The 144,179-nt window shown below is 43.9% G+C and overlaps 2 protein-coding genes and 1 non-coding gene across 9 annotated transcripts; 2 read left to right on the forward strand and 1 right to left on the reverse strand.

Moving 5' to 3' along the window:
- Positions 1-6,822: 6,822 nt before the first annotated feature.
- FNTB (farnesyltransferase, CAAX box, beta) lies at positions 6,823-88,006 on the forward strand. The gene is made up of 12 exons (XM_061429143.1): positions 6,823-7,715; positions 42,154-42,218; positions 48,114-48,186; positions 50,602-50,693; positions 59,547-59,693; positions 59,780-59,863; positions 65,241-65,327; positions 72,911-73,040; positions 75,647-75,779; positions 80,987-81,098; positions 82,327-82,441; positions 86,537-88,006. Exons 1-12 carry the CDS (start codon positions 7,572-7,574, stop codon positions 86,666-86,668), a joined length of 1,314 nt encoding a protein of 437 aa, XP_061285127.1. The 5' UTR covers positions 6,823-7,571; the 3' UTR covers positions 86,669-88,006.
- On the forward strand, positions 24,657-24,729 carry TRNAG-CCC (transfer RNA glycine (anticodon CCC)). The gene has a single exon. It is a non-coding gene; the product is annotated as a tRNA-Gly (tRNA).
- Positions 88,007-100,159: 12,153 nt separating the features above from the next.
- On the reverse strand, positions 100,160-124,542 carry MAX (MYC associated factor X). Of its 7 annotated transcripts, none has more exons than XR_009738780.1 (6): positions 124,269-124,535; positions 123,511-123,537; positions 116,087-116,194; positions 102,920-103,043; positions 102,346-102,446; positions 101,587-101,676 (listed from the first exon to the last, which is right to left on the reverse strand). XR_009738780.1 is itself a non-coding variant. In XM_061429152.1 (5 exons), the coding sequence occupies exons 1-5, from the start codon at positions 124,302-124,304 to the stop codon at positions 101,489-101,491; spliced, it is 483 nt and encodes a 160-aa protein (XP_061285136.1). In that variant the 5' UTR covers positions 124,305-124,531; the 3' UTR covers positions 100,160-101,488. The 7 variants fall into 7 exon arrangements, 4 of the variants coding, with proteins under 4 accessions (XP_061285136.1, XP_061285137.1, XP_061285138.1 ...); XR_009738779.1 differs by having other exon boundaries at positions 101,588-101,676; positions 102,362-102,446; XM_061429152.1 differs by lacking the exon at positions 102,346-102,446 and having other exon boundaries at positions 100,160-101,676; positions 124,269-124,531.
- Between the last annotated feature and the right edge of the window lie 19,637 nt (positions 124,543-144,179).

Here is a 144,179-nt window from a genome sequence, read left to right on the forward strand (position 1 = left end):
TCTGCATGTGTTATGTCCTATTTTATGTCTATATCTATGTATTTTGTTTATATTTGTGTGTATTTACACAGGTTCTGTATTTATTAGCTAGTGAGCTCTTGAAGGATAAGACTAGTATAATGTTATGTTCACTGTCATCATTTTTTACAGTACGTTACACAAATAAGCACGCAAATGTTTATTACAATGACTGGAAATCATTTGAGTCATTAAACTTACCCAGTGCCTATTATGTTCTAGAGCGTAAGCGATGAACAATATAAAAATCCCTGTCCTGAGAGCTTACAGTTTAGTGGGAGGAAGACAAACAGTGAACAAATGCATAGTTTGTCAGCTGGCGATATGTGCTCTGGCGAAAAAGAAACCAGGAGAGTGGGACAGAGCATTAAAATCTGAGTAAAGAGCAGGAGTGACAGGGCAGGCTGCGTCTGCATCTGGGGGTGGAGCGTCGTGTGGGAGGCTGGCCCTGGGGTGCACACACAACAGCAGGAGGCCAGTGTGGTGGACAGAGTGAGCAGTCAGGCAAGTGCGAGAAAAGGCCAAGTTGTGGGGCCTTCTAGGCTAGGATAAGCACCTCGAGGTTGACTCTGAGAGAATCAGAAGTCTTCAGATGTTTACACTGAAGAAGTTCAGTCTGGCTTTTGAGTTTGTATTAAGCTGTTGGAGGACAAGAGTGGAAACAGGGAGCACAGTTAAGAGATGAGAGTAAGAATCCAAGTGGCAGATAGTGGTGGCTCGGCCCAGGACCTCAGCTGTGGGATTTTGTAAGCAGGGGTTAAATTCTGGATGTATTTTCACTAAGAGTTATGGGGAATGAGAGAAAGAGAGGCATCAAGGATGGCTCTAAGAGATTTGTAGGAAAGTGGGAGGATGGAGTTACTTATGGTAATTGAAGGGAGAAGGCTGAGGGCACGGGTTTGGAAGAGAAACCAGCAGTTCTGTTGTGAACACATTTACCGTGCTAAGATGTATGTTAGATATCTAAGGGGAAATGCAAATAGGATGTTAGATACAAACATGTGTTCAGGAGAGAGATCCAGGTTGGAGATATAAATGAGGGTGTTTTCAATCTACTGGCAGTATTTGCAACACTGAACCTGACGGAGCTCACAGGTGAGTGTAGGGACTCCAAATACAGCGTGAGGGAGATGAGGAAATAGAAAAGGCTGGTGCTAGACACTGCAAGAAGAAGGTATTTCAAGAAGGGAATGATCAACCCTGTCACATGCTGCTAGGAGGTCAGGTAGGAAGGCAGGATAAAAGCTGAGACTGGCCCTTGGATTTAGCAATTAAAAGTTTAACGGGGACTTGACAAGAGCCAGTGGGGAAGCCAGATTGGAATGGGTTCAGGAGACAGTAGGAGGAGAGGAACTGGAGCCATTGGTAGAGAGGGAAGGAGGAATGGGGAGGTAGCTGAAGGAGGAGTGGAATCAAGAGGCTTAAAAGTGTCTTTTTCCCTCCAGTGAATGGAGAAGTAGCCTGTTTGTGGGTAATGGACATGATCAAGTACAGGAACAATTAAATGTCTTAGGAGAGGTAAGGGAGGATGGGCATGAGGGGAGAGGGAGGGTTTGGCCCTAGGTAAGAGCTGGGTAAGAGCCGGAGAAGGCAATGGCACCCCACTCCAGTACTTTTGCCTAGAAAATCCCATGAATGGAGGAGCCTGGTAGGCTGTAGTCCATGGGGTCGCTAGAGTTGGACACGACTGAGTGACTTCACTTTCACTTTTCACTTTCATGCATTGGAGAAGGAAATGGTAACCCACTCCAGTGTTCTTGCCTGGAGAATCCCAGGGACAGGGGAGCCTGGTGGGCTGCCGCCTATGGGGTCGCACAGAGTCGGACACGACTGAAGCGACTTAGCAGTAGCAGCAAGAGCTGGGTAGATGGGAGAGGGAGGGTTTGGCCCTAGATAAGAGCTGGTTGGATCTCCTTGCAGTCCAAGCGACTCTCAAGAGTCTTCTCCAACACCACAGTTCAAAAGCATCAATTCTTCAGTGCTCAGCTTTCTTCACAGTCCAAATCTCACATCCATACATGACCACTGGAAAAACTATAGCCTTGATTAGACGGACCTGTGTTGGCAAAGTAATGTCTCTGCTTTTGAATATGCTATCTAGATTGGTCATAACTTTCTTTCCAAGGAGTAAGTGTCTTAATTTCATGGCTGCAATCAACATCTGCAGTGATTTTGGAGCCCGCAAAAATAAAGTGTTTCCACTGTTTCCCCATCTATTTCCCGTGAAGTGATGGGACCAGATGCCATGATCTTCATTTTCTGAATGTTGAGCTTTAAGCCAACTTTTTCACTCTCCACTTTTACTTTCATCAAGAGGCTTTTGAGTTCCTCTTCACTTTCTGCCATAAGGGTGGTGTCATCTGCATATCTGAGGTTATTGATATTTCTCCCGGCAATCTTGATTCCAGCTTGTGCTTCTTCAGCCCAGCATTTCTTATGATGTACTCTGCATATAAGTTAAATAAGCAGGCTCTTGAGAGTCCCTTGGACTGCAAGGAGATTCAACCAGTCCATCCTAGAGGAGATCAGTCCTGGGTGTTCTTTGGAAGGACTGATGCTAAAGCTGAAACTCCAATACTTTGGCCACCTCATGAGAAGAGTTGACTCATTGGGAAAGACCCTGATGCTGGGAGGGATTGGTGGCGGGAGGAGAAGGGGACGACAGAAGATGAGATGGCTGTATGGCATCACCGACTCGATGGACATGAGTTTGAGTGAACTCCGGGAGTTGGTGATGGACAGGGAGGCCTGGCGTGCTGCAATTCATGGGGTGGCAAAGAGTCGGACACGACTGAGCGACTGAACTGAGCTGAAGAGCTGGGTAACCCTTTCATCCGAGGAGGGCCAGGGACAGGGAAGGCAGAACAGGAGACTGCAGATGCTGGTAGAGAAGTCATTGTGGGGAAGAAAATTAATTACCTAGCAGGATAATAGATGAGTTCTTTCCAAAATATGTATTACAACATAGATTTGCAAGATATTAAAAGAAACAATTCATGCTGACATATGGGCTTCTGTGAGTAATGTAGTGAGAGCAGTTTTAAAGCTTTCTCTGGAAGCTACTCTGGGAAAAGGCAACTGTGGGGAGCCGGCGGGAGGCACTCCGTCCGTGGCAAAGGTCATGAGGAAGGAGGCTCAACATATGAAAAGGCGGGATCGAGCCTCAGGAGTCCCCCTGGAAATCCTCGAGCATCTACCCCCATAACCAGAGCCTGCCTACTTTACTACTTTGTGCTCTCACCTACACCTCTGACTTTACGGGGGGCTGTCCCCCACCACCTCTTTTGGAGAAGGAGTTAACTTAGAGCTCCAGTTAATAATAAAAACTCCTGGGCATGACAAGAGTGTTTTAACCTACAAACTCCTCTGAAGTTTCTCTAGGCTGCCTCACAGGCTTGTCCGGCCACATGTGATTGCTCACAGCCTCCCAACCGTGAGAGGCATGAGATGCTTTAAACCTTCTAAAAACAGGTTCTTTAGAGAAGTTAGAAAATTATTAGTATAAGTATAGTGGGCTGATTAGAAATTGTATTGGTGAAGGATTTTTCATTTGTTGAGCCAATGTTTGTTGCTAAGTCTCCACATCCCCTGCCCTTACACACATTAATGAATATATAGAAGAAATAAGTATTAACCTTTGATATAAATCACGTTAGACCTTAGGCTAAGTAAATTCTTTCCTTAACCAAAACCCACTACACCCTCACCCTATAGGAATGTAACTTTATTTGGGTGGCGTCTGTTTTGAGAATAATCACCCCTGGAGAAATAAGTGTCCTGGTTGACTGACTGCTGTCACAAGGAGAGGGTCATAAATTGTCAGCAGGCCCCCTGGCCAGAAGATGATGTAACACCCCTAAGACCTCTGTATACATTTGTATGAAGCACCTGACTTTGATAAAAGTCAGGAGTGCTGACCCTGCATGACTTTTGCAAAACATCTCAGTGTATAAAAGTAGACCATGGAAAATAAAGAATTGGGATCAGTTTCTCGAAATACTGGTCTCCCCATGTCACTCTCTCTCTCAAACTCTGGCTGAGTCTCCATCTGGAGCGTGGAACCCACCATGCTTACTAACTATGCCTGGGCTTCTAAGATCTGACCGGGGAGGCCTCAGTGTCTCCTCTCCGGGAGAACAGAAGGACGTCTGCGGCCTACGTAAGTGGTGCAAGCTTCTTGTCTTGAAGTTTTATTGGTCTCCCGCGTAAACCAAGCTACTCAGCCTCTTTTCTCCACTGAATTTTCCTACTGAGCTATCCTCAGTCTATTACTCTTTATATCTCTAATTAATATCTAATTGAAGCTATTGTTTCCTGATCCTCGCCGACGCTGTCCCCGCTTCGAACTCCCTGGATCAGCCGGGGCTGGACCCCGGCAGGCAACCGCACCCCACTCCAGTACTGTTGCCTGGAAAATCCCATGAATGGAGGCGCCTGGTAGGCTGCAGTCCATGGGGTCGCTGCAAGTCGGACATGACTGAGCGGCTTTACTTTCACTTTTCACTTTCAAGCATTGGAGAAGGAAATGGCAACCCACTCCAGTGTTCTTGCCTGAAGAATCCCAGGGACAGGGAGCCTGGTGGGCTGCCGCTTATGGGGTTGCACAGAGTCGGACATGACTGAAGCGACTTAGCAGCAGCAGCTGCAGCAGCAGCAGCAGCTGGAAGCTACTCTAGGAGCAGAAGTGCCCTCTAGTGGTTCATTTAGACCACTAATCTTTTTTCTTGCTCTAGATAGAAACATGAATACAAAATAGCACTATCCACATCTTATTTTTAAAAGAAACAATTACAATTCACAGTTTAATTTAGAAGAATGTCATACACTTGAGTTAAATAAACCCAAACCATCTGTAGTCCAAGTTGGAGTTGCTATTATCATTGCTAAGACTTTCTCCTGTAAATATATCATTTTCTGCCATACTGCCGATATTTATGTACCTTCTGCTTCTTGAACAAATCGTTTTTATTAAACTCAGAGGAAAGATGACTTGTAGGCCACCGCTGATCCAAGGCTGAAAAGTCTTCTCAATGCTACGTAGAGTATAAACTCCTCATATTTTCCATTCTTTGTGTCACTTGATTTTGTTGCCACTGGGTTTCCTCTACCTGGGATTGTCCTCCCACCGTCATCATTTCCTCATGATCTTCCAGACTACCTTCAGTCTCCCCTGCCATGCTGCTGAAAGTCGCTTCAGTCGTGTCCAACTCTGTGCGACCCCACAGATGGCAGCCCACCAGGCTCCCCTGTCCCTGGGATTTCTCCAGGCAAGAACACTGGAGTGGGTTGCCATTTCCTTCTCCAATGCATGAAAGTGAAAAGTGAAAGTGAAGTTGCTCAGTCGTGTCCGACTCTTAGCGACCCCATGGACTGCAGCCTACCAGGCTCCTCCATCCATGGGATTTTCCAGGCAAGAATACTGGAGTGGGGTGCCATCGCCTTCTCCATCCCCTGCCATGCAGTCTCACCCTATCCTGTGCTTTTTTCTCCCTCATGCCATTTCCCCCAACTGCAATAAGAAGTCAGTTCTGTAATGATTGTTTAATGTCTGTTTCTTCTGGTAAATCTTGAGACCCATAAGGGCTGAGCACGTGTGTGGCTTATTCACCACTGTCTCCTCAGCACTTAGTTCACTGAGCAGCACATAAAGAGACTATCCTTCAGGAGGCTCTTGCTTCCTCCCTATTAACCTTTCAGATCCCACTGTGCAGGAGACTGCATTCAGAAATAGATTTCTATTTCTTGAATACAATTTGCAATTGCTTTAGGTGCACTTGCAACAGATGTTATAATTTGTTACAGAATTGTTCCAGTAACTCGTCCAGTAGCTCAATTTAAATTTTTAGGTAGTAAAATAACTCTTGACAAAGATGGTGGAGTTCTTAGATTTGACCCAGACCTTAACAGATCTTTTTTTCCAAAACAGAAATAAAAGGCAATAAGATGCCAATACAGAGGGAAGAACAGGGACCATTTCATGTTGTACAGCTATATCCATGACTCTAACCCACACAGTCCTACTTATTCCCAGATTTAGAAATATTCTGGCACCTCCAGGACTTCACCCAACAACAGCACCTCTAAAATGGACATGGTGATAGTGTTTACCTACCTTGGGCCTCTGGGCCTCCCGGCCTCATCTTTAGACACTGAGAACAGGGGGATGGCTGGTTGTGAAATATCATACCACGGTTTCCTGGGTCCTAGACATGTGACTTGGAATTGAGTGGGAACAGAGTAAAATCCTCTGAGCCGGAAATGGATCTTGTGTCCAAGTCTATCTGGAAAGTCTGTTATCATCTTGTCATCTCAAACCTCCAAGCCCCCACCCCGACTCTAAATAATTTAACCTCTTGGTATTATAATTTTGGAGTAGTCTTTTTGTTGTGGGTCCCTGAAAGAGGGTCTCTTCTATCGCTTGCCCAAAGGTAGCAGGGTTTTCCTAAAATCACAACTTGAACATTTAATGGAGATGTATATGATGATTGACCCCACTTAAGAGGAATTTCTTTTATTTGGAACACCTTCAGATTAAATATCAGATTGAATACAAACACACATGAGCATATTTATTGCATGTTCTCTCAAACGTGCTGTTCCTTTCTCTTGTGAGGCTTTTCTTGGATGTTGTTCACGTGAGATGGCTCCTTGTCATCCTTCAAGTCTCATTCTACATGTCACTTACTCGGAGAGGCTTGGGGCGACCAGCCAGTCTAATCAGTCCCCTCCTCCTTTACTTTCACAGATCCTGTTATTTTCCTTCATACAATTTATCACAAGTCTTCATGTATTTATTGTGTTCATTCACTTAATTCTGTCAATTCTACCAGACTGTAGGATTCCCATGGGCAAGGACCTGATTTGTTTTGCTCACTTTTGTATTCCTGCGACCTAGCACGGGTGCCCTGACATATAGTAGGTACTTCATTTGAAAATTCTAAATAAATGAGTGAATATTTCTTGGTTGTTTGACTTATACTTGTTCCTTCTACTGCGTTTTAGTTTCTGCTACCGCACTGTAACCCCAATGAGATAGAGAAAATTATAGTGCCCCGTTCCTCCATCACTGCGTGCGGAGATGGCGATGCCTTTGTGGAGAAGCTACTTGCTGGCTTCTCCCGGGCGGCTGTCATGTACCCAAAGGTGAACAATAATTCTATTCGTAATAGCATGATTAAGACAGTCAGGAGAGCTGTCAGAAATGCTTTAAGAGTTACACTCATTGGGCTCTTGGGCACCCGCAACTGCAAACTACTGACATAACAATTAAGTGAGAATGAGCAGAATGTTGAAAAGAGGGGTGTGTGTGAAATGAAATTCGGACGTACACATTCTTCCCTGCCGCTTGGAAACTGAGCCTCTTGCAGCAAACCCTTTGCCCAGAGGGGGGCGGCAGCATCCCACTCCCTGAAGATGTGTAGGTGGCAGGAGCAATTCGCGTTCAGAATCTTTTGACTCTACCCGCTCACCGTAGCGCCCTAGCCCGCTCGAGTTTCAATGCGCGTTGTGGTTTCGAAGCTGAGCCCTATACACCGCCTGCTGCTTTCCGGATCATGGCTTCTCCGAGTTCCTTCACCTACTGTTGCCCTCCATCTTCCTCCCCTATCTGGTCAGAACCGCTGTACAGTCTGAGGCCAGAGCACGCGCGGGAGCGGTTGCAGGACGACTCGGTGGAAACAGTCACGTCCATAGAACAGGTGAGGTGGCTTGACTGGGCGAGGCGCCCGCGCGCGGGCTTCTGGGAGCGGGAGTCCGGTCCTCAGGGCTGCTGGGGCGCGGAACTCACCTGGGAACTACAGCTCCCACGGTGCACCGCGGCGCTTCCCCTTTGGGGAGCTCCGGGCGCCCAGGCTTGGGTTGGGGGAGTGGAGGTTTTTTGGCCCAGGTTGGGGAGGGGTCGATGTCAAAGCTGGAGCGAGAGAACAGTACCTAAGCCTTGGGGAGCAGAGAGAATCTTGTTCTGTACCTGGAGGACTGAAGCAGCCCAAGCGGATTTACAGCCCACTCCTTTCTGCCTGACATTGGGAGGTTCTCTGATGGAGAGTTCACTTTCTACAGCCTGATGGTAGTTGTGGGACAAAGAAGGGGAAGAGAATTGGCAAGAATGTGGTCATGCCGTTCTGTTGTAGGAAGGGGGATCCTTTGTAGGGCCTGATAGTGGGCTTTTGCCTAACACTCGGAAATGAATTGTCTAAGGAGACACATGTGCTGACAGAGCAAGAGACTTTACTGAGAAAGGGGTGCCTGGATGGAGAGCAGCAGAGTAAAGGAACTCAGGGGAACTGGTCTGCCACGTGTGGCTCACAGTTTCAGGTTTTATGGTATTGGGATTAGTATCTAGGTTGTCTCTGGCCAATCATGTTGCTTGCTTCATAGCCTAACTCAGGGTCCTTTTTTGGCATGCATCTCTCAGCCAAGATGGATTCCAGGGAGACCCTGGGAGGTTGGTCTTATCTATCGGTGAGCCTCTCCTGAATTCTCCTGGTTAGTTTTTGTCTGAAGCACCACGTTCCTTATGGGGACCTCTTGTTGGCCAAGTTGGGTTATTTTGGTCAACACTTACCTAACTCCCCCGGAGACACTTCATACTCAACATACTTCTTGGGAATTGGGGCAGAGGTTTCTTTCTTCTGTAGCTATTTCCTATTGGGAGTGGGCACCTTCTTTGCTGCTGCTGCTGCTAAGTCGCTTCAATCGTGTCCGACTTTGTGCGACCCTGTAGACGGCAGCCCACCAGGCTCCCCCGTCCCTGGGATTCTCCAGGCAGGAACACTGGAGTGGGTTGCCATTTCCTTCTAGAGTAGAAATCTCTCTCTGCCTGATCTAAATCTAGGTATTCTGTGTCTAAAACTGACTTCCACCCTTATAGTAACAATTTGGCCTGAAACTGTTGGACTCTGTCAGAGATAAACCTTGTAAGCAGATGAAACAGGGGCTAAACAGGAGGCCTAACAGGATGTTCATTGCAGGGCAGTGGGGAGAGGGGGGAAAGAAAGGCAACATTTGGGGTGAGGGCTGCAGAGTGTGTGACTTTCTTCTGATTGGTGGGTGGTGAGGTATGGTGTGCCAGGAATCTTGGGCTCAGCCTGAAGTTACCATCCTCCACTTTGGTGTGTTGGGGAGGGGGGGCAGTTTGTCAAAAGAACTCAAAGATACAGTTATGCATGCTCCTATAGTAGGAACCAGGACTCTGCCCCAAGGCTGTCCCACCACTTGGCTGTTCCTCCCCTATTTCTGCATCCTCTCCCTTCCCTGATTAGCAACTGTTTGAATCTGCCCTTTGGAACTCAGTGAAGGTCTTGGAGGCTGAATGAAACCTATATAACCTACAAACAGGAAACACAGAAAGGATTTGTACTGGGGAGCCTCACAGATTCCTGCTCAGTTTCAGTCCCTTCTTTGATACTTCTTAGTCTTTCAGGGAATGGGACAACAATAGCAGTGGCAAATTCCTGTTGAAATGGGGCATAGTCTTGTCTCAATTTACGGACCAGACACTGAATTGGAAATGTTTCTGAGTTCCAGGTACTGGATCTGAGTCTCTTATTATTAAGATCTCAATCCTTTGTTCCACCATTTTGGTGTAACAGACTTAATTAGAAGTAATTAGAGGAATGAAACCTGGACTAGACAAAATAAATCTCATTCCCTGAGGTATTAAGAAGAATAAGCTTGAAACCCTTTCTGAACCTCGCACCTTTGGGAGACTTGAAACCAGTTGTCTAATTGTACCTAAGTAAGTTTTAACTTCTGATGTAGCATTAACGTAACAGGAGCTATCGGCCACTACACATATATTTCTTCTTTTTGTTAGTATCTGATCTAAAGCACTTTCATTTTTTTAGTTACAAGAGGATACCTTGAAACCATAAGGTTGCACCTACCAGTCACCAGCGGACATTGTTTTGAGAAATGCCAGTGACATCCCATGTCTGACACAGCTCAGAAAACTCAAGTTCTCAGCAGTACATGGCCTTGTCTGAAATCACGTCCATAATGCCTCCTAGTATTAATAACCTTAAATGTCTCAACCACAGCGACTCCATTTTGACTTTCAGTTTCATTTTTCTCCTTAATTGGCCAAAGCAGGTGTCACTGATAATTTTAGTGTTATCTAGGTATGAGATGATATAAGAATTCGGGCTCATAAAATCTCTTGAAACTATAACTATCTGAAGGCCTGTTCTGTCAGTTTTTCCAACGCACAGAGCATCTCATCCTTGATCTCCACACTGAACTCCTTTCGGGATGTGTTGAAGGTCCGTGGCCGCAGTGCCCAGTGACCGCATTGTTGCAGAGGCAGATGGCAAGTGCCAACTTTCAGTTGGCAGGGCCCCTTCAGGGTCATAAATTCGATCATAGTTTGGGGGGCATTTCATGACCATTTTGTCCCACAGTGCTTGGAATGCTCGTTTCCAGGTCTGGTGAAGGTTTCACTGATGGGCCACTTAGTGTGCTATTACTGGCCTAGGCCTTATTAACAGTGGCCAGAAGTCTCTAGGCCACCTTAGTCTCTTATGGTCCAGGACAATATTCCTTCTTGTTGCTTCTTCCTATATCTAGAGTTATGCTTTTATAATCATTGATCTCACATGGAACTACGTATCATCATTTTATCAGGGGCTCAGTCACACATTTGTAAATGCAAGAAACAACAGTTTTGTAAAACAGGCAATATAAAAAAAAAAATAGTGCAGCTGGCAGTATTAGTAAGGTCACAAATTAAAATTTAAGTCAAGAGCTTCTATTAGGTGCAGCCCGGTATATCCCAGGTCATCTGATTTAATCTGCTTTGTATCAGTCTTTATCTTCAAGGGAAATTATATATTGGCATTGTCCCTAAAGCACCCAGCCGGATTTCCTAGTAGTACTAGTCTGGTTGTCCCTAGTGGTTTGGTGATGCGTTGTGTGCACGCTCAGTCATGTCCAGCTCTTTGCGACCCTATGGACTGTGTAGCCTGCCAGGCTCTTCTGTCCATGGAATTTTCCAAGCAAGAATACTGGAGTGGGTTACCATTTCCTATTCCAGGGGATCTTCCTGACCCAGGGATCGAACCTACGTCTCCCATGTTTCCTTCATTGGCAGGCAGATTTTATTATCACTGCACCACCTCAGAAACCTTTAATTGTTACCAAAATAAGGGAGCCTTTACGTTTAAATGACCATATGCTAACCTTCTGGTTGCAGATCATGGAACATCTTACCATCATCCCAAGATAGATTACTGAGTTAAGCTTCAGAAACAAAGTGTGCCTTTTTAATAATTCAATTAAACTTTGTAGCAATGTAACATTGTAACAGCAAGGACTTATGTGATGAATGGATCTTAGTGACTATAGGCCTCAATAAACAGACTTTAGTGTCTATTGGAACGTCTTTTTCTCTAAAATCACACTCATTTTTTTATCAAATATAGCCAAATCAAAATTAATTTGTCCTCAAATTAAATCTGATTCATTGATAAAAGTCCTCCCGAGGCCAGGAAGGCCACACCGAGGGCTTTTATCACAGATTTTGCCTTGTAGATTTAAGTGAATTCCTCCCTTTTTGAGGTCCACAGAATACCTTGAGATTCCTGTACCTGTTAGGAGGTGGCCTTCCTAATTTATCTGATGAAGTTGCTAGGAACCTAAGAGTTTCCAATCTCCAGAGAGCTCAGGTAGAGAGAAAAGAGAAATATTTTAATTCTGCTTATAAAGGTATAATTTACGAATTTGCTGAAGTCATAATTAGTTTGAAGGGGTTTCTTATTTTTTAATTAATTTATTTTTGGTTGTGCTAGGTCTTATTTGCTGTGGCTTGTGGTCTCTAGAGCACAGGCTCAGTAGTTTCGGCACATGGGCTTTAGTTGCTCCATGGCATGTAGAATCCTCTCGGACAAGGGACTGAGCCTGTGTCCCCTGCATTGGCAGGCGGATTCGTATAGCACCAGAGAAGTCTGAGAGTGTTTCTTTACATCTGGAAAACACAGATTAAAAACTAATAATGTTTCAGACAGAAACCATAAAAATTATAACCACATTAATTAGTTTACTCAAATCTATGTAACTAATCCTTTTTGTTAACTTTTAATGAAGCCATCAGATTTTTTTAATTAGGATTTTTTTTCTCTTACCCAGTTCCCCTGTATAATCTGAGATTTATCAGAGTACAATAATTATCTATAAATGAGAGAAAGACTTAAAAAGTCATGGTTAAACATTTGATCACAATGTAATTGATGAGAGAAACTTAGTTATTGCTGTGATACACATTTTAAAATAACAGCTTAAATTATAACATGATATCAGGACGTTGTGCTAAGTCACTTCAGTCATGTCTGACTCTTTGACTCCATGGACTGTAGCCCGCCAGACTCTTCTGCCCGTGGGGTTTTCCAGGCAAGAATACTGGAATAGGTTGCCATGCCCTCCTCCAGGGGATCTTCCATACCCAGGGATTGAACGCACGTCTCTTACATTGGCAGGCGAGTTCTTTACCACTAGCAACACCTGGGAAGCCCGATATCAGGACATACCCAAATTTAAAAAAATTATACAATTTTTAGAATGTCTATATTAATAATATTTATACATACAGTATATTCTAAGTAGGTTTATCACTCATGTGATGATGCTGTCCGTGTAATCTAATATGTCAAATACTACTAGTTAAATACTTCTCTCCAAGATGCCTCAGAGACCCTCTAAAATGTCCCAAAGTTAGCTGGAGGTCAAAAGAACTTTAATCAAAATTTGGTATGTGGGAAGTTTGTCAAAAATTTCAAAACACTTGGTCAAGTAAGAGCATAGGTCACTGGCAGATAATACTTATTCCCTAACCAAAGTTGCAAGAGATCTCAACAGCAAGGCACAGAAACTCACACAACCTGTTATCAAAACAACATTCAAAGGAAATTTTGTTTTCTTAATGGAGAGTGAAAAGCAAATCTAGTCTTGCACCAGCTTGCCTTTAACAACAAAATTCAATTAACTTCAGTCTAAACGTAGCCAATCCTGACCATCCTCAGGATGGTCTGTATCCCCATGGTCTGTATCCCCCATGTTAATCTGTTCCCCATGCTCTTCTCCGTACAGAAACAACCAGCTCTAAGACAGACTCACTTTCTTTTCCCCTGCTGCTGCTAAGTCGCTTCAGTCGTGTCCGACTCTGTGCGACCCCGTAGGCGGCAGCCCAGCAGGCTCCCCCATCCCTGGGATTCTCCAGGCAAGAACACTGGACTGGGTTGCCATTTCCTTCTCCAATGCATGAAAGTGAAAAGTGAAAGTGAAGTCTCTCAGTCGTGTCCAACTCTTTGGTGACCTCATGGACTGCAGCCTACCAGGCTTCTCCATCCATGGGATTTTCCAGGCCAGAGTACTGGAGTGGGGTGCCAGTGCCTTCTGTGTCTTTTCCCCTAATAAAATGCAATTCCATTCCTCATACCTTGTTCATTGAAAACACACATCCTATTTTCCTACTATATACTGAAATTCTTCTCTAATTACATATTTAAATTATAGAGTTCTCAACTCTTAAAAACGTTAATTTCTAGTGAAAACTGAGAAAGTAACCAATTATGATGTCTTCTAAATTAATATTCTGTAGATTGGTGAACATAAATGCCTGTGATAGTTTCTAAAAACATTTGCTTTTTTAAAATATCTATTTAAAAAATTTATGTATTTATTATTTATTTGACTTCTATCAAACCTAGGTACAATAAGGGTATTATACTTTAATAACTCTAAAGACTTGTCTGTGTTAATTAAATCAACAAACAAGGTTTAATACCAGATACTAATTTCATACTGAATATTTCCCAGTACTTGTAAATCTGAAATTAATTCTGACCAGTAATTTTCTGTATTTTTGAGAACTTACATAAGCATTTAATTTTGTTTAAGCCAATTAAGTAGAGCTCATTGACAAATTAATTTTGATAATACCATTTGATAATTTGGATGGTATTTGATAACACCATCCAAAGGTAAGGACATACGTATAATGTACACTGACATTTAGACAGATACAGCCAGAGAACTCATAGATTCATTTTTTAAACTTAATCATGAATCAGCTATTACAACATAAAATTCAGTAGCTTCTTTCCTCTTTTTTTTTTCCCCCTAAGTCTCAAGAATTAGTGATCATCTAGATAAGATAAATAATCCTGAGAGCCATGGTCTCAAGGTACAGGGTGAGAAAAGCAAGTTCTCCTAGAAGAATTTGTTCCCACAAAGTCAGAATTCTGAAAAGATGTTTCATCAAGCTTTCTTTTTCTAACCATATATACAAAAATAACCAGTTCTGGAATTTTAAGAGTTTCACCAAACCAGTTTTTCTGGAGCCTGAAGAATATTGTGGCTGCTGCTGCTAAGTCGCTTCAGCCGTGTCCGACTCTGTGCGACCCCATGGACTGCAGCCTACCAGGCTCCTCCATCCATGGGATTTTCCGGGCAACAGTACTGGAGTGGGTGCCATTTCCTTCTCCCATATTGTGGCTACACAGGACTATAATAAAGTATCATCTTAATCTCTTAATAAAATATCATCTTCTTCATAGGCTCATAGGTAAAATCCTTCTAGTCAGACAGCATTCATCTAAGAGGGCTCTGCAGTGGACAGAACCAGACTTTCCCATGTCACAAAGCAGAATGGCCATCATAAATCACAACCCAGGACACAGAGTAGAACACACATATAGGCACCGTTTTGTAATCAGACACTTCCTTCATCACAAGATTGCAATCGCTCAGAAAACCTCCTACAGAGACACAAAACCTCAGTACTGACAAACAGGAAATGGGAATATCTCAGGTTGCCAAAGATTTCAAAGGGAGGAAAGGAGGACAGATTGAAAGAAGAGGGGAAGAAGGCGGGACAAAAAGGGGTGGCCTTATGGACGTCTCCTGACACCTACAGATGCCCAGGCATTAGAGGGATTTTTCCTGGGCTTATAGGAAGGAAGGATGGGAACTTGGCCCTATCAGAAACCAGGTAAGATCATTGGAGTTCTCTGCCCACCAGAGGTGATCAGGCTCCGTCCCTCAGCTCAGGCTGAGGCCCTTCAATCAGACTTCTGTGTCCAGTACCAGGACAGAAGAAAGGAGGGTAGGATAGGAGGGATTGAAAAGAGAGAGGGAAGGGAAAAAAGGTCAACAAAGTCTCTTGTTTGTTATCTGGTCGGGGCACTCTGGCCAGTCATCTCTATCAGGGGGAGGCCGGGGACAAAAGGGCTCTGGTAGCAGCTGTTGGGTCTGGTCTGTGGGTGAGTGAGCTGGTCCCTGAGTTCCCCAAGTGGTTAGGCGGTCAGTCGTAGCAAAGGGGTCCCACCAGAATTGCCTGTTGTTACAGGAAGGGGGACCCCTTCCAGGGCCTGAGAGTGGACTCTTGTCTACCACCAAGAAATGAATAGTTGGAGGAGGCACATCTGCTAACAAAGCAAGAAGCGTTACTGGGAAGAGGCCTCTGGGTGGAGAGTAGCAGGGTCAGGGAGCCTAGAAGAGCCTCACTGCCATGTGGCGACCGGTCTCAGGTTTTATGGTCATGGGATTCGTTTCCAGGTTGTCTGGCTAATCATCTCGCTTGCCGCATAGTCTGATTCAGGGTCCTTCCTGGTGGCACGTGCATCTCTCAGCCAAGATGGATTCCAGGGAGAAGGACTCTGGGAGATTGGTCATCTCCTTCCTCTTTTGGCCCCTCCTGAATTCTCCCAGTTAGTTTTTGGTCGAAGCACCATGGGACCTCCTTTTGTGAGACAGCTTGGGCAAGTGGGCTTGGCCAAGGCGGGTGGTTTCGGTCAACAGTTACCTAAACAGTTCCAGGTTCTGTTTAATTTCTGAGCTGCAGTGCCAGATTTGAGGCCTGCATCATGGGTGGGCATTTTAGTAGTTTTTCTATCATATGAGCACCAGCAGTGTGTTGGACAAAATGTTGAATGCTGGAAATACAAAGAAATAAAATAGTCACTGATCTTGAGCACTGCAGAACCCGGCTAGGGTAGACAGACTGGAAAATAATACAGTTTGGGAAGTAAGACTGTAATAAGACTATGCATTTTGGACTTCTTGCCATTCACTGCAGCCTCAAAGTAGATAGAACCTGTCACTTTGAAATGTATCTGGGGAATGAGTAGTGAACTATGGTTTTGTTTTTCTTCTCATCCTCCAATTGGAATTGTTCCCAAGTTAGTTATTGTGGAAATGCTTACCCATCTGTCACTAGAAATGATCAGAACGATTCTTTTTAGCACCAACAAATAAGCATTAGACTGCTTACTAAAAATAAGATCTCTTAGTAACATTAGTCTCCAGGCTTAACCTTTGATTTTCATACCTGAGGTTGGAAGCCTCAATTTTGGTAAAATTAGTAATGATAAGTATTATATTGTATTGACTATAAGTATTGACTATAATAACAAAACAAGGGTTTGAATACACACTTATACATTCAGTAGGAGAGGGAATATTTTAACTGGAGATCTAAGCTTCGTGGGTTTTAGGGTAGAAAGGGAACTTACCTTTTGAATCTAGCATCCCAGGTTATTTAGCCCACCAGTGTGTCCTTCTACAGAAGTCTTTTGCAAAGGATTGCAGAGAAATCTCCCATCAACAAAAAAGCTCCAGGATCTTGGCAGTATTCCTAAGTAATGGATTGTTGAATTGATCCAGGTCAACCCTTTTTTTATTATCTGACCTAAGACTATAGGATCACCTTTTGTACAGTTAATTGAATTGACCCAGCAGATAAGGCTATGGATAGATGTTAGTGGAAAAAAGGGCATCAGAATTTGGTCTAATTTACAGAGGAGAACAGAGACGTCCAGGGTTAGAAGGGTAAGTCAAAAAAAGGAACATTATCAGGGACTTTACTGATCTGTTCTTTCCGTTTTGCCTGCACTACGTTTTTTTTTTTTTTTTTCAGTTGAGGCCCTGCTTAGTTTCTATCAGGGAAAACCCAGCACTTACATTCTAAGTGCTTAGGTGTAATGAAGGATGCAGAAATGGATGCAACACAGTTCTGGTCTACAGAAGTGTTGGCCAGTGTCTGGACCAGGTGTGGAAACTAGGTTCTGATATGGAACATGGGTACTATTAGGATGTCTTTCAAATCTAGGCCCAACTGTGTGGTGGAGAGTAAAGCATCTTACATTTCTTTTCCATGTTGTTGTTCCAGCTCACATTTTAAGTCTAGGATAAACAGTTCCAGATCATGGGAAGATAACATAGTATCTCATTCTCATAGCTGCCTCAGTAGTTTTAATAATCATTTTAGTATCCATTTATTGGGCATATATTTTCCATACCCAATATATCATTCAATTCTTATGCATTTAATGGATGAGAAGACCGAGTCTTAGAGAAGGACCAGGTTGGTAGGTTAATGATTATATAGTCATAGAAAAAACAACCTTGCTAGGAGTTGTTTACAGAAGATACTACTGTTATTCCTTTGGTTCTGCTTGAAGATTCCATTTATATTTAAGGATTTACTGACAGAGCTCAATTTTGTGCCATTGCCAGTAAAAACAAGTCCTTGTCACCTGCTTCCCATCTGATTATCAGGAGACTATTTGCTTAACAATACTTTGATAATAGAAGTTAAACTTCTAAACAGTGGAAAGAGTCCTTAGCTCTGGGTTTTTCATTGCATTCAGTCATTTTTTAATTTACCAGCAAATACTTGAGTGCCTTCTTTGTGCCAGGCACTATTCTAGATGCTGGACATAAGGGAGTGAACAAAAGAAGCTGAGTTGATGCCTTTATGAAACTTTTGTTCTAGGCTGGGAAGGCAGTAAATTAAAAAGGAGAGAAAAAAAAGTGTCCGTCCATCCATCTCTATCTAATGTTAGAGAGAAATGCTGTGGAGAAAAAGAAAGCAGCATAAGGGAGATGGAATGTGTCGGATGGATAGGGTAGGAGCAGGGAGGTTTTATATATGGTGGTGATAAAGGAAGCTGCTGCTGATGTGATGTTTCGGCTGAGACCTGAAGTAGGTGAGGGGACAAGCGATGCCTGTATTTGGGGGAAAAGCATTCTGGGCAGAGAAGGCAGCAAGTACAGGGTACCGGAGGCAGGGGTATGCCTGGTGAGTGGAGAGCCGCTGAGCAGAGAGGTTAGCAAATGGAATAGGAGCTGAGGTTGGATCTTGTCTTTCAGATATTCTGATTGAGATGGGAAGCCATTTGGCTGAATAGCTTCCATTTACCTCTCCAGAGCCACTCCACCCTTTTCTAACCTGCTCTGTAGGTCCCAGTAGGCAGACCTGCACTGACAGGCAGCCTTGCTTTCTGACTTCTGGTTGCATTTACCCACAGGGAGTATTAGTAGGGGATGAGTGAGAGAGAAGGATGAGATGGGCGTCTGTATTCTCTTCTCAAAGAATTGTCTGGGTGGGGCTGTCTCTAGGTTTAAGATCAATCCCTAATTGTCTCCTCCATGGAGCGCTCTGCCTCCTCCTCCACTCCTTCTCTTCATTCTTCAGGTCTAGAAGGGGGTGAAGGACCCCTATGCTGCTAGCCCCCGTGTCGTGATAGGAACTCTCCTCAGATCACCCACTTTGAATGTGCCATCTGTTTCCTACCAGAGGTCAGACTGATCTGTAACTGGAGGATTTGGCCACAATCTTTTGAGATTTCAGCAGGCCCATTTAGGTCACTGTCGACAGTAGGCTGTGAGGAGGCCAGCGTGGGTGCAGGGAAACCAGTTAGGTGGCTATTGCAGAATTGATGATGGCTCTGCTCAGGGCTGTGGTGGTGGAGGTAATGAGCAGTGCTGAAATTCTGGGTATCTTTTGGAGGTCTCTGTCTTGACAAGCTGTTTTACTTCTCAACGAACCTGATGCTCAGAGGACCTTTTATGACCACAAAGCAAGATGTTGTTGTATTATTAGTGATTGTCTTCCTTTTTGTGTCACCTGCAGCCACCCCATTGCAAATGTTCCATAATTCAGGCTGGTAGGGTAATACCAGTACAGTCTCAGAGGTAGCAGGCTTACCAAAAGCAGTTGTTACTGAAGATACTACTCTCATTTTCCTTTTAGACAGCCCTTGAACAGAGGCAAAAGCATTCTCTGCTTAAAATGGCATGATGTCATTAGACAACATTCAGTCAAGTAACAGTCAATTCTGACGGAAATCTAGAAGAATTATTTGTTGTTGTTCCATTGCTCGGTTGTGTCCTACTCTTCGCAACCCCATGAACTGCAGCACGCCAGGCCTCCCTGTCCATCACCAACTCCCGGAGTCCACCCAAACGCGTGTCTGTTGAGTCAGTGATGCCATCCTCTGTCGTCCCCTTCTCCTCCTGCCTTCAATCTTTCCCAACATCAGCGTCTTTTCAAATGAGTCAGCTCTTTGCATCAGGTGGCCAAAATATTGGAGTTTATCTTCAACATCAGTCCTTCCAGTGAATACCCAGGGCCGATTTCCTTTAGGATGGACTGGTTGGAGTCCTTGCAGTCTCCTTGCAGTCTAAGGGACTCTCAAGAGTCTTCTCCAACACCACAGTTCAAAAACATCAATTCTTCTGCACTCAGCTTTCCTTATAGTCTAACTCTCACATCCATACATGACCACTGGAAAAACCATAGCCTTGACTAGACGGACCTTTGTTGACAAAGTAATATCTCTGCTTTTTAATATGCTGTCTAGTTTGGTCATAACTTTCCTTCCAAGGAGTAAGCGTCTTTTAATTTCATGGCTGTAATCACCATCTGCAGTGATTTTGGAGCCCCCCCCCCAAATAAAGTCAGCCACTGTCAGCCCCAAGAAGTGATGGGACTGGATACCATGATCTTAGTTTTCTGAATGTTGAGCTTTAAGCCAATTTTTTCACGCTCCTCTTTCACTTTCATCAAGAGGCTCTTTAGTTCCTCTTCACTTTCTGCCATAAGGGTGGTGTCATCTGCATATCTGAGGTTATCGAGATTTCTCCCGGCAATCTTGATTCCAGCTTGTGCTTCATCCAGCCCAGTGTTTCTCATGATGTACTCTGCATATAAGTTAAATAAGCGGGGTGACAATATACAGCTTCCCTGTCCTTCATCATCTCTTGGAGTTCTCGCAAACTCATGTCCATTGAGTCGGTGATGAATTCTTTTCTCTTAGAGGGGGAAAAAAAAGAATACTCCTGAAGCAATCATAGAATGACTCACAAGAGCATATAATGAAGTGCTCAATTCTGACTGCATTGTGCGAGGTTTCAGGGAGTGGAAGCTGATCTGTTGTGGGCTGAGGGAGTCAGAACAACTTCATGGAGGATGTGGATGGGGTCGGGCTGTAAAGATGGAGTTTGAGGGACAGCCATGCCAGTTTGAGGAGCCCTTAAGAGGGAAGACTTACAGGTTGGCTGTGGTAGGGAATTAGGTCAACGGATGAGGCGGCTGATCTAATGGTAGATGGGGAAGAGGGGAAGGTAGAATGGGATGAAGAGAGCCAGGCCAAAGAGCTGGCCGCAAGTGACAGGCATTGTACTGCTGCAGATCCTAAAGGAGGGAGCACTGGGAATCCAGGGGCGAATCCTCGACTCCTGCTGATGACATGGTTCAAGTTCTAGTCTCTGAAAGATTATTAAATGGAAGTGGAACAAGTTCCTACATATGGTCAGACTAACTAGTTTTTTATGCTTCTGATAAAAGGAACCAGAGCTTTGCTTGTTAAATGCTTAGTAGGCTAGTTATGTGAATCAATTTTATTTTATTGAAATTTAGCATATATCACATTGCTCAAAGTGCAAGTATCAAAATCTCCCAGTTTTCCTTTTAAAAAGCTCCCTGAAGTGCTTTTTGGAGTATACTTGTATGCACGTACTTGTAGAAGCTGAAGCTCCAATCCTTTGGCCACCTGATGGGATAAGCCAACTCATTGGAAAAGAGCCTGATGCTGGTTGGGAAAGATTGAGGGCAGGAGGAGAAGGGGATGACAGAGTATGAGATGATTGGATGGCATCGCTGACACAAGAGACATGAATCTGAGGAAACTCCAGAAGATAGTGAAGGACAGGGAAGCCTGGCGTGCTGCTGCCCATGGTGTCGCCAAGAATTGGACCTGACTTAGCAACTGGACAACAAAACAAACCAAAAGCCTACTGACAAGATTTACATTTTAAATTTAGGTATCAAAATAAATAAATAAATAAATAAATTTAGGTATCTATACTATTTAAAATCCCATTATGAAAATCACACTAATTTAGAAATACTGTTCTTTCTCCTCCTCATATTCATAAAACATTGTCTTCAAATTCTTAATATCCATCTTTGACCTTAATGTTTTTATTATCATTGGAGCTACATCTTAGATCTATGAATATGTTTTTTTTTTTTAATTAATTTTATTTTATTTTTAAACTTTACATAATTGTATTAGTTTTGCCAAATATCAAAATGAATCCGCCACAGGTATACATGTGTTCCCCATCCTGAACCCTCCTCCCTCCTCCCTCCCTATGAATATGTTTTTGCAGGCCACACTTTTAGTTTTTCGAGATACATCCCTTTTGAATATGGAAAAGATAACTGAATATTTTATCACAAGTTACAATTATTATTATTTTACGATGTGTCCAGTTGGTGCATATCTTTGATCTTCACAATTTAAACACTTTATTACTTTTTAAAGGGATCTTTGAAAGGGTTTACAGTGGCAGTTTACACATGGAAGTGTGAGCTCATATCCCCAGGCATTTAAATGTGTGTTTGTCTTCTTTCATTGATACCATCAGCTGACCTCTGTAGACAGCCGAAACCAACCTTAACTGAGGTTCTTCTAGGCTGATGTATCAACCCTAATTGGTTCATATTCAAAATAAAGAACTGAAAGAACTCCCCACAGCAAGAGTTACTTTGTAAGTATTTCCTATAAGGTGACTTGTTTTTTCTGAGGGATAATTGTTTTAGGATGAATCCTTTTCTTATATTTAATCTATTAATGGTTCTTTACCACTTCTTCAGTATTTGCGTGAATCTCAGGCAGCAACTCTGCTTTCTGGAATGGGCCTTCTCTGGGAGAGAGGGGGAGATGTAGGGAGCAGGGAAGTGATGATCTATGATATGAAAGTTGGTGCAGCATGAAATTTGCTTTAGATAGAAGCTGTGAAAGAAAAAGTACCAAATGTATGAGTTGTTTTTTTTTAACCACTCAGCTATGAATGGAAATTATTCTGTGCTTCCGATTGAACTTCTAGAAAAATTCCATAAGCTGTCTTTTAAACAGAGCTGTCAAGAATGCAGGCGGATGGCTAGATATGCATTTGTATTGCCATGGCACCTAAGTCTTGGGGACTTGGGGGCAGTCACTGCATCTCTGACCCCAAGATTCTCACGTAGTCTCTCCTTTGTTGAAAACCACAAACTGATACACATATTAGTTTATATCGTGTACATAGACTATGCACACACACGCGTATATTTAATAGTTCATATTATATAAAGTTACATGTGCCTGTGCTGCTGCTAAGTTGCTTCAGTCATGTCTGACTCTGTGCGACCCCAGAGACGGCAGCCCACAAGGCTCCCCCGTCCCTGATATTCTCCAGGCAAGAAAACTGGAGTGGGTTGCCATTTCCTTCTCCAATGTGGGAAAGTGAAAAGTGAAAGTTGAAGTCACTCAGTCATGTCCGACCCTCAGTGACCACATGGACTGCAGCCTTCCAGGCTCCTCCGTCCATGGGATTTTTCCAGGCAAGAGTACTGGAGTGGGTTACCATTGCCTTCTCCTGTATATCCATTTAAATATATAGTAGGGAAGGAAAAAATCTTTTCCAGTACCCAGCTTAGATTCTCCAGATGGGGCCCTGTAAATTAGACTGATCAAAAACAAATTAACAAGAGAAAAATAAACAAATTTATTGACATGTGCATTGTGTATGTACACATGGGAACACCCATTGAAAGGGTAATTATATGTCCTTATATGCCACCTTAGGCTAAAACAAAGAAAGGGTTTTAGGCTTTGGGGCTGGGGAGACAACTCATGGGAACGATCCAGGAAAAGTATGGTAAACGAGAGTTGTTTAGTTAGGTTTGCCATTCAGATTTAAGTCAGTGCCTTCGCCATTGATTAGAGTTGTTAGGAGTCCTCCACCCCCTGGTATGGAGAGGGAGACATCTTTACAAAAGGAAACTTAATGCCTTGTTTTTATTTATTTTTATTATTATTATTTTTTTAATATAAATTTATTTATTTTAATTGGAGGTTAATTACTTTACAATTGCCTTGTTTTTAGAGCTTTTTCTTCATCTCCTGGTTATCAGTGGCCTTTAGCTTAAAATAATCCATATACCAAAAAGGCCTGTTTTGGGATGGCATATTCTGGGACTCCTCAATATGTGTAATCTGACTTCAGTAAACTTAAAACCATTCTGTCCATAGAAACACTTAGCCTGTGCCCTGTCAGAAGCAGGGGTAAACTTTTGACAAATGAGTAGACTTAACTCCGAACTCTTATGTTCCCTTTTTGCCATATCCTAAGTGACCAATTGCCTCATGACTGGAGAAAGTGAGAGATGTATTGTTAGGACTAAGTTATGTTGTACATTAAAGAGGTTTGGGAGGGCAGACAAGGGTTTCTCTAGGTATATCTCCATTGCAGAGTTAGAATTGCTGGGTTGTAGGGTCTGTGTCTTTTCAGTGTTATTACCTGCTACTGTGTTGCCCTCCACAGTGGCTCTAGCAATTTAAGCATTAATTAGTGGTGTACTACTGGAGAAGGCAATGGCACCCCACTGCAGTACTCTTGCCTGGAAACTCCCATGGACGGAGGAGCCTGGTAGGCTGCAGTCCATGGGGTCGCTAGAGTCGGACACAACTGAGCAACTTCACTCTCCCTTTTCACTTTCATGCATTGGAGAAGGAAATGGCAACCCACTCCAGTGTTCTTGCCTGGAGAATCCCTGGGACAGAGGAGCCTGGTGGGCTGCCATCTGTGGGGTTGCACAGAGTCAGACACGACTGAAGCGACTTAGCAGCAGCAGCAGCAGTGGTGTACTACAATTAGTGGGACTTCCCTGCTGGCCCAGACGGTAAAGTGTCTGCCTACAATGCGGGAGACCCGGGTTCCATCCCTGGATCGGGAAGATCCCCTGGAGAAGGAAGTGGCAACCCACTGCAGTCCTCTTGCCTGGAAAATCCCATGGATTTTCTGGAGCCTGGTAGGCTACAGTCCATGGGGTCGCAAAGAGATGGACATGACTGAGCAAGTAATTAGCGGAGTTCTATTTTGCCATCACCCTCTCTGAGACTTTATTGTCAGCAGTCTTAATTTGGAAAATATAGTATCTTTTACATACGTTTCAAATATCTTCCCCTAGGCTCTTGTTTGCCTTTAATCTTGCTTATTTTTATGTTCTTCTTTGTCTTTTTCCTTATAGTTTAGGCTTTTAGAAGAAATCTTTGTCTATCCCAAGAACATAAAGATATTCTCCTATATGCTGTTTTAATCACTTGACTCAAGTTTTTCATATTTGAGTTTAATCAACCTGGATTTTACTTATTTACTTTTGGGATGTGAGGTCGGAAGGCAGTTTTTATTAGCAACACTTACTGTCCATGTTTTTTCCTTTAATATTGGATTTTCCCATCTCTGCCTTAAACCACGTTTTCGTATGTATATGGGCTGTTAGGAATTCTTTAATGAAAAATGCTGCTAAAGGGACTTCCCTGGTGGTCCAGTTGCTAAGACTCTGTACTCCCAATGCAGGGATCCCAGGTTCAATCCCTGGTCAGGGAACTGGATTCCACATGCATTAGCTAAACACAACTAAGACCTGACCTGGCATGGCAAAAAAAAAAAAAAAAAAAAGCTACTAGAGGACACTTCCTGAACATTCTAGCACAGTAATGCTGTGTGCCTGACCTTTGAATGATGCCGGTTACTACTGATAACATAGCTGCGGATCTGTGGGCCATTGGGAACTCTTTTCTAGTGATTTCATTTTCTAATGATTTCTTTTCATTTTCATTTATGATTTAAACTTAATTTTCCTTCATTACTTTGGAACACCTGATGTTAAAACAAGGTTTTCTAAACAAGGAATTGGCAGTGAGGGCTGCTGCTGCTGCTGCTAAGTCGCTTCAGTCGTATCCGACTCTGTGCGACCCCATAGACGGCAGCCCACCAGGCTCTCTGGGACTCGCGAGGCAAGAACACTGGAGTGGGTTGCCATTTCCTTCTCCAATGCATGAAAGTGAAAAGTGAAAGTGAAGTCGCTCAGTCGTGTCTGACTCCTAGTGACCCCATGGACTGCAGCCTACCAGGCCCCTCCGTCCATGGGATTTTCCAGGCAAGAGTACTGGAGTGGGTTGCCATTGCCTTCTCCGGCAGTGAGGGCAGTGGTCTCAAATCGGGCTGACCATTAGAATCAGCTGGGGAGCTTTGGCCTCCCCATCCCCTCCTCCAGAGTTGTACCCCCAACCAATTAAAACAGAACCCCTGGGGGTGGGACCCAGGCATTGGTATTTTTAAGCTCTTTTAATAGGCAGCCAGGGTTGAGAACCCATGGTTCATAAAGGGTTCATAAAGGATCTCAGCCTTGATAGAGAGGAACGCCAGCTGGTTACAGAGACTCTGTCAACTCTGACCGCCTGCTGAATCTTGTACTCAAAGTATTAGGATATTTATTCAGAAGAAATGTTTTACCTTGTCACCTTTGTTTAACCTTTACTAGTTAAGAAGAAGAAAAGTGTGGTGAGCAGTTGAAAAAAAAGATATAAATTAAGAAAGTCCTATTTGGAGTCAAACTGAAGCATCAGCCTCTGAGCTGAAATCCACTGTGACTATTAAAGAAAACCTTTTTGATCTATCAAACATAAGCATGCGTCAGAATCCTCTGGAGGACTTGTTAAAAAGAATCCTCTGGGTGGGCCCCATCCTAGTAGTTTCTAATTCGATAAATCTATGACCTGAAAATTTATATTTTTAACAAGCTCAGCTTGGTACACTGCCTCTGAGCTACTTGCTCTAAAGGTTTCTGTTGTGTTTTTTTTTTTTTCCATTGTTGGTTTTTTAAATCCATTCTCCTAATGACGTACAACTGGGCCGTTGCCAGATTCTGGATATAATGAATAATGCTGTTATAAACATTCTTGTAGAAGCCTTTTTACGATCATGTGCTTTCATGGGTTAAAAACCTGCAAGTGGAATTGTTGAATCGCAGGGTAGGTGTATGTTTAGTTCTAAATGAAACCACTAGCCTTTTCCAGAGTGATCATACATGTTACACTCTCACCAGCAGTGTTTGAGGGCTCTGGTTCCTTGACACCCTTGCCAACATTTGGTGTTGTCCCTCTTTTCAACTTGAGTCATTCTGCTGGTGGATGTGGAGGGATATTGTTAAAGAAAAAATTATTCATGACACATGTTAAAGAAGACTGTATTCAAGGAGGACTACTATGATGGTGTTTTGCAGTGGGGGAGAGAGATTGGGCTCAAGTCTGAATACAGCAAGGAAAATTGGGAATTGATAGCATTCTTTGGCATTGCCTTTCTTTGGGATTTGACCTTTTTCAGTCCTGTGCTGAGTTTTCCAGATTTGCTGGCATATTGAGTACAGCACTTTCACAGCATCATGTTTTAGGATTTGAAATAGCTCAACTGGAATTCCATCACCTCCACTATCTTCATTCATAGTGATACTTCCTAAGACCCACTTGACTTCACATTCCAGGATGTCTGGCTCTAGGTGAGTGATCACACCATCGTGGTTATCTGAGTCATTAAGATCTTTTTTGTATAGTTCTTCTGTGTATTCTTGCCACCTCTTCTTCATAACTTCTGCTTCTGTTAGGTCTGTACTGTTTCTGTCCTTTATTGTGCCCATCTTTGCATGAAATGTTCCCTTGGTATCTCTAATTTTCTTGAAGAGTTGTCTAGTCTTTTCCATTCTATTGTTTTCCTCTATTTCTTTGCATTGATACTGAGGAAGGCTTTCTTATCTCTCCTTGCTATTCTTTGGAACTCTCCATTCAGATGGGTATATCTTTCCTTTTCTCCTTTGCCTTTAACTTCTCTTCTTTTCTCAGCTATTTGTAAGGCCTCCTCAGACAACCATTTTGCCTTTTTGCATTTCTTTTTCTTGGGTATGGTCTTGATCACTGCCTCCTGTACAATGTCACGAACCTCCATCCATAGTTCTTCAGGAACTCTGTCTCTCAGATCTAATCCCTTGAATTTGTTTGTCATGTCCACTGTATAGTCATAAGGGATTTGATTTAAATCACACCTGAATGGTCTAGTGGTTTTCCCCACTTTCTTCAATTTAAGTCTGAATTTGGCAATAAGGAGTTCATGATCTGAGCCACAGTCAGCTCCCAGTCTTGTTTTTGCTGAATGTATAGAGCTTCTCCATCTTTGGCTGCAAAGAATATAATCAATCTGATTTTGGTATTGACCGTCTGGTGATGTCCATGTATAGAGTCTTCTCTTGTGTTGTTGGAAGAGGGTGTTTGCTATGACCAGTGTGTTCTCTTGGCAAAACTCTGTTAGCCTTTGCCCTGCTTCATTCTGTACTCCAAGACCAAATTTGACTGTTACTCCAGGTATCTCTTGACTTCCTACTTTTGCATTGCAGTCCCCTATAATGAAAAGGACATCTTTTTTGGGTATAAGTTTTAGAAGTTGTAGGTCTTCATAGAACCGTTCAACTTAAGCTTCTTCAGCATTACTGGTTTGGGCATAGACTTGGATTACTGTGATATTGAATGGTTTGCCTTGGAAACAAACAGAGATCATTCTGTCGTTTTTGAGATTGCATCCAAATACTGCATTTAGGACTCTTTTGTTGACCATGATGGCTATTCCATTTCTTCTAAGGGATTCTTGCCCACAGTAGTAGATATAATGGTCATCTGAGTTAAATTCACTCATTCCAGTCCATTTTAGTTCACTAATTCCTAAAATGTTGATGTTCACTCTTGCCATCTCCTGTTTGACCACTTCCAAATTACCTTGATTCATGGACCTAATATTCTAGGTTCCTAAGCAATATTGTTCTTTACAGACTTCACTTCCATCACCAGTCACATCCACAACTGGGTGTTGTTTTTGCTTTGGCTCTGTCTCTTCATTCTTTCTGTAATTATTTCTCCATTGTTCTCCGGTAGCATATTGGGCACCTACTGACCTGGGGAGTTCATCTTTCAGTGTCTTATCTTTTTGCCTTTTCATACTGCAAAGATGGACACAGAAGTACAAAAGTCAAGGCCTGATTGGGAGGAGGATTCAGAGGAGCATAATTAAAGTTTCATTAAGTAGAGTCTCTTGGACAGCAAGGAGATCAAATCAGTCAATCCTAAAGGAGATCAACTCTGAATATTCATTGGAAGGACTGATGCTGAAGCTGAAACTCTAGTACTTTGGCCACCTGATGTGAAGAGCTGACTCATTGGAAAAGACCCTGATGCTGGGAAAAATTGAAGGCAGGAGGAAAAGGGGACAACAGAGATGCGATGGTTGGATGGCATCACTGACTCAGTGGATATGAGTTTGAGCAAACTCGGGGAGATAGTGACAGACAGGGAAGTCTGGCATGATGCAGTCCATGGGGTCGCAAAGAGTTGGACACCTCTGAATGACTGAACAACAACAACAATAGTCTCTGTCAGTGTTACATTGTAGAATATTTGCTTCTAAATTGACAGAAGCAGTCTCTAATTGATTTCAACATCTATTTAACTACTATACATATAAATACATGTACAGTGTGTGTGGGCAGATGTGTTTGACTTTTCAAAAAAGTAGTTGTGGTGAAATCTTGGTGCGTGCGTGCTAAGTCACTTCAGTCACGTCCAACTCTTTGTCACCCTATGGTCTGTAGCCCTCCAGGCTCCACTGTTTATGTGATTCTCCAGGCAAGAATATTGGAGTGGTTTGCCTTGCCCTCTTCCAGGGCATCTTCCTGACCTAGGGATCAAACCCCAGTCTCCTGCATTGGCAGGTGGGTTCTTTACCACTAGCACCACCGGGAAGCCCAGAATCTTGATATTAAGTGTTCTGTTTTAATTCTTAATAATTTATAACTTTTTATTATACAAATTTTCAAATATACAGAAAAATTGATAGTATTTTTTTGCCTTCCACCTAATTTCCCCGACCCCCATAAACTGTTCAAGGATAAATTTTAAAAGATAATAAGATCATGACTCATACAAATATAAAATGAGCACCTGTCAAAGACTTTATTTGACTAATGAACCCAGTACTTCAGATAAGAACTCAACATGCCATACATTTATAGTCAGATAGGAATGCGGAAATAGATTTGCAAATGGATGCAAAACTGGTCAATAGTCATAGAGTGATAGTTGCACTTTACTAGATACAGTTTGCATTTCTGTGGACAGAATTTATTTGCATTACTGTCAGTTTTCTGCAAATTAACTTCTATCTCTACAGAGTTACGAGATAGTCTAGTGTCACAACTAGACTAGAGATAACCTAGTAGAGATAACCCAATAATGAATCATCTAGCCAGGACACAAGTTTTCCTTTGGGGGTTGTGTCTGTATGTTTACATGGTGTGTGCACACGTGTTTGTGTGTGTATAAGTCTATATGTATATGACTATTTTTTCCCCTGGATTTTGAAAGAAGATGAAGTTATTTTGACAGTTAACCACTAAACAATAAAGCATGCGTCTCTTAAGAATAACATTCTACATAAAGACAATAAAATCACACCTAAGAAGATTAATAATCAGATAATCATGATGGTATGATCACTCATCTAGAGCCAGACATCCTGGAATGTGAAGTCAAGTGGGCCTTAGGAAGTATCACTATGAACGAAGATAGTGGAGGTGATGGAATTCCAGTTGAGCTATTTCAAATCCTGAAAGATGATGCTGTGAAAGTGCTGCACTCAATATGCCAGCAAATTTGGAAAACTCAGCAGTGGCCACAGGACTGGAAAAGGTCAGTTTTCATTCCAATCCCAAAGAAAGGCAATGCCAAAGAATGCTCAAACTACCGCACAATTGCACTCATCTCACACTCTAGTAAAGTAATGCTCAAAATTCTTCAAGCTAGGCTTCAGCAATATGTGAACCGTGAACTTCCAGATGTTCAAGCTGGATTTAGAAAAGGCAGAGGAACCAGAGATCAAATTGCCAACATTTGTTGGATCATCGAAAAAGCAGAGAGTTCCAGAAGAACATCTACTTCTGCTTTATTGACTATGCCAAAGCCTTTGACTGTGTCAGTTCAGTTTAGTTGATCAATCGTGTCTGACTGCGATACCATGAACTGCAGCGTGCCAGGCCTCCCTATCCATCACCAACTGCCAGAGTCTACCCAAACCCATGTCCACTGAGTCAGTGATGCCAACCAACCATCTCATCCTCTGTCGTCCCTTTCTCCTGCCCTCGATCTTTCCCAGCATCAGGGTCTTTTCAAATGAGTCAGCTCTTCGCATCAGGTGGCCAAAGTATTGGAGCTTCAGCTTCAGCATCAGTCCTTCCAATCACAACAAACTGTGGAAAATACTGAAGGAAATGGGAATACTAGAACACCTGACCTGCTTCTTGAGAAATCTGTATGCAGGTCAGGAAGCAACAGTTAGAACTGGACATGGAACAACAGACTGGTTCCAAATAGGGAAAGGAGTACGTCAAAGCTATATATTGTCACCCTGCTTATTTAACTTATATGCAGAGTACATCATGAGAAATGCTGGGCTGGGTGAAGCACAAGCTGGAATCAAGATTTCTGGGAGAAATATCAATAACCTCAGATATCCAGATGACACCACTCTTATGGCAGAAATTGAAGAAGTACTAAAAGGCTTCTTGATGAAAGTGAAAGGGGAGAGTGAAAAAGTTGGCTTAAAGCTCAACATTCAGAAAACTAAGGTCATGGCATCTGGTCCCATTACTTCATGGCGAATAGATGGGGAAACAGTGGAAACAGTGAGAGACTTTATTTTTGGCGGCTCCAAAATCCCTGCAGATGGTGACCACAGCCATGAAATTAAAAGACACTTGCTCCTTGGAAGAAAAGCTATGACCAACCTAGACAGCATATTAAAAAGCAGAGACATTACTTTGCCAGCAAAAGTCCGTCTAGTCAAAAGTATCGTTTTTCCAGTACATATATGGATGTGAGAGTTGGACTATAAAGAAAGTTGAGTGCCAAGGAATTGATGCTTTTGAACTGTGATGTTGGAGAAGACTCTTGAGAGTCCCTTGGACTGCAAGGAGATCCAACCAGTCCATCCTACAGGAGATCAGTCCTGAATATTCATTGGAAGGACTGATTTGTAGCTGAACCTCCAATACTTTGGTCACCTGATGCAAAGAGGCGACTCATTTGAAAAGATCCTGATGCTGGGAAAGATTGAAGGTGAGAGGAGAAGGGAACGACAGAGGATGAGATGGTTAGATGGCATCACCGACTCAGTGGACATGAGTTTGAGCAAACTCCGGGAGTTGGTGATGGATAGGGGGGCCTGGTGTGCTGCAGTCCATGGGATTGCAAAGAGTCGGACACAACTGAGCAACTGAACTGACTGACTAAGAAGATTAAAAATAATTCTTTAATACCATCTAATATTCACATTTGTTTTTCAGTTTCCCTGATTTCTCAAGATTCTTTTTATATCTTTCTGGTATGTTTTGAATCTGGAGCCAATCAAAGATCCTTTATTTCAAGTTGTTTAACATTTTTGAAGAGCTAATCCCTTGGGATTAAATTTTCTGATGACTAATCCTGATGACCTTTCTTGTAACATTTCATGTAGCAGTGTTTCTGAAACAGATGCTTTCGGATGTCATCCTCCTCCGAAGAGAGCCAAATCACTTTCATTAACATGGTCACAGACTGTGTGCTTTGTGCTCAAGAGAAATGAACCTATGGGCTTTTTGCTGTTTACACAAGAGAAAAGCATCTCTTACTGTAGGGCTGTTAAGAACCTTTTGTATTGCGGCCAGTTGGTAGCTGCCTTGCCTGTGGGCCTCTCCTGCCGAAAGGAGAGATTAACTAGAACAGCATAGTCTCTTGCTTTGAGGTAAAAAGGAGACATGGAAATTCAAGATAAAATTCAAGATAAAATCAAAGTCCTGGGAAAGCGGACACACTTTAGCATCTCTATATTGAAGCTGAATCTTCCTTCCTTTCTTCCTTACTCCCTTCCTTACTAATTCTGACTTGAGAGCTATACAGTGTTAGAGTTCTTCATGATTTAGGTAACTTTTTTTTAAATACTTACCCTCAATTCTGAGAATTTTGATAAAATTTTAAAAAGGAATTTAATTATAATTCTTGCTTTATAGACACTATGCAGTTGATGTGACTGCTTTTCTTAATTCTGTCCCAAAGGCTAAATTTTTAATTTTACTAATGTTTGGAGACCCCCAAGACCACTCTTAGGTTTACTGATTCACTAGTACTAGTTCAATTCAGTCACTCAGTCGTGTCCAACTCTTTGCGACCCCATGGACTACAGCACGCCAGGCCTCCCTGTCCATCACCAGCTCCCGGAGTTTACTCAAGCTCATGTCCATTGAGTCGGTCATGCCATCCAACCATCTCATTCTCTGTCGTCCCCCTTCTCTCACCTTCAATCTTTCCCAGCATCAGGGTCTTTTCAAATGATTCAGCTCTTCACATCAGATGGCCAAAGTTTTGGAGTTTCAGCTTCAACATCAGTCTTTCCAGTGAATATTTAGAACTGATTTCCTTTAGGATGGACTGGTTGGATCTCCTTGTAGTCCAAAGGACCTTCAAGAGCCTTCTTCAACACCACAGTTCAAAAGCATCAATTCTTCAGCACTCAGCTTTCTTTATAGTCCAACTCTCACATCCATACATGACTACTGGAAAAACCATAGCTTTGACCAGAGGGATCTTTGTTGGCAAAGTAATGTCTCTGCTTTTTAATATGCTGTCTATGTTGGTCATAACTTTCCTTCCAAGGAGTAAGTGTCTTTTAATTTCATGGCTGCAATCACCATCTGCAGTGATTTTGGAGCCCCCAAAATAAAGCCTGCCACTGTTTCCCCATCTGTTTGCCATGAAGTAATGTGGTCATGTATGGATGTGAGAGTTGGACTGTGAAGAAGGCTGAGCACTGAAGAATTGATGCTTTTTAACTGTGGTGTTGGAAAAGACTCTTGAGAGTCCCTTGGACTGCAAGGAGATCCAACCAGTCCATTCTGAAGGAGATCAGCCCTGAGTGTTCTTTGGAAGGAATGATGCTAAAGCTGAAACTCCAGTACTTTGGCCATCTCATGCGAAGAGCTGACTCATTGGGAAAGTCTCTGATGCTGGGAGGGATTGGGGGCAGGAGGAGAAGGGGACAACAGAGGATGAGATGGCTGGATGGTATCACTGACTCGATGGACGTGAGTCTCAGTGAACTCCAGGAGTTGGTGATGGACAGGGAGGCCTGGCGTGCTGCGATTCATGGGGTTGCAAAGAATCGGACACGACTGAGCGACCGAACTGAACTGAACTGAATGGGACCAGATGCCATGATCTTAGGTTTCTGAATGTTGAGCTTTAAGCCAACTTTTTCACTCTCCCCTTTCACTTTCATCAAGAAGCTCTTTAGTTCTTCAATTTCTGCCATAAGAGTGGTGTCATCTGCATATCTGAGGTTATTAATATTTCTCCTGGCAATCTTGATTCCAGCTTGTGCTTCACCCAGCCCAGCATTTCTCATGATGTACTCTGCATATAAGTTAAATAAGCAGGGTGACAATATACAGCCTTGACGTACTCCTTTCCCTATTTGGAACCAGTCTGTTGTTCCATGTCCAGTTCTAATTGTTGCTTCCTGACCTGCATACAGATTTCTCAAGAAGCAGGTCAGGTGTTCTGGTATTCCCATTTCCTTCAGAATTTTCGACAGTTTGTTGTGATCCAAAGTCAAATGCTTTGGCATAGTCATTGAAGCAGAAATAGATGTTTTTCTGGAACTCTTTTGCTTTTCCAATGATCCAGCAGATGTTGGCAATTTGATCTCTGGTTCCTCTGCCTTTTCTAAAATAAGCTTCAACATCTGCAAGTTCATGGTTCACATATTGTTGAAGCCTGGCTTAGAGAATTTTGAGCACTACTTATGTTTCCTGAAAACTGGGTTTCCCTCTTGGTGGATGTTGAGCCAAAAGACACAGTCAAATCAAAGATTGGAAGAAGGAAAGATTTATTACTACAAATAGGGAGAACACTGGGGAATCTTTCCCAAGGCAGTGTCTCCCTTAACAGCAAAGCTGGGGAAGTTTTACTAGGGTATATGCATATTCATGATTAGGCTTGAGTCCAAGCTTTAGTTGGTTAAAGTCAGAAGCATCAGTAAAGATCACCATCGTCAGCCTTTGGTTCCAGTAGATCTGGTGGTTGAGGCCTCAAGCTGCTCTTTACCATTAAAAGAGAACTAGGAATTTTCACAACTCATGTGTTGTCTTTGTTACTGTTATTTTTCTTGCCTGATAGTTTCTGCATTCTTTGGTGTCTTAAGATCATTGATTACTAAGACCTGTTCAAGGGCAAGTATTGTGGCCAGGCTTAGATCCCAGAGTGGCTTAGGCCAAAAATGGCTTCTCTTATGTCAGGAAAGTCAGGTTGGATTTTCTTTCTCTGCGGACCTCTGCCTTTTCTGCTTACACAAAGATTCAGAGTACTCAGAATATAGCTGTACTCAAGGTGATGGCTTATTATAGCAAAAGGCTAGAAAGCAAATCAGCCAAGGGAGAGGCTCATGGGTGGAGTCTGCAGGAATCTAGGACAAGTGTCTAAGAGTCCTCTCCCAGTGGAGTCACAGAGAAGGAATTTAATTTCTCCAGTATCAAACTGTGACCACACATGCAGAACTACCAGGGAAGCCCGTTAGAGACTTGTTGCTCATGGTTTTTAGTGGGCCTGGTCACTAAAAGCCAGCACCCTCTTTTTAGAATAATTCCAGGCTCCCAGAAGGAAAATAGCTGCTCAGCATAAACTAACTTGCTTCTACAGTTTAGGCTTAGTGAGCCAGTCTTATCAGCTCTGGGAATGGTGGGAACCCTGGCATATTCTAGGCTCCCAGACTCCAGCGAGGATCTACCTTTCAAGGAGGCCTTCCTAAGGATAGCAGTCTCAGGCCCGCTATGTTAACTCTTTTATATACAACTAGCTTTTTTCCTTTCCTTCTGCTATGCAAATCAGAACATTGAAAGAATGCTTATATCTTCCCAGTGACAAAATTACTCAGATTTATATAACACTGGCAGATGACATGCAGAGAAGGGGAAGTAGAAAAGGATGTTGCATGCTTTGGCAATTACTTTCATTTTCTCATCCTCAGATGACTAGTTTTTCATTTCTGTATTAATCCACTACTATTTGTTCAAAAAACTGTAGGCTTATTGCTAGTACTATTTTAAAAGTTGTACTCTGAAAATCATACTTTGTGCTTTGAAGTGATTGTTTTCTATTAAAAAATACACCAGTTCCTGAAAACAACCCACAGAATGGGAGTAGGACAGGGAACTTGTATCTAGAATACATAAAGATTTATTACAGTTCATTGATAAAAGACAAATAACCCAGTTTAAAAAATGAAGAAAGATCTGAATAGACATTTCTCCAAACAATATCTACAAGTGTCCAATAAACCTATAAAAAGATGCTCAATATCATTAGCCGTCAGGGAAAGGCATTCAAAACTATAGTGACTTCAGTTCAGTTCAGTTCAGTTGCTCAGTTGTGTCCTATTCTTTGCGACCCCATGAATCGCAGCACGCCAGGCCTCCCTGTCCATCACCAACTCCTGGAGTTCACTGAGACTCACATCCATCGAGTCAGTGATGCCATCCAACCATCTCATCCTCTGTCGTCTCCTTCTCCTCCTGCCCCCAATCCTTCCCAGCATCAGAGTCTTTTCCAATGAGTCAACTCTTCGCATGAGGTGGCCAAAGTATTGGAGTTTCAGCTTTAGCATCAGTCCTTCCAAAGAACACCCAGGATCGCCTTTAGGATAGACTGGTTGGATCTCCTTGCAGTCCAAGGGACTCTCAAGAGTCTTCTCCAACACTGCAGTTCAAAAGCATCAATTCTTTGGCGCTCAGCTTTCTTCACAGTCCAACTCTCACATCCATACATGACCACTGGAAAAACCATAGCCTTGACTAGACGGACCTTTGTTGGCAAAGTAATGTCTCTGCTTTTGAATATGCTGTCTAGGTTGGTCATAACTTTCCTTCCAAGGAGTAAGTGTCTTTTGATTTCATGGCTGCAATCACCATCTGCAGTGATTTTGGAGCCCCCCAAAATAAAGTCTGATACTGTTTCCACTGTTTCCCCATCCATTTCCCATGAAGTGATGGGACCAGATGCCATGATCTTCGTTTTCTGAATGTTGAGCTTTAAGTCAACTTTTTCACTCTCCTCCTTCACTTTCATCTGCTACTTCACAAACACTAGGATGGCTATGATCAAAAACACATAATATCATGTTGCTGAGGATATGAAGAAACTGGAACTCTCATATACTGCTGATGGGAATATAAAATGGTATGACTGCTGTGGAAAAGTCTGGCAGTTCCTCAAATGATTACACATTAATATATCATATGATCCAGCAGTTTGACTCCTAGTCATGCCAAAAACTTGGCCTCTGTGCACTAGGGCCAAATCGAATCTCAGAGGCAGAGTTTTGGGTGAAGCAGAAAATAATGCTGGGCTGGATGAATTACAAGCTGGAATCAAGTTTGCTGGGACAAATATAAACAACCTGAGAAATGCAGATGATACCACTCTAATGGCAGCAAGTGAAGAATTGAAGAGCCTCTTGAGGAGGGTGAAAGAAGGGAGTGAAAAAGCTGGCTTAAAACTCAACATTCAAAAGATCATGGCATCTCGTGCCATCACTTCATGGCAAATAGATGGGGAAACAGTGGAAACAGATTTTATTTTCTTGAGCTCCAAAATCACTGCAGATCATGGGGTGACTGCAGCCATGAAATTAAAAGACACTTAGTCCTTGGAAAAGCTATGACAAACCTGGAAAGTGTAGTAAAAAGCAGAAACATCACATTGCTGACTAAGGTCCATATAGTCAAAGCTATGGTTTTTCCAGAAGTCATGTATGGATATGAGAGTTGGACCATAAAGATTGAGTGCCAAAGAATTGATGCTTTTAAATTGTGTTGGAGAAGATTCTTGAGAGTCCCTTGGACAGCAAGGAGATTGGTTCAGTTCAGTTCAGTAGCTCAGTCATGTCTGACTCTTTGAGACCCCATGAACTGTGGCAAACCAGGCTGCCCTGTTCATCACCAACTCCTGGAGCTTGCTCAAACTCATGTGCATTGAGTTGGTGATGCCATTCAACCATCTCATCCTCTGTCATGCCCTTCTCTTCCTGCCTTCAATCTTTCCCAGCATCAGGGTCTTTCAGATGAGTCAGTTCTTCACATGAGGTGGCCTAAAGATCGGAGTTTCAGCTTCAGCATCAGTCCTTCCAAATTCAGGACTGATTTCCTTTAGGATGGACTGGTTTGATCTCCTTGCAGTTCAAGGGACTCTCAAGAATCTTCTCCCAATACCATAGTTCAAAACATCAGTTCTTCGGCACTTGGCTTTCTTTATTGTCCAACTCTCACATCCATACATTACTACTGGAAAAACCATAGCTTTGACTAGAGGGACCTTTGTCAGCAAAGTAATGTCTCTGCTTTTTAATATGCTGTCTAGGTTGGTCATAGCTTTTCTTCCAAGGAGCAAGTGTCTTTTAATTTCATGGCTGCAGTCACCATCTGTAGGGATTTTGGAGCCCAAGAAAATAAAGTCTCTCACTGTTTCCATTGTTTCCCCATCTATTTGCTATGAAGTGATGGGACTGGATGCCATGATCTTAGTTTTTTGAATGTTGAGTTTTAAGCCAGCTTTTTCAGCTCTCCTCTTTTATTTTCATCAAGAGGCTCTTCAGTTCCTCTTTGCTTTCTGCCATAAGGGAGGTGTCATCTACATATCTGAGGTTATTGATATTTCTCCTGGCAATCTTAATTTCAGCTTGTACTTCATCCAGACCAGTATTTCGCATGTGCTCTGCATATAAGTTAAAAAAGAAGGGTAACAATATACAGCCTTGATGTACTCCTTTCCCAATTTGGAACCAGTCTGTTGTTCCATGTCCAGTTCTAACTGTTGCTTCCTGACCTGCATACAGATTTCTTAGGAGGCAGGTAAGGTGGTCTGGTATTCCCATCTTGTCAAGAATTTTTGTGGTGATCCACACAGTCAAAAGCTTTGGCATAGTCAGTAAAGCAGAAGTAGGTGTTTTTCTGGAATTCTCTTGCTTTTTCTATGATCCAACAAATGTTGGCAATTTGATCTCTGGTTCCTCTGCCTTTTCTAAATCCGGCTTGAACATCTGGAAGTTCTCAGTTCATGTACTGTTGAAGCCAGCTTGGAGAATTTTGAGCATTACTTTGCTAGCGTGTGTGATGAGTGCAACTGTGCAGTAGTTTGAACTTTCTTTGGCATTGCCTTTCTTTGGGATTGGAATGAAAACTGACCTTTTCCAGTTCTGTGGCCATTGTGGAGTTTTCCAGATTTGCTGACATATTGAGTGCAGCACTTTCACAGCATCATCTTTTAGGATTTGAAATAGCTCAGCTGGAATTCCATTAACTCCACTAGCTTTGTTGGTAGTGATGCTTCCTAAGGCCCACTTCACTTCAGACTCCAAGATGACTGGCTCTAGGTGAGTGATCACACCATCATGGTTATCTGGGTCATGAAGGTCTTTTTTGTACAGTTCTTCTGTGTATTCTTGCCACCTTTTCTTAATGTCTTCTGCTTCTGTTAGGTCCATACTGTTTCTGTCCTTTATTGTGCCCATCTTTGCATGAAATGTTCCCTTGGTATCTCTAATTTCCTTGAAGAGATCTCTAGTCTTTTCCATTCTATTGTTTTCCTCTATTTTTTTGCATTGATCACTGAGGAAGGCTTTCTTATCTCTCCTTGCTGTTCTTTGGAACTCTGCATTCGGATGGGTATATCTTTCCTTTTCTCCTTTGCCTTTAGCTTCTCTTCTTTTCTCAGCTGTGAGATCAGTGAATCCTAAAGGAAATTAATCCTGAATATTCATTGAAAGAACTGATGCTGAAGCTGATACTCCAATCCTTTGGCCACCTGATGCAAAGAACTAGCTCACTGTTAAAGACCCTGGTGCTGGGAAAGATTGAAGGCAGGAGGAGAAGGGATGACAGAAGATGAGATGGTTGGATGGCATCACCAACTCAATTGACATTAGTTTGAGCAAGCTTCAGGAGTTCGTGAAGGCCAGGGAAGCCTGGAGTGCTGCAGTTCAAGGGTTGCAAAGAGTCAGACACAACTGAGTGACTGAACTGAGCTGAGACAGCACCAGGACCCTGTCCCAGGCTGCACTGTCCTTTCCTGGCTAACACTCCCTTATCTCTGCATCCCCTCCCTTCCCTGATTAGCAAGTATTTGAATCTGCCCTTTGGAAATCAGGGAAGATCATGAAGGCTGGTGTCTGTTCCCTACAAACAAGGAATGGGTAAAGGGTGCTGGCAGAGAAAGGCTTCTGTGCCCAGGAGGCCCAAAGGGTCCTTCTCAGTTTCATGCGTGCGTGCATGCTAAGTCACTTCAGTTGTGTCTGACTCTTTGTGACTGTATGGCCTATGGCCCACCAGGCTCCTCTGTCCATGGGATTCTCCAAGCAAGAATACTGCAGTGGGTTTCCAGTTCATACTCCAGGGGATCTTCCCAACCCAGGGACTGAATGCATATCTCTTCTGTCTCCTGCATTGACAGGGAGGTTCTTTACCACTAGCGCCACCTGGGAAATTTTATTAGGTATATACATATGAAAACATATATCCATCCAAAAACTTGGACAAGAATATTCATAGCAAAAAAAAAAAAAAAGAATATTCATAGCAGCATTATTCATAATAGCCAAAAAGTAGAAGCAACCTAAATGCTCGTCAACTGATTCCATTTATATAAAATATTCAGAATAGCCAAATGGATAGTGAAAGAAAGTAGATTAGTGATTGACAGGGACTGGAAGGATTGAGGGTGATTGCTTAGGGGTATGGGGTTTCTTTTTGGAGTAGTGAAAGTGTTCTAAAATTGATTATGGTGATGATACGCAGCTCTGTGAATATACTAAAAACCTCTGAATAATACACTTTAAATGGGTGAATTGAATGGTATATGAATTATATCTTGATAAAACTGTTGGAAAAACGTACCCATTCTTAAGAGAAAATAAAGTGAATTATTTGTTCATTATCATGAACAGCTGATCTGAAATACTCTGGTATTTATTAGAATTTATAATGTATATTTTCAGACACAAGTCAGTTACTAACTTCACTGGACTGTCACTTGTTCATTCTGAAGAGGAGTAATTAGGAAACCAGAAGAGAAATGAGACTATGTTGGGAATGGTTTAAGCAGTTTCTTCTTTGCAGGTATGACATACCTGTGTTTCTGTTAGGTGTCTTACTTTAGAAATAAACCTTGGTTTTCATCACCTGGTTCCTGGCTGCTTATGTTGCCCAAATGGTGACTGATGGTGGGACTTCCCTAAGAAGTTCTCAGCTGGAAGCTTTCCCTCCTGGGGGTCTTACGTGTCAGTTAGAATGCTCATCCATTAGCCTCTGAATATTATTAAGTCATATGGATGTGAATTGATTTGTGTTTAGGTACAGGAAGTGAGTTTTCCTCCTACTTGCTTTTTGTTTTATTCAGAATCCATCAGTTCACTTGAACTATAACAGTATATTATAGAAAAACAAAACAGCAACCCCCCAGTATATAGTACACACATCTTTTTATTTAATGATCTTCCTGACATCTGTTTCTTTCTTTCTTTCTTTTTAATCTTGTTCAGCATATACCAAGGGAGGCATGGCTGACAACGCAGTCTGTGTTCCGCCGAGTCTGGTGCTTTGCATTAGTCTCATATCAATGTCTGGCAGGGAGAGAGTCCTGAGGAGTCTGGGACGACTTTCTTACTCCTCGTGAGACAATCTCACAGTGATTTCAGTCTGTTTTTTGAAGTATTGTAAATTCTTAGCCAGACAGTCCCTCAAACTCATGTTCAAAGGCAAATACCAAAGCATATCCTGAAACCAAATATAAACAAATTTTAGATTGGCTGCCGTTTTAGCTGATACACATCACTGCTCCCCTCATCTTGATTCTTGCACACTTGTCAAAGGAGCTGGAAGCTCTAACTCAGTGGGTGTTTCAGAAATATTAAATAATGCATTTTTTATATTTCCCAAGATGGTTAGATAGCATCACCGACTCGGTGGACATGAATTTGAGCAAACTGTGGGAGATAGTGAAGGACCAGAAAACCTGGCGTGCTGCAGTCCATGGGGTCGCAGAGAGCTGGACATGACTTAGTAACTGAACAACTGCAACGAGAGGACATTATTACGTATCTTGGAATCTCAGCAAGGACTGGCCTCACAAAGCAAGGATGGCTGTGAAGCTGAAACCCTGTGTCCTGCTGGTCAGTCCCCTCCGGCACTACTGTGCTCTTTCCTTAGGGAAGCTGTGCTGGTGACCACGTCATGCTGTGGTCTTCAGAGGAGAGTGGTCATCTCATTTCCTTTGTGACTTGACTTTCTGAGAGTCTATGTTTTATGGGACTGTGGAGTTGCTGTGTGACACAGGTCTGATGATTAGGTGTGCTGTTTCTTTGGTGTCCCCACGATCGATATTCTTGTAAATCCCTTCAGGAATTTTAATACTGTTCAATTTGTATTTAAATTATTAAATCTGACAGTAAGAAGTAGGACCCTTGGCAGAAATTGAGTATTTGAGAATGACCAGTTAACGAACACCTAAACAACTTCATAGAGCAGGCAAGAACAGATCAAGCAAAAGGGATCTGTCTTTATCTCCGAGTAGCTGGTGTCGGGATGCCAAACCACAGAACCGCCATTCGTTTGGATATTACGGATTAGTTTACTGGAGAAGTGGGTTGTGATGTTAATGTGGTGCAGATCATTCTTTCTGTCCTTGTCCCAAACCTGTCCTCCTGCAGAGCTCCTGCATGCAGTCATATCATGCTGTTAGGTTCAAAGCCACACCAAGGAACTCTAGCCAGTAGGCATTTGTGGCGAGAGGAACAAAAAGCTGATAAAAGTCTTACCTGTTTTTGTTTTCTTTCTCCCATCTGCTACATCCTTACCAGGCAAAAGTAGAAGAAAAGATCCAAGAGGTCTTCAGTTCTTACAAGTTCAACCACCTTGTACCAAGGTAAGCTGTGGTTAGCAGTCTGAGTGGAGCTGGGAAGTACCATCTCCCGTGGGAGCCTTTCTTCTTTCCTCCTTGAGCTTGTCCAACCTCGGGGTATTGTAGCTATGAGGTTGATGTTTCCTCACCTGTGGCTCCCTGAAGATGCTCCTGACCCCAGCTCCTGCCACTGTTAGAATACCCACTGGAGGAGTTGTGCACTGGAGCTGAGCCATCAGGTGTTACATGGGGATCCCCCTCAGAGCCTGAACTGTGAGCTCTGAAGATGGAGAGAGAGAAAAAGTTTGTGATCCTGTAGCTTAGTTCTGACCCTCTGCACTGGTGTTCAGAACTCTCAAGTTTTTCTTTCTCATGTAACACTTTGAAACAGATATAGAGTCAGGGGGATGGAAAAGGATGGATTCCTTTGGTGTGTGTTATGACTTGACTGGGAAATGTGGGGCGTTTGAGCCTCTCCTAGCCTGGCCCTTTTTGGTGGCTGTGCAGCAGATTCTTGGGGCCACACTTTAAGTGAGAGATACAATGCCTTTTGTTTTCCTTGGTGCTTAGCAAGTTGAAGCCTTCTAAGCTCTTTTGAGGCAGAAATTCCAAAAGGGGGATTATAAACAGAAACTTATTAATTTGAACCTTCATTTCCCTCCCCCCCCCAGTTTTGTAATGTATCACACTAGAATTTCATAAGGGCATTTCTCTTCTAATCACAGATTGCTTCTCTGAAACCACCCTGTGCGATCTTTCCTCATCAGTAGTTCAAGTTGTGTTTGCTCATCATTTTACATTGATGTTACAGTACTTTTCCTAGACAATCTCTGAACGTAGAGTAGTTGGGCCACTGGCTGGGCTGGTTCTCTCTGGGTGGGAAGCTTACGGGTCTAAAATCTGGCCTGATCTTGTTCATGTCTCCCAACTTCCTGACGCCTCCTCACGCACTGACTCCTGGCAAGTCAGTCTCTGGGTCAGTCTGTCTTTCACTTACTGCTGCTGCTAAGTCGCTTCAGTCGTGTCCGACTCTGTGTGACCCCATAGATGGCAGCCCACCAGGCTCTCCCATCCCTGGGATTCTCCAGGCAAGAGCACTGGAGTGGATTGCCATTTCCTTCTCCAGTGCATGAAAGTGAAAAGTGAAAGTAAAGTTGCTCAGTCCTGTCGGACCCTCAGCGACCCCATGGACCGCAGCCTTCCAGGCTCTTCTGTCCATGGGATTCTCCAGGCAGGAGTTACTGGAGCATTACAAATATTTCTAGCCTCAGTTAACTTTGTGTCTTTGTTTTTTGTCCCTATTTCCCTAAAAAAGAAGTTTAGCTAGAAAACTCTGATTCACCAAGACAGAAAAAGAGTCAGAAAAAGGGAAAGCCAGGTGGAAAAATTCTCTTCATCTTCCTTCCCTGGAAAAGGAAAGCATCAGCTAAGCAGAGAAGTCTTTTTCCAAACTGCTAACCTAAATCTCTGCATTAACCCAAAGCCCCGACCTCAGAAAATGAATTATGACTCTTGTCATGAGTGGCAGCTGGAGCTTAGCAGATGACACTGTTTATGTAAACAGCTCGGGGAGAAGGAGCCCTCTGGCCAGTACAGGCTGTTTTCCCGGAGGTAGTGGGACTTGGTAATGCTGTGGGGCACGGTGGCTTCAGGAGGGGTTTGTGGTTAGAGTTGCACTGTGATGACTCACCTGTTGTTCTCTGAGTCTCTATCCACTGTGGACATAGGTCCTCTGTGTTCCCAGAGGACCTTTGATCATTTGACATTCCCTTGTCACCCACCATAAGAGTAGAGGTCTTGGGCTTTCCTTTTATCCTTACTGAGATGGGAGGGAGATTGGGAGGTTATAATCTGAGAAGAAGCTGTGTTTGGGGAATGGTAGTGGAGGACACGGAGAAGGCAATGGCACCCCACTCCAGTACTCTTGCCTGGAAAATCCCATGGACAGAGGAGCCTGGTAGGCTGTGGTCCATGGGGTCGCTAAGAGTCGGACACGACTGAGCGACTTCACTTTCCCTTTTCACTTTCGTACATTGGAGAAGGAAATGGCAACCCACTCCAGTGTTCTTGCCTGGAGAATCCCAGGGATGGGGGAGCCTGCTGGGCTGCTGTCTATGGGGTCGCACAGAGTCGGACACGACTGAAGAGACTTAGCAGCAGCAGTGGAGGGCAGTAAAGGAGGGAAGTCCCTTGATTCATAGGTCTTTAGGTCAGATGTGGGTAGAAAACAAAAAATGTTCCTCCTTTGTGGAAATAGAACACATCAGGGCTCTGGGTTTATTTCAGGAATCTGACATTTCCCATTTTATCATTGTTGCCTATGAAAATGAGTGTTTTAAAGGATGCTAATTAGCATCTTATGTCACAGCATGCTAATTAATATAGAGACATTACACATTGTGGGTGAATAATAGAATATAAATCAGCTTATCAATATAAGGCTGGGGCCGAACATCTTCACCGTAGAATGAACTTCTGGGACATAAGAAGAGATATGAAACTTTAATCAGCATTTTAAATTACTGTCACAATTACAATATTTAACATTTCATCAGTCAAATTTAAAAATTTTGGTATTATATTGCAGGAACAAACCTTCCTTGTTAGCTAAAGTGAGTATTCAGATGTTAGCGATTAATCTGGGTGACACAGCTCGTGTGTGTCTCTGAGGTCATGATGTTGATTGGATGTGAGAGAAACACACACATGCTCCCCAGACCACTGACCATGCCCTGGTCCAGGGCTGTCAGGAATGATGCCGAGGAGGCATCCGTCTCTTCAGCCTTTCGGAGCCACTGCCAAGTAGAAGATTTGGCTGAAATTCAAGGCTGAAGCTGAATGTTGTTACATCCTACCATTTATTCCTCATCCCAGAAATGGTTTTCCTTGCTCTCAGACTGTGAAACATGCATCTTCTCTGGAGTGAGGTGGTCCATCCCAAGAAGCCTTTGGACCATGCTTTGAACAGTTTTGTGTATCAGCATCCTGCTTTCCCATAAAAGTTAATTTTTCCTTCCCTCTGGTTAGTCATTCTCACTGTTTCACATGCTTACAGATTTACCTTCTTTAGTAACAAACCAGTGTGAATCAGGCATAGGCATACATATGTCCGCTCCCTCTTGAACCTAGCTCCCACCCCACCGCCCCCTGGTTGACATTAACAGTGTCTTACCCTGTCTTCCTGCTTCATCTATTCCCACTTAAGTGTTTTCATCAGTCCAGTTTGTAAACACATACCGAATACCTAGTAGGGTCAGATAATTTTTCTAAAGCCATGATTGTAGTTACTTTTTTCTCAGCTGAAAATCCTCAAAGGTTTCTTGTGCCAGTTTTTTTTTTTTTATTGAGGTATAACTGACGTAACATTATATTCATTTCAGGTGTGCAGGTGTGCAGTGTATTTGTATATACTGCAGTACGGTCACCACAGTACGTCCGATTAACATTCAGCACCATGTGAAATTGAAAGTCACTCAGTTGTGTCTGACTCTTTGCAACCCAATGGACTGTAGCCCACCAGGCTCCTCTGTCTATGAAATTCTCCAGGCAAAAATACTGGAGTGGGTAGCCATTTCCTTCTTGATCTTCCTGACCTAGAGATTGAACCCAGGTCTCCTGCACTGCAGGCAGATTCTTTACCATCTGAGCCACCAGGGAAGCCCATTAAGCACTATATGTACTCACAAATTTTTTGTCTTATGATGAGAAGTTTCAACATCCTCTCTGGTAGCTACTTTCAAATATGCAATGCAGTATTATTCTTTACATTAAAAACAACTTTATCTTATGTTGGAGTATAGCTGATTAACAGTGTAGTGATAGTTTCAGGTACACAGCAGAGCAGCTCAGCTGTAATATGCATGTATCCATTCTCCCCCAGACTCCCCTCCCATTCAGGCTGCCACATAACGCAATACAGTATTATTAACTAAGGTCACCGTGCTGCACATTACATCTTCATGACTTACTCATTTTATAACTAGAGGTTTGTACCTTTTGACCCCCGTCACCCATTTCACTGCCATCCCCTTCCACCTCCCACCTTAGGCAGCTACCAGTCTGTCTTCTATATCTGTGAGCTCAGGGCTTTTTTTTTTTTTTTTTTGGTGGAAGCCCTAGAGTGTCACATACAAGTGAGATTGTACAGTATTCATCTTTTTGTCTGACTTATTTCACTTAACATAATGTCCTCCAAGTCTCCCCATGTTACTGCAGGTTCCCTTTGAGTGTTACATTGAGTTAAATTTCTCAGCTGGCATCCCAGATCCCTTCTTGATCATTCCTCTTTCATTGCTAACAGCCAGGCCAAGTCCCTGACTTGTCAGTTCCCCTGCATGCTTTATATTCATCTGTAGGATGTAGTAAAGCTGTTAGCCACTTGCACCCATTTAAACGTAAATTAACAAAGTTTAAAATTTAGTTGCTCAGTTACAGTAGCCACGTTGCAAGTCTCAGTACCCACATGTGGCTTGTGGCTTCCTATTAGACAGTACAAAGACTCTTACGTTCTCTTGGATGGTCCTGTTTTGGTTCCTGTTGTTTCTCTTCTGACTGAACTGCCTTCCCACCATCACTTCACCTCCTCTTCTCCTCTACCTGTAAAAACATTCTCCCTCTTCCAGGGCCCCCACCTCAAGTTCCACCTGTTCGCGCAGCCTCCCCTGATCATTTCTTTCTGAATGAGAAGCCTCCCCCAACCTCTTTAGAGCCTCAGGAACATTTTATATGTTTTTTCTTTATGAAGCCTACCCTTTTTTTTTTTTTTTTCATCATCTTGTAGCCACTTATGTCCTTATCTCATTTCCAGTACTGAACTGGAAGCCTTTTTGAAGTAAAGACTACTTATTCTGTGCACAGTACCGTGGGAGTTCAGTAAACAATTGTTGAATTGAATACCTAGGGAAGAGAATGCTTCTTCTTTCGTTTCTTTTCTGGAATCAGCAAGCACAGTGAATGTCTCAAATTCTTTGCTTTTTTCTTTCCGTCTGTAACCACACAAACAGACCCCTTCTGTAAGACCCAGCAAAAGACACACCCCCCTGCCCTTGGCCTGCCTGTGCAGGTGGTCACGGCAGATACAGTCCATCTTAGAGCCAGTGCTGCTGACATCAGGGCCAAGGAGAGCGACTGGCTGCAGCATACAGATATTATCCTCCAGCCAGGACTGTGGGGCAGCACGTGAAGGTGGGATGTGGGGGAGGGAATAATAGACTGAGGGCTTCCCAGGTGGTGCTAATGGTAAAGAACCTGCCCGGCAATGCAGGAGATATGAAAGACGCGAGTTTGATCCCTGGGTTGGGAAGATCCCCTGGAGGAGGGCATGGCAACCCACTCCAGCTTGGAGAATCCCATGGACAGAGGAGCCTGGCAGACTATTGTCCATAGGGTCACAGAGTCGGACACAATTGAGGTGACTTAGCTCAGCATAGCACAGTAACAGACGGATGAGTGAGGAGCAGGCAGAGTACAAACCTCAGACCTCAGAAAAGTGACCCCAGAAGAAATGCCTGGAATAGAGGTGAACCAAATCAGGGACGCGGCGAGGCTCAGGATGGAGAGCCATAACGTATCTGTTCTCAGCTGGACCCCAGAGGAACTTCCTGGATGGTTTCTTGCTGCCTGGCTAAGTGTGCTTATGGTGGTGTTTCTCGCCCAAAGCTACCAGCCACAAGGGAGAGGATCCCCCCAAACATTTGTCGATTTGCAGACACTTGAGGGGCATTCAGAGGCTGGCCTCTTTTCTCCGGGGTAGGTGTCCTGGGAAGCTGAACAGGTTTGACTGCGGGGGGGCGGTGACCAGAAGGTGAGAGTGCGTGTGCGGGTGTGAATGTGCAGGTGTGCCCACGTGCACACGTGTGTTCTGTACTGGGGAAGCAGGGGCTGTGAGAGTAGTTTTACTAAAGCTCTTTGTTTTTCCAGGCTTGTTTTGCAGAGAGAGAAGCACTTCCATTATCTGAAAAGAGGCCTCCGACAGCTGACAGATGCCTACGAGGTAAACTTCTCTCCCAGGAGCTCTCTCTATCAGATTATCTGCCTTAATCTTTCTTTTCTTTTTTCTGTTTGATGTAAAAGGCATGTGTGGGCTTGGCCTGTTGCAGGCTCACTCACTGTCCACGTGGCTCTGGTAGGATCCAGGTGCACAGCCGCCTGGCCCCACAGAGCTGGGACGCCTCCTTCTGAAAGGACAGAACTAGAGCTCTAGTCTCTTCTTGCTCAGAGCTACTGGAGCCCCCAGCTCGGGGCAGGGGGACTTCCTTCCACCCACATCGTGGCTGCGGGGGGTTCATGTGCATTCTTCTAGATGCTCTTTGACTATTAGCTAAAAGGGAGTCTAGATATCTTCACCCCATTGCCCTGTAAGCAGATCTAACTTCTCTACTGGCCAGAGCACCAGTGTATAAGTCCCAGAAAGTACTCTGCAATTGAACATGGTAAAAATGCTCAGACATGAAGTGGACTTTAAGTCAATATTCCTTAGAGCCCTCGGGGTCCACAGAGGGGTTCAGGGGAGGGCAGCAGAAGTGGAGGGGAAGGGTGTTGGGACTAGGGGCTGAGTGACAGGCAGAGGGTAAATGTGAACCAGAGGCTGCAATCTGCCTGCCCCACTTTCCACAGAGAAGCTCTGCTTTTCACTTGCTTTTTCTTTGGCCCGCATTTGATTATTTATGGCAGGGGTTTGGGCCTATAGACTCAAGCAGGTGGCATAAGCCAGGGATGTGGGCTGGGTTGCGGTGGTGGGTGATGGTCGGGGGAGCAGAATTGAGGCAAACCGGAGGACCATGCTTTTGCTCTGTTCCTGCCAGCTGCTGTCAAGCAGCACTGCAGACCCAGGGTTGCCAGATCTCTTCTTGTTCTTTGAAATGAAGCCAGAAATTCAGATTTCTTTATGAATCTCTCAACATGTAGCTGTTACAACTAATTCTAATTAAACAAACAAAACACTACAGGGAACAAACAGAACATGTCCACGGGCTACATCTGGCCTGTGGACTTTCAGTATTCAATCCTCGATGGTTAGGGTCAAGTTAGTCCTGATACAGTTAATACCATGACAGCTAACAGCTCACCGAATAGTGTGCTAAAGTTTGTCATTCAATGTCTCATTTAATCCTCACAGCTAGTCCAGGAGGTAGGTATTTTTTTCTAGATTAGGAAATAGGCTTAGCAAGATTAATTGATTAATTTTCTCAAAGGCATGTAGCTAGCGAGGGGCTTCCCAAGGGGCTCAGTGGTAAAGAATCCACCTGCCAAGCAGGAGACCTGGGTTTGTTGCCTGGGTCAGGAAGATCCCTTGGAGAAGAAATGGCAACCCATTCCGTTGTTCTTGCCTGGGGAATCCCGTGGACAGAGGCGCCTGGCAGGCTACAGTCCATGGGGGTCACAAAGAGCTGGACATGACTTAGTGACTAAACCACCACCACCACGTAGCTAATGAGAGAAGGAGCTGGCACTGAAACCCATAGCAACGTCTTCTGTCAGCACACCAGCTGCCCCTAGGTGGTGAGCAAGCGTATTTATGTGCACGTTTATGAAGACGGCAGCTTAGGCCAAGGAAAAGAGCACTGGATCGAGAGTCTAGAAACCTGGGTTCTTGTTTCTTACATTTACTGTCTTTGTCATCTGGAAAAAGTTCATCTCTCTGGATCTCATTTATACACCATTTATACACTTTAGATTCATAAAACTGGGGCAATAATACTACCAGCCTGCCTAGGCTTGAATGCTTGAATGTTTATGGCTTGAACTAGGATCAGGACCTGTTCACAGGTCACCTTTGGAAACATTTTCCAGCTGCTCAGGCAGAATTAGCCAGTTTCTTCCATGTGCCCGTTATAGCATTTATCCAGCTCTGTGTATGCACTTGTCTTGTTCTGCCTTATTCCAGAAATGCACTAGTACTTCCGTGTCTGTCTAATGCCCTCCTCCTCTACAGATAACCACACACATTCTAACCCAAGCACCTCAAGAGAAGGAACTGAATTTTATTCATGCTTGTGCCCCTAGTGCTGGGCCTGAGGAGATACTTATTAAATATTTGTTAAATCAATAAATGAGTGAATGCAGGAAATCCTTCCCTGTAATTGTGGCTCTCCTTGGGTCTACACTGAGAAAACAGTAGCACTTGAGTTTCTGCCGTATGAGAAGTCCTCTGCTTGGCTTCTTTCAATGCCTGTCAGGGAAGGACCCATTGGGTTCAGGTTAAACGCCTTTGTCCCGTTGTCCTTTGCTCACATATGGTCACTTCAGCTCCGGGCTAAGGCCTCCAGGCAAAGTGTCCTTCATCCCTCTGAGGTGGCCCTTCTCCTCCTTGCCAGGCGGCCGGGAGGGAGACAGATGTCGCCTTGTCAGCAGGGTCTTGAAACGATTCTGAATAAGGGGTGTGTTTTCTGCCCTGTTCCTTTCGCAGTGTCTGGATGCCAGCCGCCCATGGCTCTGCTACTGGATCCTGCATAGCCTGGAACTCCTGGATGAGCCCATCCCCCAGATGGTGGCCACAGAGTGAGTCTGGCTTTGGGGTGCCCCGGGTGTCCCCTGAAATTGGGTTTTGAGTTTGAGGGTTCTTTTTGTTCAGTTTCTGTTTATTTTGAATGAAAAACACGAGAGTGCTGCAAAGAAAACCGTTGCCCTTCTCTTGACCTCCAGTAACTTCCTGAAACTCCTCCACTTCAGAAGCCCGTTGTGTGCTCGTGGGTAGAACGAGACTTTGAACTTCCAAGAGAAGGATTCTGTTTCTTCTGTGGCCTTTTCTCTGGGCTCTTGCTCTGGTCTTTGAGAAAAGTCTTCATCAACACCAGAGAAACCTGATTTTTCCAGAAAGTACAGTATACATTTGAATAGCTTCTGTGGGGAAGCACGTGGCAACCCCGTGGACAAAAATGCCTTTGCTTTCCATAAAGAGCTGCCCGGAAGTCCCTCCTTACCAGTGCCTGGGGGGTGGTATGGCTCTTGATAGCGGTGGATATGTTACCGGCTTGGTATACAGATGTCAGGACACCGTTTTCCTAAACTTCTCATTAATGATTAGAGATCTAAGCAACTAATTGAAAAAGATTCTTCCCGAAGTGCTTCTGCAGAGGGTGTCCTCATTGTGGCTCCTCATCCTTAGAAATTCATCACACTTTATATGTATATTTTTAAAGATTTTATTTATCTTTGGCTGCACTGGGTGTCTTCGTTGCTGTACACGGGCTTGGGCTCCAGTAGTTGCAGCATGGGGGCTCAGTAGCTGCGGCCTGTGAGCTCTAGAGCACAGACTCAGGACTTGTGGCCCATGGGCTTAGTTACTCCACGGCATGCGGGATCTTTCTGGACTGGGGATCAAACAGTGTCCCCTGCAATGCAAGGCAGATTCTGAACCAGTGGACTACCAGGGAAGCCCCACAGTTTCTATTTTAAAGAAAAAAAACTGATCATCACTCTAGTCTGAGGGGTACCCGAGGTAGGAAGGGGCTGCCAGGAATTGGCTCTGATGCCTTAGTTCTCACTGAAAGAGAGCACCTTCTCTCAGCAGCATCTTGACCTCAACTGCTTCCCCTGCTTCTCCGAAGGTAGAGGGTCAGAGGGAGGCCTGGAGCCATGTTTGTCTGCCTGCGGTGCGCAGGGGCAGCTGTGCCGGGATGCGTGGAGGCCAGGCTGTGCGCCTCCCTGGCCACAGTCCCTCTGCCTGGGTCACGCTGTCAGGTCAGAAGAACAGAACCACACATTGTCTCATTCATTCCGTCTTAACAATAACTTCTCATTCTTGCCTTCCTGGGCAGGGTGTCTTGTGATGAATGTGGATAGAAAAGATAATAAAGAATTAGGCCATTAACCCTTGTGATGTGTACAGCGCTTTCAGAGGGAGAGGAAAAATACGCATTGTCTTCCACATCACAGAGCTGCTGCAAGCCTCGTTGCTTCTAGCCCTGGATGTAGAGTTGGACACAGTTTCTGCAGTAACAGGAATTTAATTGTCAAAATAAAGGCCTGTGTGTTTTTGAAATACCAGTTGGGGGTTGCGGGTTGTTTGGGAAGTTCCCCCCACCCGTCACATACACAGTCAGGATAGATGGAACGGGAAAATCGGATGTGAGAGAAGACAGAAGACTCTGGAGGAGTCGGCGAGAGTGAAGTACAGACGCCCCCTAGAGGAACAGTGGTTTGGAGCAGGAAGGAGGCCCCCTGTAGATGTAGACTGATCTGAAGTGGGAAAATGATAAAGGGCTTCCTGAAGTGGAAGAACTTGGATCAGCATCAATTTTGAGTTTTTTCTAGGTTCTGTACTTGGTGTTGTATGTTGTCCAGTCTCTCAGTCGTGTCCGACTCTTTGTGACCGCATGGCCTGCAGCACACCAGGCTTCCCTGTCCTTCACCATCTCCTGGAGCTTGCTCAAACTCATGTCCGTCGAGTCAGTGATGCCATCCAACCATCTCATCCTCTGTCGTCCCCTTCTCCTGCTGCCTTTAGTCTTTCCCAGCATCAGGGTCTTTTCTAATGAGTCAGCTCTTCGCATCAGGTGGCCAAAGTACTGGAGCTTCAGCTTCAGCATCAGTCCTTCCAATGAATATTCAGGACTGATTTCCTTTAGGATTGACTGGTTTGATCTCCTTGCAGTCCAAGGGACTCTCAAGAGTCTTCTCCAACACCACAGTTTCAAAGCATCAATTCTTCGGTGCTTTATGGTGTTGTATAGGTAAAGCTTTTCTGAGGAAATAAATGTTGGAGCAGCTTTTGTGACAACATCAGTTAGGAAGAGAGGACCCCGTTGAAGGGCTTTTCACACTGACCAATTGAAGACAACCTAAATATCAACAGTTGGGGATGCCGTAAGTGTAAAGTTTAGGTGAAGTCTCTGTGTCGTGATACATACAGTGAAATCTTATGCAGCCACTTAAAAATTAAAAAGTTAGCAGGTGTTCGGTAGGCCTATGGTGATCATTTCACAGTATATACAAATATCAAATCATAACATTGTACACCGGAACCTAATGTTACGTGTCAGTTATACCTCAATTACAAATTTGTATCTACATAATTGTGTGTTTTTATATATGGGCTTCACTGGTGGCTCAGACGGTAGAGTCCACCTGCAATGTGGGAGACCTGGGTTCGATTCCTGGGTTGGGAAGATCCCCTGGGGAAGGGAACGGCTACCCACTCCAGTATTCTGGCCTAGAGAATTCCATGGACTGTACAGTCCATGGGGTCACAAAGAGTTGGACATGACTGAGCAACTTTCACTATACTGTACTATATTTATGTATAAAAATGTGTGTGTTTGATAGAGATACCCATGATTTAAATGAAAAAAGGTAGTTAAAGATTCATTTTTTATAGATTAAAATTAAAGGTGGTTCTACACATAGGAAAAAACAGAAGGATGTATATATACACATGATAGGAGTTATTTGTGTGGATGATGGGGTTAAAGGTAATTTTTTTCTTTTCTAATCTTATTTGCATTTTCTAAAATTTCTACAATGAATCTATTGTTTTGTAATCAAAAGACTGTTTTAAAATTTAGAAGCTGATTTGTCCTGATTGCAAGAGCCCCTTGATAGTTCATGACTGAAATTTTCTGTATCACACCCACCTTCAAAACTTTACCTGTGGTTCTTCTGAACATTGATTTAACAAGCTTTTAAAGAATTACCTAGACTTTCCAATAATGAACTTTGTTTTATGCCTAGCAGGCAATTAATTGTAGGTGCCAATAATATTTGTTATGAACAGAGCCTAGTAGCTTGGCTTATAAGAGTATAAACTCTTTTTAGTAAGAAATAGAGAAATCTTAATGACTTCTATTAAAATATGGGGATTTTTTTTTTAAAGACTACCTAATTTTGGAGATTGCCTTTTTATTTATTTTGCACAGGGAGAAGAAATGCTTTGAAAATGTGGTCAGGTTTTTTTTTCTTCTTCTTTATACCAATGTTAAGGTGACATAGAGGGTGTGTTTAGCTCTGGAGTTTATTTTTCTACTGTCCTCTCTCTCCGCTCCCCGACCTAGTGTGCAATGCACGCACATTCACACACATGGGTTTCTTTCTCTTTCCTGTTTTGTTCACGTTTGTGCTTCCATTTGTCCTGGGAACAATGTGACAAGCTGAGGTCCCTCTAGTGGACAAACCGCTTTTGTCAGCTCCTGTGACTGCTGACCAGAGCCAGCAAGGCCAGGCTTTTACTGCTGGTGTCAGACCTTTCAAGAATGATATATTCAGTTCAAGAATAATGTATTCAATAATAATATATTTATAGGAATCAAGTGTGCCCTTCTTAAGAGATTGTTTCCATAAATTTATATGTGTGTTTACCTTAAAGAAATGAATATTTTGGAACCACACTAAATACATTTGCTTTGTTAATGACTTTAGCACTGAAGGAAGCATTTTTTAAAAAATGAGAATCCCTTGCTTCGTTATTGAAAGCTACTTAATGAAACACAGGGAGTAAAATGAAGACCCCAGGGAAACCATGGCCGTGTTAAGTTAGGTCTTTTAGCTTCTATAAGATCTGAAAATTATCTTTAACTTAAAAATTGTTTTAGGACCTTTCCATTTGTAAAGTTTTCCCAAAGATTAAATTTTCAGGTGCCAGTGTTTTCTTATTTCCCTTTAGAAAGTTTATCAGTAGCTTGTCCCTTGAATAGTTCCTAAAATATCTCTCCTTTTAATTTTAAATTTAATCCATCTGTTTCCTTATCTTTCAATGAAGATAGCTTATGTCTCCTTTTGTCTTCTGGGCATTTTTGGCCAGGTGTTGCTGGCATCTAGTAGGGAGAGGTCAGGGATGCTGCTAAATGTTCTCCACAGGACAGTCCCTACAACAAAGAATCGTCCAGCCCAAAATATCAATAGTGCCACAGTGGTGAAACTCTGCTCTAAAATAACCAACTTCAGTTTTTCTTAAATCTGAATTTTTCTTATCTCTAAACTAAATTCTTCTTGCTACAGAGTAGCTTCAATTCTCATTTCTTTACCAAAAATTTGTGTAATTATCTTTTGTATTTTTTATTTTTTAAGTCATTCAGTCGTGTCCGACTCTTTGCAACCCCACAGATTGTGTAGTCTGCCAGGCTTCTCTGTCCATGAAATTCTCCAGTCCAGAATACTGGGGTGGGTAGCTGTTCCCTTCTCCAGGGGGTCTTCCCGACCCAGGGATCAAACTCAGGTCTCCCACATTGCTGGTGGTTTCTTTACCATCTGAGCCACCAGGGAAGCCCTATCCTTTGTATACTTGAGGTATTTCGCTGGGTAGCTCCCTCACTGTGGTATTCTGTAATAGTAAGCCTTGGAATCACTTCTGTATTGAGACATTTTTACAACTCTGTTCTCAATTTCCTTTGAGTTGGAAAACAGAGTCTTGAACCAGTTATAGTTCTGACCAATACTGTGTTTATGATGCTTTTAAGAAGCATTTTCATTGTTGTTCACAACTCATGAACCCTAACCTCTGGTCCTTTTTCTGCTGTGTTCCTTGTTATTTCCCACCTTATATTTATATGCTTTGTTCGTCCCCCACTCCTGCCATCCCTAAGTACGTTACTTGCTACTTATATCTGTTTCATTTGTTTTATTCTCTATTATTTTCGGCTGCACTGGGTCTTCGTTGCTGCATGCGGGCTTTCTCTAGTTGCAGACAGCAGGGGCCACTCTTCGTTGCAGTGCACGGGCTTCTCATTGTGGTGGCTTCTCTTTGAGGGGCATGGGCTCTAGGGCATGTGGGTCTCTACAGTTGCGGGTCACAGGCTCAGTTGCTGCATGGCATGCAGGATCCTTATGGACCAGAGATCAGACCCGTGTCCCTTGCGTTGGCAGGAGGATTCCCAGCCACTGAACCACCAGGGAACTCCCTCATTTGTTTTATTCTTGCTGACTTCTGATTTGTTTAATATTATTCTGGACTTCCTCCCCATAGAGATTTCCCTGCTTGTTTTGATGATTTGCTTACATACTATGCATGCTTTTAAGTCCTTCATCCACACTGGTGACAGTGATGTCCAGAATCAACCACTTTAGATCTGTCCTTAATCATCCCCTAAAAGTCTGAGTAAATCGTTGATACTCTTGCTTTGAACTTGATCCTCTTAGAGGTTTTATGTACTTTTTATTAGCTGGATGATAGAGCAGTAGTGTCCAATAGAACTTCCTAAAGCAATGGAAATGTTTTATGTTTTGTGGCAGCCACTAGTCCCATGTACCTATTGAGCAGTTGCAATGCGGCTTGTGTGACTGAGGAGCTCAATTTTAATTAATATAATTAAAATGTAAATAGCCTCATGTGGCTAGTGGCTACCTGTTGGACAGAGCAGATGTATCACATTGCTACCCAAAATGTGGTCCCCAGACCAGCAGTATCTCTGTCACCTGGGAACTTGCTAGATGTGCAGAATCTCGGGTCCTTCTAGTTCTGCTGAAATAGATCTGCAGTTTGATGAGATCCTTGGGTGGCTTCTGTACACACTCAAGTTAGAGAAGCACTGAAACCTGGCTGAACACTGGAGTCACATGGGGAATTTTTAGAACTATTGCCACTCGGGCCCACCGTCAGCGACTCTCATTTAATTGGTACTAGGTATGGCCTGGGTGTTGGGGTTTTTGTTTTTTTTTTTTTTTTAAACATCCCCAAAGTGATTCTAATTACACAGCAAAGACTTGTGGTATTCAAACTTTGTGTATATCCACATCACCTGGGAATGACCCCTGTAAAAATACAGAGGCCCAGCTCTTTCCTGCTTCAGCAAGTCTGGGTCTCTGTGTTCTTCATTAGCCCTCCAGTGATTCCAATATACACATTTGGGGTTTATTTAGAACCCCGATCTAGGAGACAGTTTCCCACTTTGTTGGAAATTGTCATGTAAGCGAGAACGAAACGCCTTGCTGACTTAAAAGAAAACTGATCTACTGGATTGTCTAGTCATGTGAGCGGACGCGTGATCTATGAATACTTGTTTTTCACAGAGTGTGCCCCTCTTGGTGTTGGCTCAGTGTTTCCCGCTTGTGATTTTTTAAATTAAGTTGGTGAATTTCTGGTCTCTAAGCTAAGTTTTTTTCCCCCTTTGAATAGTTAGAGTGTCATTCACATTTTGCTTTTCAGAATTGCTCGGAGTTGCGCCCACGACAGCTGGTAGCTTCGTGGTCAGTCTGCCAGTTCCTTAAGGTACAAGTTGGAAAGCCCATGGATCAAAATGTTCTGTAGTTCGGAAGTGCCTCTGAGTTGAGAAGAGCTGAGCCCAGTTCCCCAACACAGCCCCGGAGTCACTCAGATGTAGCCTGTCAGCTGGGGACAGTTGGCGTGGAGGGTTGATTTAATAACGTCTCTGGTACATTCAGATCCCAGCCTACTCCAGACTTTAGGCTACAGGGTCAGGAGTATTGCATTTGGTATAATTTTGTCATGGGAGCTGGAGAAGGGAATGGGTAACTAGATGACTTTTCCTTTTCTTTTTTTAACACGTACTGTTTCCTATCAGTCAAAAAATTTTGTTTTTGTGATACAGAAAACTTTTTGTGCAGCCAACTTTTGTTAGACCAGGAGTTCCTTTGCCATTTGTTTCCAGGAAATAGGATAAGAATTGATGAAGGTTTGGGAAAGGTTAGTGACAAGCTCATTTTCTTTGCAAAAATTAACTGCTATTAAAAACATGCCACAGAATTGTCTTCCTTCTCTGATCATCAACTTTAGTTTCAATCTATGTGCTTCCTACAGTAAAATTGTGGGTGGAACATGAAGTGAGTGTGTATTGCTTTTAACCTATGACAGTTTCAGGACTCTACTAGGAAATCAGCAGCATTTTCTATGGCTGTCCCTGCCCAGGTGATGTAGCAGGTCTGAAATCAAAAGTAATCAAATATGACCTGGGAGAGTAGCCATTAACTCATGTCTTAGTTGAGATCAAGAAGACTGTGTGATCTCTTTAGCAGCATGGATAAGAAGGAATGAGATGGAAAAGCCCAGGAAAAGAAGGCTGTCTGAGCACTAGAAGAACTCAGATTTGCCCCTGGTTCTCTTAAATGAGGGGCTTCCCAGGTGGCATAGTGGTAAAGAATCCACCTGCCAATGCAGGAGATGCGGGTTCAATCCCCAGATCTGGAAGATCCTCTGGAGAAGGAAATAGCAACTCACTCAGTATTCTTATCTGGAAAATCCCATGGAGAGAGGAGCCTAGAGGGCTACATACAATCCACAGGGTCACAAAGAGTGGGATGCAGCTGAGCTTGCACGCACGCATGCTCTTAATTGAGGCCTTGTCCCAATAGGAAGCTGGGATCCTGCTATGTTGGGGAAACAGCTTGAGAACTCTCCTGGGGTCTCCTTTCCGATGAACTTCAGAGGACCTTCTGACAAAGAGGGGCTCTCTTGGTTTCATCTAGAGCAAGAAGATAACTTCTGGGCAAACTGAGGCCATGCTTGGAAGGAAGGGCTTAGAGGCCAACCCTCAATATAGCAGTTTCCCTCAGTGAAGGCACTGGAGTTTCTGAAAAATTCTTCAAAAGCCCACAGCTGGGGATGCATTCTTGTTTTCTTTTATTTTGTTTTTTGAAAAGTATTTGCTTGTTTATTTGGCTGCCTCAGGTCTTAGTTGTGGCACACACAATCTTCGACCTTCAGTTGTGGCATGCAGGATCTTGTTCCCTGACCGGGGTTTGAACCTGGGTCCCCTGCATTGGAAGCATAGAGTCTTAGCCACTGGACCACCAGGGAAGTCCCTGGCATGCATTCTTGTGATAGGAGTTGGCAGTGCTTAAGTCTGCCATCATGAGCTCAGTGTGCAGAAGCCCACTTCTCATTCTCCTAACCATGGAGGCAGACTCCATTGGAAGCTTGTTTCTTGTCAGTGATACGAATAAATATCAGTAGCCCACTGGGGCTTAGGCTTCAACGAGAATGAGAAGGCACCTCTTTAAATATTTCTGACAAGCCTATGTGAGGGCTCTAGACCAGCATAGTTGGTGGGGGGAAAAGTAATTTGAGCATCACCACGATTTAGGCAAAATGCAAAACCTCGGAGCTACCCCAAAGGCAAGGAGAAGGGACTGGTTCCATAGCTCTGGGGTGGAAAATTGAGAGAAAATTGAGAGAAAAGTATGGGAAGAAGCATGAGACTCATTCCAGTTCTGTGAAGGGCTATATGTTTCTGCCCGGCCTTCTGTTCCTGGCTTCACAACTGGGCACATGCTTAACTACAAAGCTGATCGAGGCAGGGTGGAGAATTAGGTCCTTTACAGATGTATTCAGTATATACTCACTAGGTGGGAAGGGTGTGTCTTCTCTTCGGGCAGGGCGGAGCCTTGGAAAGGCCTGGACTCTGGTAGAATTCAGTGTTTTGGAACTAATGCTGTCTTTGTTTTTCCCTTTGGCCGTGTGCCTAGCGTGTGTCAGTTCCTGGAGTTGTGTCAGAGCCCAGAAGGCGGCTTTGGAGGGGGCCCTGGCCAGTACCCACACCTTGCACCCACGTATGCAGCGGTCAACGCACTGTGCATCATTGGCACCGAGGAGGCCTATGACGTCATTAACAGGTACAGCCAAAGCCAGCAGGGCTGGACACCCAGCCGGGCTTCCATCTGCTGACACTGCGCTGACCATCACCTCCCTCCTTTTTCAGAGAGAAGCTTCTCCAGTATTTGTACTCGCTGAAGCAACCCGATGGCTCTTTTCTCATGCATGATGGAGGTGAGGTGGACGTGAGGTGAGTGGGGTTTTTCTCAGGCTGCTGCATCAGCAGATTCTCAGGCTTATCTGCCATCAGAGATGCCAAACCCAGGGAAGGAGACAGGAAATCGCCACCTTGTCTCACCGAATGTCACACAGAGAGACGTGTCAGTGACATGGTTCATAATCCCTGCAAATATGGGATAGATGTCCTCAGGGCTCATTGTCACTTGACTTCTTTTATGTAGATGCCAAATACAAGTAACACAGAAACAAAATCAAATGCTTTTGTTTTAAAAATGAAAAATAACATTCGTTTGGCATGAGATGATATACCATAGATATAACTATATAGTGTAATATAATCTTTCATCTTCCTGGCATGGGAAGGCAGGAGAATGCCCAGTGGGGACTTAGTAAATATTTTCTGAATGTATTTGATGAAAGCCTGAGAATGTTTAACACCTGTGTGAGAACTGCTTTAGGCAATGCAGAAACCATTAGGGGCCAGTGGAGTCTATGAAAAACAGTGGCATTAACTGATTGGGACCAGTTGGCTCAAATAATACTTTTTTCTCAAGAATTGTCTGACGTACCTAGCGAGTCGTTTACTCACCTGGCAGGAGGTTCCCTATAAAACATCTAGGGAATTTACTGAATTAGTCATTTCTCACAAGCAGTGGATCATTGAGATATATACCAAATTATTATTGTTTAGTCTGATAAATAAATCGTTATGAGGTTTCTATAGCAAAGTCATCTTACTGCCTATTTGTAAATGTGTTGTCCTCTACACGAGTTGATAAATACTCTGGCTTAACTATTGGTTTGAAAATATAGGGCAAGAAAAAACATGAAGGTTGTGGAGCACAAAACACATTGCAGATAAAGGGAAGTAACCTTTATCTGCAGAGACCTTCATGAAGGGTTTTTGTCTATTTGTAACCTGTCTGTTCAAACCATAAAATAAGGCTAGGTATCTGGAAACCTGGGTACATGGAAAACTGTTTCTCTGCTCACAACACCTCTGACCTGAAATGTGGGGTGTTTATCCTCATATTAATGACACTAAGTACCCGAGTTAGCACAGACCCCACAGGTTAAGGGCTCAGTCCCACAAGACTGTCTGCACTTCAGACAGCAGTCACAAGTAGTGGGTTCCCAGGTTAACCAATTCTGCCTGATTTGTAAATCGGGGGTCCCCATGACCTCCTTCTCAGTTCAGTAATTTTTCAGGACAGCTCAGAGAACTCAGAGAACATTTTTCTAATACCATTTATTATAAAGGATATCATAAAGACACAAATGAACAGCCGCATGAAGGGGCATACATATAGAATGAGGGCTGGAAAGGTCCAGAGTCTAAGAACTTCTGTTCCCGTGATGTTGGGGTGTGACACCCTCCTGACAGGCACTTGGGTGCATCCCCCCAAAAGCTCCCTGAACTTCTTCATCCAGAGTGTTTTAATGGAGGTTCCATTATGTAGGCACGATTGATTAACTGATAGGCCGTTGGTGACTAACTCAGTCTTCTGGGGAGTGGGACAGAAAGTTCCAACCCTCTGATCCCATGGTTGGTTCCTCTGGCAGCCAGCCCCCATCCTCCAGGAGTCACCTGCTGGGGCTTGTTATGAATTACAGGACTCTCACCCCATTACTCAGGAAATTCCACTAGTTTTATGATCTCTGTGCCGAAAAGACCAAATATATGTTTCTTATTATGTCGTAATACCCCAGTATCTGTTGTTAAAAGATAAACAGGGGCATGTTAAAAACTTTATGAACTAATTTGAGCAAAAATTGATTCGAATAGGGCAGCATTCCATCTCACAGATAGGAAGGAAGCCCAAGGAGAGCTGTGCACAGTGAGAGACTTCTATAGGCAGAAGGGAGCAGGGACAAGGAAGTGACATCAGGCGCTTAAAGAGTGGGTTGGCTGTTGCAAGGCCACTTTCCTTGAGGGGACGGCAGGGGTCAACCAGCAGAGCATCTCACTAGCGCTGATGAGGTGGTTCCTGACTGACTGGTTAAAGATCCCATTTCTGGGACAGCGGAAACCATAATGAAGTCTTGGTTTGGTGATGTGGAGTTTAGCATAAGGGACTCCTTTTGGGGCCTCTTGTTTTGTTTTTTAGCACTGCATATGCCAGTGAGGGCTCCCCGGGTGGCTCATTCGTAAAGAACCCACCTGCCAATGCAGGAGATGCAGGAGATGTGGGTTCGATCCCTGGGTCGGGAAGATCCTCTGGAGGAGGAAATGGAAACTCATTCTAGTATTCTTGCCTGGAACATTCCATGGACAGAGGAGCCTGGTGAGCTATAGTCTGTGGAGTCTGAAAGAATCGGACGCAGCTTAGCAACTGATCACAATGCCAGTGAAGCCAATATAACTATTGAAGAGAAGCAGTATTGTGTTGACATCTTTAGAAAAAAATTTAAAGAATGTTTTTCCCCTTTTAGTCACTACATTTTCATCCTGTTCTGCAGATACTCCAAATGTAGCTTTTTAAGGTTTCCTGAGATTATAGGTGAAAGCAGGCAAAAACTGGCAAGATCGGTTTGGCATTTCATTGCTTACCTTTTTCAGATATGATTATTCTCTTAACTTATTCATTCTGGTGCGGGTTTCCTTCTGTGTTCTTATTCATATCTGCCAGACAAATGCTAGGAAGCTCCTCCAATAAAATAGGTTTGTTTCTGAAGAGCTCTTCAACCATATGCTTTCTCTGGTAACATCCTGCCATGTGAGCCATGCTTTACATTTGCAGAAGATTAAAGATGTGAACGATGGATGTAACCTGGCAGGCTGCGTCCTGTTCCCCTGGTCAGCGTGGTTTCTCGTGCCCCAGTTCCATCACTTTTCACTTGATTTTCCTTTAATTGTCTTTGCCCTGGAGCATCAGCAGTTTCTCCTGAATGCTGCCAGGTGGATTTGACCTGAAGAGAAGCAGCAGTTGACAGGGACATCTGGAGGCTAGCCTGTCTTCTTCTGGGTTAGAACCAACCTCTTTTGATATTTCAGGCCTGTTGCAAGTCCTCGTTTCTAAGATGAGCTTACTCAGACATTCACAGCTCCCATGGACAGCCGCTAATCCAAGTCAACTTGTAGCCAGCACCGTCTTTCCCCTCAGTTCTTAAGAAAGGAGCAATTATTTATTCCTGACCTCCTAATCTAGATTATATAACCTGGAGTATTCTGGGAGGGTAGTGGGAAGATAGGGACCCAGAGTTTGCAAAAGTTTTGGCGACAGAGTGTAGAGTGTGTTTGGGGAAGGAGGAGGTCAGTGTTGCTGAAGTGCAGAGGGGTGCAGGCAGAGAATGAAGTTGGCTGGCCAGGCTGGGAATAGTCCGAGGAGCACTGCAGTCTCCTTGAGAAGTCTGGAGTTTATTTTAAGGGTAGTGGGAAGCCACTGGCAAGTTTTAGGGAGTGACATGATCTGATTTGTGTTTTGTTAGAAGTTCTATGGGGAATACATTGGGCTTTCCAGGTGGCTCAGCAGTGAGGAAGCCTCCTGCCAATGCAGGAGACCTGGGTTCGATCCCTGTGTCTGATCCCTGTGTCGGGAAGATCCCATGGAGAAGGAAATGGCAATCCACTCCAGTATTCTTGCCTGGAGAATTCCATAGACAGAGGAGCCTGGCAGGCTACAGCTCATGGGGTCACAAAGACACGACTTAGCGACTGAAAGGAACAAGTGAATGCATTATAGTGTTTTAGTGAAAATCCTCTGGTTTCAGGGCTGGAGGGAGGAAGACTGGACAGGAAACTGACCCAGATTAAGGATGACTTGGATTTGGGTGACAGCAGGAGGCTAGAGGGCAGCTGACGAATTTGAGAGGTATGACGACTGGACAGAGGGACAGAGGAAGCTGATGCTCAAGAAAAGTGTGTTTTGCTCACTCATTGTCTCGGTGTGAGATCTGGCAGCAGGTCTCAGGTCTTCCATTTATGAAACAGACCACACTGCTGACTACCTCCCTACCTCAGAGGTTATATTCACATTCAAGAGCAAGTACTTTTGAAGCCCTTTGTGAGACTCAAGACCCGAGAGGAGTTAGGTCAGACTTTCGAAGTTAGCTTACGGTGGATGATAACACTTGGCAGAAAGGACTCTTGCATGCTTCTGATGCCTGCTGGTTTAACTCAGCCTCTGCTGTGCCTTCGGCCAGTGTGAGCAGGCTGATTAAAATGCTGGGAGGAGAATAATACCTGCAGCTCACTGGAATGCTTCAGTGTGCTTGACTCAGTATTATGCCCATATTAAACAACATGGGAGCCAGACTCTTCTCTCTCCTCTTTTATATTCCTTAGGAGCCCTTAGATAAAGGATCTGGAAAGAAAATTAGAACAAACAGTTTTGTCTTCAACATAAAATGAAGCTGAGATGTTGGATGTTTGAAAAGACCATGTGCTAAGTCACTTCAGTTGTGTCTGACTCATTGCAATCCCATGAATTGTAGCCTGCCAGGCTCCTCTGTCCATGGGATTCTCCAGGCAAGAATGCTGGATTGGGCTGCCATTTCCTATTTCAGGAGATCTTCCCTACCCAGGGATCGAACCTGCGTCTGTTGCATCTTCTGCATTGTCAGGCGGGTTCTTTACCACTAGCGCCACCTGGGAAGCCCATAGTGGAAAAGAAGAGACAGTTTGTAGATGTATTCTATAATAGAGGGAGAAGCTGAAATAAAATGTGTCCTGAGAAGAATTAGGGCTGGCAGGATGGAATGGCAATAATTATTCCAAATCAAGTAGAATATGTTCTTTTTTCTATTTAAAGTGTGTGTGTGTGTGTGTGTGTGTGTGTGTGCGCGCGCGTGCACGCGTGTGCGTGTACTGGAGGGGTGCTTGAAATCAAAACTCTTTTCTCGCTCTAGAAGTCTAAGGAATGGATCTGAGTAGCTCATCTATTCTGGTCCCTCTTGCTTGGTCTATGCAGCCATATGGTCTGGCAGCCAGCTTTGGAGGTTGTCTGTTTGAAAGAAATATGGTTAACCTTTAATGTGTCCATGCCATAAACATGGCAAGTCCTGGATCTAAGAACAGTATTGACAGCTGAATGAATGAGCATCTCAGAAATACCTGAATGGCAGCATGGAATTTTGGGAGGCATTGTAGGTCTTTAGAAGAGCTGAATTCACTGTTGACATAAATTGATATGGCTGTTATTTTGTCTGGTGTAGATTTGACTGTGTGGAGGTAGGGAGAATAGAATGTCATGTTCTTTCTCTGAGACCATGCTGTGAGGAACTTGATCCAAATGGAATGTCGGAGCTCCTGGTTGGAGACCAGGAGTGAGGACAGGTGGTGATTACAGCTTATGAGGCAGAGAGCAATCCGCCCAAGAAGTTCAGTGAGCCTTGTCTGAGCTCTTCCTGAGAGTGTGACCCTTGCCCGTCTATTTCTGTCCTTCCAGAAGTGCATACTGTGCTGCCTCGGTAGCTTCGTTGACCAACATCATCACCCCAGACCTGTTTGAGGGCACTGCTGAATGGATCGCAAGGTGAGAGATGCTGGGACTTGTCCCATTTCTTAGACAGCAGGCAGTCAAGACTTCTGAAAAATAAAGGAAGTGCAGAAGAACCAGAAGGGAATGTAAAATTACAAGAGACATGTTATGGTTGAAAGATTTTACATTTCAAAAGTACATTTTACATTTCAAAAATTGAAAGTTTTCTTTTTTCCAGTTTTCTTTATGTGATTGGCAAGGATCAAAACTCTGGGTAAACAGTATTAGTCAGAGTCTAAATGGATTTAAACCAGTTTGAAGAGAAATTTGGAAATGTCTCAAAAACGTCCTTGCTGATGACCCCAAAATTCCACTCCTCCAGAAACTCACACACATGCATGAGAGAGACTGACATAGGACTCATTTGTAATAGTAAATAAAGCTAGAAACGGATTAAATGTTCATAAACACGAGATGGATAAATGAGTTGTGATGTAGTCACATTGGAATATAATATAGCAATGAAAATGAATGAACTAAAGCTACATATATCAATATGGGTGAATCTCAGAACAGTATTGTGTTTAATAGTGTTAAACTAGTGTAAAAAAAAAAGAATGTTAAAGAAAACATGCAGGTTAACACATTGACTGGAAATTTGAAAACATGCAAAACAGTTCTGTATTGTTTATGGGAAGAATCACATGTAGTAATATAAAAACATGCTGGAAAGAATAAGCACCAGGTTTAGGATGGTAGTTACTTCTGGGAAGAAAGCAAACAAAATTACAGAAAGCCTGCACTTCTACTTGGGCTTCCTAGATGGCGCTAGGGGTAAGGAACCCACCTGCCAGGAGACTCAGGTTCAATCCCTGGGTCGGGAAGATCCCCTAGAGGAGGGCACAGCAACCCACTCCAGTGTTCTGGCCTGGAAAAGCCCATGGACAGAGGAGCCTGGTGGGCTACAGTTTGTAGGGTCGCAAAGAGTTGAACACGACTGAAGTGACTTAGCATGCACACAGGCACACTTGTACTCAGGAGACTTCAGTTGTATCTGTAACTGTTTATTTGTTTAAAATTTTAAAAAAAGAAACCTGAAATGTATATGGCTAAATCAAAGGTTGGTGTTAGATACACATATGTTCTATATATTACTTGCTATACTTTCCTGGATCCTTCCAATTATTTCATAATTAAAAAAAAAAAAAAGGTATAGTAGGCTTATCTGTACTATTGAGGAATTATATCCAAGCTGTATTGTTTTATTTTTTATATCTTAGTTTTTATGAAAGTAGTACTTACTGCTATGAAAATACAATTTTCAGCTAAACGAAATGATATACTATGATCATATTTACTTTTTTTGTATGACTTATTTTCCCTCTGGAATTAATCATTACCTCCTAATTCCCACATTTTCTGCCAGAGCTATAAAGTTACTCTCAATATGGCCAAACAGTTCAGGTGATGTATCAGTTCTCTTTTGTGTGTGTGTTTGTGTACATGTGTGTGCCCTTGTGTTTTGAGTCGTCTACCCCTGGGCCTCTGCCCTCCTGCTTCAGTCTGGAAATATTGATCTCAGCTTGCTGCACAGCAGGCATCCGGAAGCTTCCTTTCACTTCTCTGCTTTGTTAAAGCCCCAGTCCTCCTTTCTCCTGGTTTACTTTCTCATTTGAATGAATCACTTATTTCAACAGATCCCAAAGAAGAGAGCTTGGGAGATAGATTTTTAAGATTTTGCAATTATTTTTATTCTAGTCTCACACTTGATGGCTAGTTTATTTGGTTAGAGACTTCTAAATTGAAAACTATAAATTGTATTCCTTCAGATTTTTTAAGCCTTGCTCCATTATCTTATGGAGTCCAGCGTCATTGTTAAAAAGGCTGGTCATAATGATGGCCAACCTTTACTGAGGACTTGGTATGTAATACTTAATAGTAAGGGAGCTCTCGTTTAAACATTGAGAATATAACCTTTTGAGCTAGACGGCCTGGGTTTGGTTCTTTTTTATACCTTCTGTTTCTCAGTTGAGATTTCCCATTTTTTCATTCATTACATGTATATTTTTCTTCATAAAGATAAATATAAAATTATAATATCTGTTTTAAAATTCTTGCCTGGAAATTTCAACATCTGGCTCTCTTGGAGTTGACATGCCACCTTTTCCTGAGTGCCTGTGTCACGTGGTGTTTGGCTTGTACCCTGGACCTTATGGCTTCCAGGTGGCACGAGTGGTAAAGAACCCACTTGCCAATGCAGGAGACATAAGACACATGGGTTCAATCCCTGGGTCAGGAAGACGCCCTGGAGGAGGAAATGGCAACCCACTCCAGTAATCTGGCTTGGAGTATCTCGTGGATAGAGGAGCCTGGTGGGCTGTGTTCCATAGGGTTGCAAAGAGTTAGACGTGACTGAAATGACTTAGCTCACATCACTGGATGTTGTGATGTTATGTTGTAGAAATTGGAGTCATTAGATCGCTTTAAAGAGTGCTGATCTTTTTCTTCAGTCATCTTGGTGAGCTGATTGCAGTGGGCAGGGCCCAGCTCTTGGCTCAGTTCTTGGTTAGAAACTGCTTTCAGCTGGTCCAGTGCAGACATGATCCAGGATCAGGTAGAAACTTGAGCGAAGTTTAAACATGGAATTTGGTATTTTCCTTCTCTGACTCTCCTCTTTCTGGGATTCCTCATCAATTTCTGTCATTCTGGTTCTTCTTGCCAGAAATATGGGGCTTTCAGTTTCAGCTGCCTTCCACTGACCTGCTTGCCACTGTTGGGCAACTGTAGCCATCCTCAGGGCAAATCAGAAAAAAAGAAAAGGGAGGAATGGGGGAGAGGAGGGACTGACTGTTCCAACTTTCAAATCCTCACCTTTTTTGTTTGCTGAGACTTCAGGAAGTAGTTTTAGTGTGTTTTGTCCGGAGCATGTAGTTATTAATATTTGCAGGATTCTGACTGCCTGGGTTTGAAGCCCAGTTTTGTCATTTATTAGCTTAGTGGCCCTGGTTAAGTTGTTTAACTTCTCCATGTCATAGTCTCCATAAGTGTCAAATGATGGGATATTGAATTTGATATTAAGCTGAAATACAAAGGTATTTAAGTGGTAAAACTTGTTATAATATCCTCTGTGCGTTACTGCCTCCCAGTCCACTGTATTCCCAATCCATTGTCTGTTTCTGTCTTATTTCTCTTATTCTTGCTGTTTGGAAAATTCATGATGTTGAGCCATAATAGGATTTTTTGTTGTTGTTCATGGTGCTGGGTACTCAGCAGGTATCTTCAGTCTAGAATTGCGTGTACTTTACTTCCGTACTTACTAAGAGGTTCCCTTACCTTTTATCTTCTAATCCTTCTATTGAGTTTTTATTTCTGTAATTCTATGTAAAATTTTTCAAAGCTTATTTTTAATCTCCATTTATATAAAAAACGGATACTTCTTTTTTATGTACTCTCTTGTTCTTGTTTGAGGGATATTTTGTCCTTGCAGTGTTTAGAAAGTTTACTTCTGCTCCTTATGTTATTTCTTCCAAGTTATTTTTATTTGTTTTATTTCTATGTCATGTTTACATAAAACTCTCTTTCACGTAAGAGCCTTTGCTTAAATGTTTGATGTTCATATTTAAGAGTCAGGTGCTAGAAAGCTGATGGAGAGCTATGTTTAGAGTGGCCTGGAATCCAGCCATTCATGGGGAATTCTCATATATCAGTATCCATAGGATTTTTCTGTGGAGAACCTTCCAGATTCCTGGTTATGGTATGAAGCTGGCAGCCAACTTTGTGAACTCTTAATAGGGGAAGGGGGCTTATCTGGTGGCTGAGCAGTAAAGAATCCACCTTCCAATGCAGGAGATGCAGGTTTGATCCCTGGGTCAAGAAGATCCTCTGGAGAAGGAAATGGCAACCCACTCCAGTATTCTTGCCTGGAAAATCCCATGGATGGAGGAGCCTGGCAGGCTACAGTTCATGGGGTTGCAAAGAGTCAGACACGACATAGTGACTAAACAACAGCAACAGTAGAGAAAGGGGTTGGGAGTGCTTTTGCTCAGGTCATAGACTTCCACTGAATCCTCCTGCTCAGTACAATACCTCCGCCTGCTCTCAGCTGTGCTGGAAATCCTGGAATTCACACTTCTTGATTAAGCCCCTGCAACCTCCCATCTGCTGGGTACCTGGAGGTCTAACTGAGTCTCTTTATCAATTTACCACCAGTCAACTCAGTTAAAAACCTTCCCATTTTAGGGGTAGCTTACATCGCTCAACTTGTCATTGGAGAACATCACCTTGCTTTCTGTTGCTTCAGCCCTCCTTTCCTCCCAGGGCTGGTGTAGGTTTCTCGGCTCTATTAAGTCAGTTACTTCTTATCTTCATCCTTTTCCAGCTTTCACGATTTTGTTATTTCCTGTCTGTATTCATATCCTCTCCTATTCTCCTTATCCTTATGGATTTATCCTTTTTAAAAATTCCTTTACTTTCATTTTACTGGGCTCTTTTCAATCCATTATATTTAGCTAGAAGAAACTCCCAAAGAATTTTGCTAAATTGCTCTCACGCATGTGAAAACAAAGGGATGGAAAGTGGAATGTGTAAATAAATGCATATTGTGTGTGTGTGTGTGTTTTAAAGCTGAGTTAAGAAAAGTTAAGAAAAAAAAATTAAGAGGTCCCTTGCATATTCTTCACTCATCAGACCTTTCAAACTTGAGCTGTTCATATGCTCCAAGAAGCCAGATGCATTGGAAAGAAAATTTGGATTGTGTGTCTTTGGTTGGCCATGGGGTTGAGAGATGGAGGATGCTGAAGAAGCTATTCAGGGGGCAGCAGCCAGTTTTTGACTCTGCAGTGAACTCTCTGAGCCTCAGTTTAGTTCAATTCAGTTGCTCACTCATGTCCGACCCTTTGCGACCCCATGAACTGCAGCACACCAGGCTTCCCTGTCCATCACCAGCTCCCGGAATTTACTCAAACTTATGTTCATTGAGTCGGTGATGCCATCCAACTATCTCATCGTCTGTCGTCCCCTTCTCCTCCTGCCTTTCATCTTTCCAAGCATCAGGGTCTTTTCAAATGATTCAGCTTTTCGCATCAGATGACCATAGTATTGGAGTTTTAGCTTCAATATCAGTCCTTCCAACGAATGTTTAGAACTGATTTCCTTTAGGATGGACTGGTTGGATTTCCTTGCAGTCCAAAGGACTTTCAAGAGCCTTCTTCAACACCACAGTTCAAGAGCATCAATTCTTCAGCATTCAGCTTTCTTTATAGTCCAACTCTCACATCTATACATGACTACTGGAAAAACCATAGCTTTGACTAGATGGACCTTTGGCTAAGTAATGTCTCTGCTTTTTAATATGCTGTCTAGGTTGATCATCGGAGAAGGCAGTGGCACCCCACTCCAGTACTCTTGCTTGGAAAATCCCATGGACGGAAGAGCCTGGTAGGCTGCAGTCCATGGGGTCGCTAAGAGTCGGACACGACTGAGCGACTTCACTTTCACTTTTCCCTTTCATGCATTGGAGAAGGAAATGGCAGCCCACTCCAGTGTTCTTGCCTGGAGAATCCCAGGGACGGGGGAGCCTGTTGGGCTGCCGTCTATGGGATCGCACAGAGTTGGACACGACTGAAGCGACTTAGCAGCTAGGTTGATCATAACTTTTCTTCCAAGGAGTACGTGTCTTTTAATTTCATGGCTGCAGTCACCATCTGCAGTGATTTTGGAGCCCCCCAAAATAAGTCTGTCACTGTTTCCACTGTTTCCCCATCTATTTGCCATGAAGTGATGGGACCAGATGCCATGATCTTAGTTTTCTGAATGTTAAGTGTTAAGCCAACTTTTTCACTCTCCTCTTTCACTTTCATCAGGAAGCTCTTTAGTTCTTTGCTTTCTGCCATAAGGGTGGTGTCATCTGCATATTTGAGGTTATCAGGCCTCTCTGAAAAAGGCCTCTGAATTCCCAAGGCCTCTCCTTTAATGAGAGGTGCCTGGAAGACAAGAAGTACTACAGATTCCCTTTTCTTCCACCCGGAAGTTGGATTAAGTGCTCATTGACCTGTACACCTGTGAGGATTTGTGAGGCAGATACACCTGCAGGGAATGTGACTCTATATACATATCTGTAGATCATTGGAAGTAAAGTTCTATGTTATATGAAAATATACAGGAAGCAAAATTTCTTTATATCACAGATAAAACAGGTTTATTAAGACATGCAAAAAGAAAATCTAAAGTCACCAACCACTCATGTTTCTTATCTTTCCAGAATTCCAGAAAAATCATGCAGTACATTATCATTTTATGACTTTTTCATGTAATGTATTTGGAACATTTTAAAGTATACTTCTGTAATATCATTTTAAATGACTATATAGTATTCTGTTATATGGATACATCATAATTTATATAACCAGTCCCTTACTATTGAGTTTCTAACATTTCACTATTATAAATGGGGATACAATAAACATTCTTATAATCTGATCTTTGAACACATTTATACTTACTTTGTAGAATTAATTCCTAGAAAGGGAAAGTGAAAGTCACTCAGTCATGTCTGACTCTTTGCTCCCCTATGGACTATACAGTCCATGGAATTCTCTAGGCCAGGATACTGGAGTGGGTAGCCTTTCCCTTCTCCAGGGCATCCTCCCAACCCACGGATCAAACCTGGGTCTCCTGCATTGCAGGTGAGTTCTTTACCAACTGAGCTATCAGGGAATCCCTTTAATTCCTAGAAATGACCCTAATATTGCTGGGCCAAAGAGTATTAAGTTTTTATGACTAGAAAATACAGTCATATTTTCTATATTATCTTACATTATCTAATTATCTTATAATCCCAATAATAATTATTATAGTAATAATTTGAAAATATAGGAATTTGTAATTTGGAGAAATAAATTTACTTTGGATAGCTATAAAGGTATATATGTTCATTCTGGAAGCTTTTTGAAAACACAGAAAAATAAAGAGGAAAGGTATCAGCAGTGATTTGTATTAAAAGATAACCATCATTAGCAGTTATTTTTCAATTTTATTTTAACCTGATGGTTATCACAGCAAACATATGATTTTATAACTCTTTCCAAAAAGTAATGATTTGAGGTTCTATGTTTGTTCATTAGTAGACTATGTTTCCTTTATTTTTTTGAGGAAAGCGTGAAAGTCACTCAGTTGTGTCCAACTCTTTGCAACCCCATGGATTATACAGTCCATGGAATTCTCCAGGCCGGAATACTGAAGTGGGTAGCCGTTCCCTTCTCCAGGGGATCTTCCCAACCCAGGGATCAAACCCAGGTTTCCCACATTGCAGGCGGAGGAAAAGACATTTCTAAAAGTTAATTAGCTGGCATGTTTCCATTCATAGTTTCAATTTTTAAAATAGAATTAGAAGAGTTGATTTATAAGTTGTGTTTCAGGTGTACAGCAAATTAATTCCATTATATATATATATATATATATATAAAAATATTCTGGTTTATATATATATATTCTTTTTTATATTCTTTTCCACTATAGTTTATCACAAGATACTGAATATAGTTGCAGCAGTGTACGCCCTAAGCTGAGCCACTTCACTCTTTGCCATCCAGGGTGCTCACTGGTTGACACTCAGTCGGGTTTTCTCGACCTCCCCCCAGGTGTCAGAATTGGGAAGGTGGGATTGGCGGGGTACCAGGAATGGAAGCCCATGGCGGCTACACGTTCTGTGGCCTGGCTGCGCTGGTCATCCTCAAGAAGGAGCGCTCCTTGAACTTGAAGAGCTTACTAGTAAGTACTTGGTAATCTGTCTTCCCCTCAGGCCCCAGGGCCCTGGGATGTGACTGCTCAGACGTGCTGGTTTCAGGGACGTTTGTCTGTGTGAAGAGCTAGCAGTTCCTACCTTGAGCTCTGGGCTGACAGTCGTGTAACAAAGCTTCAGATGCAGTTGTTGGATCGCCCAGCACTGTTAGGAGAGAGTGCAGGGGGTGAACATCTGCTCTCGGTCTCGGCTCCCTTCCTCCTGCCTTTCCTTCTTCCTGCTCTGAACCTTCTACATCGTGTGTTAGGGCAACCCCAGCGCCCTCTTGAGTCCCTCAGACATCTGGGGAGGGCCACAGTACCTGCCTCCTACTTCTAGGAGAGTATAGCTTCAGTCTTTTAAAACTAGAGGTTTTCACGTGTCTTAGAAAGATTCTCCTGGGAGAAGAAGTTATGAGAAGAGCTCTTATTACCCTCTGCACTATGTGAGTGTTTCGTAGCTACCTTTACACGAGCTGGTCACCGCTGGGAATACACGGAGCGGGTGGCCCAGGCACTTATGTCTCAACTCCAAGCTCCTGCCCATTATTCAGAGTGAACTCATTATCCAGAGTGCAGTCAGCTTCAGGGACTTGTTAAATTGTAGCTAAATTATCATTGGAGGCCTGGTATACACACACACACAGCCACCAAGAAACTGTCTTTGGTGAAGCTTTTACTCCCTGATCATGACCTCAAAGCAAATCAGCTGCAACTGACATTCATCTCCTCTCCCTAAGTTCAGATGTCAGGTTGCCATTGTAGGAACTGTTGTGAGACCCATCATGGGGTCCCAAGAGAGTTTATATTTTTCCCTGTACAGATACGACCAGTGGCATTTTGTCTTGGCCTTTAGGAAGCCTCCTGTAGCATACTCTTCTTGAAGGTTCTCAAAGCCTGAAGGGTTTATGCCCAAATGGCCAACTTTATGCATAGACTTAGAGTTTATCAGACATTTAAAACCCTGATCACTAACAAAGTGTGAAACATGAAAGCCCCACCTCCCAGGCAGAAATAAGAAATAAGCAGATGTCTCAGTTCCAGTAACCGTGTTCTGGATTTGAACCCTTTCTCTGCCACTTCATAGCCATGTGACCTTGGGAAAATTGTCTAATCTGTTTTAACTTCAACTCTTTTTCTCCATAAAGTAGAGGTAATAGTTCTTTGAAGGTCAGAGAAGATAATATACATGAAACAGCCTGGAATGTAGTAGGTGCATCCTTCTTACCCAAGCTACTCCCTCCCTTCTGTTTGCTCTGGGAGAACTAGGACCCGTATCTGAAGGATTTTATGAATTCATATAGCCACGGGAAACAGAATAAATCCATGGGCTTAGGCACTGAAAAAAATTATTTAGTCTGGCTTATAAACACGTAATCTGTGGGGTAAGCAAAAATGAAGACTGGACTCCCTACTGTAGTGCCTGTTAGCTTGAGCAGTGCTTCGCCTGCTTTCGTTAGATGGCATCAGTCCTAGAGCACTGGCTCACGGAAGACTGGGGATATATTAGTGTGTATACCTGCAGTGCAGTGTGTTTTGTGTCGTTCTAAGAGTTTTAGGATTGTGACTCTATGGGTGGTGTTGCCTTGAACAGGGATATAATCTAAACTCTACAATTGTTCATTAAAGGAGGGCTGGACTGGTTCTTCCAAAGGGGGTCCTCAGTGACTCGTTTCAGGAACTCAGTGTAGTAAAACGTAGGTCCAGGGGAACGCCCTCTTCTGTACCTTTCAGTTTGGTGAAGAAGCTCCTTGAGATCCTGGCTGGTGGCTGGAACTGTCTTGAGGGGCTGGGAGGGACATGGAAGTATTATCTGCTCAGCCAGTTGGTCTGCTCATTCCTCGAGGCCAAGCCCTTGACTATCTTGATGTTCGAAGTAGAGTGTGTTTAGAAAACTTGGAGATAAGGGAGGAATGTATCACGTGTGACCACTGAGTGACACCAAGAGCCATTTTACAGGTTCACGGTAAAGGCTCTTGTCAGCCAGCCGGTTTGCCCTGGAGCAGCAGAGTGGCTAGAGCCCACAGAGCCATCCTCATTCACCAGGGCTAGTGGCTTCTGCCCCTGGTTCTGCAAGGGCCGAGGGCTGTGCTAAGAAACCTGGGGTGAATTTCCTTGCCAAAAATGGTGTGAAATCATCTGACGATTTGTGGCACAAAATTCCATTTATTTGCTTTTAATTAACTTCCCTGAGAAAGTAAAGTGAATAGAAATGAGCCACCGGTGGTCTGGCCTGAAACTTCCCAGTTACACCTTGTTTATTAAGAGGCATTATTGCAGGTCTCCTTCCAGGCCAGGTTGGCCCCTTTGTTCTTTCAGCACCAGAACCCTCTTGGAACCCAGGACAGGCAGATAGTTGTCTGTTAGGCCTCAAGCAGGAATTCATGTTGGTTGCCTCCAGAGGGTTAAACTAGCTGTGGCAGTGTAGAGCCCTCTGTGACGTTGAGGGCGAGGAAGTCTGAGGTCAAAGCAAGGGAACGGGAGTTGAGAAGCCAAAACCTGGCAGCGCTCCCTCCCAGACCTGCCTCTGGAGAGCTGGCTGGATCACATGTCTCTTTTAACCTCTGGCACCTCTCTCTTCTCTGTCTCACGCTCAGCAATGGGTGACAAGCCGGCAGATGAGGTTTGAAGGTGGATTTCAGGGCCGCTGCAACAAGCTGGTAGACGGCTGCTACTCCTTCTGGCAGGCGGGTCTCCTGCCCCTGCTTCACCGCGCGCTGCACGCCCAAGGTGAGCCCGGGGTGCTGGCGGGGCTGTTGGCTCCCCTCGGCTGCTGACCGAGTTGGAGGCCAGGGCGCTTGGTTAGAGGGGTTGAAACAGGCTCTGTCCATCCTGGATTTTGAGTACCCAGTGTGGACCCTCCCGCCCTAGGCACACGTGTGCCAGCTAGGATTTCGTCCTTGGGTTCAGAGGTCACTGCTGCTTCACACCCACTGTGGCAGGTGGGGGAGGTGGGCGCCTGGCCGCGTGGTGACTGCCACCTCAGCTGAGTGTGAAGCCACAGGTTCCGATGCAGAGCTTTGTGTGAGTCAGGCCAGACTGAAAACCCACACTGTGCCCATGGTCACAACAGTGCCAAAAAGGCAGAAACAACCCCTGGAGCAAAGAGCCACCATGCCAGGCTGGCTGCATGGCGGCCACCATTACAAGTGTCATAGTTTAAATTCACTGAAGAATCCTGGACACAGGTTAGTACTGCCTCCCCACCCCCAACCCCCCACCACTGGAGTAGAGAGACCTGGGTTCATCATCTCTGTGGGACCTCAGATGGGAATGCAAATCCAAGCAGGGAAATAGAGAGCAAATTTCTGGGAGCCTTGCCTTGTTACCTCTCAAAATCTCAGGCCGCCTCCTGAATCATCTTTCTCATTTACTTCACATGAGGACAGGAAGGAAACCGGTGGGAGAGGGGAGGTCATGGCGGCCCTGCTGCGTGCTGACAAGTCTCGGAGTATGAGCCCTTGGCCCAGAAGAAAGCTTAGTAGTTGGGTTATTCTTTGCTCAAATGTAGAGATACAATTCTTTTCTACTGCCCCCCATCCTCCCGCCCACCCGCTTGCCGGACACACAACTTTCTCTTGTTTGGCTGTTTTTTCCTGAGTCCCTTGCATTAGTTCCTTATTTGAAGTAAACAGAGGCTCTCTCCTGTGTCCCTGTCACCCCACCTCCCCTGTCACAGCCTATCCTAAGATTCCTCTGCCTAGAGCCCCGGTTTCAAGGTGCTGAGCTGAGGCCTCCCGCTGACTCTGGAGCCTGCATGGTTTCTGCTTTGGACACTAGAGTAGGAAATCAGAAATTCCCTGAGAGTCCAATGTTTCAAAACAAGAAATAACTTAGGGTTTTAGTGATCTCTGTTTTTGGAACTGGTGAGGTCAAATCTCTGGTAACACCCTCCGCCTTTCACAAGCCTGTCCCTGGAGGGGATAAGATGCAGTCATTCTGTAGCTGCCGGGAGAATCTGGTGAGAGGGTAAGAGGAGCCCTACCTGCCCAAGTCTTCACGGGGTTCCTGCTTTCCATTTTGCTTTTTATAGCACAAGTTTTGGAGGACTGGTCATATTTCCACATTTGCCTGTGGAAGAAAGTCAGTTGTCTGTGAATTTTGGTACTTCCAGCTTTTTTCACTCCCTGGGAGGAGGCCCATATTAGGCCTGCAGCTCAGTTCTCAGCAAATAGTGGGCTTGGACCAGGCAGGGATCTGGGAGGAAGTTTTCAGTGGTGGACAAAGTACTGATGTTGAGAGTCAGAAGGAGATGCGATATAGAAAGATACTCACAATATACTGTAGTCAAAGTTAGGTTTCAAAGCAGTATGTATGCAATTCACCAGGGAAGTTCCAGGAAACATACTTTTAAAGTTTTATATCCCACTGTTCAGTTCAATTCAGTCGCTCAGTTGTGTCCGACTCTTTGCGACCCCATGGACTGCAGCACGCCAGGCCTCCCTGTCCATCACCAACTCCCGGAGTTTACTCAAGCTCATGTCCATTGAGTCGGTGATGCCATCCAACCATCTTATCCTCTGTCGTCCCCTTCTCCTCCCGCCTTCAATCTTTCCCAGCATCAGGGTCTTTACAAATGAGTCAGTTTTTCACATCAGGTGGCCAAAGTATTGGAGTTTCAGCTTCAACATCAGTCCTTCCAATGAATATTCAGGACTGATCTCCTTTAGGATGGACTAGTTGGATCTCCTTGCTGTCCAAGGGACTCTCAAGAGTCTTCTCCAACACCACAGTTCTTTTACCATGTATATTACTTTTATTTTAGTAAGTGAACAAATATGTTTTTTGAAGGTGATGATGCTGACACTGATAATTAAAACGATGACGTGGCACGTGAACCCAGGCCATCCCTGACTTGGCGAGTGGTCGTCAGGCCGTCAGTAGTCCATGAGGTGGCTGCCTTAGGCATAGAAGACAGTATTTGAGTAGAAGAATGAATTATTATTAACATATTTAAAACGTCCAGTGCTAAGTCACTTTTTTTTTGTGGAGCAGTAAGACCGCAGCAGGCCTGTGAGTTTCTGTTTGGATTGATAGTTACTAGTTGCTGGCTTGGGACGTACTCCATAGCTGTCCACCTGCAAGACTGAGCTCCATGTGGCTGTACCTATCAGTTACTGTTGGAAAAACTTCTGATTTCTCAGATAAAAGGAACCTTTGAAATGCAAAATGACATTATAATGGGGATCTGTATTTTAAGGGAGAGGGATAAAGGATTTAAAAGGCACAGTTATTACTCTGTAATCATATCACCTTTTATCCCTCTGTGATTATGTGTGTTGATGTGCGAATTCAGGATCTCAGGAAGTTCTTGTTGAGTTTATGAACTTTGAGGAATGTAGGAGGTAACCGCAACACTATAATCTATTTAATAATAAACGTAGCATTTTCTTCTCAGATTCCAATTTTAGCGATAGGTTATCATTTACCTTAAGGTAACAGTCTTTTATTTATTATAGGATATGAAATAAAGGTATATTTTATACTGATGTTTCATACAGTTAATCCTAAAGTTTGATAAATACGCTTTTTAAAATAACAACTTTCTTGAGATATAATTTACATGCTGAACAATCTAATGATTTGAAGTGTACAATTTAGTGTTTTTAGTGTTTTCAGAGTTGTGCATCCACCCCTGCGATCAGTTTTAGAATTTTCAGGCACCCCCCTCCCCGGCCCCCGCCACCGCAATCCCTGCAACCATTGAATGTGCTTCTTAAAAGAAGAAATCACAAAGGAAAAATCAACAGTGTCATCATGGCATATGATAAACTATATTTATGTAATTTTAAAAACCCATTTAGCCAAATAGTAGAGCAAAAAGGGAGAAATAAGTATATCATATGATACAGATACAGGGTAAATACAGTAAGAAGTTAGGTTAATAAAACTGACTCTTGTATCTCAGAAGACAAAGGATACTTTCAAAAGGAAATACAACTAGTAAGCAAGTTATGAAAAAACTTCACCCTAATTAGTAATTAAAAGTGAGATAAATAATTAGGTACCCTTTCTTTTTAACATTTTAAGTGCTGAAAACTTGTTTCCATATACGATGTTTTATCTTATTTTTATTTTATATTGAAGCATAGTTGATTCACTGTGTTAGTTTCAGGTATACGGCAAAGTGATTCAGTTACACATGCATCACCGAGAACTTTTTAAAAGTAACCAGTGCTGGAGGTGGTACAGGAAAAATCTTAAATTTTACTGGCAGCTATAGAAAGTCTTAAAGCAGTTTATCAGTATCTATGAAAAGCCTTAAAAATGTTTATTCTTTTTTAACTGAATCATTCCACTGCTTTGACTCTATTTCAAGAAAATAATCCTAAACATAGAGAATATTCACAGAGGTGTTTACTGCGGCATTTTTTATGATTGCAAGGAACTGGAAACAGCCTTGGCAACAAGTACGCTAGAGAGAAGTCCCATCATATCGGTGTGTATCTCCTACAGTGCTGTGCTCACAGGTGGAGAAAGAACAAAGAGGAAAGTAATTACAGTACTGTGAGCACTTCAGGAAGCATGTGTCCTGGGCTGGGCACAAGAAGGGGGCCCTGACTGTGCTTCTCTTCCCTAGGCTCAGTTCCCGTGTGCCTCTTCCAGTGTGAGCATCTCAGGGGCCGGGCAAGACTTGAGTGTTGAAGATGAGTGTTTTTTGTACGCGGCCCCCAAACATCAGCCGACCATGCACATCATCCAGGGCTCAACCTGGGAGATAGCAGTCACTTTCTGACTGCCCCCATCTCTCCTCCCATCTCTCATTTAAGAAATCTGAACATGATTATTTTCTGTAGTCGTCTATGAAGATGAATATTCCAAAATTAACTCATTTGGAAAGTTCTTTTTATGTACCACATTTGCTATAAACTTTGATGAATTTTTACCATAGAAGATTCTCTATGCATATATGTGCGAGTTTGGGTCCAGTGCCTATGTTGATGCCATTACATGTGTCCACTTACGAAATACTCTGTGGCTTTTCAGAATGATGGTTATGAAGATTATGTAGCAGAACAGAAAAGTGTATGCCTCTAGAGTTAAATGAAAGACATAAGATACAGAAATATCATACCTGTATAGAAAAATGCATAAAACAAAAAAAGACAGAAAGAAAAATTAGCTTTCAGTTGCCATTTACAGGGTGTTCACTACCTTTGTAGACCTGGTGTATCAAAGTATAAAATTGACTGAAGACTTAATGCACAGCCTATATGTGTATTTTTAAAAACAATTCTCATATAAATGTTTCCATGCACACCTGCTGGGTGGTAATTTGTCCCTCCTCCTCCCCTGATAACCATGTCCACAGATTCTCTGACTGCTGGTTGAACTTCAGAGTGAAGAAGCTCGGTTGCTGGCCAGTACTTTAGTATCATCACCAGAATCCCAATTTCTGCTTACACTACCATATGATGCAGGAGGGCAGTTATTAGAATTCTTCTTAGAGAAACTTTTTGAGCCAAGAGACTAGCTGGAGAATTCCCTTTAGAGATGGATTAAAGCAACAGCCAGTATTACCCCTGTTGGAGTTCTCTCGGCTAATCAAGAGTCTGGTTGACAAGGGAGACGTGCTAGAGAAAAAGTCTTAAGAAGCCCAAGGGGAGGCATTATGAACCCAGTCAGGCGCAGCAGCAGAGGTCAGTGTGGAAAGCTGAGCTAAAAAGCTCATCTGTGTCTGCAAGGGATGTGGTTTAGAACTGCCATCCAAGGTAAGGAGAAGTAAAGCCAAGTGCTGCTCTGACCTGCTGCTCTCTGACCCATTTTAAGGTTCCGGAGAAGGGACGTGTCCCAAGAATGTGATTTTCAAGATTAGTCCAAGCAGAATGGGGGGAAACCTTGACTGTTCCTATTGGATCATGAAATACAAAGTAGGCATTGATCCTCCACGGACGTCTCCCAGGCCCAGGCGCACACTGACCCTTTGTCCTCTGCAGGTGACCCTGCCCTCAGCATGAGTCGCTGGATGTTTCACCAGCAGGCCCTGCAGGAGTACATCCTGATGTGCTGCCAGTGCCCCACCGGGGGGCTTCTGGACAAACCTGGCAAGTGAGTGCCTTGTCTCTGGGGAGGGCGGGGCGAGGGGGCTGAGCACGCAGGCCTGCTCAGACCCGGACAGGGCAGCCCTGTCCGTGCAGCTGCTTAGTGCCCACGTGGCATGGGAGCAGCCCGGCATGGAGCAGCCCTGTCCACCATGTGTCCATCCTGCGCTTCCAGCTCCCTCCTTTTCCTGGCTTACCTGCACCCCCTTACCAGTTAGGTAAACAGATTGCTGCATGGGTAACATTTCTTTCCTTTTTTATTTAACCAACTTGACCTAAATAGAACAGGATACAGGGTTTTAAAACTCCTGGGTGTCATGCTGTTGTTGTTTAGTCACTAAGTCGAGTCCGACTCTCTGCGACCCCATGAACTGCAACACGCCAGGTTTCCCTGTCCTTCACCATCTCCTGGAGTTTGCTCAGATTTATGTCCATAGAGTCAGTAATGCCGTCCAGCCATCTCATCCTCTGTCGTCCCCTTCTCCTCCTGCCCTCAATCTTTCTCAGCATCAGGGTCTTTTCCAGTAAGTTGGCTCTTCATATCAGATGGCCAAAGTACTGGAGCTTCAGCTTCAACATCAGTCCTTCCAATGAATAGTCAGGGTTGATTTCCTTTAGGATTGACTAATCTCCTTGCTGTCTGAGGGGCTCTCAAGAATGTCATAAACAGAGATTATAATCACAGCTTTCATAGAGATTGAACACCTTTAGGTGCCATACTGAAAGAAAAAGGGAAGCCAATCAAGTCCTGTTCCCTTTGCTGCTGTCTTTCCTCATCCCCCAACCCGACCCCCTCCCTGCCCCCTGCACACACACACACATCCTGCCTCCTCCTGCATGCATCCAGGGGAAGGCTCAGCTGAAGGCTGGCCCCAGCAATTTACCCATTTGTAAATTTTGACCCATTTGAAGAAAGAATTTGACCCATTTCTAGAAATTTTGGTGTGGGATTTTTTATGGCTTTTTTTTTTTTTTTAATGTACTCTTTGGATTTAGCAACACTACCCTGGAGAGCCCTTCCTAGAAGGAAGTCAAGAGGACAGACAGTTCCTGCGGTCAGGCAGGGTGGAGCTCTGAAAAACGCTGATGGGGGAAGCCAGGCTTCTAGGCGTGTGGAGGGTGGGTTTGGTCACCTGAGTGCTTCCTGGGCCTCATCTATGGCCTTGTCTTCGGAGGCTGTGCCAAGGTGGGTGGGGAGCAGAGGATACCTACTCAGAGCTGCCGCATCCTTGCAGGTCCCGGGACTTCTACCACACCTGCTACTGCCTGAGTGGCCTGTCCATAGCCCAGCACTTCGGCAGCGGAGCCATGTTGCACGATGTGGTCTTGGGTGTACCTGAAAACGCCCTGGTAAGGCGGGATGCGGGGGGGAGCTTACCACCGCTTCTCCACAGGGCCCCCAGGACGGGGCTGGCAGGAGGGCAGAGCAGCCCTGTGGGGCCTACAGAACCGACGACACGAGTGTCCCCCATGGACAGGCTGGTGAGCTCGCCGTCCCCACACCCCCTCCGTCTGCAGCCCATTCCCCATTTGTGAGCACCTGACCGGGCTAACTCGAGGTTCTAAGCAGGAATCCAGCCTGCGACGGAGGGTGTATGCCTGTGTCCCGGAGTCTAGGACCCAGAGCACTTGTCATTAGTCCCCGTCTCCGAGGAAGCTGGCTTGGGAGCAGTGGTTTCTGCATCTGCAGCAGCAGCCCCTCCCTGTGTGGCTGATGTCTTCTCTTGGAGCTCTCAACGTGCAGCCCTGCATCCAGAGAAACCCTCTCAGACCACCGTTTATAAATGAGATGCCCGGAAACACTCGGCCAGAGTATGATTTGTGCCCTTCGTAGCACCAGCACAATTTGTCATGTGTGTTTAATTGGCTTTTGTCTGCTTCCCTCAAAAACCGTCAGCCCCCTGTGGGCAGGCTGTTCATGGCGGCATCCAGCCTCAGGCCAGCCTGGCCACAGGCGATGCTTCTGAACCTAGTCAGGAGCCTGAGACATGACTCCGACTAAGACTGTCCATGGCTGTCAGATGATGTGCCCATGCAGACTGTCATGAAATATTCCAGCAGAAGAAACGCTGATGGCCAGTAGGTGGATGAAAAAATGCTCAGCCTCACTAATCAATTGAGAAAACCCAAGTAACAACCCTTCAGCTTTCTCATGTGTTTGCCTGCTACGCAGCCCTCTTCCGTTCCTTCCCCTCCCTCCTTCCTCATTGTAACCCCATCCTAAGTTCGTCACTGATCATGCCTGCAGATGTTTTTGTGCTGTCACTGCAGAGGTATGTATCCACAAATCATAGAGTTGTTTGTATGCTTTCCGTTGCTTTATAACGGCTATCTACCGCATCACTTTTCTCACTGACCGTTACCCTGAGGTTTAGCCGACTTCATGTATGTTGTTTTAATTTATTCATCTTGACTACTGCATGGGATCCCCTTGTCTAGGTGTACTCCAGTTGAGTTTTCTAGTCTCCAGTTGGTCGGCATCGAGACGGTTTCACTTGTGCTGTGCCATGAGGTGTTGCAGTGAACATTCTTGTTAAGTTTCTCTGGGACACCCGCCTTCATCTTCACTAGATGGCCCTGAACTGTACCCCTGTGCGACTGGGTTGTTTTTCACTCACACAGCACCAAGCTGAGTTGTGCTGTAGTTAGATATTTCCTTTCTGCTAACTTGACTAGCAGCGTCTCAGTTTTCTTTTGCATATCCCTGGTTACTGGTGAGGCTAAGCATCTTTTCAAACATTTTTTGGGCCATTTGTGTTATGTCTTCTGTAAATCGCCAGCCACTTTTTTCCTCTGCTCATTTTCTGATTTGTAATTTCGTTTGCTCTTTTCTTATGCATGTTGCAGTTCTTTGTGTGTTCTTGACGCGAGTTCTTCGTCAATGGAATGTGTATGTGTGTGGCGAATCTCTTCCAGTTTGTGACTTTTCACCTTATTAGTGTTTTTTCTTGAATAGAAGATTTTAACTCTGAAGTAAATAATTTTATTTGCCTTTTTGGTTTTCAAAGGTTTGGGGAGGGTGAGGTTACTTAAGAAATCTTTTCCTACCTGAGGTCATAAATATATTTTCTTCTAAACAATGTAAATTTTGCTTTTCCCATCTAATTTTTTAAATTCTCTTGGAATTGATCTCCATCTGTAGTGAGGGTTGGATATAATTTTATCTTTTTCCTGTTTTGGATACCAGTTGACCAGCACCATTTACTGAAGTTTACCACCTTTCCTACTGATGTGTATCACATGTTTGTTACATACTCAAGTTTCTGTTTATGAGTTGATTCTGTTTCTGGACAGTCTGTTCCATGGGTCTGTTTTATTATCTTCACTGTCTTATCAAATCTTAAATGCATGTAAGCAAGTCTCACTCACCCACCTCATTCTTTTTTTTGTTTTCATTATCCTTTGCCTTTTGCATTTTAGGATTTCCTGTGCATTTTAGGATCAGCTTATTAAGTTCCACAAAAGCTAGTGGAATCTGTATTACATTGAATTGCATTGAATGTAATATTAATGGGAGACAACTGACTTTAATATTAAGGCTTCCCTTAATATTTTTCAGGTTTTTTACCTATATTTTAATGGTCTTTTATCATTTCCCACAAAGGACTAGCATATCTCGTTAGATTTATGTCTTAAGAAATTTATAGTTTTTGTGTCTATTGTGACTGGAGTATTTTTTCCACTTTATTTTATAATTGGCTGTTATTAATGTATAGAAATGCTATTGATAATTGTTGTTTAACTTTGCACCCAGCAGCCTTGCTGTTTTTTTTTTTTTTATTGTTCCAATCAACTTATGGGATCTTAGTTACCTGACCAGGGGTCAAATCCAGCCCCCTGCAGTGGAAGCCTGGAGTCCTAACCACTGGACCACCAGGGAATTCCCACTGAATTCTAATAGTTGTTAATAGTTTGTCTACAGAATCGCTTAGATTTTTTTATTTAGACCGTAATATCATCTTCAAATAAGGACAGTTTTGCCATTTCCTTCCTGATGCTTAAGAATTTTATTTATCTTGCCATGTAAGATAATTTATCTTGCTATGTTGGCTAAACGCTCTGTGGAGTGTTGACCAGAAGTGGTAATAAAAAGTGTTCAGATTGTAATGGAAAGGCTTCTATAATTCCACCATTCAGGAAGATGCTGACTGTGAGGTTTTGATAAATATTTCATGTCAAGTTAAGGATATTTCCGCCCCCTTTCCTAGTCTGCTGAGTTGTTTTTTGTTTGAATCATAATCTAGTGTTAAATTTTATTGAATGCTTTTCCCACATCTGGGTTTTCCTCCTTTAATCTGTATTATGTTTTGTTAATACACATTGTGATGTTAACTTTACATTAGAAAGATAAACCCTACTTGGTTATAATAGAGAGTATGTGTGTGTGCTGGTTTATCACACTGCTGATTTGCCCTGGTGGTGTTTTTGGCTCATGTTTTTATTTAGGATTTTTTTTTGCATGTGTGTTCATGAGAAAGATTGATCTAAATTTTTGTTTTATGGTACTGTTCTTTTCCAGTTTGTGTTTCAGGATAATATAGCCTCATAAAATTAGATAGGTATCTTCCTACCCTTCTTTTTCTTTGGAAAGTTTTATGTAAGTTAGAGATTATAAGCTAACACTTGCTTGAGAAAACAGGTAGACCTAGTATTTGGTGGGGTGGGGGAAATGGTTGTAGCAGAATAAACAATTGTTATTTAACTTATTCATATAGGCTTTAAAGGATTTCTTCTTGAGCAATTTTGAAAATCCATATTGTCCTATAAAGCTGCTCAGTTTATCAAAATTTTTATATTTTGGCATGAAACTGGGCATGGTATTTTCTTTGAAGTTTTAAAATCTCTTGCAATTATGTCCCCTTCTTCATTGTCCCAGAGTGGAAGAATCCTGAATCCTGGCCCAGGACTGTACCCTGTCTCAAACCAGAGTCTCTGTGGTGCAGTGGGATAAAATAATTTATATATGGCCTGACACATTTACTTCAATGTTAGGGTTGTGTACCTTCTTCTTGATTATAAATATAAATGCATGGTCATTGTTTTAATAATTGAGATATATAAAAAAGTATAAATTAGAAAACTTTAAATAGTCATGTCACTGCTCCTATTTTGGAATATTCCATATACATCACATCTACAAACACTTTAAAAAGTAAGTTTGGGATAGCACACATAATGTTACCCTCATTTAATGTAAGTATTTGCCAATATCATCAAATATTTGAAAGCGTATTTTTTAATGGCTCCATAATCCCTTTGTGTCCCACGTGGTAGAACACATTTTTACCAGTACCCTGTTGTTGAACCTTAGGGCCTTGTAAGATAAATCTCCATGTGCAGCTCTGATTTTTGTTATATTCTTACAAGCGCATTTAATGGGCAAAGGCTGTGCACATGTCCAAGGGCCATGGGGTGATTGTTTGGCATCTGTTCTTCTCTTTGCAGCAGCCCACTCACCCTGTGTACAATATTGGACCAGACAAAGTGATCCAGGCTACCATGCACTTTCTGCAGAAGCCAGTTCCAGGCTTTGAGGAGCATGAGGATGAGGCATCAGCAGAGCCTGCCACTGACTAGGGGACACGGGGCCTGCGGCTCTGCGTTCACCCATCTCCCCAGTCAGACCAAGGTTTATACATGTCGATACATACTGCATTTTGTGCTGCACAAGCCTTGGCCGCTGTGAAGCTTGGTTCTTTGTCCTTTTTTGTTAAACAGAACAAAACTGATGGCTCTTGGTTCAGAGAACACAATGGTGTGGTTTTTTAAAAATTCTTTCCACTCCCGTCCTACCAAAACCTGCCAGCTGTGTAGCATCTGGACCCGGCTCTGGCCTGGCCAGGGTTGGCTGGGGAGCAGTGCATGCTGGAATAGCAGCCCCGCACCGCCAGCTGGCCAGCGCGACCGTCCATTGAAATGAATGATGTCCGAGTATTACAGCATTCAGAGCTGTTGCTGCGATTCTCACGTGTGCTACCACTGCGTCACCAGGAAGATGGCCTCCTATGGGTGCAAAGAAGTCTGCTCCATGCCTAGGCAGGGGCTTGAGTCTCACCAAAATGAATTTTCCAGGAAGATAACATGGTGGGGCTTCACTCAGAGGTGCCCAAGGTCCTCGCCTCCCAGCTTGGTTACTTGCAAGGGGAAGGAGCTAGGGTTGGGGGAGAAGGGATCAGGAGGTGTGAGTCCCTCCCTCTCCAGACTGGGCACTGACCACACATCTCTAAGGCCAGCTGCTGCATGGGCAGGATTTGCCTCGGCCCCAGTTGTGGTAGCTTAGACCTGGGAACCAATTATGAGTGGAAAACGAACTTCTTGTTCAACTCTGAGCCAGAGGAAGCAGCCCCAGAGCCACCCCATCACGTGCTCTGAACAGCCCCTCTGAAGACTGCGAAGCAGTACCTTCAGCCCTTGGCCAGGCTGTGTTTCCGTCTTTCTTGCCCCGACTCCCTGCTCACCCTTCTGAAAGACAGTGTTGTCTTCTCTCACCCTGAGTATTAACACTACTAAGTCTTTCACCTTCATTTCTGACTCAGGATTTATTCACATCCTGCCTACTCCAGGCTCAGAGAAAGAAAACCTAGTGCTAGATAAGCTGGATGCTGCCAGGGCAGGGCTGAGCGCTGCCCAGAGTGTTCAGCCTGGCAGGGCCCCTGCTGCCCACACAGAACAACTCTTTCTCGGTTAGTAGGGGTGCTGTTGGCTCACCTATCCACTCCGATGGTCACAGCAAGCTCTATGTCGCTGGTCTGGCCTTCCTGTAAGCAGCCGTAGGCTGTGGGCAGATGGGGACCCAGAGATGCAGTGTAAGACTCATCTCAAAAACTCTGGCCATCTGCTGCCTCTAATTCCCTAGTGCTTTGGCGTATTGAGCTATGTATTACCTCCTTGAAATAATAAAAAAATAACCTTTTCTATGACGTCTCTCATTCGTGACTGGTACCAAGAAAACTCCCGAGCGTCCAGCGTTAGGAGCTCTCCAAGTTGCTTGTGGGTCACCTGTCTCCTGTATGTGATTCCAGACCAGGCGAGTCAGTATTTACAAAGAGGAGTGACTTGGCTTCCTCCTGCCCACACCTCCAGTCGAGGACAGGGAGGACCTAACCAAGATGGGGAGAACCCAACCTCCCTGGAGCCCTTGTTTGTCCAGCATTCCACACACAGGTGTCAGTCTGTGTGTCTGTCTCCTTCGCCTGGCTATGAGCAGGGACCTTGCTCCTGAGTCCTCATGCAGGAACTTGGCAGTGGGTGACATCCTGGCGAGTTGGGCAGGTCGGCATCATGTGGTCACCTGGTGTTCCTCACCTGGTCAGAGACCCTCTCCCAAGGAGAAGCCAAGCAGGCGGGTGCCCTGTGGCCTGTCCCTCCTTGATGGGAAAGAAGAAGGTGCCTACAGAGATAGAGATCGACCAGGTCCACATGCTGGCTTGTAATTCTTGTCCCCATGCTGTTTCTGCCAGGCTAACAAATGTTCAGGCTGCAAAGCAACATGCTGAAATGCACCCTCCCGTCACTACAATGAAAGGCCAACCCTCTAACACCAGTAGCCTCAAGGTATTAAGAGATTAATTGCAGTAGTAATTGGTGTGGTTAAGAGAAGGGATTGCTTCAGTCTACACTGGCTTTATACCAAGGAGGGAGGATTTGAGCCAGGCCCCAAAGTGTAGGGAAATTTGGCAAGGTAGAAAAGAGAGGATCGTTCACTGGTATTCTTAGCTCAGGAGAGTCTGTGCTGGTGTATCTATGAGACCTCTCTCTGCTCCCATTTGGGTCTGGAGGGTTTCCTGACTTAAAAGAGCATTCCAGGTGGCTCCTCAGATTTATCATGGATCCTTAAATTAGAGGCACTTCCACAGCATTCAAGGTAGGTTGCCCCAAATATTTCCTCTATTGATAATAAAGAAATTGACTACAGAGCTCTATCTCCAGATGGGCCCCAACATCCCCCTGGAACTTATCCCAGACCCACCTTGAATGCTATGTAAGTTGGGAAGCCTGCCAGACTCTACTATGAGCAGAAAGGGGTCCTTGTGGATAAGCCAGCACAAACTTGACTGAGATGACAATATGAGTCAACAGTGTTCTTAAACTGCCCTCTGGTATAATTTCTGAGAAGTTGCAAGTTAGATTATGGGCACTGTGCTGTAACAATGCAGGAGTGTCCTTGATGAAGCCCCTTCTTGGGAAAACTATTAAATAATATTTCTGTGATGGCCTTCCATGGAGGTCTAGCCTTAGATCTTGATATGTTGACTCCTGGTGATTTAGCAGAGAAATGGAGTTTATAAACCCCCTGGCAGGGTGGTGGCATACATGGCCCTGGCTGTTTTCATCAGTATTAACTACGCCGCACTTCTGGCAGGAGCCTGATAGCCAGGAATTAAAAATGGAGCTTCTTGAGTTCCCTAAGTGTGCTTATTGTTGGTAGACATGGAATCCGTTGGCTTCAAAAGTCAGATGTATCGATAAAAGTGCTGACATCTTAACAAAGACTCAGGACACATCATTCGGGGATAAATTTGGGAAACTGCTTTCCTAATGCTGACGGTAGGACTTGAATCACATGTTTTTTCCCTTCTGTTCTGGAGACCTTTCCCCTTTGCTTTTTTTGTTATTGAAATATAATTGCTTTACACTGTTAAGTTTCTGCTGTACAACAGGAATCAGCTAGGTGTACACGCATATCCCCTCCCTCCTGAGCCTCCCGCCCACTGCCCCCCCACCCCTCTAAGCCATCACGGGCACTGAGCTGAGCTCCCTCAGCGCCCCGCTACCTGTCTAGTTTACACAGCAGGGTAGTGTGTATATGTCACTGAGTGTTTCCGTTCACCCCACTCTCCTCCTCCTGCTGTGTCCACAAGCCCATTCTCTACTGCGTCTCTGTTCCTGAATAGGGCTCCATATGAATGGGATTAGTGGTCTATGATTCAGGGCTATTCAGTGTTGCTTCCATCTGAGGATGTGGGTATTCATTTGGGGGAAGTATTTTGCTAATATTTTATTCTTCTATCATTTACACCAGGGGGCAGCAAAATTTCTCTAAAGGGCCAAAGTTCAGTTCAGTTCACTCGCTCAGTCATGTCGGACTCTTTGCGACCCCATGAGCCACAGCACGCCAGGCTTCCCTGTCCATCACCAACTCCCGGAGTCTACCCAAACTCCACTGAGTCCATTGAGTCGGTGATGACACCTAACCATCTAATTCTCTGTCGTCCCCTTCTCCTCCTGCCTTCAATCTTTCCCAACATCAGGGTCCTTTCAGATGAGTCAGCTCTTCACATCAGGTGGCCAAATGCTATTGATAAAATATTTTAGGCTTTGCAAGCAACTACTCAACTCTGCTCTACCACTGTAGTACAAGACAGCTGCAAAGTATGGCTATGTGCCAATAAAACTTTATGAAAATGTAGTGGGTCAGATTTGGCTCATGGGCTGTATTTGCCTACCCCTGCTGCTGCTAAGTTGCTTCAGTCATGTCTGACTCTGTGCGACCCCATAGACGGCAGCCCACCAGGCTCCTCCGTCCCTGGGATTCTCCAGGCAAGAACACTGGAGTCGGTTGCCATTTCCTTCTCTAATGCATGAAAGTGAAAGTCACTCAGTAAATGTCTGACTCTTCGTGACCCCATGGACTGCAGCCCACCAGGCTCCTCCGTCCATGGGATTTTCTAGGCAAGAGTACTGGAGTGGGTTGCCATTGCCTTCTCTGCTAAATCTAGACTAAATCCCATCCATTCAACATTCTTCCACATCTCTCATGGCTGGGATGCTTTCCATGTACATGATATTAGTGTTAAATGACAAAATGTACTTGCTAACGTTCAGCCCAAACATTTTAACCACCTATGTGCATTGCTCAGGTCATTCACTGCCCTTGAACAGGAAGGAGAATTGTATGATGTAAAGAACTGTTGCAACTGACAGAAAACTGGACCCAAACTGGCTTAAAGCAAAGAGGAAATGTGTTGACTCATAAACTGAAACATTCAGGAATTAGTGTAGCTTTGTGAGTGGCTTCAGTGGGTTTCTCTCTATCTTTCTATATTGGCTCTGGCCTCAGGCTGTCTCCACGTGACTCTAAAATGGCAGCAGCAATAACTCCAGACTTTACATACCCTTAGGGTCAAGTTCAGCAGATAAGAGCAGCAGGCACTTCCTTCCCAGTGAGTATCATTGCATTTCACTGGCTTTGATCAAGCCAAGTGCTTTTCTGAGACTCAATCCCATGGCCAGTACATTACACAGTAAACTGATTGATCACATGCTTCTCCCATGAGCAGGAAATGGGGCTCCATCAGAAGCACAAAGACCAAGAATGGGGAAAGAACGAAGCCTCAGTACAAATTAGTAGCGTGTGTGAAACTAGCTCAGTTGTGTCTGACTTTTTGTGACCCCATGGACTATAACCTGCCAGGTTCCTCTGTCCATGGAATTCTCCAGGCCAGAGTACTGGAGTGGGTAGCCATTCCCTTCTCCAGGGGATCTTCCCAACCCAGGGATCAAACCCAGGTCTCCCGCATTGCAGGTGGATTGTTTACCGTCTGAGCCACCAGGGAAGCCCAAGAATACTGGAGTGGGTAGCTTTTCTCCAGTGGATCTTCCCGACCCAGGAATCGAACCTGGGTTTCCGGCATTGCAGGTGGATTCTTAAAAAGGAGAGATGGATGCTAGCGATCTAATCACTATGTTCTCCATAACGGTGGATTCTAGAAGCCTGTCGTGGACACCGTGGCATCCATTCCTTCCCTCCCCAACTGTGGCAGCCAAAAGGCTTATGTGAGTGTTCCCCCCAACCCTGTCCAGGCCAGGTCCCGATTGGCCCAAGCCAATCATTTTAATTTATCCTTCTGCATCAGCAACTTGTTCAGGTTTAATAATAACCCAGGCCTAAGCCAATCAGCATGGTTTGTCCTAGCCTCAGTGATTGATTTAGAGCCAAGGATGTGGCCTAAAATAGACCAAAGAGAGGGAAGCCCTGGACATCTGATGACTGGGGAAAGCAGCTCTCTCCTGTTAGGGATGGTGGAATGTGTGGCCTGGGACTCCAACAACCATTTTCCTACCTGGAAGGAAGGCTGTCTTAGAGGCCAGTCCACACAGACTCCCTGAGAGACTGACTGAGAAACACAGCCACAGCTCTGTCACACCGCTCCTACAGCCTGGATCTACCTCTGGGCTTTTCAGTTAGGTAAGCCAATTTGAGTTGGATTGATTATTTACTATTGCTTGCAACCAAAAGCATCCTGACACACACAAAACTCTATCCCAGATTAGCCCCCAAGTTACAAAGTCCTCACCTGCTGCCTGAAGAATGCTGATTGTCAGGGATTCCCTGGTGGTCCAGTGGCTAAGATTCTGTGCTCCCAATGCGTGGGGCCCAGCTTCGATTCCTGGTCAGGGAACTAGATCCCACATGCTACAACTAAGGATCCCCTGTGCTGCAACTAAGACCCAGGACAACCAAATAAAAAAAGAAGAACGCTGATTGTCCTTGCCACCTCCATCCAAACAAGAACCCGAGGGAGACAGCCTCCTGGTCACTGCCCCTCGTCATCTGATGCTTGATTCAGTCTCGAGGTGGGTGGGGCAGGTGTGTTATCTGTATTTTACAGTTGGAGAAACAGGTCAGAGAGCTGGAATGACTCACCCAGGGCTTACCAGCCATCAAGTAGTGGAGTTTGGACCTGAACCCAGGTCTGCTGCCTCCAAAGGCCACGTACTCCCACCACTCCCAGTCTCTGAAATGGGTGGTCTCAGAGGTGGGGAGCAGACTAAACGTGCATGAGTTTCCCCTAGGGTGGATGACCGAGGCCTTGAATGCCTACTCCCGTCTTTCACCAGGATGCGGGTGGTGATAATGAAGAGTGGGGGCGGGCTCATCTCACCCTTCTGACTAGCCCCCCTGCCATCCCCACCCCTCAACTGTCAGTCCCTGGCATAAAGCAGCGCGCTCTGCACCACGTGCGGGCCACCCGGCGCACAGTGTGATGCTGCGTGACTCACAGGCAAGGCACGGTGAGTCAGTCTTCCCGGGAGCTGACCACAGCCAGCCTTCTCCACTCCAGCCCGGCAGGCCTAACTGGTTCCTGGACATCCTCTTTCACTTCCTCGAGGTAACCTTGGCTCTGTGTTTTACCAGCTGATGCAGGAGGTTCAGAGCACAGGGCCCAGTGGCTACTGTTCCTCGTTCCTACTTCTTGGGCACGTCCAACAACAAAACCAGGCAGGCAGGCGGAGGGCTCAGCACCAGACCAGGTTAATGGGACACTTTCTCTGCCCTCTGCAGAAACACAGCTGTGAGAAAGAACAACAATAATACATTTTCAATAATAAACTTTCACAGAGTTCCCTTCTGCCCCTTAGCCAGTCTCCCCTCTTGTTAGTATCTCATGTTAATATAGTACATTCATCATAACTCAGGGCAAATACTGATCTATTAACTAAAGCCCATACTTTACTTCTCCTGGAGAAGGAAATGGCAATCCACTCCAGTTTCTTGCCTGGAAAATGGCATGGACAGAGGAGTCTGGCAGGCTACAGTTCAGGGGGTTGCTTTATTTGGAATTCCTTCATTTTTACCTATGCCCCTTTTCTGTCCCAGGGTCCCATTCGAGATACCTCATTACCTCATGACATTTAGCTTGCTCTTGGCTGTGATATTTTCAGACTCACCTTGCTTTGGGTGACCTTGACAGTTTTGAAGAGGACTCGTCAAGTGTTTTATAGGCTGCCCACCCACTGGGATTTGTGTCTGTTTTTTCTCATGATTAGACTGGGTTTTGGGGAGAAAGACCACAAAGGTCAAGTGCCTTTCCCATCCTATCAATGGTACGTGCTATCAACATGGCTTCTCACTGACGTTGTTAACCTTGGCCACCTGGCTGAGGTTTGTCCCCCAATAAGGCTCCTCTTTCTCCCCCTTCCCACACTGTTCCCTTTAGAAGAAAGCCCATGTGCACAGCCCAACTGAGGGGTGGGGAGTTATACCCCACATCCTTGAGAGCGGAGTAGCTACATACATTATTTGCAATTCTTTTGTTTGGGAAGTTTATCTATGCTCTCTTTATTTCTTCATTCAATCATCTATATCATGATTAATTATTTTATACTTTGGGTTATATATCAATGTTTTAATACTGTGTTGTTTATTTTACTGCTCAAATTGTTCCAGATTTGGCCATTAGGAGCTCTTTTAATTGGCTCCTGTGTCCCTCTTTCATACCCATTCTTTCTTTTAATAATAATGCATTTTTCTATTCTTTTTCTTTCAAGAAGTATTGCATGTTGGTAATTGTCAACATTGGAAAATGGGTACCTTAGGGTTCAGTAGACTCCTTTCTCAATCTTTGGTCACAACTAAATTCTTTTCAAAATAAAAGGTACTGCGTGCTGGTTACCTTGGATGGGGGACTTCATGTTGCCATCCGCCATACCTGTGATGGCGTGGGCTACAGGCCAGGAGCCCGTGCAGGGCAGAGGCTCACAACCACTTCCTTCCCCCCATAGCCTCCACCCTGCCCCTCTGCTGGCTGCACCGGGGGCCTGAGGCTGGCACTGTGGTAGAAGGAGAGCACAGCAAGAGCTTGAGAAGTGATGACCTGGCCCTGTCCCCTGCCCCTCCCACATGCCAACCCTCTCTGGACCGAGGTCCCCAGCCCCTGAACTCCTCTGGCATCTATAGCCATGTGCATGAATCTGCTCTCCACCTACTCTAAGCTTGGAGGCAGGGCCCAGGCTTCATCAGCTGCCCTGAACCTCCCCAGTGATTGACACAGTGCTGGGCTGAGAATACAGGCTGCTCAAATACCCATGGACTGAACTTATGCAGAGGCAACCCCAGGACTGACCCAACAGTGCTCAGAGACGCACACTCACCAGAGAGCCGGAGTCCACTGGCCCACACACCCGTGTGTGTGCATGGGGTACTTGTGACAGGCCAGGCATTGTGCTCGGGGTGCGGCAGCAAACACGAGGACCAGACCTGGGCTCATGGGAGCGACCAGGTGGAAAGAAGGCCTGCCGAAAGGCTCACGGCAGCTCTCTGAGAAGGATGGGGCCCTGGACGCACTTCCTGGTTGGGAAATAGTCAAGTCATTCGAACCAGAGTTCCTGTACCCGAAGTCTCCACTGCGGGAGGTATCTGCTGTGGACGTGACATTCTTCCTCTCAGCTGGCTGGCCTTGCTGTGGCCTTTTGGCGCAAAGCCTTTGGCCACTGTCCTTTAGCCCCAGATCTGTCCCTGCCACCTCCTAGCCGTTGATGCCTCCGGGAGATACGAAACAATGAGACTCTCAAGCCTGCGCGTGGGACCACAGTGCCAGCTGGACTCCTCTCTGCTGATGAGCGCCCAGGGGCATGGGCGGCAGCTCCCCATGCCTGTTTGGTTATTTTCTGAACCAGACTCTGCGTGGCTCATGGAGGCCTTGCAGGAACCGGCTTGTGAAGGGCTTACCTTTCCCTTTGGGCCTGCAGTGGAGCTGTCAGCTTTCTGCTTTTCTTGGCAGGAGGCTCAAACTCTCACCATGTTCAGCGCTGGAGTGGAAGGTTCTGGCACAGATTTCTTAACATTGGATCCTTGATTCTTCGTTTCTTTCCCCCTCTGGCCTTTAATTTACTGGAAAAAATTAATAGCAGAGATTGTGCTGGATAATTTGGCCCAGAGGAGGCTGTAGGTGTACAAGGGCCCCACCCATGCAATGGACATCAGAGGAAAACAACCCTAAATTGGGCCTGGCAGTCAGACCTGGGCCTGCTGGTGCGGCTGGCATCCCACATGGCCACGGGAGGGAACTGGCTCGGCTGGTTGTGAATTGTCCAGGCCCACCTGTTTGGCTCTTTTCTAGACACACCCGTCCTGCTGGGTGTGTGTGTGTGTGTGTGTGTGCACTCAGGGCACACACGTCAGCCAGGGAGAGCCAGAGCACGTGGGCCCTGGATCCAGTCATCAGACCGCATGGAGCCAGCAGGTGAGTCTGTCCCCACCTCACCCCTGCTCAAGGGGCCCTGTAAATACCAAGGTCCCACCCTTATCGTAACCAGGCCCCATCAGGAAACAGGGCAGGCACAGAACTGTTCTCAGTGTCTCTGTGGCTAGCTCAATGCAGGTCATCAGGAAGGCACTGGAGAAATATGAACTGAAACCGGGATGGAGAACGGGGTGAAGAAACCAGAAAGGTCATGGCTAATGGTTCCGACCCAGCCAGCAAGGGTGTATTTCATTTCCCAAGTTGAGATATTTTCAAACAATAGCAGACCATGTTTTGCTAGAGGTCCCTTCAGAAATCAAACAAAACCTGTTACCATGCCCTTTGGTACTCAACATGTATTTACTGCCCCTTCCTTGTGAGAATTTTAACATACTGAAGGAGAAAGCTGATTCACTCCATACCGCAACAAAACTCAAACGGCTGAACGGCCAGGACCTATGCTGGCAGACAGACCTAAGAATTGCTAACGCGCATGTCCTTCCAAAGTGCCAGACGTTCCAACTTAGGCCTTCACGCCTCACAGCGGCACTCAGTGCTACTGCTGTCCTCATGTTATGCCTCAGGAGACCACGGCAGAGTCATCCAGAGCCAGGCAGTCCAGACAGTGGGCTCAGAGCCTGTGACCTAAACTACCCAGGCTCTGGTTCTGAAGCTCTCAGGCTCCTTGTCCCTAGCTTGACCTAACGGAGCAATGACGACACTTGCCCACTGGGTGATGCTGCTGCTGGGAAAGCCTCCAAAGAATGCAAGCAGGGGCCTGCCCAGTCCGTCAGTCCTGTGTCCACCTCAGCCTGCTTCTCCAAGCTGGTCCGGGAATGAGTTGGCCAATTTGATTCTCTACCTGAGAAATAAACTAGAAAATATTTTTGTTTATTCCTTCTCAGGCAAAGTGTGGGGAGGTATTAATTAAGCCCATGCCTTTAGTAAACCCCAAACTATCGAACCTCAAAATTGAAGGACACTCTGTCTTGCCCATTCATGATCCAGCAGAGTCCAAAGGTCCTAGTTCCTAACATGATTTTCCCACTGCGCATCCAATGTAGAGGCTGGCAAACTCCTCTTGCCTATGTGGGTTTCCTCCTCAGGCCAGAGAAACTGTTTTGAGCAAAGAAAAGCTCTAGTTTCATGCTATGCAGAACAGAGCCTGGCAAACGGGCCTGAAAGATAGCCTTGCTCCGGCTGGCTTGTAAACCAGCTTGGTGACACAGGACAGTCAGTGTGTGGCATAAAAATGGGTGCTGCCCCATGATATCACCCTTGCTTGGAGCTTCCACAAGTGGCAAGGCAGCCCTCATGAGTGTTTGAGCCCCCTGGGAGAAGGGAAACACCGTGGAGGTAGTTCTATCCATCGGACTTATAACAAGCGTCTCTCCGCCCCCTTTCCCCAAGCCTTCAAGAGCCTGGTCTCAGACCCACCTGGCTAATTCAATTCAGCCCACTCACTTGTCCGAACAGTTTCCTTTTGTTCTCTGGGTTATTTTGCTTTGGGGAGTCAAACCTGAGTGCACGAGAACCATCTTGTTAAACAGCCCGACTGGTTGGTGGGCCATGGTGGGCTGCTGGTCAGGGGAGCAGGAGCCTGAGAATCCTCTTGACAAGCACCCTTGGGGCATGGCCCAAGGTCCACTTTAAGTAACACCACCACAGGCACTTCTTGGCAGTTCTGCCAGCCAGAGTACCAAGTGTCCCAAGTTTAGAGCCACCACTGAGTAGCAGGAGGGGATGCCGCAGCCTCACCTGGGGTGACAACGGAACTCAGGTGTGTTCTCTGGTTCTGAGCACTGGACTGTGTCACCAGTTCTGGGGGCCTGTGCCCTCTCTTCATGCACCCTGCCTTGTACGGCGAGGACACATCTCAGGGGCGGGAAGCAGTTGTGAGTCACGGCGAAGTCCACCCTCATGCAGTCCAGGGAAGACCTGGGTTTTTTGCATCTTGCAGATTTAGCCCTGGTCACATGTTCTGTGTAGATAAGGGCAGCTGGCACCTGAGTCTCCCCCTTGGTCCTGAGGTCAAGTGCATTATAAACATTATTTCCTCTGCTTCTCACAATCACATTGTGAGGTTAAAGCTATTATTATCCTTATTTTAGATATGAGGACACTGAGCTGAGAGAAGTAACTTGCCCAAAATTACCAGCAACCAACAAGAGCCAGAATTTTGAACTCAGGCAAGCATACTTCAGAGCCCAAGAGTTAATACACTACAACTCTAATATTAGAGAATGAATTCAGCTCTCTTCAGTCCTAGCTCAGGGCTATCATCTGCTCTAGTCCACTTTTTAAGTCTTTCTGTGTTGATAGCTTTGTGAGCTTCAGGCAATTCTTTGCTGAAGTGGTAGCTACTCTACAGATGGGATTAGCATATTAAGAATTTTAAAAACCATTAATACCCTTACCCTTGGGGCCAATTGTAAAGGGAGGAAAATATCAAGCTCTCCCCATGGCAAGAGAAAGAGGTTGCTTTTCACAGGACCAAGTCCTCAGCAGTTTCTCTGGCTTTGTGCTGGGCTGTCCAGAGTGCAGTGCCTTAAGAACCAACCACAGAGTAACCTGGAAGTGAACTGTGGTCACTTTGGTGATCTGGGGGACATATACCGGCTTCCTAGACACGCACACCGGAAGGAACTTGGCCATGGCTTTCACTTGTTTCCCTTCAGCGAGCACAGACTCCAGCCCAGGGGCTCTTACCTGGTTCTCCTTTTCGGGCAGCTGCTCCCAGTAGCGCCTCTTCCTCTCCACGGCTTGTCAGCACACCAGCCAGCTTTGGATTTTCCCAGGTGAACCTGCTATCCTGTTGTGGCCTTTTTCTTCCAACTGGTTTACGGGAATTTTGAGATGCCTAAAACTCAACTCCTTTTCCAGCCAATGTCCTGGAGCCGGGGACTGATCTCGGAGATGTCACCTTTTCAGGATGGCTCGACTGTTTGCTTCGCCAACACGGCCACACCTGCATTTTGGTTCTAATGCCCACCCTGACCAAGCCCATTGTGTGTAATATGGAATCTATAATTAAAAGTCTGGATATACAAAGGGATGTAGTAAAGGGCAATAAACGGGAAGGAAAGAAAGCACACTCACTTTGAAGGCTGAGGAAATCACCAGATTGCTCATTCCCTACTTTTTCTCCCTTATTCACGTCTCTTTTAGTCTTGAAAAGAAATGTTATTAATAAACAGGATTCTGCTCTCTCCCCGCATCCTTGTTTTCCTTATTGAGATCACGGTTTTGGGAGCTGGCTTGTCACGTTACAAAACACCTCTTATAAATATGAATAAGAATATGTATAACTGAGTCACTTTGCCATATAGCAGAAATTAACACAACATTGTAAAAATGCCTCTTAAAGAAACACAATCCACCACCTGTCAACTCCCGTTAACCAACAAGAGATGCTACAGATTCGACATCCAACAGATAGGAGCCCCGGCACCACCACTCTAAAGAGTGACAAATCAAAGAACTGTTTGACTTCTCTCCCTCCCTTGGTCTAGGAACAGCAGTATTTCCTGTCAACTAGACAGGAAAACTAAAGCTGAGCTGTAATTCTGGCCATAAATCCTTTCTTTCAAGGTCAAACAAGTTCAGGCCAGGAGAACTCCCTAGCCTGAGGAGAACTAACTGGATGCTGTTGAAGCCTCTTTGACTTCCAGCCCATGGCAGCCCTGCTGCCTCCTATTACTATGTTGGAACTCTCTAGAAACTGGAAAGTCCTAGAGAATACCAGTCGCCCCTAGACTGGACATGACATTCATTACCAAAAGAAACCCAAACCCACAGCTCTGCGCTACCAGTTCCCCAAGGGTCATCTATTTAGCTGGAGCTGGATCCAGAAATGTTGCCCTGGATAACCCCATCCCTGTTGGAACTTTCAAAGCTTCCATACAATGAGCAAAGTCACCACCACTGGTTTATCCACCCCCCCACCCCGCCCTGCTCGGGCCAAGCTGAGTCCTTAAAACACAAAGGAAACTGCTCCGGCATGGTGGCTCCCAGCCCGCGGGCTCCTCTCTCAGGCCCCACACGGGCCCAGTGGCCTCCACCATCTTGGCCTTTGCCAGGGCAAGAAGACACCACCACCAAGAAGGATAAAATAAGTTTTTATTTATAGTCTTATAGTAAAGGGGAAAGCCTTAACTTGCAAGACAATTCTTCAGCAGTATGTACAACATACTTTTTATTTCCATGGAATGGAATCAAACACGGACTGAGACTACAGAGTATACACTAGAAATCAGCAAATGCCAGGAACAGAGTAGGAAAAAGACAAAGAAATGAGGCCTAAACACACAAAACCCTTCACTGGGATCTGCTGACCGCAGCCAGAACCAGGGCTGGATCACATAATGGGGACAGGTTCCAGGACAGTCGGAAGGGGAGGGGCGGGCGAGGGTGGGGAGGGGTCCGCACTGGGGTGCGGGTTTAGTACGAGGTGAACCGCTCTTGGTATTTACATACAAAATCAGTTGGCTCTATTTCTTAGAAATACACACGGAAAGAAAGGAAGATTTGATCATTACTTTATGAATCTGTCGCTTTGCAATACCGACATCATCATAGGGACAATTCACTCAGGTTCAAATTTCAGTAGCAGGAAATAAATATCAAAACATCATCACTGGCCCTCAATACAAAACCTCTACTCCACCCAATGCCCCCTCCTCGGCCCACCCACCCCTTCCACCCCCTGGCGACTCCCGCTCCATGCTGCCGTCCCCTCACACCACACAAGCGCCACACGGCCTCCCTAAGGCTAGCTGAGAGAAGCAGGAGAGAAACAGGCCGAGACTCTGTGCTGCAAATCTGTCCCCACTTCCTCTTATACCACAAACTTCTCCAAGGATCTGGTCTTTCAATAGGAGCGATAAATAGCCTTTTAGGGGGGGAAAAATCCTTAAAAAGAAGGGGGAATAATTCTGATTACTCCAAACTGGTCATCTTCTGAAAGTAGAGCAGTCCACAGATTCACAAAGTCTATCAAACAGAGGTGAGGATGGCCCGGAAGGAGAGGCCTGGGTGGGGCAGGAGTCCCCCGGGCACATGCCCAGCGGGGCTGGAGGAGCTGGTGGGTGGTCAGGACACCATGTGCTCAGAGGTCTGGCCGGCCGTCTGTCCTCCACAGAGAAAGCTGCCAAGTTGGGGTGTTTTGGTTTAAAAATTCCTGGTGGGGACAGGGAATCCCTGAAGGGAAACGTTAAAAAAAAAAAAAAAAAAGTGGAAATAGGGAAGGAGAACGAGAGCTGTTGTCCAAGAGCTTCTACGTAAAAATAAAATTTAAAAAAAAAATGAGAAAGAGGAAAAAAAAAACCCAAGAGTCTCTTAAATGGTTCTGAGGGCTCTAAAGATGAACTGAAAGGAGGATAAGACGACGGAGGAGACAGACAGTTTTTATTGCTGGCCTGCCCCGCAGAGCTTAGCTGGCCTCCATCCGGAGCTTCTTCCTGCTTTGGGGCTCTTCAGGCTCCGACTCCGAGCTGGAGTCCGAGCCCCCATCGAAGGCAGAGATGGTGCTGCCCTTGGCGTTGGTGTAGAGGCTGCTGTCTGAGGAGGGGTAGTTGGTCTGCAGTTGGGCACTCGACCTCGCCTTCTCCAGTGCACGGACTGAAAGGCAACCAAGCGAGCGGGTTACAGCCTTCTGGAGACTGGGGAGGAACTGAGTCTTGGGTTGGGGTCCAGCCTGTTCTTCCGAAGGGCATGCTGGCCCCCGAGGCTCAGGGTGGCTCATAAGTAACTCCCTTCTGGTGGCTGGTCCACCTGCACACTTCATTTCCCTTCACCTTTCTCAGCCAGACACGAGTGCTCAGTGGATATGGCCAGCCACTCTGCAATGCCACCCAACCCTAAAGAGAAGGCGTGTGAGGTCACCATCCTGCCGTGGAAGCCCAGTAGAGAGAGAGAACACGAGCTCCCTGTGGGACCCAGCAGTGCAGTAACAGCACAGCTGGCCCGGCAATGCCTGGCTCCACAAGGGTGTGAGGGTCACACATTAGCAGGGAAGGATGACAGAAGACGTACCAGCCAAAGAAAAGTTTTGGCTTAGCTCTCATGTACAAGATCCACTTGGAAAGACAAGCTGGACACTTGGAAGCAAGTCACCAATACACAGAGTACCTGGGTTTTCCAACACGGAGCCCCTACATGCAGGCTGCTCGGCCCGGTAACCAACCCACTGCCGCCTCCCGCTGCCCATCCCTCGGTTCAGCTCGTCTTGAGCCTGGAAGGTCAACCCATTTATTTTGGTTTAGTTTATTTTATTTGAGATGTTCTAACCCAGATGGTTACTTGCATTTCCTTTTACTTGCATCTTCCATGAGGGAGGAAGAGAAGTGAATTCCCCAGGAACAAAGAACTTGATCAGCTCTCGCTTTCCCCTGTGGTTGTAGGAAAAGGCGGGTGTGAGCATTGGAGAACAGCATGGGCCTGGCCCATGGGCTGCCCTGAGTGGACTACTGTTGACATGGGGAGCGCTCACTGTCCCTGAACACCTGGAGTCTCTGGCTCTTACACAGCACACTCCAATCCAAGGACCTCGCAGCTCTTTTGAGGCACCCGAGGCCAGCTGCAATCCCTACTACCAGTGAAACACCTGAGCCCCAAGAAGGGGAGAGCGAGCAGGTCAGAAAAAAGTCTCCAGATGTCTAAGCCTTAGACTCCACTGTTCCCTCACCGAGGGCTCAGGTCCTTCCTCAGGATGGCTACACTCAACTACAGGCCCAAGCAGCAGGGCTGCAGCTGCTCAGGAGCATGGCTCCGTCACTGATTCTGACTCTGCAGGCCCCGGCACGAGGCCCTGACCTGGCTGGCGCACAGCAGGGCCAGCTGCCCCACAAGCTCCACTGCTCACCTTGCTGCTCCAGGAGAGCATTCTGCCGCTTGAGGTCATCAATATCTTGCTGGTGTGTGTGGTTTTTCCTTCGCATATACTGGATATACTCTGTGGCTTTGTCTAGGATTTGGGCCCGGGATGCCTGTTGCAATATGAGAAAAAGCAGAGGGGACAAAATAAAGACCTAGTCCATGCAGCAAGGAACCATTCCTTTCAGCAAAGGCCACATGAGGGGACAGAAGTAGGAGGGGAAGGGCACGAAGCGCTAAGTGCTGTCGAGAATCTTCTTTATGCCGGTCAAGGCACCAGCTGCTTTCCACAGCTTACCTCACTGGCACTTTGAGAGATGGTTCCATAGGAACCCGAGTCTCTGAGAAGTTTACTGGTTTATTCAAAATCACCAGCGAAAGAGTGTAGAGCCTGGAATCAAACTCAGGTCTGTCTCAATCCTGAACTTGTTTCCCAGCCAGCCCCTTTGTTTCTTTAGGTTGCTTTCATGTCTTCGGCCAGGCTGTTCTGAAAAAATTAAAATACTACTTAACTGAGAGCTAAGGTCACTCACTCTCTGCTGGGCCTGGCTATAGGCAGCTGGTCCAGAAAGACAAGATCAAGATCTCAGCTGAAGCTGGCTCAGGATGGGGATGGGTACAAAGGTTTTCATCAAGGTCCAAGATTTCAGACAAGTGCTCAGACCGTTGTTAACTAGTTCCAACTAAGCCATGTGACCGAGTCATTATTTCAACCTCTCTGGCTAAAGAGACGTTTGTGAAAGCTGTCAGAGCTTGATGTCAACACAGGAAGGGCATGAGATTGGGCCATTTCAGGAAGCAACCACACCTTTACCATGGCTGAGGGTAGCCTAGGCACTGCCCTGTCAGAGGAGCAAGTTAATGAGCTAATAAAATGGATGTCAGGTTACTTGGCCCCTGGAGGTCAAACTTGTCTGGGAGATTCCCTGGAGGGTTGCAAACATGGCCTGAGTTACTCAGGACCAAGCACTCAACAGACAGAACTGGCAGAATGGTACAAGGCCCAGAGAACTGAAGCCCAAGACAAGCTAGTCTAGTAGTTGAATCCGGCAGTCAGGCCACTGAGGCTCCTGAGCAGGAGCAAAGCTTCTTAAATGGCAAAGAAAACAGCCACACTCGGGCGAGCAAAACTATACCCGCTTGTAGTAAACCCTGACAATCGCAACTCATAGACTCCAGCATGGCTGGGTATCAGAGAGGTTTGGAAGACCTAGGTTTATTCACCAGTTCTCACAAGTACTAGAGTCTCCAGGCTTTCCTCTTATGGCATCCTTAAGGCAATTTCCTCAAAAGGAAATTGTTCATATTCAACCATTTTTATCTGGTGTGAATTATGTGTGGGGCACAGAGCAGACACTGTGGGGAAACAAAATGTATTAGTCATGGCCTCTTTGCCCAGATGCTTGCTTACTATCTAGTTGAGGAGATAAACATATCTATATACAGACAAATCACAGGGCAGTACCAACAAGTGTAACTTGAGTGGTACAGATTACAAAGGCCACGGGAAAGACGGCTTTTGGCCGGGGTGGTCACCTTGTGTGTGCCAGGAATTAGCCTTGGCTCTGCACACACAGGCTCCCATCTGAACCAGTGGGTCAGGGTGGGTTAGACTGAGGCGGAATTTGTGGGAAAGGGTTGCTCCGGGCGAGGAGAACAGCGTAGGCAAGGGCACGAGGGTGGAGACAAGACCAGGTCTCTGTCTTCAGTTGAGTAAGTCAGCTGATGGAGAGAGAGTGAGGGCACCTACCAGTGGGGGGTGGGGGGCGGGGCGTGCAGCTCTCCTTACAAGGCCACTTCAGAGGCTGTGTCCCATTTCTGCCAAAGGAGACTTATTAGGGTTATTTACTGGGTGATAAAATGGGGGGGAAAAGGGCACATATTTAGAAGGGACTAATTAAAATACCCTGCCTCTCTGGATGCTAGAGAGAGCATTAAGAACACATACAGTCAGATAGGTGGCAGGATGGGCAGAAGAGTTTAGGAATCCAGCAGACAGCTGCCTCCGGAGCCCTGTCCCTAATGTGCTCTTGGGACCGCAGACACAGTCTTTCTCGCGGGGCTATTTCTTATCTGACGAGACACTCTCTGACCCCACTGAGCCTTCCAAATTCTATGCATTCCATCACTGATCTAATTGCTATGCATATTTATATCACAGCCTCTCTTTAAATTTGCCATTTTTTTCCCCGACTAACTGTTGCTCCCAGAATGCAACATTAACCTTATTTAACTCCTCATTCATCTCTAGCACAAGGGAAAAAAGCAAAATCTCTGAACAGGAGAGCACTTACAAATGCTTAGTGATGATTTTTAACAAATGACCACACTGAGTAGCAGCCTGAACGCTACCACTTTCTTCTTCACACGTTCATACATGAAATCACAAGGTGTTCATACATGAAATTACAAGGTGTTCATACATGAAATCACAAGGTGTTCATACAAGAAATCACAAAGTGAAATGTGAGCCATGAGCATAGCGCAACAAACCAAAGAGAAAGATGCCATGAGAGACGGAAGTCTTTCTACCTCGGGGCAGTTTCTGGATTAAAATACAATTCATAGCTGCTCAGAAAACGGAATGTATTGGGATCAAGAGGTCTCCATTGAAGGAGAGACTGGAATTAACCCAGCACCCTCTAGAATGCTAATAAGCACCGCCCTTCTTCCATACCTGCCCCTTGCTAAGCAGAAGTACCCAAGCCACTTGAGGTTGTCCCTGACGCCCCCATTAGCAAGTCCAAAAGCATGGTTCAGTTAACTTTATTTTGCCTTCTCCAGTGTTCTCAATAAGAAGTAAAATCACACAAGAAAAAATCTGAAGTACAAATGACAGAATTCCCCCAAATTTACAAGTGCATGAAGTCCAGGAAGAAAAAGCAAAAGGTTGAAGGTAGAACAGGACAGACTCATTGAAAACCCCCTCTCTACAAACCAACTCCCCAGTTTAACAAACCATGAAAGATCATGTGACCAGCCACAGGGGGAAGGTGTAGGCAGGACCTTGCCTTTATGAGTTTATACTGTGAACAGTAAACATGAAGCCTGCAAGAATCCTGGGCTTCATGGCCTGGACTATGGAGTGGCCCCGGGCTTTCGGTTTCTGTTTTCTAAACGGTGCCCAGTTGCTGAGTCGGCAATCTTCAAGTGTGTGTTCCTGAGCAGATAACACTGGTAGGATCAACATGTCCACAGATCAACTGTTGCCTTTGGGTATCCAGGAAGGCTCTGAATGAATAAGCTTTCCTGCTAGTTTTTACAATTAGAAGGCACTAATTCTTATTCTGCCTTTCTCAGCAGACACAGAACCCTTCAATGGTCTGGACAGTCCCAGCACAGGAGGGTATGTGGCCGTGGGACCGAAGCAGCACTCGGCCTTCTGGATAGCTGTGTGAGTTAATGCACAGCAACTGAGGCTTCTCTTTCCCTCTCGGAGCCACGCGAAAGGACACTGGACACCCTTGCCAGATGGTGTTCCAGAGCCACAGCTGCACACAGCAGTATCAATGAGGAGGATAATGGCAGCGTCCGAGGACTTACACAATGCCAGGTACCCTCACACAACCTTCTGATGTGTTCAGTTCAGTTGCTGAGTCGTGACCAACGTTTTGCAACCCCACGGACTACAGCATGCCAGGCCTCCCTGTCCATCACCAACTCCCAGAGTTGACTCAAACTCATGTTCATTGAGTCCGTGATCCCATCCATCTCATCCTCTGTCGTCCCCTTCTCTTCCCACCTTCAATCTTTGCCAGCATTAGGGTCTTTTCAAATGAGTCAGTTCTTCGCATCAGGTGGACAAAGTACTGGAGCTTCAGCTTCAACATCGGTCTTTCCAATGAATATTCAGGACTGATTTCCTTTAGGATGGACTGGTTGGATCTTCTTGCAGTCCAAGGGACTCTCAAGAGTCTTCTCCAACACCACAGTTTAAAAGCATCAATTCTTCGGCGCTCAGCTTTCTTTATAGTCCTACTCTCACATCCATACATGACCACTGGAAAAACCATAGCCTTGACTAGATGGACCTTTGTTGTGTTAGTTCTGATGTGTTAGTTCCTGTATTTTACACGTGAGGAAACTGAGGCACAGAGTTGTAACTTGCCTGATGTTAAATAACCAGTAGGTAATATAGTCAAAAGATTTGAATCCAGGACACCCTTATTTTGGGACCAGAGAGGAGGCTGTGGAACTAAGGAAGAAGGTCAATGAAATTTGGAGAATCAGAGCAGGAAGACAAGGACTACAAAAGAATCGCCCAATTTGTCTATAAGGGTATCAATGAAGAGCCTGGTGAGGGTGGTTTCCTTGAAGAAGTGAGTTTAGGTAAATCATCTTCACATAGGTCACTGGGTGCAAAAGTGACTAGAAGCTGAAGCAAAGGTGAAGACTGGTTTTTACAATGAGGTTGAAAAAGTAAGAAATGGAAAAAAAAAGTAGTGTATAATAACAGCAGCATAGAAAGAAGATTGTTTTTCTTTTTCTTTGAGAGGCAAATGAAACCCAAAGAGTCTCTTAGCAGAGAAGAAGCAAATACAGAGGAAAAGCCAGAAGATGCAAGCTAGCTTGAAGAGAACTTTGTGAACTCGGGCCACGGCTGAGAGGAGATGTGGGCTCCCCACACTGCTCTGGCTTTATCACCTAAGAGGAGAAACCTAAAATGGATAGTGGAGGCAACCCAGCGTGGCTCAGGAGCCCCGTGGTTCTTGCCTCCTCCTGCTCGTCTGCAGCTGCTTGCCTGTTTGCATCTGTGCCCAGAGCAGCAAGGAGATGGAGAAAAGGGCCACCCCAGCCTCCAAAGGCACCCACTTGAACAGAACTCTGCTTGGGAACAGAGTACACTCACCTTGTGTGCTGCAGCAAGAATCAACTACATATTTCACCAGAGGCCCCAAACCCAAGAGTCTGATTCTAATCTGTACCTTTTAAAGGTCCCAAATGATTCTTGAAGTACTTAACACTGATGTTTAGAATGACACCCATGATTATTAAATCCCAGTTAAGGCAGTGGCTCTCAAAACTTTTCATATAGGGCTAGAGTCCCATACATTTCTGGAGCTATACATCTTTGTGTCTCTGCACCAGCCCAAGTTGCTTTAGAAAGCAGGTGGGGAAAGGTGAGGAAGAGAAGAGTAGTACTAGACTATCAGCAACAAAAACATCACTGCTGTCCCCTAGGGTCTTAATGTTGATCTGAGAAACTGTCATCTTTGCTGAATTTACCATTTTTTTCCTCCTGTCAAAATCAGATCCTACCGGGCTGATGCAACGGTTGTCCTGTCCTAAGAACCAAAACCCCATATCCTGGGGAATGAAGAACTACTGGCTGACTTATCAACTGACATGTTTTATTTTTCACTAATTAAAGAAAATAAAACCATTATTTTCTGAAAACTGCACAAACTTTTACACATGGTAAAGAAAGGGAGGGCCAGGGCAAAGCTGGTATACATTTTCAACTGATTAAGCCATTTTCTGGAAACAAAAATTAAACACACAATAAATTTGGGTCTGCAGTAAACTAGTTCATTCCAAAATGGAACCACTCTCAGTGCCAACGAGGGAGGCTAGAAGGCTGTGGGGTCAGAACCAGCACAGCCGTGTGGCCCCTCCAAGGCCTCCTGTGCCAGCCCCTCCTAGCCCAAGGGACCATGTTCTTGATTACTAGAGAAGGCAAAGGTATCGCACCCCATAAAGGACCTAGTTAAAGCTGGGAGCCATTCATCTGTTTAAGGGTCAACACAAGTCACATTTCAAACCCTGTATTCTTTTATCTTGGGCCCTTGGTAGTTTGAAATGAAGGTGTGACACTGTCCCATCCAACTTTGATCACGTGGGACAGGAGCACAGGGCTCCTCCAAAGAGGAAATACAACTATTAAATAAACCTGTGGAAAAGGACTTACTCTCACAGGCAACAGACAAAACACAACATTAATTACTATCTTTGGCTTACTAAATTAGTCACCCCCTTCAAAAACAAAAACAAAAAACTCCAGTGATGGCAAAATGGGTACTCTCAAAACAATACTGAAAGACTAATCTTTAGAATTTACTTGGAAATGAAAAGAAAGAACACATGAAAACTACCCTCCTGGAAAGCACTCTGCAACATACAGCAAAAAATCAGGTGTTTTACCACTAGACAAGTTGGGTTGTTGAACCCAACTTGTAGGAAGCTATTTTGTGGAAATAGCCACATGTGCACCACTACATTACTTGTTGAGTTAAAAAACTGGAGGAAGCCTAAATGGTCCAAAGAACATGCCTGATGTCTACATATGAACATTCTACCACTTGGGGAAAGGACATGTTATGTGAAAGCAACAAACTATAGCATTTACCCATGTGAAGTATGCATACGAAAAGAGCAGGAGCAGACCATTTTACTCCTGCTTCTGAGACTCCATCAGTAAACACATAGATTTAATAACAGCAGCTTTAGAGAGAGAGAGGGAAAAGGAGCCAGTTTTGTTTGACATCCACTTGGAGATGTCAAATTTCGGTCATATTAAAATGGGGTATGGGATGGGGAGAGTGTATCTCTGAACTGCACTGTCTGGTACAAGAGCCACTAGCCATGTGTGGCTAATGAGTACTGAAATGTGACTAGTCTGTACTGAGAAGTGCTATAAGTATAAAACATACTGGATTATAAAACAGTGCAAGAAAATAATACAAAATCCCATTAGTAATTCTTAACATATTGATTACATACGGAAGTAATACTTATTTTTGTGTCGTGTTACTTGCATAGTCCTATCTGACTCTTTGTGACCCCATGGACTGTAGCCCGCCAGGCTCCCTCTTTCCATGAAATTGGTGGTATTGGTTTCCAGGCCAGAATACATTCCCTTCTCCAGGGGATCTTCCCAACCGAGGGACTGAACCTGGGTCTCCTGCATTACAGACAGATTCTTTAATGTTTGAGCCACCCAGGAAGCATAAATAAAACATACTATTAAAATTAATTTCATCTGGTATTTTTTGTTTTTTTACTTTGTCAACTAGAAAATTTAGTTGTATTTAAACTAAATTGTATTTCAAATGTATTTGTGGCTCACATTGAACTTTCACTGGACACCACTTATCTTAGAATCTTAGAATAAAGCAAAGGTTGTAGTTTTATTATAGGAATGGAAGGGCTGTTCCTTTTCTTCTCATTTTCCCAAAGTTTTTTGCAATTTTATTAGAGGGGAAAAAAGAAAAAGAAATGCTAGAGGGAAGGCCTAGTAACCAATTCCTATCCTTTCAAGTCGCTGAGTTTCATGGCTCTATAGTCTTCTCCACGTAGTGAGCCCTCTAGCACTGTGTAGCACAGACTTCCAGAAGGATGGACAAAGTTCCTGCCCTCAGGGAGTGCACCCTCCAGTTAGGTGATAAGATTGTTACACAAAAAAAGGGAAGAGAGGAGAGACCCATGAAGATCCACTGGGGTGTCAGGGACCATGATACCCAGGGTTCTCAAGGTGCTGAGGCATTTGATGTGGGCCGTGACAACGGACAGGTGGAGACTGACTGGCACGGAGAAACGCAGGAAGGCACAAGAGCAGGAAACGCAGGGAGCTGGGAGTCCTGGAAGTGGGTCTCCTCATTGTGAAACCCCAATGTCATCCGGGTGGTGGGGCTGGAGTTGGGACCTTGGTGGAAGGAAAGATTTCAGATACACCTGAGGATCACATTCCTGCACAGAGGAGGGGGTGCACTGCTCCACAGCAAGGGAAGCAGCAGAAAAAGCAGGAGGGCAAGTTGGGAACCTTATTTAGAGAACATGAATACCAGTCCCTACCTCGATGGGCACTGAGAAACCCTTGGAGGTTTCACAGGGGAGAAGTATGAAGTCAGATACAAACTGTACATTTACAGTTACTGGGCCCAGAGCTTAAGGGAGATCTGGGCAACGCTGGACAACAACTTAAGACGTAGACATTTTAAGAAGGAATGCCCAGGTTGGAGTCTGGTCAGATACTAACTGATGGGTAAGCAGGTGAAATGGGCAGGGCTGTGGTTTACGTTTCACTTAAAAGACAATCCTTTCAGCAGCCCAGATGTGATGTAGAAATAGTGCTGCTAAATGAACTGCCTGCCTCAAAGGGCGTCCACCAGAGTGAGCCCCTCCCAATGGAACAAGGCCAGGTGGAGAGGGGGCTTCCTTCAGTTAATAAACACTCACTCTGCTTCCTACTGTGTGCCAGGCTCCAAGGGAAGAAATATGACTAAAGATATTCTCCCTGCCTTCAGTACTTACTACGGTGAAGTATGGGAGATGGGTAGACAGCCATTAAGTAACTACACAAATACATGTACAGTTACACCTGGGATAAGTGCCTGGGCCACAGGGCCGAGTGAGTTTAACAGGGATACTGACCTTCAGCTGTAGGAACTGTTAGGTTTCCTGGTATAAGGGAGCTATTTGATTTCAACATTTACCTGTTAAGGACACTGGGCTTTAATGAAGATGAAACAAATTAGCTCCGTGTTTTGACCTCTTACATGATGTTCAGCATGTTATTATTGTTGTTACGTATAATCCTCTCCCCTAACAAGAGAGCTAGACGCTCAAGAGTAGACACCATGTATTAACCTCTACGACGCTCACATGTAAACACATGAGCACAACCACGCTGGCTGTGCTGTCAGAGCTGAGCAAGCTCACTGCTTCCTCTGGCGCTCGCTCCTCAGCTCCGTTCTGGGGACCTACCACGAGCCGGAGTCTGTGACAGGAGCTGGCAGAGGCAGTGCCTTCATAGTCTCACCCAAATAGAAGGGACTCTGACTCACTGCCTAGAAGAACTCTCAATTGTTGAGCAGAAGAAACACTGTTTTCCTTTATTTTCATCTTAGGTTATAATCTCTTTTTAACATAGCTCTATCCAAAAAGGAGAAATCCAGAGCACCACTACCTAAGAGAGCAATGAAGTATGATAAACAGGCATTTACGAAGAGACTTAGAAGATGAGAAATTACTATAAACCACCATTTAGCTACACATGGCAATGCTGAAACAGACCCTTGTATCACTAAAGTCAACCATCCCAAGCAGACACTGTGATTGGAAGCAATCTCTCTGGTGCAGGGACTGGGGCTAACTTATTGGGGGTGGGGGCAGATAACTCTGCCCCCATGAAAGGCAAACTGACACGCTCACCACCAGGTTTACCATTCCCCACCCCCACCCCCCCACCCAAACACACACAACAGGGTAAGCTCAGAGCCAGCAAGCCTTTGGGCAACATTCCCTAGGACCCAACTAAGGACCCTTAAAACAAAGAATAATTCTGTTCAAGAACAGTAGTGTCTTCCTTTGCAAAATGGGGTCACAGTTGTTTCTGCCCTTGTTTCATTAATCCTGGTGGCTCAGATGGTAAAGTGTCTGCCTGCAATCACAATGCGGGAGACCTAGGTTTGATTCCTGGGTCAGGAAGATCCCCTGGAGAAGGGATTGGCAACCCACTCCAGCACTCTTGCCTAGAAAATCCCAAGGACGGAGGAACCTGGTAGGCTACAGTCCATGGGGTCGCAGAGAGTTGGACACGACTGAGCGACTTCACTTTCACTCACTTTCCTTCCTCTGGTTGACTGGCTTATAGTTCTAATTCCATTCTATCTTTCCTATGGGCTCCAAGTCCAGCTGAAAAACTATGGGAAACAAGACTCAAGCAACAGGAGCTCAAGAGGCCACTTGCAAACAATTCGATCTATGGCAAAACCCAAACAGACTGCCAACTATAATCATCTATTTCTCAGAGCAGCAATGCAGACCCAGACAAATTTATAAACTTCAGTGATGCTTAACTCTGCACTTCAGTGTTGCCTACATATGCTACTTCAGGGGAGAACGTTTGTAGTAACCCTAGTATGACACACTGCCAAGATACTGGCCCTATCCAGGGGAAGCTCCCAATATGAAGACAAGGTATGAGAATTTAAGGAAATTTCTTTAAAATATTCTAAAGCTGTTTATCCCCAGGGTGTGATAGAAAGACTAACTCGGCAATCGGCAGTCCTGAGTTCCAGTCCCTGTCTAGCTATGGACTAGAATCATGATCTTGAGCCTGCTCCCTCATCTCTCATATGTAACAATGGCAGGAGCTAGCAGCATAATTGTCCAATTTTGACAGTGTAATACTCACCTCAGAGAACTACTATGCAGACTTCATCTTATATTGCAATACAGGTATTAGTTAACTGACATTTTATTTTAAGCAAAAGGTGAACATCTTATAGTAAAATATAGGAAACAAAGGATAGGGTTTGGGTCTCACATTTAAAGCTGTTTTTTTGGGGGGGAGGCTGTTTTTTAGTATAAGTATCCCCCATTCTTGGTTAGGATCCAATTCAATCAGTATTAGCTTCCCTTTAACAGACAAAAGGCTTAGAACAGGTAGGCCAAATCGTCCTAATACTGAGAGAGAAGTCACCTGGAACATACAGATGCACAAATCAAAGGAGACGGGGGGCCTCCCTTCAAAAAAACTGATCTAAGCACCCCCACAATTCTCAGAGCAAAATTACCATTTCAGGATTATTTACATAATGTCAGAACCTTGACTGCTGCAATCCAAATCAAGAATTAGCCAATTTCCTTTGGTTCGAATACCACTTAAAAAAAAAAAAAATTGCAACATTTAGTGAAAACTCGGAAGTCTGAGGGACCAGAGTATTCTGTGAGACTCAGCACAGCACCTGTGAACAGTGTCAGCAGACAAGGAAAATAATAGATTGTGAAACTTAGTGGCAAAGGGCTGGGGTTCAACCAGAGGTAACAGCCACTTCCTTTATTCATGCTCAACACGAACATCTGGACCAGAACCCACAGAAGCACCTGAAATTGGGAAGGAACCTGGCAGACTGCCACTGGTGCTCCGTTCATCTGCTCAAAGAAACCTGGCTCCAACCACTCCTCTCCCCTACTCCTGCTACTTTGCTGACTTCATCTCCTGCCACTATCCCTTCACTCACTCCATTCTGGCCACACCAGCCTGTCTCCTTGAGAGGCCCAGGAACGCTCCCAGGCTCCCGCCCCTGGGCTATTCCACTTGCCTCCCCTGGCGTGGAATGCGCATCACCAGACAGATGCATGGCTGAAGTCTGTTGCCTTGCAAGTGTGTGTTTTTTTGGTCTGCTCCAATGAAACCTGCAACCCTTCTTTCCTTGTTTAATTTTCTCAATAGCACTTATCTGACATAATACGTATATATATTTACTAGTGCGTTTTTACTATAAGTAATTACTAGTTCGTTTTCAATCTTTTCCTCACCAGATTAAGAGCTGCTTTCATCTGCTTTGTTCACTGCTGTATTCCTAGTATCTAAGACAATGCCTAGCATCCAGCAGATCCCCAGTATTTGTGAATGGAGTAGGTGAGTAAATGAATGGGTTCCAATGAACGACAACTATTTGTAAGGTTTGTAAGGTTACCAAATTCAAACTGTCAACTTCCTTGAAGAAATGAGACAACAGGATTATGGTAATGTGATTTTTAAGGACCTAAGGAAGAATGTTACAATAATGTAAAAAAGACTAGGTAAGAAAAAGGTAGAGTTGAGCTCTTAAGAACTGACCTCTCCCAAAGTGCTCTCAAACTTAAGAATCATCTGACTGCTAGTTATAAATACAGATCTCCAGGCCTACCTACCTCCAGAAAGACAGACTCAGTAGTGATTCTGAGGCAGATGGTCTACAAGCCATTTCTTGGGATATACTGTCCTGGTACCACTCGTTAGATGTGAGACTTAGAAAAAGGTAGCTCTTGTCTGTTTACTTCACCAAAGCCATTTTAATTGATATCATGGCACATGAATACGTCAATAGTTCAGGTAAGCACAAGAGATAATCCCTTGCATGTGTGTACTCTGACTAACAGGGTGAGCCTCTCTCCCATCATAAAGATCTCCTGTGGTGCTCTGACAGTGTTGTACCCAGGAATGCTGTTATTCCAGGTAAGCACCTTGGACCAAGGCCATCAAGCCCAGTCCACACTAAGCGCGCCTAACCCACGGCGAATTCTGCTTTTGCAATACTAGGTATCTACATGGCCTGTTTTATGCTTTTCATCAAGGTCAGACCCACCTCATGCTTCACAGTCACACCTCAGATAAGGTATACAGCACATGGCTTACCAGAGTGGCAGTATAAATAAAATGAAACTATCATGGCATCCAGTTTCACTGGCCCAAGTTTAATTCTGGATAACCAAGCAAACCTAAAACTCCTACCACAGAGCTAAATCTGGAGAGCCGTTCAAAGCACACCTGAGAGCAATGGTTTTTCTTAACATGGTTGCTTCTTGAAACACTGCATTATTGAACCAACAAAACAACCAGACAGACAGACAGACAAATAAAAAAAAAGGTCCTCCTCCAAATTTGCCACTTACACCACTGAACAGCTGCCGAGAGCAGCCAGTTATATTGTGTCAAGGATGGAGATAACTGTGCAAACACATATTTTCTCCAAATTTCAAGGACTGACCCTAACCTATAGGCTTTTTAGTCAAAGCTTTGGACTTTGTTTTTCAAACGGAGAAACAGTTGGTGCCTACCTCTCCAGGGAAAACAGTTTCTGGAAGGCCACCAATGGGGTAGAGGGATGGGGGAAGAAGAGTGGTTATTTTTCTCTTTCATTTTGTGTGAACATGTCTCTTTACTCAAATTCACATTTAAAATGCTCTCTATATATGTGCCTTTGGAATAATAACTACTCTTAGACTGGGAGATCACTGGTGTCCAGATTGGTTTACATACATTCCTGGGAGGTTTCATTTAAAATAAGTACCACTTTGAACCATACGAAAGGAATTCCCATGGAGGTCCAGAGAATCATTGACCTCAGAAATCCTTAGCATTATCCCAAACTACTGTATGCTTGTTATAATGATTTCTTGAATGAGTAATTATATGTAATATTAATTTTAAAAGATAGCTCCTACTGATGTCTTAGCAAGCAGCTCCATTACATCTGACACTGTTTGTTAAGGATGAACTAGAGAGTAGGTAAGGTGTGTGATGACTCCCTGAAGAATCAAAGATGAAGGAAACCATGTCACCCAAATATCCCAGACTCCATTTCTTTCTGGAAAGGTGAGCACCCTGCTAAGCCCCACAGCGTGTTCTAACCTAGTGGTGGCTCATCAGCTTTCTCAATAAACTCACCTTCTCTCCTTGGAGTGAGGGGACCGAGTCCCGCAAACTGTGAAAGCTGTCTTTGATGTGGTCCCTGCGTTTTCGTTCCAGTGCATTATGATGAGCCCGTTTGTCAGCCTGGAAGAAGGGGAAAAACAGCACATTAGCAGTGGTGCTCCTCCTGCGTGCACAGCTGAGTGGGTACAGCCTGGAAGAATATGCTGTCAGCGCAGTCCCAGGTGACTGGACTGGGAAGGATTTGTCGAGGTGGGCAGTTAGGAGTCTCCAGAATTAGGCTCTGCTGAAGGGGGAGAAAGGGGTGAGCAAGGCTTGCAACAGGAACATCCAAAGTAGCTCGATGCATCCAGCTCATGCATAAGTAAAATAAAAGTTATTCATGGGGACAAAGTGTGACTCTCCTGGAACATCAGTTTTCTCCCACAACTTACTTATGTGACACAACAGCCGCCAGTCCCACGGCTAGGAGGTGGCCAGGGAAAGGCTGCAGTGGGTCCCTTCATAAGAGGTGATCACCCCCACTGTAAGAGATTCCCATGGCGGGGACCCAGGAAGAGTCAGGCCACTAGTACAGTGCTTCTTTCATGTGAAAACATCACCGTGAGTCTGCTCTGGTCTCCACCTTGCTAAAGGGTACTAGTTTTAAGACCTGCTTGCCAAATCATATATGAGAAACTAAAACCTCTGGAAAACCCAGATGCATGAATCTGAGATCACCATGACAAAGCTGATATAGATGCCAACTGCATTCTGAGCTCCTATTTTTTTTTTAAAGTGCATCCAAGTGCTATTCTGCCAAGGCCTTCCCTTCACAGGGTGCCAGAAAGGTAGTTCTTAGACAGCAAACCTTCTGACACTCACATACTCTGAATACATTTCTTCAGGCACCTGTGGCAGGTCATGCTTATTTGGCAGTAGCTAAATACCCACAGACAAAAGCCCTTATCCTGTCCTGCTTAGAATTACAAAGAACAATCAACTGAGAGGGACAAAGACAGCCAACAAATCAGGGATGGCAAAACACACTGGCTTCAGATGAAGACAGTGCGGGTGAACGCTGCAAGGGAGTTTCGGCAGACCCCCATCACAGGGGCAGTCCCGCCAATGGAGCTCAAGTGTTGACTTAACCTAAAGCAGGAACGTCACATCTGCACTTCGGGAATTAGTGGAAATACTGTACTCTGAGAACTTACCCCCAGTACACAAGGCTGCACTGAGCTAACCTAAAGAGGAAGTCTGGACATAGGAAGTTCAGGTAGCTTTAACCTACCCAGACACAGAACCCGCAATTTTAAAAATGAAGCAACAGGAGTGAACACCTAGGCTTAGCACAAGAAAGCCTCAAATGAATCTTTGTACTAGACAAGATGTTCAGATAAAAGTCTATAAAGACAAGAGTTACGGGAATGAAAGGACTTGAAATTCTAGTATCTAATCCTAAAAGTCTGAGTCATGACAGAGGAAGAAGAGGCTGGGAGCAGCTGTGGTAATTTTAGTCACTTCCTGGTCTCTCAAGCACAGCACCTCACCTACAGCTCTGTTGAACAGGACACACGGTTCCCATCACAGCCACGGTTCTCCATGGCATAGCGCTCGTTTTTAGGGCAGATGCCTGGAACACAGCTAAAGCTCTCCTAATCTTACGTCTGGACTCTCTGTAAAAATGAGTGTCTGCTGAACTTCAGCAATAACGTGGAATTTACAGGGAAACTGAGGGAATGACCAGATCACCTGAGGCTAGAAGGTATCATACAGCATTAGAGCAACAAAATTGCAGGTACCTTCTGTCAGCTATATGGATAGCTTGAAGGAATTAAACATATTTAAGTACCTAGTCCTCTTCTAACTTACCATTCCCTCTAGTCATCTATTGATAAGGTAGTTAAGTTGGGCTGGTTCTTAGACTAAAAACTTCAGAGGGCTGAGAGACGGCATTTGGCATTTATCTGTCTCCCCTGTGTTTGCTACACACTCCCTAGGATGGTTTATTTACATGCAAATTAATTGTCCAGCTTTGGTATCCAGCAGCAGCCCAAGATACTCCTGTCTACTAAATCACCCTGATTCCTGGCCTCCTCCCAGCTTAAGAGCTGTGCACAGAAGCAGTGACACCAGTTACCCACAATCCTTCTTGTTGATACAAATAAAATTCGAATTGTCTGTTTTCTTTCTGGGAGAGCCCTGCAAATCTCAAATGGCTAGAATCAAGTTGGACTTGGTTTCACTCAGGCCTGCACTAGAAGGGTGGAGCTAAGTATAATCTAACACCAAAATCATCCCCACAATGCATTACCCCCTTCCCATTCACTGAGCCCTGAAAGGACTCAAATGGACAAGTCCTTCGGTTAGAGGACTGTAAGTGAACTTGGCTGTGGACCATCAGCAGAAATCTTGGCTTCTCATCTGGGGAGCCAGCCAACTTTGAGAAGTTGGCTCAACAAGGAAAGGCAGCAGTCCACTGCCTGGTAGAAAGCCTGGCCTGGGGACTGCTGTTCTCAAAGCAGTGGATGCAATTTCTGTGGTGGTTCCAGGCCCCATTTAACCAGCAGAAGAGTGGAATCTTAGACCAATCCCTGCTGCCATGTCCATCCCCAAGCTGCTCCACTTAACCAGAGGCCATTTTAAAGCTCTCTGTGACAATGTCAATGATGTATTTTTTCTTCTTCTCAAGCCTCATTTGAAAGAGCAAGTTAAAAACATGCACAACTAACATGCCTAATTCCAGGCAACTCTGATTAAATAATACCTCTAGTGGCTTGAAAGACCATATGAAAAACCTTTATACAAGACTGAGAATTCTGTTTGGGAAACAATTTCCAAATGTCTAGCCGGATGAATTCCCCTCCCCCGCAGTTCACCCAAATGGAGGGCCAATTGCCAGGCTTATCACTGCTTGTTAACTATCTTCACTTGCTGGCAACCCTTTTTGAAAGGGCCAAGATTTCAGAACTGAGAATGAAAAACTGGGTGAAGATTCCCAGTATAAGGCATCTGAGATCCTTCCACAAACGCAAAACTAATTAAGAAAAAAAAAATGGGGAGGGTGGTGGGAAAGGGCCAAACAATTGTGTGTCTTGAACAAATAAAGCTCAACTCAGATAAGCCAGCTCTCTCTTACCTATACTGAGGAAGATGTCTGATAATGAAAACAGGTGCTACCAGACAAATTCTAGAAGATAAAAGAGGCATTCTTGGGCTGTACAGCAGTCCCCCAAATACCTCCCCTATACATCCTACAGGAGCAGTGGCTGGATGCTGTCACTCTTTAAGCAAGCTGGATTTGCAGTTTCTGCCAGACAAGCCCTCCTTCAGGGCATCCCAGGCTAACAGAAACACTAAAGGGCCGTGTGATACTGAAGAGTGGCCCACAGATGCTCAACAGGAACTCCAACACCAAATCGATTCCAGCTTTGACATCTCTGCCAAGGTTTTTATTCAGTCTCTCAGTATTATTTTCCCCAAACTTTCCATACTGGCAGCCAGAACACGCGTCTTCACCTACAATTTGTCCATCTCTGACACTAACAAGCACGTGTTATCTTAAGTGTTGTTAAATGTTGAAGGCAAACATTATTTCCTTAGCCAAGAAGTTGCTAAACTGGCAGCAGGTCATTCAAGCTAAGGAAAGCTGTTCAAAACTGAGGGATTTTTAAAAATTATTTTCTTCCAACTTACTGCATAGAGACTACATCTTCCTTTGAGGCATTACATCAGACAGCAGCATTATTTCCCACAAGTTCTAGGGAGGCAAATCGCATGGGGAAATGAATGTTCTATTATGCAAGGATGCCTAAGGTTCTTCAGAGTAATGCCATCTCTTGCAGATTACCTGACACCTAATTCTGTCTATAAGGGGAATCTTCTCGAATCAATATAGAAAACTCCCACCATATACGGGATTAAGAGTTGCTCTGTAAACATTTACTGCCTTTAAGAAATTTAAAAGTTATATTTTAGAAGGAAGATAGTGTTTCTTATGATTACTTAATAAGCTATGCTTATTAAACACTAATGATGGAAATACATAGGCTCAAAATTCTCATCAGAAAAGATCTATTTACTATTTCTGATGGGAAGTAGATAGGATAAATAAAACTGAACTTCTAAGCAACTTAATTCACTTTAATCAACATGAAAACTGCAACATGAAACTATGGGCAGCTTGGATGAGAAACTCACTAAGGTCCTTAATAGGAGATATAAATGGCAACTTCCCAACACCTCTCCGGCTTGAAGCCAACTGCCTGGTATACGTTTTTAATATCCAATACATATGTGTGTTTTCCAGGCTACTCAAAAAAATCACTTGGTGCCTTAAAAAACTTGGGAAACATATATATAAATATGCCATCATTCTATAGCCATTTTCCTTGATCAACGATGTTACTATTACTGGCATCTTGGAAAACGACTTATAAGTAAGATCACCCTTCCATAAGTATTTTTAGGAACCAAACTTGGCATCCACATCAGTGTGAACACTCTAAGCCGACACAAAGTACATGTATCATGTAGCATTAGGGTAAAAGGCACTGATTTCCTGACTAAATTTCAATCTCAAAGGTGACTAACCAAGTTCATTCCCCTCTGAATACATTGCATATCATAAAAAAACAAAGGGCTCTGAGAGGTTAAAAATATTTCATACCAGAAAGGTCCAGAAATCTGTTTCTAACCACCCCCCAGATAGGTACGCTGTAACTGAAACATGTGCAGCTGTCACGAAGAATAAGCTGAAAAAGACCGTGGGTTTCTAACACACTAACCCTAGCCCTGTGTTTCTCATATACTTTCATTCCTTCAAAAAAAACAAAAAAACAAAAACAAACCCCAAACAGAAAAAAAAACAAGTATACCCTGCATGAAATATCCCTGCCCCAGAAAACTTGTGAAATGCAAACTTTTTCCTCCAAAGAATAATAAAAATAAGACAGTATCAGTGACATTCTGAGATACAGTGAATTTACTAATAAAAATTATTGTTTGGGATTACTTTAACAAATCTTATTGGTCACCGGAGAAGTTGTTTCCGTTTGCACTGAGGCAACAATAAAAAATACTCGTCAAGTCAGTCAAGTCAGTTTCACTTTCTGTTACTTCAAGCCTCTGTTCTTGCTGACTATCCAACATTTCTTATGCAGTAAAGCCGTAGCTATTATAGTTACGTTATAAAACATGAATGAATTTCTCTTTCTGTATTAGGACCCACAGGACCTTTTCAAAATAACTTCTTAAAAGTTCTTCTGTAGTCCTAAATATTTGGTTGTTCACAGTCCATATTCTTTTCTGAACTAAGGCAAAGCTTAATAGTTTCCCCCCAAATTAAAAAAATGTATATCTATACTAAATGTCAGGAGAAAGACAGACATAGTCACACCCAGAAAAAAATAAAATCCTTTTAACCCTATGTATTCACAATAATTGCTTGATATGCTATAAAATTTGTCTACTGCTTCTTCTCTCTATGCCAGTGTGATTATCTTACAACAGATAACATTTAAACATCTCAGCAAGTAGATGTGTCAAATTAAAAACAAAGGGTCAAACCCACTCCCTCTGCCCACCCTCCAAAATCAAAGGGAAAATCCTAAGTACCTTAACATCAAACTTCAAATATCTAGACAAAACAACAAGATTAGCACTCTAGGAGAGTGGAAACATTTTAATAATTTAATAAAACAATTTACATCAACAGCCATGTGCATGGATATTTTGAAAAGCAGAAAGCTCTCAGGAACTATACACCAAAATTTCATAAAGAAAATTTTTCTCACAGTGGAAAGCTGATATAATTTCAATTTAAATAATAATTCTTCAAAGGAAGCCCAAACAACCCCTATTCTCCAATTCTGATCAAGCCCTAGGGCAGATTTTATAACTGGAGACTTGGAGGAAAACAGACCAGATTTCAAACATGAAATTCCATGTTTACATTATTAAGGATAATAGTAACTGAATAAAAGGAATTTAATTTTCCAATGTATGTAGAGATATTAAGTATCAAACAATACTGCAAATATTCAAAGTATTGTCTTCAAATACTCCAAGGAAAAATAAATTCTTCTTTACTGACTATTTGGAACAACTGCATTGTTGGATTTTTACGGAAACATCAGCTCTCAACAAGTACACTCTTTCTCAATACCTAACTGCTTTGACAACCTCAGAATTGAGCAGGTACAAGAGGGCTTGCTTTTACTCTGTGATAAATTCTTAGACCAGAGGTCTCTAAGTGGCATCCTTGAAATTCTAACAAGCCCCTAAACAACTTGATTGTCTCACACATCATTTTAAAAATCAGAAAAATAACATAAAAGTCTGGATTTTTAATCTTTCTTCCAAAACAGGAAGATAAGACAACACTCAGCCTGATTCTCACGTAACAACCCACTGGACTACAGTGGCTGCCTTTTCAGAAGACGCATGTGTTCTTTAGTCCCCCAGTTCTCACCTCTGCTCTCTACTTCATTCCTGACTATCTCACTGCCTGGATCCTCTGGAAGCATCTAAATTTTGGGGCTCCATTCTATCCACTCCCTACTGCTCCCATCTGTCAAATGTTAGACAGCATGATTTACTTATTTCTCTTCCTCCCTGATTATGATTTATTTGTACCTATTTTTTCCTTCTATTCATGGAACACCCATAGTACTGTCTCAAGGACACGAGATTAGTGTCTATCTTAAATCCACAGAATCATCTACTGAGAAGATTTATAACAAAACTTTAAGAAATTACTGACAACACTGTATAGTCTCAACCATCACCTCTTAGCAAACCTCCCTCTGCAATGCCACTTTTCTTCAGCAATTCTTTTATTGCCTTTATACTGCTCCTTCAACTAAAATATAGTCAGACCACAATAAGCTGCTGAATGTGATACGTTCAGATTCAACCTTTGGCTCCTCTACATTCCCAATGTCTGCATTAGAATAACACCAGATTGTGAGAGATTCCATAGGTCTACAGCAGTCACATGACTTTTGGTTAAAGGTGATTACTGCATGTGGCTTCAACTTCACACAGCCATGGTTTAGAACCTACTTCTTCCTAAGTAAATCTGACCACTTTTCCCTGAAGTAATACTACAACTTACTTTAGCATGATGCACTTCTCATTTCCCACTTATATAGTGACAACTAGAGCCCCCATCTGAAAACTATGGAAGGATTAATTTCCTTGCATACAACTTCTCTCACTCACCTACATTCACGGAAACTTATCACCTGAGACTCCAAAATTATGAGATTCGCAAACCACCCTCCCCCCACCCCCACCACCTAGAACCCCAGAGCAAGGCCCCACCTCACCTTAGCGGTTAACAGGTGAGTTTACTACAACATTAAAAGTAATAGAACAATCTCTTTTTCTCTCCGACCCCAAAAAGGACTAGAATTGAACGGAAATGAAAATGAAATGGAGAGTAGGAGACGTACCGCAGATTGAAACCTCGGTTGCTCTTCCTGGAATAAGAGAGAAAAAAAAAATAGAAAATATAGAAGTTATTTTTACACTTCACATTCAATAATAAGAAAGAAAATGCCGGCGTCAGAGGAAGCGGCGGGTGGGGAGTCAGCCCTACCCACCCCCCCCTTCCCCATCCTACGCCCCCATCCCCCCTAGCGGGATCGGGTAGCGGGGCAGGGGGGTCTCGAGCGCCGCCCCTCCTTCCGGGATCCGACCCGGGACAGAAGGGGATCCAGAGCACTGTCTCCTCTCCTCGTACCCAGCTCATGGCAATGTGGGCACTTCCAATCCCTCTCCGCCCTCCTTCATTCCCCAGGATCCGCGGGTCACGGGAGCAGGGGGTCGCGCGCGGACGGGGCATGGTCCTAAGCGCAGTCCCCTTTCCCCAGGACCCGGACAATGGGATCCCCGGCGCACCCGGTCCCTGTCCCCCGGATCCTGAACGGAATAGGATGGGAACGGGAGGCCGCAGCACCTTCCTCCACCGGGGGAGGCTGGGGTCCCAGAGGCCGCGTGTCTCCTCCCCACCTCCAGTCTCAGAAGGCCGCTCCGGCCAAGAGCCCGGAGAGAGCGAGCCGGGAGCGCGACGGAGGGGGTCCCAGCCCAGCGGGGGAAGGGGAAGGAGGCGGCGTCTGCCCGGTCCCCTGCCGCCGTCGCCCTGCTGAGAACCCCGGCCGCTGTCCCAGCCTGACAACCCGCAAGGGAAGGAAGAAGCCCCAGGACTCACGTCGCTCTCCACCTCGATGTCATCGTTATCGCTCATTTCCTACGGCCCAGGGAGCGGCCACTGCAGCGGCGGCGGGGAAAGGGGAGGGGTGGAGGGGAGGGGGAAGTCACCGACAACAACAAGCCGAGTCCCCCCCCACACACACTCACTCACTCACTCACTCACTCGCTCTCTCACTCACACACACACACACACACAACACGGGCGAGAACCACCTCCTCACTGCAGCACCGGATCAACGGCGGCACGCACGCCCGGTCGGCCCCCTGCCACGTGACCGAGCTCGTCACGCTGGGGCCGCCGAGACTTGTAGTTCTTGTCCCTTTGACTTACGGCACAACTAACTAAAAAAAAACTACAAATCCCAGAAGGCACTGTCCCCAGTCTTCGCCAGCCCGGCTTGTTGACGGAGCCCAGAGCGCCTGCGTGCCCCGTGGAGGGGGCGGAGAGAGAAGCGGCGCGGTGCCTGCTGGGAGTCGTAGTCCGTAGACCGCGAGTTGTCAGGAGATTTTCCTCCCGAGGCGGCAGAGGTGGCTGCTGGGAAGACAGGACACGTGGAGGGAGCTGGGGCTCCTGGAGCCCGGCACAGGCTGAGCGCCGGGCGCCGGGCCCAGGGGACAGGGTGGAGACTCTGGAGAAGTAGCCAGCTGCCTAAATACCGCTGCCTCTCCTTGGTGCGACTGGTTTTACTCTGTCTTCTGGATGACTGAGTCGCTCTGCGTTGCGCCCTGGGGCGTGACCCTCCTGCTGGGGGATGCTACAGCAGCGAATTAGGGGGCGCGGCTCCGATTGCCCACGCAGACCCTTGGGATCTGGCAGTGGGGAGGTGTCAGTGGCAGGTATTAAATGATGTCACAGGCCTGGCAAAATGACCGACCACCGGCCTCGCTGAGGAACCTCTCCCAGTCACGAGAATCTAGTGTCCATTCATCCGGGACTGACCATCTTGCTCCTTACTTGAGGGTCATCCTTTCAGACACCCGACCCTCAGCAACCGTTTACATGGAAATAAAAGCGCCTTCTAAATTTGTTGTAGAGTAAGAAGTTTAAGGAGTGCCCTAGTTCAGAGTACCATAATTAAGAATTGCTAAAAGTACCAAAAGGGGAAACTGATGCAGCTCCCTATCTAGTTAAATCTTATTTAAGTATTGTGGCATGAAGTGTGATCGTATCTATTTCACTAATATTTATTGAACATCCAACATGTGCCAGCACGGAAGCGACATAAAGTGTAACACTAGAACAGACACTGTCTTCATGACGCTCACACTTATAGAAGCAAAAGTGAGACTGCCCTGCTGTAATTTTAACAGTGTACCTTTACAATAAATCCTTAATTTAAAAACCTTAGAATGTTTAAATTGTCGAAAACAGTTTGGAAATAGATTTTGTGATAAAGCTGTCTTCATTGTATCTTAGGATTATTTTTACGCAGTGTGGAAAGAAAGATTAAGTAAAAATTCTTTGTGGTCTAATGTCATCAATGGAGACAACTGAAAATTAAAATAAGATGGTTACATTACTGCCTTGGAAATAAAAATGTATCTAGAGGACTTAAAAAAAAAAAGTGTACATTAAATCCCACAGGAGGGAAAAATACGAAGAAGAGCAAGACGCTTTCAAGCCTAAGACCCTTACCAAACTACTCTTATGTCTGGTGTCTGAAATGAATGAAATCTTGAGTTTTCCCTGTCAGCTACTGAATCTACAATGAGAACCATTTTATTCCTGACTTTTGAATATGGAAATTTGGAAATATGTCATTTGTGACATATCTCCCCATTTAAGCATACTATCTATGCCTAAGAGATAAATGTAAACATGGTAATCTTTACATTTTTCCTTTAAATATTGGTTGTATTTGAAGTCTGCACATCTTTGCAAATAAACTTATCTTTTCTAAATACTTTTGTCTCAGTCTTCCTTTCACACCAAGTGGAGGAGATAGACAGATCATTATAAGAGCTGCTTGACTAGAGGGACACAGGGAAGGTAGGTAGTTCTTGGACGAGTTAATTAGCTGGAACCTAGGACTAATTCATGATTACAATTATTGAGTGACAGTTATGTGCAAAGCACTATAAGGCAACCCAGGCTACAAGTTAAAATCACTCTGGGGTTTTACAAATTCTGATGCCTGGGCCACACTCCAAATTAATTAAGTCAGAACCTCTTGGGGGTGAGAACCAGGTAGAATGGGTTTCTTTTAAAAAAAAAATCTGCAGGTAATTCCAACATGCAACCAAGATAGAGGACCACTGCCACAGAGGATGCCGAGATAAATAAGATGTTCTTCTGATGAATCTTATACTTTACAAGAGTGAATCTTATGGTTTGTCAATAATTATAGTTCAATAAAGCAGTTGTATAGAACACAGGATAATCTTGGCTTACCTAGAATTTAAAAGCTGGAATAAATTATGAACACAAATCATTGCAAAGAAGACAGACTATCTGAGTGTTACATTAGCTACACAGGCAGTGAATGATGTAAGAACTCAGAGGAGGGAGGAAAGAATGGAAAAGACAAGAGATAGCTTCAAGAAATTTAGAGATACCAATGAAACATTTCATGCAGAAACAGTATGGACCTAACAGAAACAGAAGATATTAAGAAGAAGTGGCAAGGATACACAGAAGAACTATATAAAAAAGATCTTCACGAGCCAGATAACCATGATGGTGTGATCACTCACCTAGAGCCAGACATCCTGAAAGGCGAAGTCAAGTGGGCCTTAGGAAGCATCACTACAAACAAAGCTAGTGGAGGTGATGGAATTCCAGTTGAGCTATTTCAAACCCTGAAAGATGATGCTGTGAAAGTGCTGCACTCAATATGCCAGCAAATTTGGAAAACTCAGCAGTGGCCACAGGACTGGAAAAGACCAGTTTTCTTTCCAATCCCAAAGAAAGGGCAATGCCAAAGAATGCTCAAACTACCACACAATTGCACTCATCTCACACGCTAGCCAGAGAAGGCAATGGCAACCCACTCCAGTACTCTTGCCTGGAAAATCCCATGGACAGAGGAGCCTGATAGGCTGCAGTCCATGGGTTCTCGAAGAGTCAGACACGACTGAAGCGACTTAGTAGCAGCAGCAGCAGCACACAGTAGCAAAGTAATACTCAAGATCCTCCAAGCCATGCTTCAACAGTACATGAACCATGAACTTCCAGATGTTCAAGCTGGATTTAGAAAAGGCAGAGGAACCAGAGATCAAATTGCCAACATCCGTTGGATCATTGAAAAAGCAAGAGACTTCCAGAAAAACATCTGCTTTATTGACTACACCACCAAAGCCTTTGACTGTGTGAATCACAGCAAACTGGAAAATTCTTCAAGAGATGGGAATACCAGACCACCTGACCTCCTCCTGAGAAACCTATATGCAGGTCAAGAAGCAACAATTAGAACTGGACATGGAAAAACTGGATTGGTTCAAAACTGGGAAAGGAGTACATCAGAACTGTATATCGTTACCCTGCTTATTTAACTTGTATGCAGAATACATCATGGGAAATGCCAGGCTGGATGAAGCAAATCAAGATTGCCAGGAGAAATATCAATAACCCCAGATATGCAGATGACACCACCCTTATGGCAGAAAGTGAAGAGCAACTAAAGAGCCTCTTGATGAAGGTAAAAGAGGAGAGTGAAAAACCTGGCTTAAAACTCAACATTCAAAAACTAAGATCATGGCATCCGGTCCTATCACTTCATGGCAAATAGATGGGGGAAAAAAGAAAACAGTGACAGAGTTTATTTTCTTGGCTCCAAAATCACTGCAGACAGTGACTGCAGCCATGAAATTGAAAGATGCTTGCTCCTTGGAAGAAAAGAGATGACACACCTAGACAGTGTATTAAAAAGCAGAGACATCACTTTGCTAACAAAAGTTGGTATAGTCAAAGCTATGGTTTTCCCAGCAGTCTTGTACAGCTGTGAGAGTTGGACCCTAAAGAAGAATTGATGCTTTGAAACTGTGGTGCTGGAGAAGACTCTTGAGGGTCCTTTGGATAGCAAAGAGATCAAACAATTTTAAAGCAAATGAACCCTGAATATTCATTGGAAGGACAGAAGCTGAAGCTGAAGCTCCAGTACTTTGGCCACCTGATGCAAAGAGTCGATTCATTGGAAAAGATCCTGATGCTGGGAAAGACTGAAGGCAGGAGGAGAAGGGGACAACAGAGGATGAAATGGTTGAATGGCATCATTGACTCAATGAACATGAATTTGAACAAAGTCCAGGAGATGGTGAAGACAGGGAAGCCTGGCATGCAGTCCATGGGGTTGCAAAGAGTCAAACACGACTGAGTGACTGAACAACAACAACTGAGGTATTGTTGACCAGATAAACCTTCTTAGACTGTCAGCTCCAGGAGGGGAAGGACTGGTTCTGCAGAGACCTGATTTTGGTCACCATGAATCCCCAGTTGTTGGATGGAAGACTGGGCCAGTTGGAGTGGTGAGGAGGAAAGAGTTTCCAGGTAGAGAGAGAATGGTAATTTTAACAGATTTCATTTTAGTAATTGATAGATTATGAAGACCTGTCAAACCCAGTTATTAAGTTTGACCTAGTAGACATAAAGCCTTGAACCCAATTACAGAATATGTTCTTTTCAAGCACTCACGGAGCATTTACAAAAATTCATCGTATTTTGAGCTGTGAAGCAAATAGTAACAAATTTCAAAGGATTGTGATTTTAGCATGTTCTGGGGCCTAATGCATTTAAAATAGAAATAATAACTACAAAATCCTAGTAAGTTTTAAGTGACCCAAATGGAGGGACTTTCATGAGCATGGCACATATACAGGAAAGAACCAGACATAGGAGTGCAGAAATTTCCTCTTGTTTTCCTTTTTAGTATTTTTCTGGTGTGGATAATAATGTAAGACCCTAAGAATTCATTTTTATCTCTGTACACGTGAGTGTCTGGTAAGGCACTCATCAAGCCTGGGCCTTGACGCTGACTCGGCAGCTCAATCTAACTCCTTGCTACTTCAAGTTTGGTTCAGTGCTATCCACATCACCAGGGAACTTATTAGAAATATAGAGCCCACTCCAGACCTACCAAATCAGATCTGAACTGTAACAGTACACTCAGGTGAATTTACAGAGTTTCAAACTCAATAGGGTCTGGAAAAGCTCTGATGAGTGGGGAAGGGGACAGCAAATTGGGGAGTAGATCACCTCCATTTTCTCCTCAGCTCTTTTCAATTTGGCTTCCACTCTACCACTTGACTAAAGTCACTCTTTCTCTCTTTTTTTTTTGCCACACTGTGCTCCTTGCTGGATCTTACTTCCCCAACTGGGGATCGAACCTGGGCCCTGGCTGTGAAAGTACCGAGTCCTAACCATGGTACTGCCAGGGAGTTCCCACCTAAAAGCACTCTTTTCCAGGCTACCAGCCACCTTTTTATTGGTAGATCCAAATCCCTTACCTCCTTTGAGCTGACAGTCGCCTTCTTCACTGTGGACCGCCCCTATTTCTCAAAGGCCAAGAACTCTCCAGCTTCCTCTTACCTCCTTAGCTGCTCCTTCTCAGTATCCTTTGGTTCTTCCTGCCCTGTCAGTGTCTGAGTTCCAGTGGCTCTGTGGTGGCTCCCACCTCTTCCCCTCCTACTCTCTGCCTGACAGGATCCTCTGCCTCCTGAGGCTTTCATGGCTGTCTTTCTTCTCTCTGATGGCAGCCCCAAGACTTGAACTCTAGATTATTATATTCAGTTTGTTTCCCAACAGGTCTACTCGGAATCACCCACAGGCAACTCAAAACCTGAGGCTTATGAATGAGAAAAAGTAGGTTTGGCTCAGCATTTGGAGTAAAATTCATTTATATAAAGTTGCATATATCTGTCTGAGTATGTATGTACAGAGAAATAGGTAGAAGAATATTGAGCAAAAATGTTAGTAGCATTTGCCTCTGGGAGGTGAGGTTTCCGGAGATTTTTCTTTTTCTTTCCTTTTAAGTGAGCAGCATCATTCTCACCCAAACAGTAGGGCTATTAAAAGACAACCGCTATCTCAGTAAGTCGGTTATCTTTCCTAAGCAGCAAACTTCTCAAGCCGTCATCTTGAGGAGGAGGCCTCCTCCTTTTCCACGCCTCTTATGCTTGCTTTCTCTTTATTTGCAGGGGAGAGGGAGGGTGTAGCCACAGAGATACCAGCAGGAACCAGCTGGCATACTCAAATTAGGATCGTTTGAGGGGTTATTAATAACAAAGTTGCTTACAAATACGTGGGCAGGGTGTAAAGAAACTGCAAGGAATCGCACAGTGCTGTGGGGACTCTGTGGCCACCCCTCGGCCTGCAGGGGAGAGGGAAGGAGCTGTTATTGGAGCTGGGACAAGGGCTGCATGCAGAGGGCCCTCTGACAGGAGCTCAGAGCTGGGGCCCAGGACAGTTTGATGTGGAGGGCCAAAGGAAGATGACACAGCGCAGCAAAGCACCCTTTCCTCCTTTTCTCACCTTTTCAGAGAGCGTGGAAGAATTGCAATCCTTCTTCTGTTTTCTGCCCTCCAGCCAGTTTGATCTAGGAATGGTATATCTTCACTCTCTTCATTAAACCTTTCTATCTCTCTCTGGTGGCTCAGACGGTAAAGAGTCAGTCTGCCATGTGAGATACCCAGGTTCGATCCCTGGGTCAGGAAGATCCACTGGAGAAGGAAAGGGCAACCCACTCCAGTATTCTTGCCTGGAAAATCCCATGGACAGAGGAGCCTGGCAGGCTATAGTTCATGGGTCACAAAGAGTTGGACACGATTGAGAGACTGAGCCAACAATCCCTCTCAATGCGCTCAGGATAAGGTTTACATTTCATAGTTTGGCACATAATGCTCTTCATGATCTGGCTTTTTTGCCAGTGTTATCTCTTAGCTCCTAATCTCTTACCCTCTATACTCCAACTGTGCAGAACTTTTTGCCTTTCCCCCAAATGACCATGTTTTCTTTTGCCTCTAGGAATTTCTACATTCTGGTATTTCCCCCAAACCATTCCCACTTATTCTCCTTTTCTTCTCATCCTTTGGGACTTTGCCATCACCTCCTCCAGGAAGTCCTCCTGGATTCTCCAGAGCTGGATTAGTGGGAATGGAGTGAGCCACAGGCAATCAGTTTCTTCTCTTGTTCTCCAAGCTGATGACTCACTCCTCCTCTAGAGGGTAATAAAAGAGGAAGCACAGAGCCACAGTATTCCTACTATATTTTTTTCTCTCTGCAGAATAGAATAGACTGTTCAGTACCTTGAACTTTCAGCCTCCAGAACCATGAACAATAGAGGTCTGTGGTTATAAACCATCCAGTCTGTGGTATTTTGTTAGAGCAGCATGAATCGACTAAGACAATCACCATCTGTTTTTATTTGATGTTTACTCACTTGTTTATGGATTATCACCCCACTAGACCATAAACTCTGTGAGGTCAGGGACCATGCCTATTTTGCTCTTAATCATATCCCTGGCGTCTAGCATGGTAGCTGGCCTGTGGCAAGTACACAATAAATAGTGTGGGCCTGAACCTAAGAATAGTTTAGTTCAAGGTCATCATACATTATAGACTCCATCAGTCAGTCAGTTCAGTCACTCAGTCGTGTCTGACTCTTTGCGACCCCATGGACTGCAGCACACCAGGCTTCCCTGTCCATTACCAACTCCTGGAGCTCACTCAAACTCATGTCCTTCAAGTCCGTGATGCCATCCAACCATCTCATCCTCTGTCATCCCCTTCTACTCCTGCCTTCAATCTTTTCCAGCATCAGGGTCTTTTCCAATGCGTCAGTTCTTTGCTTCAGGTGGCCAAAGTATTGGAGTTTCAGCTTCAGCATCAGTCCTTCCAATGAATATTTAGTACTGATTTCCTTTAGGATGGACTCGTATGATCTCCTTGCAGTCCAAGGGACTCTCAAGAGTCTTCTCCAACACCACAGAATCCATCGGTAAATATTAATTCATTCTTAGAAGTATCTGGAGAAAGAATTATGAAAATGGTTTCTTCTTTGCCAGAAAGCTAAGTAGAGCTTCCCTACCTGACCTGAACCCCTGGGGCTGATAGAAAACAAAGAGGTTATTTGTTTGGGTTTTGCTCCACACATTGTGCTTGGCAGGGCAGTCCCTGCTAATAATGCCCTGCTCTGAATTCTTCTCAAAATGTGTTTCAACAATTCTGAGGACTTAGGGGTCAGGATGGAGAGGAGGAGATTATGTCAAGGGCCAATCTGTGTTTAGCCTGTGCCTTACTTGTAGTCCTTGAAGTAATTTGACTCCTTTGTCAGAAAAGCAAAGGAATCTGTTCACAGCTTTCTTAAGGGCCTGCAGAGGATGTTTTGTTTGTTAGGGTTAGTTTCCTTTTAGATGTTGGTATTTGTTCATGGAAGTTGTTACACTGATCACTTTGGCTACTGGTATGGTATATGAATACAATAGTTTACTAGGTAGGAGAAATTTTAGTATAATGGAATAATATTTTTCATATTAGGTAAGAGAAATTTTAATATAATGGAATAATATTTCTCATATGTTTGATCATATAATCAAAGCCCAATTTCAAAAGAATAAACAAACAGAAATTACAGATCTTTTATGGAGATGTTTGAGGTTGAATGGGACAACAGCTTTTATTTTAAATAATAATTCAGTCAGAGTGTTCATTGTGAGGCTCTTCAAAATCAAAATGTACTCCTCAAGGCAATTTGGAAATCACGACTATCAATATGACAGATTTTGCAACTTTGATCCAGCTTCTTGCTGACTGTGGCAAGAACATTTTGCCTACCAACTCCAAGTTCCTTTTACATTAGAGGAACATGTATGCCCCAGGGCACGTGGTTTCTTCAAAGAGATGTCCTTTGTCTCCTGCCTGTGACAAAACTGGGGACCATGGAAGGAATATGTCTCTCTGAAGCTTTGTGGAATTTAAATAGCCACCACCAAACATTTAATTAACAAATAAATTGATTAATTCTTGGTGTTCTTTAAAAGGATGGCTCAAAACATTAGATATTTATGGCAAAAGGAAGATGGGAGAAAGAAGTGACTGTAGGGGCTTTTACCCCAGAGTCCCCCACAATCAGAGTGGATGCAGCTAAGTGAAGGGGTGGTCCTGATTCTAATGGAGCTCCAGGACTTCTACAAGCCTCTGTCCCAGAGCAAACAGGAGAGAACCTGCCTTAGGGGATGGAGCTATGCAGATAAAACGAGATTATGCATGTGCCAATATTCTCTTTTGTTTTTTAAGAATTGAGGTATAATTTATATAAGGTAAAATTCACTTTTTAGTGTACATTTCTGCCAGTTTGACAAATGCAGACCGTCATGCACCCTATCACCACAATCCAATCAAGTACAGGACTGTTCTGCCATCCCCCAAGTTCTTCTGTGCCTTTCTAGTCAACAGCCCCCCATGACCTCGAGCCTTTGAAAGCCACGACTGATCTATTTTCTATATCTATAATTTTACCTGTTTCAGAATATCACAGAAACAGCATCATACAGTATGTTGCCTTTTGTGTCTAGCTTCTTTCGCTTTGCATTTGGGATTCATCCAAGTTATTGCATATGTTGCTAGTCTGTTCTTGTTACCGTGAGGTGGTATTCCATTGATGGATATGCTGGTTTGTTTACCAGCTGAAGGACATGTGGGTTGTTTCCAGTTTTTGACAATTAGGAATAGAGCCACTATAAACATTTGCATACAGGTTTTTGTGTGAACATAAGTTTTCATTTCTCTTGGATAAGTACCTAAGAGTGGAATTGCTGGGTCGTATGGTAAGGGTATGTTTAATTTTATAAGAGACTGTCAGACTGTTTTTCAAAGTGACTGTACTATTTGGCATCCCCAGGAGCAATATATGAGTTTGTGTGACAATATTTTGAAAAATCAAAATTCTATACATCCCTTTTAAAGGCAAGTATAAGGTAAGTTTCCCAGTATTGGGAGGAATTTTCAGAGACAACTCTAAATCTGTTTGCCAAACTAGCAAACAGAGGCCACAGAAATTAGCTGAGAAGATTGACTGAGTATTTGGAGCAATTCTGCAAAGGAGAGTGTTTATTTCGAATCCCAGTTAATATGGACAGACATCTGTTGAGCACTTTCCATGTCCTGGGCATTGGGCTTCCTGTTTTACATGCATTTTCACAATGACTGCTGTTACAATCCCACCTTACACGTGAGGACATGAGGCCCAGAGAAGGTAATGACATACCAATTACAACCCAGCTCATAAGAGACCTCACAGGCAATAAAATCCAAGTATGCTGAATTCCAGACACTGTACCCTTTTAACTGCTCCCCTGTGCTAGCCTCTTAGCTGCTGAGAGTTACTACCAGTTATTAATGCTTCTCAGATTGTACCTTCTGCATTTCTTTGCACACAGACACCAGGTTGGAACATGGGCAGATATGAAACTTTCTGCCAGCTAACCCTGAGCTCCGCTGCTGTTCCTTCAGTCCAAACCCACGAGTCTACCCTCCCAGGCTGTACTCCCAACTCTCAGACTTACTGGCTTCCTCTGAATCATGCTGTAAGCTGCACATTGTGTCTTTGGAGAAGATTTAGAGAATATTCTAGGAAGAAAGCCTCCTGCCATTGAATGTGGGGAAGTCCAATGGAATGACCTTTCTCTTCTAGTTTGAGAAGGTCAGGCTGAGAGTCTGCTGCCAAGCACGGGTCGGGTTCTTTCTCGCCAGCTCTTGCTTTGATGTGGGTCATTCCCAACACCACACAGAGGCACAAAGAGACAGTTTTAGGGAGCTTATCTTGTGCTGCAAATGTTAGGTGCCTCAGAGTGCCTTAGAATCTTAACTCCTCAGATCCATATGGTGTGATTTAGAGCTGACAGGGACTCTGTTGCATTCTGATTCCCTTGGATCCACTGAATTACATCACTGCCAGAATTCCGACTCTGCCACTTACTGGCTGTGGGACCTCGGGCAACATGATTAACCTTTCTGTGCCTGAATTTCTCTGTCATAAATTAGGGAAGTGATGCTTATACATGGGGTGCTTTAAGGACTGAATGAACAGGACTGAATTCAAGTACAGTGCCAGGCAAATCGCAAGTGCTTACTAAATGGTTATTGTTATCATTTTTCAGTCACCAAGTAGTGTCCTACTCTTTGCAGCCGCACAGACTGTAGCCTGCCAGGATTTCCCAGGCAAGAGTGCTAGAGTGGGTTGCCATTTCCTGCACCAAGGAATCTTCCTGACCCAGGGATTGAGTCTGCCTCTCCTGCATGTGTCTTCTGCATTGCAGGAGGATTCTTTACCACTGAACCACCAGGGTAGCTTAATACTAATACAGCCCAGAGACTCAGAGTGATACTTTTAATACCAAGGTATCTCAGAGCACAGTTAGAGTTAGGCAGTGTGGTGCTCAAATAGGATGCTTGATTGGAACACAGGAGAAATCTGAGATTAAGAGCAGATTGGCCAATTAATTAGCTTTGTGACCTTGAGTGGTCATTTGACCTCCCCTCTCACTTTCCTTCAGTAATTACCTCTGAGGATTGTTCCTTATGGCTATTCTTCTGACCTTTTAAAGTAAAAACTAAAAAGAACCAGCTGAACCTTCAGATTGCCACATCCTCTTTTATTCTACTCAGTTTCAAAAAGAAGGATCCTGGTTTTTAGAAAAACTTTGTGTTTTCCCAGAAAGAGACGTTTTAAAATAGTAATAATGATGGTAGCCACAGGGCATGGTGACCCACTCCAACATTCTTGCCTGGAGAATCCCCATGGACAGAGGAGCCTGGAGGGCTATGGTCCATGGGGTTAGTTGCAAAGAGTCGGACACCACTGAGCAACTAGCAGCCGCAGTACTGAGCATTTTTGCTGTGCCAGGTGCTGTACTGAGTCCTGCATTGTGTCACAGAAGCCTCCCAATAGCCCAGTGAAGATGAAGAAACAGGCTGAGCAAGGTCAAGTCTCTTGCCCAGCATCACTTAGCTGATAAAGGGCTGAGCCAGGGTCTGAACCCAAGCCTCTCTGATGGCCTGTATGCACGTGTGCTTGCTCAGTTGGTCCGACTCTGCGACCCCATGGACTGTAGCCCATCAGGTTCCTCTGCCCATGGGATTTTCCAGGCAAGAATATTGGAGTGGGTTGCCATTTCCTCCTCCAGTATATCTTCCTGACCCAGGGATTGAACCTGCGTCTGTTGAGTCTCGTGCATTGACTGGCGGATTCTTTACCATTATGCCACCTGGGGCTTCCCTGGTGGCTCAGACGGTAAAGAATCCACCCGCAATGCGGAAGACATGGGTTTGATCCCTGGTGTGGGAAGATCCCCTGGAGGAGGGCATGGCAACCCACTCCTGTATTCTTGCCTGGAGAATCCCCATGGACAGTGGAGCCTAGTGGGCTACAATCCATGGGGTCGCAGAGTCGGACCAACTGAGCGACTAAGCACACATAAGCGCACAGGCCACCTGGGAAGCCCCTCTGATGCTGAAATGCATGCTCTTAAGCACAGCACTGCTGCCTTGGCTGGGACCATAATAGAGAACTTTAGAATGGAAGGAAACTTTGGAAATGACCCCAAGCCACTCCTTTTAATCAAGCTCAGCACAGTTGCTGCTACCTCTACTGAGTTATTGATACATAAGCTCCTTGTCCTTTCTAGTTGGTAGCACAGTGAGTTGGAGAACGCTGGTTTGCAAACTCCTTTGTGGGACCCTTCTGTGATCAGTACAGTCTGAAGTTGCCATGCACTTGACTACCAAGGAGGTGAAGGGTATTCAGGGAATGAAGGGCAGTCGTCTGAGAGGTTCAGGCTGTGAAGTAGACAGTCATGTGTCCAGAGCACTCAGGTTCTCTTTCTTAGGGTAAGTGGAGAAAACATTGCCTAAGCTGTCCTATGCTTTTCCAAAATGCAGCCGTCTCTTCCAACCGCCAACAGCAAACCCTGAGCCTCTGGCATTTCCCTCTGGGCTTGGTAGGGATAGTAGTGCTGGCATGGCCAGTCTGCTGGCTGCAGTCAGCACGGCCTTCTCACTCTGTTTTTTTCCCGTCACTGCCAGTGGCTTATTTGACTTCGAACAAGTCTCTCAAGGATCAATTGAGTTGTTTAAGCTCTAAGCACACTGATTAAAATAAATCATGAGGAATGATGATGTTCTGTGTTTATAGGAAAATTTTCTTCTAGGCCAGAGTCCCTTCTTCCCCCACCCCTGCAGCATAGTTACAGGCCAAATGCCGTGGCCATTCAAGAAGTATGAGAGGAAATTTGCTTTGAAATAGGAGGAGAAACTGACCTGGCTGGTTTGGTAATAGGTCCAAGGAACATAGTGTCCTCTGGACACTGACAGCTGCTGGAATAAGTCTGTTCCTCTTGTCGGTCAGGCCGACCCTCTCTGGCAAGTTGACTCACGATTATGGAGATGATCAACAACAGTTACGGAAAGCCTGCTGTATCCTTGTCAGCAAGGTGTGCTGAGGTGGGAGATGGGAGATTTTTATGTCCTCGTAAACAGCAATGAAAAGTGACACGTGTGAAGCAGATTACAAAACAATGCATAACATGGTATCACATTTACGCATTTTTACAAATATGAGTATGCATAAAAATATCTGAAAAATATACACAAACTGTTGGGATTTCTCTGGCAGTTCAGTGGTTATGACTTTGCTTTCCAATGCAGGGTTTAATCCCTGTTTGGGGAGCTAAGATTCCACATGCCTTTTAGCCGAAAAACCGAAACATGAAACAGAAACAATATTGTAACAAATTCAGTAAAGACTTTAAAAATGGTCCATGTCAAAAAAATCTTTAAAAAAAAGCAATATACACAAACAAAAGAAATGGGATGGAAGAAGGCAGAGAGGGAATTTTCATTTTTTTATCATGTATACTTTGAGATTATTTGAATTTTTCTAAAGAGAATGCATTGCTTCCACTCACCCCCAGTATTCTTTGGCATTTATTACAATATGATTTTTTAAAAGTCAGATTTATTTAAGTAAAATTAGCATATAATTATATAGTAATTATACTTATACATATACTATGGTAAAATCATTCTTTTAAAAGTGCATGGCTAGATGAATTTCAACAAATGTACATAGTCATGTAAGCATCATCACAATAATTATGTAGACTATTTCCATTGCCCCCAGAGATTCTCTTCTGCCCTTTTGTAGCAAATCTCCTGCGCTTACTCCCAGCCCCAGGTGACTGCTGATCTGATTTCTGTCCTTATTGCTCAGCTTTTTCTAGAATCTTAATGGATGGAATCATATAGTGAGCGGTAGCTTTCCATGCCTGGTTTCTTTCATGCAGCATAGTGTTTTCCATGTGGTTGCTTATAGTAGTTTTTCCATTTCTTTGCTGAGTAGTATTCCTCTGTACCTTAGTTTGTTCATTTACCAATGTGGCTTGTTCTCTGCTTTTTGTAATCATAAGTCAAGCTGTTGTACACATTTTTGTATAAGTCATTGTGTAGATGTAAGTTTTCTCTTGGGTAAATACCTAGGAGGTTTGTAGGGTCATGTGTTAAATATGTGATTAATTTTTATAAGAAACTGCCTGACTGTTTTCTAAAGTGGCCATACCATTTTGCATTCCCACCACGGGTACCCTAGCCACTCCACCTCTTCAACAGCTTTAGATATTGGCAGATTTTGGGATCTGAGTCATTTTAGAAGGCAGATAGTGTTATCTCATTATGGTTTTAATTTGTATTTCCCTAATGACTAATAATATTGAACATCTTTTCATGTACTTATTGGCCATCTGTATACTATTTCTGGTGATGTGTCTTCAAGCTTTTCATCCATTTAAATAACTGGGTTTTCTTTCTAATATTGATCTATAAGATTTCTTAACATATTTTGGATATAAGTTCTGTATCAGAGATGTATTTTTGCAAATATTTTCTCACAGTATGTGACTCATCTTTTCATTTTTCTGAACAGTGTCTTTTGAACAGCAAAGCATTTTCATTTTGATGAAGTGTAATTTATTTTTTATGTATTAATAGTTTTTCCTTTTTGTGTCATATTTAAGAAACCTGTGCCCAACCCAAGGTGACAAAGATTTTTCTCACATTTTCTTTTAGCACTTTATACTTCTACCTCTTACATTTAGGTCTATGATTCATTTTGAGTTGATTTTTAAACAGCTTTAGATATAATTCACATGATACACATTTAATCCACTTAAAGTGTATAAGTCTGGTTTTTAGCATATTTAAAATTGTGCAAGCATCCCCACAATCTAATTTTGAACGTTTTCATAAAACCAAAAAGAAACCTCAAATTCTCTGGTAGTGACTTCATATTTCCCCTCCCACCCCCTCAACTCTAGGGAACCATTAATCTATTTTTTGTCTTTACAGATTTGCCTATTGAGTTAATTTTTATATACGGTAAAACCACTTTAGCATTCTTACCTTGAGAAAACCCTGTGAACAGTATGAAGAGGCAAAAAAGGTAAGAGTTAAAGTTCATTTTTTTTGGTACATGTATGTCCAATTGTTACAGCATTACTATTTGTTGAAAAGACTATCTTTTCTCCACTGGACTACTCTATCAGCTTTGTCCATAATCAATTGACTTACATGTGTGAGTCTGTTTCTGAACTCTCTCTTCTATTCCATTGAACTATATGTCTATCCAGATGTCAAAATCACCCTGTCTTGATTACAGTAGACTCATAAAAAATTGAAATATGGTAACGTGAGTCCACCAATCTTATTTTTCTTTTTCTGGCTATCTTGTGTCCTTTGAAGTTCCACATAAGTCTTTGAATCAGCTTGTCAAGTTTCTAAAATAAGCCTGCTGGAATTTTGATGGAGATTGCTTTGAACCTTTAGGTTAATTTAGGGAGAACTGACATTTGAACAATATTGAGTCTTCTGATTCATGAACATGGTATATATTTCTATTAATTTAGGTTTTTAATTTTTCTTAGTAATATTTTAGTTTGCAGTGTGAGATCTTGCATGTTTTATCAGACTTACTCCTAAGAACTTCATGGTTTTTATGCTTAAATGTTACTTTTAAAATTACAATTTTAGTTATTTATTGTTAGTATGTTAAGATATGATTTTTGCACATGGACCTTGCATTCTGTGAGTTTATTAAACTCACTTATTTGTTCTCTTGGCTGTTTTGTGAATTCTTTGGGATTTTCTATGTAGATAATAGTATTTTTATTTTTTTTCAAAATGTATGCCTTTTACTTCTTGCCTTATTGCACTGGCAGTGAGCACCAGTTCAGTGTTGTATAGAAGGAGTAAGAAGAGACATTTTGCCATGTCCCCAATTTCAGAGGGAAAATGTTCAGTTTTTTACCACTAAATATGATGTTTTTATCAGTTTGAAAGTTCTATTCTAGTTATCTCAGTGTTCTTAATCATAAAAAGATGCTGGATTTTGGCAAATGTTTTTTGCCTTTTGATCATCTTTTGAGATGATCACATGGTTTTTCTTTTTAGTCTGCTGACATGGGGAACTACATTGTCAATTTCTTTAAAAGTTAAACCAACTTTGCATTCCAGGGATAAACGCTACTTGGTCATGATGTATTATGCTTTTTAAAAATTTTTGGATTTGGTTTGTTAACATTTATTAAGAATTGTCACATTTAGAAGAAATAAGGATATTGGTCCATAGTTTTTTTTTTTTTTCAAATTGTGGTGTCTTTTTCTGATTTTGGCATCAGGATAGTGAGGGGAGAACTATTCTCTCCTCTTCTATTTTCTGGGTAAATTTGTGTAAAATTTGTGTAAAATCTGGGTAAATTTGTGTAAATTTTCTGGTAAAATTTGTGTAAAACCTTATTTTCTGGGTAAATTTGTGTACTATTTCTTATTTTTTGGTTTGAATACTTCTATATCATTTAATTTTTTTCTAAAAAGAATATAATACCTTTGACCATTGAACAACATGGGTGTGAACTGCCTCAATCCATTTGCATTACATGCAAATATTTTTCAATAGTAAATACCACAGTACTGCATAGTCCATGGTTGTATGACTCCGTGAATGTGGAGGCACTGTGGATACAGAGGGCCAACTCTAAGTTATACATGGATTAACACCCCAGTTTGTTCAAGGGTCAACTGTACTTTAAAATTTCTATTTTAAAAATAATTTTATAGCTATGAAAAATATTAGTAGTACAATAATAATACAGAGGGGTCCCATATACCTTTCACCTAGATTCCCCAGTGTTAACATTTTGCATAGTTATAGTATAATGATCAAAACTAGGAAATTAACACTGATAAAATGTTACTAATGAATTTATAGATTTTATTAAAATTTTTGTTGTTGTTTAGTCATTAAGTTATTCCAACTCTTTTCCAACCCCATGGACTGTGGTCTTCCAGGCTCCTCTGTCCATGGTATTCTCCAGAAAAGAATACTGGAGTGGGTTGCCATGTCCTCCTCCAGGGAATCTTCCCGACCCAGGGACTGAACCCAGGTCTCCTTCATTGGCAGGCGAATTCTTTACCACTGAGCCATCAGGGAAGCCATTCAAATTTTACCACTTGCCAAATAATGGCCTTTATTCTGGTCTAGGATTCTACACTGCATTTAGTTGTCATGTCTCCTCCATTTCTATTCTTTAAAAAAAAATTCCTCAGTCTCTATCTTTAATGATATTTGCGTTATTTTTTTAATTGAAAAATAATCAGGAGGAAATTCACCCTATCTCCTTCCTTCCTTCTGAATAATTTTGGTCTATTAGCTTGGGCCAAAACAAAGTATGTACCAGTGGAGTGTGGGTAGTGGATGTTTCAGTGGCCTGTCATAGATATAGGAACCCAAGTGTAGTGAAGCATAATCTATGAATGGAGGGTTGGTGATGGCTCAACAGGGTTGTCAGGATATAAACTGAGTGAGAAGGGCCTCTGTGCCAGTGTAGGGGTGAAGGTGGGCCAGGTGATGTGATGAGGGCATCTGAGCAGGGGTGTGATGGCAACAGATGACTGGTTACATAGAGGGGCTTTGATCAACTAAATGTATCAAGAATGATTAAGAACAGATGTCACCCTATCAGAAAATAGAAGCTAAGATAAAGATATATAGATCTCCTTAACTCTATACTCAGAAATTCAGAGAGGAGCAGCATTCTAACAGCATTGACAGCAGTACCCAGATCTTGGCTTCTAAATATCATTTTCCACAAAAGAAACAAGGGTGCTTTAAAGCAATGGCTGATTTCAGGGCTGGGTCAAGGAAAGTACAAGATAAGCCTAGAATTCTTTCTGTGTCAGAAGTTTAGGAAATTATAGAAGAATAATAGAAATATGTTAAAAGAACAGAGAAGCCAGTTTGAGGAACCGCCACTTTCCAAATCTGGGATAATTTGAGCATCAAGGTAAATAATAAGTTATAGACTATACCCCACTTAATAAAATGAGAGTTGATGTGCTTATACTGAAATAAATGAATAATAAATGGAGAGAGGAGAAAGGCTTTTTTTTTTTAACCATGGGATGCTAATGAATGAATATGAAATGATGACAGAATTAGAAAATCACACTGGCAACCATAATAATAATAATAATAATGCAGTCAAAAAGCACAAAAGAATGTGTAATAGTGGGTAAAAGATGAATGAGGAATGAATATTTACATAATTCCACAGTACCTCCCAACAAATATTTGATAATTACAAAAGAAAAAAAAGTGTGACTGTGGTGGGAAAGCGGGCAGATGCCATCTAACAGATGATCAAGGTTAACATCACAAGGAATGGGACAAATCAATATCAAGCACCTCTTGATAGAATATAATGAGAAGCACACAGCAGCTCTTCTGTGATATTCCTGACAAAGATGCATAAACTAAACTTCATTATGAGGAAACAACAAACCCTCAAAAAGGAATGTCTAGAAAACAACTGGCCTATAATCTTCAAAAGTTTCCAGGCTTTTAAAGACCAGAAAAAACTAGGGAACTATTTCATATTGAAACAAGTTGAAGACACATGACAATTAAATACTATGCATGAGCCTGGGTTGAATTCTTTTTCTATAAAGGATGATATTGGTATAATTAGTGAAACTTGAATAAAGCGTGAAGATTCAATAGTAATAATGTATTGATGCTGGTTCTTGATTTTGATGGTTATTGTGAAGAGAAATAATCAGGGAAAAGAAACAACTATTTATCCTGCTACTTCTCTAGTATTCTCCATCTTAATTGGTGCTACCATCATCTATCCCGAAATTCAAGCTTGTAGTAAGAGACTCATCCTTGACATCTTTCTTATAATGTTAAAGTCCTTTTGGACCAACCTAAATATCTATGATGGATCAGTAATAAGAAACATCTATGCCTTGGAATTGTTGTTGTTTAGTTGCTAGGTCATGTCTGACTCTTTTGTGACCACATGGACTGTAGCCTGCCAGGCTCCTCTGTCCATGGGATTTCCCGGGCAAGAATCCTGCAGTGGGTTGTCATTTTCTTCTCCAGGGAATTTCCCAACCCAAAGATTAAACCCATGTCTCCTGAATTGGCAGATGTGTTCTTTACCACTGAGCCACCAGGGAAGCCCATGCCTTGGAATATTATATTGCTATTCAGAGGAATGAAGTGCATCTCTATGGCACAAAAATAAAAGGAGAAAGTTGCAAAATAGAATAGAATATCCTCTTCTCATCAATTTTTATACACACAAAGACCAGTTGCAGTGAAGGATATATTCCAAAATGTTAAAAATACTATCTCTTTGGGATAAAATTATGAATTTTCTCCTTTACTGTTTGGATTTTTCTTAGAGCGAATCATTAAAAACACACAATAAAGATATTTTATTTTTGAAGAATTGTTTAATATAAATAATATGGTAGAGACTTAAAAAGGAGAGAGAAAACATTCGTCTTCAAGGAACCTCAAAATGAACAGGACAATATAAAAATTACATATATGGTCTAGAATACATCTAGCAAGAGGAGATA

Source organism: Bos javanicus, chromosome 10, assembly GCF_032452875.1.
Source record: "Bos javanicus breed banteng chromosome 10, ARS-OSU_banteng_1.0, whole genome shotgun sequence".
In the NCBI taxonomy this organism is placed as follows: domain Eukaryota; kingdom Metazoa; phylum Chordata; class Mammalia; order Artiodactyla; family Bovidae; genus Bos; species Bos javanicus.

What these genes read in the sequence shown, in the direction of transcription:
- MAX (XM_061429152.1), bottom strand. Translation starts at nt 124,304, where the DNA reads ATGAGCGATAACGATGACATCGAGGTGGAGAGCGAC. An exon ending in CCTCACTCCAAGGAGAGAAG is followed by an intron (nt 103,044 to 116,086) that starts GTGAGTTTATTG and finishes ATATTGCAACAG; the next exon opens with GCATCCCGGGCCCAAATCCT. An exon ending in TGCTCTCCTGGAGCAGCAAG is followed by an intron (nt 101,677 to 102,919) that starts GTGAGCAGTGGA and finishes GTTGCCTTTCAG; the next exon opens with TCCGTGCACTGGAGAAGGCG.
- FNTB (XM_061429143.1), top strand. Translation starts at nt 7,572, where the DNA reads ATGGCTTCTCCGAGTTCCTTCACCTACTGTTGCCCTCCATCTTCCTCC. An exon ending in AGCTGACAGATGCCTACGAG is followed by an intron (nt 48,187 to 50,601) that starts GTAAACTTCTCT and finishes TTCCTTTCGCAG; the next exon opens with TGTCTGGATGCCAGCCGCCC. An exon ending in GGAGGTGAGGTGGACGTGAG is followed by an intron (nt 59,864 to 65,240) that starts GTGAGTGGGGTT and finishes CTGTCCTTCCAG; the next exon opens with AAGTGCATACTGTGCTGCCT.